The 144,179-nt window shown below is 42.8% G+C and overlaps 1 long non-coding RNA gene across 2 annotated transcripts; it reads left to right on the top strand.

Annotated features, from left to right (window-relative positions):
* Positions 1-39,722: 39,722 nt before the first annotated feature.
* On the top strand, positions 39,723-99,920 carry LOC121144346. Of its 2 annotated transcripts, XR_005881697.1 has the most exons (4): positions 39,723-39,780; positions 44,945-45,108; positions 91,576-91,784; positions 99,666-99,920. It is a non-coding gene; the product is annotated as an uncharacterized LOC121144346 (long non-coding RNA). The 2 variants fall into 2 exon arrangements; XR_005881698.1 differs by lacking the exons at positions 91,576-91,784; positions 99,666-99,920 and adding an exon at positions 74,861-75,226.
* The last annotated feature ends 44,259 nt before the right edge of the window (positions 99,921-144,179 follow it).

The following is a 144,179-nucleotide window of genomic DNA, read 5'->3' as shown; positions in this document are numbered from 1 at the left end:
GACTTACTTTGCTCTGCCAATTTTACTGACTACTTACTTGGAGCGTTTTACAGCTGCCAGCATGGGAACACCACCGTCGGTTCACAGCCTCTGGAGGTGCTTGAGTACAAAGAATCCCGTTCCCCTGGCTCCAGGCTCTAGATCAGTGGTTCTCAATCTTGAGTGTACATTAGAATACCCCTAGGGGTTGTTATAAATACCAATGCCTGGGCCCCATCCCAAGAGAGTCTGATTTAATTGGTCTAAGTGGGACCCTATCATTGGTATTTTTCAACAGCTCCCTAAGTGATCCTAATGAGCAGCCAAAATTGGGAACCACTGCTCTGGATGGTTGATTCATCCTACATAACCCGTCAACTGGAGTCTCTATGGCTTCTGGGGCTGTGTGAATACATGGTGCCTTTGTGTGAATTAGAATGAGGTGCTTCTGTTACTGCACACACTGGAAAACTGTGCGATTTCTTTTAGATTGACACAGCTACATGGTGTACCATTTGGCCTGGGCTCTGCATGTCAGTCCTGGTGACTTCCACCTCAGGAGTCACCTTGAGTCTTCTGGTTTAGCACAGTTCCTTCTAAGGCTGTCTCCTGCGTCTTGGGCTCACAGCATCCAATGAAGGATGAACACTTCTGGAGGGGTGCTCTGGACAGCTCACAGGCCCTACCCTCAGCCAATCAGTCCCAACTGCTAGACACTCTACAAGCTGTGTTTTAAAGGTCCTGGGGAGTGTCCTAAGAGCACACAGTGAACAAAGAAGCATTTATGGAAGAAAGTCTGCTAAATCTCTGTAAAAACAGTTGAAGGGTCTTGAATTTGAGCCACAAGGTCCCTTTATCCTCACCCCGAGCTGGGCATGATGAAATCTCCACCCTGGGGACTGGCTGGCTTTCTCTCCCTCTTCCATTCCTCAGCTGTAGCTTAGGCCTACAGTTTCTTCCTTTAGAGAACAGCCATCTCATCATCTACCCCCAGATCCATGCCATGAGGCCTGACCTCAGGCCAGCTGAGGTTACTCCAGGCACACTTACTCTCACCCCAACTCCTCCACAGGGCCAAGTTACCATTCCAGAAGAGAAGTCAAACCAGGGGGTTTCCAAGTGCTGTTGCTTCCTGCACCAGAGATGCAGCTCAGAGGCATCTCCAGTAGGAAAGGTGGAGCAGAAGACCAGAGAACACCCCATCTGGCCCTAACGGCACTCATTTTCTTCAGAACTGAGTACAGTGAAGTTTAAGCCCAAGAAGACTTCTGTAAACCAGTGGAGGATGGGTAGTGAGCTGCTTAAAAGAAGCAGACAACTTCACAATAACAACAACCTAAAGTACAGAGAGGAAGGAATTTGGAAGTGAGTTGGGCAAGGACAGATATCCAGGATGGGAGAGACATCAAAGGTGTCTCTGAGAATAAGTTCTGACTTAGCTGGATTTGACAATAGAGTGCTGTCATGTAGTCAGTGGGTGGTGCTTGAGACATGAGTGAGACACAGCAGAGACAAACATTAGGGACTGAAAGTAGATCATGGAATGAAGCAATAGGAGCCACATCAGGGTGGCTGTGTGTACCCTACGGTGCACCCTCCGAGGAGTGGCAGCAGAGTCAGCAGAAAAAGACTGCACAGCAAATCTCAGTCAGGACACTAGAATAGCGTGCAAACAGAAATAAAGTCAGGAACCAGAGAAATAGTGGGGAGAACCAGAGCTTAAAATCCATCACCTGCAGTTCCAGTTAAGAGACGTACAGAGAAACTGCTGCATCAACCCATGCATAGGAACAGAAGCAGGAGATGTAACAAGTGTTTTGAGCATTGTCATAAACATATTATAATTTATATATGGCTGGGGAGATGCTAAGTCAGTAAAATCCCTGCCTTGCAGATGTGAAGGTCTCAGTTTAATCCTCAGGACCCTCATAAACAGAGCTGACTGTGGTGGCATGCTTTCTTAACGCTAGTGCTGGGGAGGTGGCCAGGTGGATCTGGGAGGCTTGCAGACTAGCCAGCCTAGCCTTGCTGGTGAGTTGCAGGCCAGTACAAGATCCCCTCTCAAAAACATGGGAGGGAGTGTGGTGGAAGCCAAGGAAACATACCCGAGATTGTCCTCGGGTCTAAAGGCACAGGGCATCCCGTGCACAAATGAGCAAACAGAAATTATTACATAACAAACTTTAAAGAATGAAAGGATACTACACTCGAAGAACTAAAGGAAGGATAATAACAGATTCATCAGACAGAGACCACAGCAGCAATCATGGCTATGTAAAAAGAGGCAAATCACAGTTATTAAGAGCTTCTAAGTCTCTGCTCTACCAGATAGCTGAGTTCAGTACCACAGCCAGTACCTTATAAATGCCTGTAACTCCTGCTCCTAGGGATCAGATGCCCTCTTCTGGCCTCTGCAGGCACTACAGTCATGTGCAAGTAGTTCCCGTCCCCCCCACATAATTAAAAAGAAAATATTTTTAAAAGAACTGAGTATTTTCAGGTTGAAAATTGTAATAACCAACATGAAAAAACTGAAGGTGTCTCAACGGTGTATCCGAATTGATGCAAGCATGGGCGAGCTGGAAGACTCCCATGAAAATTATACAATTTACAAGACACAGAGAGAAAAGAGTGACTCATGGTGATCTGGCTTCAGAGAGATATCCAACACCGTTAATCGCACTAACATATGTAAAATGGGGATATCAGAGAGTGTTGAGAAAAAGTAGACAGGAGAAAAATGTTTGAAAAAAGTCTGAAAACATTTCAGATTTCATGAAAAAAAATCACTTTGCACACCCCAGAGTTCAGCGAGAGAGAGAGAGACAGAGACAGAGAGACAGAGAAAGGTCCAGTGCTTACCAATATATGTTATAAGATGGAGAGACAAAAATGAAGGGATAATATTAAAGTAACAGGATAAACATGATGCATGGTGTACTAGGTAACCCAATGCGAAAGTAGGGGGTTTCACACTGGAGTCTATGGGAGCCAGGTGGGTGACGTAAATCAAATTGTTGAAGGACAATGAGCCAACCCAAAATACCATGTCCAGCAAAGCTGTCTGTTTTCAAAGCTGTATTAGTTACCTTTGTTGCTATGAAAAACACCACAACCATGGAGACTTATAGAAGACAGAGTTGTTGGCTAATAGTCCCAGAAGGTCAGAGTCCATAATGATGGAGACAGCATGGCAGCTGGTGGCAGGCATGAGCTGGAGCAGGAACTTGGGAGCCCACGTCTTGATTTGCAAGCGTAAAGCAGAGAGAGAGAGAGAGAGAGAGAGAGAGAGAGAGAGAGAGAGAGAGCGTTATCTATCTACCGATCATCTACCTACCTACCATACGTCTGTCTGTCTGTTTGTCCATCTGTCTGACTGTCTATCTATCATCTATCTATCTATCCATCCATCCATCCATCCATCTATCTATCTATCTATCTATCATCTATCTCTGTGTTGTTGGGCCTATTGTTTAGAGTTATCTGGTAGTAACAGAACAAAGCATGTGGCCAAAATAGAATTAGTATAAAATAACACTAGGTAGTAGCTGAGATTATCAGGCACAAGTGAAAAGAACCAGATGTAATAAATAAGAATGCTAACATAAAACTCTGTGAGTATATACTTACTCTTGTTTATTCACTTAGCTTCTTTAAACAATATAGGATTAACACCAATAACATGACAATTTATTCTTAGGTTTGCAATTTTTATGTATTTTCATAAATATATTTCTATATATACAGGCATATATACAATAGTAACACAAAAATGAGGACGAAATAGGATTATATGGAAGTAACAGTTCTATATTTCACTGAAATGAAGTTAGTGGAAATCTGAAAAATATTAAGTGGATTTTGACAGGTGAAGATGTACATGAGAAACCCCAGGGCAAATATTAGAAACCCCATCAAAATAATGACAAACTCAGCAACTGAAGTATCACACTAGGTAGCACTTAGCAGAAGAGGAAGACGCGAAGGAGGGGAGAGGAAGCACAGATGACTTAGACCTTTGGGAAACAGAAGGAAGTGAGAGTGGGAATCTCACTGCATTAGCAATAACAGTGAGTCCACATGGGCCAGGCAGCAGAATGCCAGCAGGCTGTCAGGGCAGATGGACATCGGGATACAACTTCTATGCTCTGTTTAGGAGTGAATTTAGACACGAGACAAAAGCATGCGGAAACTAAAGGATGGAAAAACATGTATTATGCAAACAGCAAACACAAGCAGACTGGTGTAGTTATACTACAGATTTGAAAGCAAAATGTTACTAGAGAAACAGAACATTGTGTGATCACGAAAAAGACCATCAGGAGGCTCTCTCTCTCTCTCTCTCTCTCTCTCTCTCTCTCTCTCTCTCTCTCTCTCTCTCACACACACACATACACACACACACACACAATCTACCCAAGATTAGGTCTTGAGTGAGTGTGGTGGTGCACACCTTTAAATCCAGCACTCAGGAAGCAGATACAACCAGATATCTGTGAGTTCCAGGCCAGGCAGTGTCTCCACACAGCGAGACCCTGTATACTCTTGGTCTTTTTCTGTTGACTTGAGTTGGTCTTAAACATCATTGTCTACTTTTATTCTCATGCTTGTGAAGGACACACTCCAGATTTCCTCTTATACCATCCCTGAAAGGTGAATCTTGGGACATTTGCTTTTGGAAACCTGTCACTGAGCCACAAAGAAGCACAAAGACCATATGGAGAGGGCCATGTGTGGGCACGCTGGCCAATAGCCCCAGCTGAGATCCCAGATGACAGCCAGCTTCCAGCCTGCAGACGCACCAGCGAGTGCACCTTCAGATGATTCAAGCCCCATCTGCCGAGTCTCCCCCACGCTTGAGTCTTCCCAGCTGAGGCCCCGCACACCGTGCAGCATGGCCAAGCATGCCAGTTCTAAACTCCAGTCCTCACATTCCAGGGTACAATAAAATGGCTGTCGCTTTATGCCACCACATATAAAGTGATTTGGGGAACATAGGAGTGTGGTGATTGTAAGGACATTCACACAAGATGGACACACGGAACCGGAACCACAACTGCAGCTTTCTCTAACCACCCTGTAAGCAAATCAGGCTTTTCAAATCTTTTTTTTCCCCACTGTAAGGTGCATTGTGTCGGATAAAGTTCTGCACTTGGAAGCCATGGAATCTGGCTTGGAGTCCTGGTGCAGGATGGGGCAGTTTAATAAGTTCTATAGAACTCAAAGTTGCCAGTATTTTGACTGAACTGTTTCGGAATCCTCCCACTGCTGGTGTCTGTGATTAGTTCCAAAGACCTGGTGACTCCTTAAACATCCCTGTCTATTTGGACAGGATTTGAGTAACACTTCCAAAATCGAACATTAGCACATCCGTTTGTCCAGGAGTTGCATTTTAGAAGACACCCTGCCAACAAAATATGCCTGCATATGAATACCAAAATAGTTATTTGTAGTATGATTATGGTGTAGAAATATTAGAAACAATGCAAAGAATAGGCTGTTGGATTGGGAAACAGCCAAAGGATTGTACACTTTGTTGTTCAATACTGGGCAAGATTCGTAAAGGAAGAGAGCTGTAGCTTGAGAAGCTTCTCTGGATGTGGGAACAAAGGAGCGGCAAAGGCAGGAGGTGTGTTTGGAAATGAGGTGACTTCTAACTGTTTGTTGGTGTGTATATAAAGGTCCGGAAGGCAGCCCAGCCTCATGGCTCAAGTTGCCCTTTGCCCATGGCCACTTTGAGTGATCTGAAATGAATATTTTTGTGAAGTGAAACTGCTCCGTCTCATGCCTGGTCTGTAGAGGGGATTCCTCCTGCCTCTTTGTGCTGGGGGCGGGGAATAAAAGGACACTGATGGGCAGGTGGGCTGTGAAAAGGGTTGGCAATAGATACTTCTGTTCTGCATGGTGTTTTCAAGAGAGTGCATTCAAGGACATGTGCAATTAAACACACGGGTAAACGTAGCACATCACATATCTTACTGGTACTTCCAAAACCAAAGCTTTGTCTCATTTAAAAATAAAAGAATTCCTAGTGTCCAGCACATTCTCATTTGTCTGTGAGAAAAAACCCAAACCAAACCAAAACAGGAGCAGCTGCCAGGGCTAAGAGCATGTTGCCCACTGAGTAACACAGCGGGGGGCGGGGGGGGGGGCTGCTGGTGACCAGACCTGTCCACCTCAGTGCAGGTGCCGCCATCAGTAATGAGAATTGCTACCTACTTAAAAAAACTGGGAGCTGGGAGTAGTGTAGACTCTCTGCAGACAATAAAATGGAAACACGCAGGACCCAAATATTGAAATAACACACATTCTCTCCTTCCATTGACTACCTCTTTTGTTCTGGGTTTAAGTGTAAAAGCACCGACTTTGCTGGCTGGCAAACAAATGACCCAGGGAAGCTTCTGCCTGGCGTTTAATTAAACTATAATATGTGGTAAAATAAATTAGGCACCAGTGAAATTACAGCTAACACGGAGTGTGGACTGGGATGCTTTAACATGATGGATTCATGAGATTATTTTATCCAGACAAACAGAAAGGGCCCCGACCTCTCCACTTTCAACGCTTCCTGAAAACCTCCCATGCAGGTTGTCTTGGGTGAGGGAACACTGAGGAAGACTTCGAGTTTAATTAAGAGCTACGGAATAGAAGCTTGCAAATGAAAGGAAGTATGGGAACCTACTTTACAGTTGGCTCCTGGATAGTGTAGCTTGGGGGATGAAAACTTTGGCACTCTCCTTTTGCATTTCTCAATCAACAAAATACATGGCATCATTAATTAATATAATGATAAAAATTAGGCCTAATTTTCTTTTTACTTTTATTTGTATGTGTGTAGTGTGCGGCACATTGGATCCTAGGGATTGAACTCAGGTCATGAGACACTGTGGTAATCGCTGTTACCTGCTGAGTCATCTTCCTGGTCTTTGCTTTTCTTATCACAAATTAAAACAAAAAACAAACAAAAAAACCCTAGCCGCTGTGTGCCGCAAAATCGGAACTTGCAGCTGATGTCCACCAGGGGGCAAGCTATCTGCATGGGGAAGTACCGATTGTAGTACGGGTGGTGGGTGGTATAAGGCTGGGGGTGGAAAGAATTCCTTTGAATTAGTTTTCATTTCATGACAGCTTCCAGGAAGAGTAGCCCTGCTTTCCCTCTGTCTGTGTTTAGTGTTTCTTCCTTTTAAATGTAGGAAATTATTTAAGGAATCGTAAAAATAGACCGGAGAAAAGGGGCGTTGGGAAAGAGGTCTTTTCTGGCAAGAACGCCGAGAGAAAGTGGAGCGGTGTCTGCCAGTGAATATTAAACAGGCCGGCCGACCCAGAGGAGATCTAGCATGGTGCTTAAGAGCACCGTTGCCAGAGTTTAAGTCCCGCTCACACGCTGACTCCCCTTCTCTCTCGGGGGTCTTCATTTGTAAGATGAGAATCTTGCCACCCACCTCACAGGCCGGCCGAGAATTAAACGATACGTTTGCTCCCTGCCCGCGCTTCATCCCTGGTCCTATGGCAGCTGCCCTTACCAAAATAATTACCCTCACTTTTAAATTCAGACAGCTGCATTTCTAGACAAGCTTTTTTCCCCTTTGCTCCCGAGATAAGAGATAGAAAAATAAATTTATCTTTATGATTCTTCTTGTTATGAAAAACATTTTGGTTTCTGAAAGAATATTAATACAATTCAAAATTGCGCCAGACATTTATGGTGCAGGTGGGGGGCGGGCGGGGTGAAGATGTGGACTCTTCCCTCGGTTAAAGCCACAGCAGAAAACAATGAGAACGGCCCTCACCACTAAGTTAGTTTCTGATCCAGTAATGGAGGATGTTTGGAAAGGTCTGCGGACAGTGTTTTAAAAGGTGTGTGTGTGTGTGTGTGTGTGTTTGTGTGTATGTGGGTGTTCATGTGCGTGCTAGTGTGTATACATACGTATGTGCACACACACAGCGCTTTGGTGGAAAGTGTGTACGAAGGATTTAATGCTAAGAACTCTGCACCTCCGTTCCATTGTCTGCCAAACGAGAATGATAGCCCTGGCCTCACTGGGCTGGACGAGAGATGAATGAGGCAGTCATGAGGCAGCTTCCCAGGCTATGGTTTGGTGCCTTTCTTCATCTCCAGTCTTCCTTCAAAAGGAGGAGGTCTGCTAGGATGGTGTTATTCCCCTTACTGTGGGAGTTTGTGTAAGTTTTTACTTATTACTGTGTGTGAGTGTGTGAGTGTATGAGTGTGTGAGTGTGTGTGAGTGTGTGTGTGAGTGTGTGTGAGTGTTTGAGTGTGTGTGAGTGTGTGTGTGTGTGTGTGTGTGTGTGAATGCATGTGCTACAGTGCCCACTGGAGTCAGAGGACAAATTTGGGAGCCAGTTCTCTTCTTCTACTGTGGGTTCTGTGACTGCAACTCGGGTTGCCAGGGTTATGCAGCAAGATTAGAGCTGTCTCTCGGGTTCCTATGGGAGTTTGGAAGAAAAGCCTTGGTCAGGAAACACTCTATTTGGACACGTGTGTTAGCACTGTGCCTTTAAGGGTGTGCAGGATTGTGATGGGAAGACCTGGAGGAAAGGATGTGACGTGTATGCATGGGCTCTCGTGTGAAGACACGGTTTTCTTTGGAGCCCTCAGTCAATCTGCTGCAGGAGAATTGTGCTTTGTGCAGGGAGACACTATGGCATTGGACTGGGCTTAAGGAATGGAGTAAGGAAAGCTCCATTGTGGGCTGAGGAATTTGGTTTCTTGGTGTGGAAAGGAGAGCACTTGGACAGCTACTCTAAAGGCAGGCATTTGGGAGGGTAGGAAGAAATTTTCCTCCTTGAATTTGACAAGAATGGGAATAAAATTACATTACTATTAGTTAGCTTTTTTGAGACAGGACTTCCATAATTCAGTTTGGTCTCAAACTCAATCCTTCTGCCTGAGCCCCTGAGTGTGGCGATTACAGATGTGCAACATCATGCCTAACCTATATTTAAAGTTCATATGTATTTGCTATGGCCTCAATGAATTTGGCAAAAATCTACATCGAAATTCGATGACCATTGTTTGAGGTGGATATGGAAACCACTGTCATTGCGATGGCATTATGAGGTGGGGAATGTGAACAGCGATTATGTCCTGAAGGTCTGGCAGGTGCTGCTATTGTGGGAGTCCTACTCATCTTAGGAGTTCAAGCCCTTCTTCTGTCCGGCTCCCTGGTCTGCCTGCCACACTGGGATTCAGCACAAAGCCTGCAGTGGGCATTTCTCCCTGGTTGTCAACTTCCAGTCTCAAGACCCAAATGAAATCTTTTGATCATTATAAATTATTCAATGTGTAATATTCTGTCAGAGTCACAGACGTCAAAGTAAGAAAACATTTACTTTTTTCCCCTTGAAATCCAGCAGATCCCATGACTTACAGGCTGTGTTCTGTCAGCACAGATAGTACCTTCTTCCAGGAACGATGGCCAGTCCCAGAGACGCAGAGTTGATCTAGGTGATTCTCACAGTGCTGGCTGGATGTTCTGTGTCCAAGAGTGTCTTTAACTAGGAAGCTGCCAGAGGCTCTGTCCCGCCATAGGTCCAGTCACAGCTGTGGAGGTCCTGACCATGGCGCAATGGTTCCCAGACCAACTCACCATCAATTACTATTTATTTTCACCACATGAGGTGAGATCAAATTTGAAGGATAGTTCAAATAAAAAACAAAACAGAGCAAAACAAAACAAACTACCACAACACCAAACACACGGGACTCACCCCTTAAGTAGCTTTGCAGTTAAAGGCTGTGTAACTACCAAAGGAAGGGAATTGGGGCAGGCCTTCCAACTCATGCGGCTTGGGCACGGATTTCAAAATCCCATTTGTACTTATTTTAGACACAATTTTATTTATTCTGGAGACCAAGGAGAGTGAAATTCTTAGAAGAAACTTAAAAAAACAAAATCCCACCATGGGTAGCTGGTGGATCATAGCCTTGGAAATACCAACACAGGTAGTATGTTGATTCATAATGATTTATTCTCTGTAGTTTTGGGGGCCTGTTCTATCATCTAACCTTCAAGAAGGGAACAGAAGAACTCAGTTATAAAGAGGAAGAATTCCCACACTCATTACCTCTGCCCATGGCTTTCAGCTGTGTTTATCAGGGCACCTTTGCCATATAAAATTATGTGCAGTCAGACACAGACCTAGCTTTGGAAGCAATTAAAGTAGGAAGTCAGGTAAAAATAGGTGTCTGGTTTTCTATTTTTGTATCAGATAGTGAATATTTCCTTTCACATGCTCAAAGCTTATTTATTTAATTAATTTTGAGAAAAGTTTGAGTTTTGAGGAAAGCAAGGCTCCTGTCTCTCAGTGTGTACTCTTCGGGGTGAAAGACCGACTTGCAGACCATGCATTGTTGTTTTACATGGCTAGTGAATGTCACTCAGAGAGGCGTATTCACTCCAGAGAGACATGAGCACAGATTGGGTTTGTTGTCCATTTATGGGAAGGTAAAGATGGCTGACGGGCTTTCGAGACTAACGAATGGGTGACAGCTTTTCCTGGATAATAGGTGATGTTTGGAAGGGGGTATTACAGGGAAAGTAGCCCTACTCAGGCATCGTAAGAGTTTACAACTTCCATTTATGTGGCATGGTCAAGCATAGAGGTACATGTGAAGGCATTTCCCAAACAGCCCTACTAAGCCCGTGGCTCCCCTGATCCTTAGAGCAGTCTCTATGGCGTAAGTGAGGGAAAGGATTTGTTGAGACGGAGGGACCTGCTCTCTGGAGTTAACGACAAGTATGTGAGCCACAAAAGACAATTATGGTAAAGTGAGGAGGGTCAAGTTCAGGGTACCTTGAATAGAGAACTGGGCAGACCTTCAGACAGAGCTCCATGCAGCCTCCCCTTACATAAACTTACATAAACAGCATTTCCTGACTGTGTCCACCACCACGCTTCATCTTCAGAAGTTCAGATGGATGAAGATACAAAACTCAAATTTTTGCATGGAAATTGCCCAATTTTCAGACAGCCCAGAGTTTCTATAATTACGGTAATGGTATCGGTGACTACTGTTTCTGAAAAGCTTTGGTTACTGCAAGGCCCTGGGTAAATTCATAGACTCTGTTAACTAGAAATATAAGAAACAAGGTCTCAAATGCTCTTCTTTTACCTACCAATTGAAACCAGACACCACAGGACTCTGTGCTGTCTAGTTTATGCCAACTTGATACAAGCTGGAGTCATCTGAGAGGAGGGCCCTCCTCAAGATTGGGCTGTAGGCCCAGCCCATTGTGGGAGGTCCTATCCTTGTGCCGGTGGTCCTATATGAAAGCAGGTTGAGCCAGCCATGGGGAGGATAGAGGCTTCTGTCCTCTGCATCAGCTCCTGTCTCCAGGATCCTGCCATGCTTGAGTTCTTGCCCCTGACTTCCTTTGATGATGAACAGTGATATGAAAGAGCAAGTCAGATAAACCTTTTCCTTCCCAAGTTACTTTGGGCTATGGTGTTTCAAATCATCAAAGGTAAGTTGATGTACACACACACACACACACACACACAGTTTTTTTTGGTGTGTGTGTGTGTATATGTGTGATGCTGATGGGAGAGTCCTGTGTATATGTCAATAAAGCACTGTTGGCCTATAGGGAAGCAAGATAGGTGGGACTAGGAGTCTAGGAGGATTCTGGGAAATGCAGTGAAGAAGCTGGTCACCATGTGACTCCCGGGAGGAATGGATGTGGCAGTAGTGCGTCCTAGCAAAGATAAGTTCTTGTAAAACATACATGAGTAATTATGAGTTAATAATCAAGTCAGACCTAGCTGATAAGGAACCAAGCAAACAGCCAACAGCTTCATAATTAATATAGTGTCTTGTGTGTTATTTGGGGCTTCAGACAGCTCTGCAGGGCCCAGGCGACTGGCGGGAAAGACAACATGTTACACATTGCATGTGATGACAGAGGTCAATATCAGCCCTCCTCAATTGCCCTACATCTCATTTAGTTTTTAAACAGTTTGTCCCTTGGTACTTTCTTATGTGAATACAACGTATGTAAATCATGTGCACAATGGTTCCTCCCTCTGACTTGTTTGGGACTGCCCCTCCAACTTCACATCCTGTTTTTTTTTTTAACTCACTGAGTTTAATCAGTGTCATTCATATGCATCCATGTAGGGTGTAGGGTGCTGTCCACTGGAGCATGGGCACCCTAATATGGGCCATAGCACTAAAGCAAATCTGGTTTTCCTTCCTCGGTGGCCACCAGCTTCCATAGTGCCTCAGCTAGGTGTACGGCTTTGTGAGCCTTTTTCGTTTTATTGCTGGAGAGTTGACTGGCTGGACTTTGTCTTATGTCTCTCACTTAATCTGAAACCATGGATTTGACTGGACAGTCTGGTCATCAAGCCTGGCTGGGTTTTGTCTTTTGTCTCTCTTTTATTTATTTATTTTATGTATATGAATGCTTTATCTGAATGCATGGCTTTATGACAGAAGAGGGCATCAGATCCTATTACAGATGGTTGTGAGCCACTATGTGGATGCTGGGAATTGAACTCAGGTCCTCTGGAAGAGCAGCCAGTTCTCCTAACTGCTGAGCCATCTCTCCAGCCCCTTGTTTCTCTCTTACCCATAGCTCATGGATTTGGCTTGATGGGCAAGCCACAGGGACCCACACATCTTACCCTCTCTGGTGCTGGGGCTACAGGTGATGCTACTGCACCTAGGTATTTTATGTGGGTGCTGGGGATTTGAGCGCATGTCCTCATGCTTGTCCAGCAAGTACTTTATTGACTGAACCATCTCCCTCACTCTATAAATCGGTGCTTTTTAGTAATAATAATGGTGTTCTAAAGCCCCAATATTTGGCAACATTGTTTCTCAAGTTTTGTCCTGAGAACCTCTAGATATTTCAATACTCTTATTTATTTCCTTACAAAAGTAGCCTATATGGACCAGCCCGTGGACAAAAGCAGGGATTAACTCTGCCTATTCAAATGTGTTGTGCCTTTACCATGTACAGTGGATTTTGCTTAAATACAGGCCCAGGCTGGTACTTTACATACAACAAAAATACTAACAATTGTCTTGAGTTTCATGAGCCTGGAAAGCTTACTTTAATGATTTGACATTTGGCAGGGGTGCAGGGGCTTTAAGACTGTCTAGTCTTAGGTGGATTGTTGTGTTGTTTTTAAGTGAAAGTACAGAGACGAATCTTGCTTGGTTTTGAGAGTTAGGTGTGCTATTGAGAATAAGAGAGCTTTCAGACTCCAGTGGCTTTATTTTCCCCTTTGGGTAATAGACCAATCCCTGAACCCTACTAACTATTTGCTATAGAAAAACTAATTTCACTTCTGCCAATAAAGTTCTTAGATAAGTTTGATTTTTCTCTTGATGAAAATTAATATTCGTTCTGTTTGCCCCAGTTTATTTCTTTGCTAAGATACAGTGGGGACTCATTTTCTCCAGCCCAGACTGTGACCAGGCCATACTGTGTACAAAGAAGCTGGGCAATTTAGAAGGACTCATCTTTCCATGGCACTTTGCAGGTAGGTGTGGTCTACGTGTTCAAAATGCCTTGTAGTCAGCTGGCTTTTGAAGATGGGATTTTATAAACATGTAACAGTGTATTGAACAAGAAAACCCAAAGAAAAATATAGCTCAACACTTAAGAAAAAGAAAAGAAGGAAAAAAACCACTTGGATATGTGTGTATGTATGTATGTGTGTGTATATGTGTGTATGTGTGTATGTGTATGTGTCTGTGTGTGTCTGTGTGTGTGTCTGTGTGTATGTGTCTGTGTGTGTATGTGTGTCTGTGTGTGTATGTCTATATGTGTGTATATGTGTCTGTGTGTGTATGTATGTGTTTGTGTGTGTATGTGTGTGTGTCTGTGTGTATATATGTGTGTGTATGTGTGTGTGTATATGTGTGTATGTGTGTGTGTATGTGTGTGTGTGCGTGTGTGCATGTGCGTGCAAGTTAATGTGGAGGCCAAAGTGAGTCTCATATGTCTTTCTTCAGAAACTGTCCACCTAGTGCTTTGAGACAGGGTCTCTCCCTGGGGTCTGCGACTCACTGATTAGGCTAGGCTGGCTGGTCAGTAAGCCTCAGGGGTGTGCTGTCTTCTGCCTCTCCAGTACTAGGGTGACAATCGTGTGCCACCACCGTGCCTGGCTTGTGAACAATGTGTGTTCTAAGGGCCTGACCCGGGTCCTCATGCTTGCTATACACTCTCAAAGCTCTCAGAGACACAGCTTTACACTACATTTATGTTTCATTTTCTTCTTCCAGAAATGGAAGTTGATGTGCCTCTGCTTAGTGGGGCCCGGGACTCCCCAAATTTTAGCTTATAGAATGAGGCTTTCATTTTGTATTTGATTGTGGGAGCTTTGAATTCACATATGTGCAAAAACCAATCATGCTGAACAATTACACATCAGCAGATTTTCCTTGACTCATAGTGTGCTAACAATCGTTTACCAAAATTTACTCATTAAGGTATTTGGGGTTGTTGGAAGGATTAACACCAGGCAAAATTGTGGATTCAATGAGCTGTCTAGGGAGGCCAGTGTCCCACAGAAAGCAAGCAGGGGCTAAGGAAACCGGCAGTTTAGGAAAGGAGATTGGTCAAGAACTGGCACCTTCTGAAACTAAAAAGCTTCTGTAAGGCAAAGGACACAATCAAAAAGACAAAAAGGCAGGCCACAGAATGGGAAAAGATATTCACTAACCCTACATCTGACAGAGGGCTAAACTCCAAAATTTACAAAGAACTCAAGAAACAAGTCTCCAAAACACCAAAGGATCCACTTGAAAGGTGGGGTACAGAGCTAAATAGAGAATTCTCAGTAGAGGAGGCTAAAATGGCCAAGAGACACTTATGAAAGTGCTCAACATCCTTAGCCATCAGGGAAATGCAAATCAAAACAACTCTGAGATACCATCTTACTCCTGTCAGAATGGCTAGAATCAAAAACACCGAAGACAATTTATGCTGGAGGGGATGTGGAGAGAGAGGAACACTCCTCCACTGCTGGTGGGAATGCCGACTCATACAGCCTCTTTGGAAATCAGTATGGAGATTCCTCAGGAAAATGGGAATTAATCTACCACTAGACCCAGCAATTCCACTCTTAGGCATTTATCCAAATGAGGCAGGTTCATACAACAAGGGCATCTGCTCCACTATGTTCATAGCAGCATTGTTTGTAATAGCCAGAACCTGGAAGCAACCTAGATGCCCCTCAACTGAAGAGTGGATAGAGAAAATGTGGTACATTTACACAATGGAGTATTACTCAGCAGAAAAAAACAATGGAATCTTGAAATTCGCAGGGAAATGGATAGCACTGGAAGAAACCATCCTGAGTGAGGTAACCCAGTCGCAAAAAGACAAACATGGTATGTACTCACTCATATATGGATTTTAGATATGGATCAGGATAGTGCCAGTCTGCACTTCCACAGATAGTCTGGGAAACAGGAAAGAACCTAAAAGATATGCATATATGCATAGTACCCAAGAGAAAAGGATGGAGACAAGATCCTCTGAATGGATGGGGAACAGGGCGGGGGGGTAGTGGGACCTGGGAAGAATAGAGGGGGTAAAGAGGAAGGGAGTTGGTCATGGGGGAACAGGAAGTTGAGGGGTGGGGGTAGAATAGGGGGAAGAGGGAATCATAGGATCGAAGACAGATCAGGCACCAGAGTGACCTCGAGTGATCTAAAGGTATAACATCAATTGGCAAGCTAAGCAATAGTGGAAGGACCACCTCGAATGCCCATTCCTGATAATGAACTTGATGTCTATAACTATCCGGGAGCCTACATCCTGGGACTGATGGAAGCAGAGGCAAACACACAACTAAGCACTGAACTGAACCCAAGGAACCCAGTGACAGAGAGAGAGGAGTGATGAGCAAATTGGCAAAGAATGGGCTGGCAAAACCAGCAGAGACAGCTGATCTGAACAGGGGAGTGCTCTTGGACCCCAGACCGACAGTGGGGAGGCCAGAATGGGACTGATCTGGACCCCCAAATGTGAGTGTCAGTGAGAAGGCCTGGACAACCTATGGGGCTCTGAGCTGTGGATCAGTGTCTATCCCTGGTATACAATCTGTCTTCATGTGCCTATAGCACAAAGAGAGATGCTCTCTCAGCCTGGACTCTTAGGGGAGTGCCTTGACCCTACCAAGAGTAAAATGATAGACTCTAGACATCCCCTATGTGGAAGGATTTGGCAATAGGGTGGGAGGGAGGGTGGAAGGGGAGTGCGGGAGGAGGGGAGGGAGAGGGAACTGGGATTGACATGTAAAACAAGCTATTTAAAATTAAAATAAAAAAATAATGTAAAAAAAAAAGAAACCGTAATACCCAATAAAAACAACTTAAGGGAAGATTAAAAAAAAAAAAAGAACTGGCACGCACTCAGCATGCTTGTGTTGCCTCTTGCTGGCTGGACCCTTACTCTGCTTTCCTCTTCCCCCTGGCACCCATCTCCATCTGCCATTTTCTATGTCACTTGAACAGACTGTTTGTGCAGTGTCCTCCAAGCATCTTGACTTAGCTTCATGAGAGCAAGGAGTTTGTGTGTTTCTGTTTTTGTAATATCATCAGGGACTAGAAGATTGCTGAACATATCTAGCATATGCCCAATTAATGTTGGGGATAATGCCCTGCCTTGTTGCCCATTGGGTTAAGTGTTGTGTGTGTGCAGCAGCTTAGCTTGTGGCTGGTGAAAAGAAAAGATTGAAGTACCCATTCCCCGTTCTGGTTCTCTCAAGTCTCACTCTTGTCCTTGTAACAATCCCTAACTTCTAGGAATCTAGTTTTCAGGTGACCTTTGCAGAACCTCTTCTGGGAAAGGATTTGGTAAACACCTTGAACATCCACGGTAAGTTAAACCAGGGGTAAGCTTGCCTGGGAATGTGGATGTCCAAGTTTGTCTTCAAGTTGTGGAATCACAGGAGGAACCCGAAGTAAGAGCTAAGCTGGAGCCCATGACACCGTCAGACTGCCAGAGAAAAGCTGCTGTCCTGACTGGTGTTGGTGTTCATCAGAGAACCGCACATCCGCTGAAGTAGACTAAATGCACTGTGGGAGCTTCTGGGCACATAGTCAGGAGACTTGTGATCTAGTCTGAAGTTATCTGTCAGCCAGCTTTCAAATATATATGTCATGTGAGAAAAAATCTCCCTATGAGTAATGCAATAGTGCTGTCTCAGAACCCCTAGGTAAAACAAGACAACACAACACACACTGTACTTACCTGTCCTCTGACTTACACAGTTTCATTATGCCTTGACTCAAACTAGAGTGTGGGTGGCTATAGACAAATCTCTGGAAGAGTTTTTTGTGTGTGTGTTTGTGACAATAATAATGACGATAACACATGTTTGATAAGCAAATTTGGAAAATGAAAATAGTCATTGGGAAAGTAAAAATTGTAATCTTACCATTAAGATTATTGTTATAATTGGTTTTGGTATAGTTCATTCTATTCTATTGTTCTACCTCTCTATTTGTCTTCTTATATTGTATAGGTCATCCTATATGAAATATGTATATATATATATTCAAAATTATTTATTTATTTTGAGACAACATCCCATTTTATAGCATAGACAGGCCTAGAACTCATTCTCTTCTTGCTTCCTCCTCCCAAGTACTGGGGTTATAGCAGTAATGTTTTGTTTTCTTTAGTTAATGTATCATGAACATTTTCTTACAGCGTAACTGTCCTTCAAAGCTGTGGCTTTTGTTAATAATGAATGTTTGATCTGTAATGTACACAAACACTTGAACTGCTGCTGGTTTAGTTTCTCACTGTCTAGTTGTGCGTGGGGCCAGGGTAGGACTCTTGGCTTTACTACCACACTTGCTCTTCTGGCTTCTCTGTCCCAGCAAATGCCACCAGGACTTCTTGAGTCACTCAAATTAGAAATCCAGCAGTGGTCTTTTCATCTATTTAAATTTCTGTTATATATATCTGCATATATAATGTACATGTGTAGATAGTATTTTCTGTAACTACTGGTCTGATGCTGTGTATCTAGGCTGGTTCCATATATTGGCTATCAGAAACGCAGTGCTAGAGTGAACATGGATGGGCGAGCCTGTCTGATGTGTATCTAGGCTGGTTCCATATCTTGGCTATCAGAAACGCAGTGCTAGAGTGAACATGGATGGGCGAGCCTGTCTGATGTGTATCTAGGCTGGTTCCATATCTTGGCTATCAGAAACGCAGTGCTAGAGTGAACATGGATGGGCGAGCCTGTCTGATGTGTATCTAGGCTGGTTCCATATCTTGGCTATCAGAAACGCAGTGCTAGAGTGAACATGGATGGGCGAGCCTGTCTGATGTGTATCTAGGCTGGTTCCATATCTTGGCTATCAGAAACGCAGTGCTAGAGTGAACATGGATGGGCGAGCCTGTCTGATGTATTGACTCAGCATCCGTCGGCTCACCTAGCAGCTCTATTTCCAGGCTTTCCGTGGTTGTGTTCTCCTGTGCATCCCATTTCCTCCTACTCTGCTGCGCTTGATGATGGAGCTATTTTTGTTTTGCCGAAGAAATAAGTAAAACAGCAGCTTCCAATTCACTTCATTCTACTTTGCCAGTTCTGAGCTATGCGCTGAGGACGCAGAGGCAAGAATGACATTGTCTGCTTTTCCTGAACTCAGAACACAGGAGACAGTGGAGAAATAAGAACAGCACAGTGGAGAAAACAGCGGTAGAGACGTGCCAGGGTCAGAGGAGGCTGCAGCCTCAGCCCACCTCCCTTCACGCAGGGCTTTGGGTCTGCCACATCTTCCTTTTGGTGTCGGCTGATTTTCATTTTTCAGTTTAGAAATGAGATCTGGTTTCTCGATGATCTTTGAGGGCCTTCTGGCTTTACAACGCCTTCCATCATTATAAAATCCACGGTGTAGAGCAATTTCAGATTTCCGGAGCTTGGGGTCTGCTGCTTTTAGCAAACTTCTATGCCCACTTAGAACTAAAATATGCACGTCACCTTTACCCCAGCCATCAGTCACTGCAGTGAACAAAGGGAGAGATGGTCAAGTCAGGAGAACCAGGTGAAAATAAGCAGGTGCGGATTCCCTTCCTGCTTAGAGGGCACTGGGCACAGTTACTCGTAGTTCTGAGGGTGTGAGTTCCAGGTTGGGTCCCACACTGGGGAGGAAAAGATTTTTGCCAAGAAGGTTTTATGGAATCCATTAGATAATTGCAAGACCCAGGATGTTTGGAACCTAATAGGACATCAGTGCAATTGAACTCCCTAACAGCTGCCATTCATTTTGGGGTAAAACTTGTGAATTAATTCCTTTATGTCTCCCTCTGCATCCGCTCCATTTCCTTTTAAACTGTAAGAAGTGTGCCCCAGCTAAAGGTTAAACTTTTGAAACTATTTAGGAGGCAAATCCTTTCAAAGCTTTGTGTTGAAAAATATTCTTTTAATTCAAATTTGGTGAGAATTGCCAAGGTAGCAAATTAAAGATTTATTATCTGGGACTTTTTGGATCACAACTTAACACAGGTCTGGTTGCTTTATTCTAAAATGTTTGGAGTTTTTCCAGCCATCAGGCTTTCTACTTGGGCCAGGTATGGGAGGCATTGCCAATGCATTGATTGATTAATCAAAGTGATGCATGTTGCGGATCCTGTTCCTGTGACAGAGAGTTGTACAAAGATGTTGAGACAGCTTTTTGATTATTTTTTCTCACCAGATTATTGTGTGTTGACAATATTTTCATATTATGATAACCACTTAAAAGTAACTTCCACTTAGACAGATAAAGCCTAGAGGATTATTATATCTTTGAAAAGGTGTGTGTGTGTGTCTGTGTCTGTGTGTATCTGTGTGTGTGTCTGTGTCTGTGTGTATATGTCTGTGTGTATCTGTGTGTGTGTCCGTGTGTGTCTATGTCTGTGTATATGTGTCTGTGTGTATGTGTGTATCTGTGTGTGCTTCTGTGTCTGTGTGTGTTTTTGTGTGTGTGTGTGTGTATGTGTGTGTCTGTATGTGTGTGTACACTCGCTCACGTGTGCATGTGCATGTAGAAACCAGAAACCTTGGGTGTTACTCCTCAGGAGCTATATCTTGTTTTTTTTTTTTTTTGAGACAGGGTCTTTACTTAGTTTGGAGCTTACTAATTCTGCTAGACCAATTGACTGCTAATCTTAGGAGAGCCAGCCACATTGCCTCCCCAATGTTGGCATTACAAGAGCATGTCACCATCAAAAGTGCATGTCTCCTTCACAAGTGCATGTCACCCTGCCCAACTTTTAGAACACATTAACACATTTTAACCGATTCTTTGAGAATTTCACACTATGTACTTTTGCCATAGTATGGCCAAAGATCCACCCTCAGCTCCCTGTACTCCCAACTTTCTATCCTCCTTCTTTCTAAAGAATCCTTTTTATAAATACTCTGCTCACGATAGCTTCCTGAGGTGTCTAGGTTCTCATGGCCTGAGGACAGCTCTGCTTCTCCCTCTTGTCACTCTTCACAGACTTCAAAGCCCTTGCTATGTGCTAAGTCTTGGGCCAGCATGCACCCTGACTCTCTAGCACTTTCCACGGGAGCATGGTACCACAACCTTGAAGAAAACTGTCTGTCTTTCTCCTAGGAGTCACAAACTGTCCACAGCTCCTCAGTTGGAAAGGGGTTTATGAACCCCTTCTCTGTCTGTGCTGCAATGTTGATTGAATGTCCAGTGTGTTTTGTGGGTTCTGGGGATTGAACTCAGGTCCTCCTGCTTGCTCAGCACTTGCTGACTGATCTATCTCCCCAGTTCCTTGTGAGTGCATGAACTCATCAAGCCATCCCATGTCCAAGGTCACCAACCAAACAAAAAAATGAGGGTCTTGGTAATGGCACCTTGTAGTTATTCAACCTGGATCAAATGCAGGAAAGTGAACAGGTATTTTAAACTTCAGGACAAATGGAATGTTACTCATCTAAACTCCCTCAAGGCCCACGAATGGATGCACTTTTTCTTGGTTTTGAAATTAATTTCCAGTCCGGGGAGTGGAATACATAATGTCTGTAATAATTTCAGAGTGAATCCCAGGGAAATTAAACATTAAATCTGGCTGAGATTTCACATTATAGGAATTACTGAATGTGTGCCATTAGCTAACATCACTCGGCAACCTACTGTATCCGAAGCTGCGAGGTTTAAACAAACACTCCAGAGTAACGTTTCACTTATTAGGAGGCGTGACCGAACAATCAAATTAGCAGGAATACAATGGGAGCTCTAAGCAGCCTGATGTGGTAAATAACACCCCTCTCACCTGCATCAGGCATTGCTCTCTCCCGGGTACCTCGGACCAAAAGCCACGGGCAAGGCGTGTAAAGGAGGTTCAAGGGCCTCATCCAGTACAAATAAAGGCCATTGGAGGTTAGCTATCCCCCCCCCCCACCCTATTGGCACGACTTTTGGCTTTGGCAGGCGCTCTTAGCCAACTTCCCATTCTCCTTGTCCGTCTTTTCTTACTTACGCATGATTTATTTTTCCTTGAAAGCCTCGCTAAAGACTGGAGATGAGGCACCTTGCATCTCGCTGGCCGTGGTAAAGATCCGTTTCCCGACTGCCTTTCTGAGGGGCTAGCGTGTTTGATAGCTTGCAATGTGCTGACGCGATACCTCTTGCTCAGCTGCCATGTTTGAACACATGCGTCTTCACACAGTGGCTAGGGACCCACCTGTTTTGCGCATATGATCCTCCTGCTTGGGGCACCTTTTGGCAAAAGTCACAGGTCAAGTGATCCCTAGCGACTACTCCGTTCCACTAAGCTCCATTCCCATGGGTGTGGCCAGAAGGAGGGTAGAAGTTCACTGTTGGCCAGCTCCCTGGGTATTTTCCTCCTTCACTTTCCCTCTCTTCCCTCTTTCCTGCTTTGCCTTCGTTTGTTCTGGGACAAGGTCATACTATGTATCCTCAGCTGCTCTGGAACTCATTGTATTACTTCCAGGCTAGACTCGAACTCACTGTCTTCCTGCTTCTGCCTCTGAAGTGCTGGGATTACAAGCATAAGCCTCCAGCAGGGCTGACTGACCCACATTGGTTTCAGCAGACCGTCTATCTGTTCATGGAGAGCTAACTCGTTAGCTACAATAAACCTTCAAATAATAACAACCCATAATGCTGAGCAGTGGTGGCGCATGCCTTTAATCCCAGCGCTTGGGAGACAGAGGCAGGGGGATCTCTGTGAGTTTGAGGCCAGCCTGGTCTACAAAGCTACACAGAGAAACCCTGTGAAAAACCAAAAAAAATTAATAATAACAACCATAATAAGAAACCCATGAGGCCCAAGCAGTACCCGCTCATGTCATCAGGCACAGCTGTCTACATGCAGACAGTTTGCTGGGGTGTGAGCATGTGGGAAGCTTCAGGTCTGGGTCCCAGAGCACTCTTTCTGTGGCAGCCGTTAGAGGGACCAGGTTACTAGTATAGTACAGATGGACCACTTAGTCTACTGGTGTCCACAGGACAAAAGTCTGAGTGAGACTTGACATACGGCTCTGGTAGAGAGACTGATTCGTAGCACCTCAGTCAACCAATAACTAAACAAAATACAATTAACAAAAATAATGACTGGTACCTAAAATCTAAAATAAAATTTAAAAAAGCTAAGCACAGTGTCTTGTACTTGCCTTCTCAGTATTCAGGAGCTGGGGGCTGGAGGACTCAAGGATGCCTCAGTCACATAGTGAGGTCAGGCTTGGACGGTGTGGGATGCTGTCTAATCAAGGTAAACGAGATGTGTAAGCCTCTGACAGCTTAGCGTGCCACCTAAGTTATGACAGGACAATAAGTGATTTTTGAATGAAGGAAAAGTCACCCCAGGACCCCTGACAAAACTTTCTGAGCTGTGTCTAATACATAGCCTTTACAGAACCAGATGTGGTTGTAGGTGGGCAGTGCTGTGGTGGACATCTGGGCTGCACGGCTGAGCTGCACGGCTGGGCTGCACGGCTGAGCTGCATGCTTGCCACTTGTGAGATTGGTTTCCAGATCTTCCCTCTGGGCCTGTTGCTCTCTTTGTGCAGTCTGGGAAGGCACTCCCCAACTCTAGACAAAGCCCGGGAGTCCTTTGCTCACAGGTATATTGTACCTTGCAGTCTGGCAGGGAAATAAGAGCCTGTTATACAGTGTGGCTCCTTGGTATATTTTCCTGTATATGACAGTGTGGAGACCGAAGCTTTTTAAGACTAAGCCCAGAGCACCCAGGAGCTGAATCCAAAGCACATAAGACAAAAATCCCAATTTAAAAAGTGGAAGGAAATAGCATTTTGCTGCCACGCTAGACATAGTGTTTAGAATTTTATTTTCTGCTTCTCCAAGAATCCCCCTCGCACTCCAGAACTTTGTTCCCCCGAGAGTCACAGAAGCCAGGAGAAGGCCCTTGCCCCAGCCTGCACCCCCACTCTCCCTCACACACAGGGGAGACAGTCTGTCCACCCACCCAGGCATCAGCAGCAGGGCTGGGCTTTTCGGGAGCCTGGAGTGTTTTCTCAGCTGCTGTCCTTTGATCCGCACTCTGCATGAGGAGGCGTGTGAGATGCTGGGAACCGGCTCCAGGAAAAGAAGCTATCTGGGCTGTCTGAAGGAGGAAATTAGTTGGAACGAGTGACGTCACTTGGAGATGAAATCCACCAGTGTTCCTTCCCTTTTGGGGAGGACATCACTAGCTTGCAGAGAGGCTGGCTGACTTTGACACACTGCAGGCTCATAACTGATCCGGTTGCTGCTCACCTATAAGGAAATTCTTATGTCTGGATACACTAACTGCTTGGCTGACATTGTCTAGGGCAGAAGTCTTGACTCACTGAAGAGGCTAATTAGCAGAAGAGGAGGGGGCCAAAGCTTTCGGAATGGTGTGTGTGTGTGTGTGTGTGTGTGTGTGCGTGCACGCATGTGCATGAACTTAGTGTGTGTGTGTGTGTGCTATGTGAGTGCACGCATGTGCATGAACTTAGTATGTGTGTGTGTATGTGAAGTCGGTGTGTGTGTGTGTGTGTGTGTGTGTGTGTGTGTGTGTGCAGGCATGTATGCATCTGTGGAGGCCAGAGGTCCACATTAAGTGTCTTTCTTAGTCAGTTTTCCACCTTATTCTTTTGGGTTAGAGTCCTTCTTTGAACCCAGAGCCCATCAATTCATCCAGAATGGCCGACCAATGAGTGCCAGGGATCCTCTGTCGTCTGCCTCCTCACTGTTGGCATTACAGGCGCGTTCTTCTTCCTGCTTCCTCCTGGCTTTTTCAGTGGGTGCTGGGATTGGCGCATGTTTTTACAACAGGCATCCCTGCAGATCGGGACGATTTTTAAGAGATTTAACCAGATAGAGAGGACCATTGTTTGACTCGTTGTAAATATGCCTGAAATATCATCAGTGATTTTCCTCAGAGACTTGCCTAGGAGGGCGGCTTGTTCAGGAACTCTTTATATGTGACCTTTCTTGGGGATGTAACAAATTTGAATGGTCAACATTTGTGTGTGCTGCTCACTGCACTCTAATGGGCCCTGCTCTCTCTTTCCAGGTCTGGTTAATATTCATTCAACTTTTCCATAATGAGGAGAAAGAGCTACGGCTTTTCAGGATGAATCCACCTTGCATCCAGGTCGCAATACTCCCCATAAGGGCAAATGAAGGCAAAGGCTTTGTTTGGGCCCAAAGCGAAGTGTAAGCTTTGGCCATTTGTCCTGTTCTGTTTCTTGCCGGATTTAGTCTAAATCCCAAGAGGTATAATTAACGTGGCCCCTTGCCATTTATATATTTAATTGGGCCAAGTGACATTAGGGCTTGAATAGCTCTTTTGTGGAAATGAGTAAAAGCAAGCAACTTTTCAGTGTAGCTACCCCACACCAGCAGCTAACGAGTCCCCTTCATTTCAGGTTGCATTCATTGCAAGCACGCCCAAGCTCAGATGTGGAGCAACGTAAAAGGCGCACACAGTGTTAGCTGCAGAGGCTTTTCCGGGCTCCGAGGAGCAGCCAGCAGATCCTGATTAAGCTTTGCGTGGACTCTGACAACTTTTGGATCATTCCCTGACTATTAATTTTTAAATGCTTTTGGTTCCCAGAATATTCTGTGTATCAAGAAATATTCTCTCTCTCTCTCTCTCTCTCTCTCTCTCTCTCTCTCTCTCTCTCTCTCTCTCTCTCTCTCTCTCTCTCCCTCCCTCCCTCTCTCTCTCTTTCTTTCTGACACACACACACACACACACTTGCTTACTGATGCCAATTGACCTACCCAAATCTAAATCTCCTGGGAACTGGTGGATTAACTTGGCCCGAGTCTGTTGTCTATATAGCTGGTGAGTTGGCACCAGCACACCACTGTTGTTAATGTTGACAGGCCACTAGGAGACAAACCTCTTTCTTCCATGCGGAGTCACAAAATCGAGGAAAAGAATGTCGAGTAATAGAAGCAGTGGTCATTCTCATTCAGGCTTCCAACTCTTTTCCCGACTTCCCCCACTGGCAAGAAGAACCCTTCAAGGCCATAGGTAATGGCCTCCTCCTCAAGCAGGACAGAATGCTGACCCACCCCATCACGTGCAGGCAACCCGTGAGTTGCCTGTGAGTTCTGGAGTGCAGCGGCTTTGTCCCGAAGATGGGACAGCACAGCCCTTCTCCCAGTCCTCTGCTCTTACCCTGGCCTCCGGGTTCTTTTTTTTTTTTTTAATCTTTCTTCTTTTTTGTTTCTTTTTTTTTTAAATTTAAATTAGAAACAAGCTTGCTTCACGTGTCAATTCCAGCTCCCTCTCCCTCCCCTCCTCCTCCACCCCCCAGCCCCTCCAGCCTCCTACCTCCCACTCCCCAACCCACTCCCCAGTCTGGGCTCTCACCGTGCTTTCTGGCAGCCACGAGGAGAGCAGCATTGCTTTCCCATTGCCTCTCTGCCAGGCTGTTCTGTGTCAACACAAGCCCACAGGACTGGGCCAACCAGCCGCTAACTAAGCCCTCTGAAACTGCGAGGAAAAAGCCGTCTATCCTGCTTCATGTTGTTCTGTCCAGGCATGCTCTGAGAGTAATGAGAAGGTAGGCCAGTTGCATTCCTCCCGAGACGAACCTGTGTCTGAATGCCTGCGCGCAGCACCGCATTTCCTGTGGGACTGCTTGTGTTGAGTACTCATGATGACCGAGTTTCCCAACAGCAAAGTAGCAGATTCAAGAGGCTTGCTTTGGTTGCTTTTGTTTTATGAAGGAGCGTAGCAAAGTCCAGCTATTTTGGTTCTTTTCTCTTTTTGAAGATGTCGCCAGTCATCCTACAAGTGCAACTCAGACAGACCCCTAATAGTGCAGGAATTTGTATGAGGCCCATCTTAATTTAGGCAGAAGACAATAAAAATAATAGCTAATGTGAGTCACGTGGATTATGAATAGAAATCCATGTGTGGTCACTGATGTGACTTCAACAATAACTCTAATGTTCAGAAGCACAGATGTTAAATTGCCCTGTCTTGCCAGATGTGCTCACACTGGGTCCGTCAAATGGAGCAATATGTAGTCAGAAACACGTTGCCCTCTCTGGGAACAGTGCTGCTTATTATCATCTGCCTTCCACCAAGATCAAAGAAGAGCTCTTAATGTGTGTTTGCCTTAAATTTAGTGACATGCAGCATTCGCTCCCATCAGCACTTCCTCTCACCTGTGGAGATAAACTGTGCTGTTTTACTACAGACCCATATGGTTGCCATCTCCGCCTTGCCTGTCTCGGTACAGCGTCTGTGTACTGTGGGGTTAGCCACCACGTCCCGTGAGTGCTTCACGCAGGGGGGTAATACACTGAATTTTCCATTGCTCTTTTCTCTCCGGCCTGTCCTAACATCATCTTAAAATAAACACAAATTCATTGAAAGAAATCTTCCATCAGCCTTATTTTAAGTATTATTGAATCAGCCGAGAGAAGAAAGCTTGGCGGGTTCTACAGTCATGTCATATGGTTTTTCCCCCTCCCCCACATCCACTTTAACATGAAAAATGCATTTTACAGAAAGCCACTCTTACTTACGTGCAAGGTATTTGTTTTTATCTTTTGTTTATGAGTGATTATAATCCTTGTGATGGAGATATTTTTTTAATGGCAAAATAGGACTAGATTTTCTTTCAAGAAAAATAGAAAGAAGAAGAATGGTTCTTACTTATCAGTAAATGCTTATATTTATTACAGAAAGAGATGAGTAGAACAGGAAAGATACTGAGTCTCTGGGAATAGGTAAGAACCAGGGTGCATGCTGGCCCAGGACTTAGCACATAGCAAGGGCTTTGAAGTTTGTGAAGAGGGACAAAGGGGAGAAGCAGGGCTGTCCTCAGGTCATGAGAACCTAGACACCCCAGGAAGCTATCATGAGTAGAGTATTTAATAAAAAGGATTCCTTTGTTTTATTTTATATGTGTTGATGATTTGATTTTCCTGCTTGGATATCTGTGTGCCACATGCACGTCTGATGTCCTTGGAGGCTAGAAGAGGGTGTCAGAGACCCTGGACTGGAATTATAGGTGGTTGTGAGCCACAGTGCAAGAGTGTTGAGAACTGAACCCAAGTCCTCTGGAAGAGCAATACTCACTCTTAATCTCTGAGCCAAGTCTCCAGCCCCCAACTGGAGTTATAAGACAAGTTCAAGATGTAGACCGAGTTGGCTTTTAAGCATTAAAGTCTCAAGTAGGGATAAAGATGGATCCTCTCTGGGTTTGGTGGATTACGGAGCAGGGTGTAGAGCCAAGTGACTCAAACAGCAGAAATGACGACGTTTCATGGAGGAAAGCTTGCTGGGCATTGCTGCGGTTGGTCGCTCTTCCTCTTTCTCCTGCCCTTTCTTTTCTCCCTCCCTCCCTGGTTTTGCATAGGGCAAGAATAATTTCAAATAAAATTCTCAGCCGCATTCGGATGAAAGAAAACAAGACCAGAAGCAAGCGAAGGGAGGAGAGAATGGATGCAAACTTGTTTCCCGCTTCACCACACGGCCGACGTCACAGATGGTGACTATTTGAGTGTGAAAATAAGGTTGTAAAACGAGTGTCTTCAAAAATGTCATGAGTGAGTGCCCTTTTGTAGGCAAACACTAGCTTGTAACAGTTCCAGTGGCTTGCCCAAGACCTTTCATTCTATGTAAGCTGAGCTTAAAGGGAAATCCGTCTCCAAGAGAGAGATTCTGACAATTTCAAGAGTTGTGCGGCTGGGACGTAAAGGAGAATGTGGGTCTTGAGGGTTCTGTGATTTATGGTTGAAAGTTAGGGTTAGGGTTCGGGTTTTGGCGTACAAAGAGTCTGTGAATGTATTTTTGGACGGCATACAAGGCAGGAAACACAACCAGGCAGGTGAGTAGCTAAAACTTGTCTCATTGTTGATTCTTTCTGGGTGAGATGCAAAACCCAGAGAACTCGTAAGAAAAACAGGTTCATCTTTTGTTACTGAACTGTCTTCTGAAAGATGTTAAGAGATGTGTGTTTTACAAATGATTAAGAAAAGGCACATTATGCCTTTGGACTCACAAAGGACAGGTGGTAACACAAAACACTCCATTTACGCTCAAGTACCGTGCAGATTGTGAGCAAACTCCTGACCTTCTAGAGTGCTTAAAAAAAAAAAACTAACTAGAGCAATGTGCACATGATTAGTCAGGACTGTCACAAGGACAAGTCTGAATAAAAATCTAAGCATGTAAAATGGAATTTCTTCCAAACTCAAATGCACCCTTCCTCTTTGGAAGTGTCAGAGAAGGTTGGAGAAGTCAGGACTGTGTGACACTCCTCTGACGCCCAGGATAGCTGACTTACACTAAGTGATCCTTATGGCCTTTGGGGTTTATGAACAGCTATCTTGCGTCCCTCTGTGATGCAGCATCTCCTCTTGGCTAAGTTAAGGGAATGGCAAGGGTGTGCTGTAGCCAGTGTGGGGAGAAGACCAGGAGACACTTTGAAAGCCATGGTGTCAATCACAATTTTCCTCGTACAAAGGGTCTAACTGTTCAGAACACTGGAGAGTTCACAGGACCTTCAAGGTGCTCAGTAAAGTCCAGGTGAGAGAAGAGGCAGATGTAAAGACTTCCAGGATGTTGCTGTTACTGATTTCTCATAGATGCTCACTGTTGTTCTATTACAAGGATATCTAAGACTGAATATCAGACAGAAGGTAAAGGCAGCTCCAGGCATCAGGAGCTCAGTGTGTGGTCAGCTGAGTATCTGTGGCGAGTGGCTGGGTCCTAGCTCTTATCAAGGACTGAATATGAAACCTGTGGTCATATAACCAGTGCAGAAGGACTAGGAAGGCACCCACATTATGGTCCACATGGCTATGCCCAAAAGTGCCTGGCTGCCTGAGTCCCATGTCATGCGTATTGACAGTGATACATAAGTTATAGGTTGTATCTGTAATTTTTTTGAAGGTTCAGCAGTTCTCTCTCAACCAGACAGACTCTTGGTTCATATAGCATATTGACTGCATAAGTCATTTGGCAAGCAGCAGAGCCCTGGATTCCTTTTTAACTTTCTCATTAAATGTCCAGGGTAAATATCTAGTCTTATCTCAGACAACATCTTTAAACAGTGTTTGTCAAATCAGGAAGTCACAAATTTCTCAGGGTCTGCAAAGCATAGGACCTTCTATTTTTTTAAAATTTGTTGATTCTTTGTGAATTTCACATTATGCATCCTGATCCCTCTCCTCGTCCTTGTCTCCTCACCTCCACCCTCTCTCTGCCCAGTGACCTCCCTGCAAAACAAAACAAAATTTAAAAATGTAGCCCCCAAAACAAAACAAAAATCCAGCATGGAGGCTGTAGTGTGGCCCAGTGAGAAACATAGTGTACCCTTCAGTCCATACATGTTTACTTGTAAGTGTTCTTTGCAGTGGATTGTTGGTCTGGGTCAGGGTTTCTGGCTTGGCTACCCTATCGACAATGGGCCCTCACTGGGACTCCTCCAGGATGTCCTGTTGTTTTCCTATTCCATGGGGATCCTGTAGCTTTGAATCTGCAAGTTTTCACATGCTCCTCTTCACGTGTTCCAATGATGAGTGGATGTTGGGGTGGGCTAACTCATAGCACTGTTTCTGGGCCTGGATGGTAGCTGAACAGTCAGTCCCCGCCCCCCAGCTCCCCCTCATCCTGACCACCATGGCGAGCTCTCCAGCACTGCCCAGCTAGCTCACCCAATGCGGCAGGCAGCAAGGAGCAGGGCCAGATCTCCTGCACTCACCCTTGGTCAGATTTTCCCATACCCACACCACCAGGGCCAGCTCTGCTGTTTTGTCCAGGCGAAGTATATAGCCACTCTCCCAATTGCTGCCAATGGTGATTCTCTCTGTGGGGACATATGCCATAGGAAGTTGTGTGTGTGTGTGTGTGTGTGTGTGTGTGTGTGTGTGTGTGTGGTTCCTGAGTTCATAGCAGAATTCTGGGTAGATCCTCAGTTCACAACTGCTTCAGAACCACTGGTGGTTTCTTCAGTCACACTACAAAAGGGTAGGGAATTAAGAGGAAGTGGGGTAGGGAGTGTTTCAAGCTACATAAGTTACTCAGGGTGGTAGTTGCCTTCAAACTTGTGCCCCTAATTGCTCTTTTCAAAAACATGAATTCTGTTTAGTACACATCAAAATGTATCTCTCATTTTTGTCATCCATCTGTGAGTCATTCAAGGGTCAATCCTTGCAGGAAAATACGCTTTGAAGTGCATTCTCAGCCTCGCTTTGGTACACGGCCTTTACCTGTGACTCTGCAGCTGATGGACACTTGGTACTAGGGAGGGCTTGTCTGTCTCCATGAGGCTTTGCAGCCACTGCCCTCAGCTATCAGCCGTTCATGCATCGTGACCGTGTGGAGAAGCCTCTGTCAGCAGCACCCGGGATGCACGCTGACCACCCAGCGGGTGCTTCCTCTCTTCTTGGTTTGCTCAGCCCATCAGTTTATGTTGAAGACAAACAGTACACTAATGCCGGGCCAAAATAAAACAACAAAAATAAGCAAGGAAGGCAAAGACTCAGGGAGATAAAGATAGGTGCGCTAATGAGTCCCCAACTGGTTAAAAGCAAACACATTTCTATTCCAAGAAAAGTGGAAATAACATTGTTGTCACTAAAACTCTTTAACTTTAGCAAAAATAAAGAGTTGCCCTCAAATTTATTATGGAAAGCCAGAAGCGCCAAGGCTAATTATTTCCCAGGTGCCTCTTGCCTGAATGTAAAAGCGGACTATTCAGAGTGAAGTGCAACGGGCCTGTCTTTGGACCTGACTCCTGGCAGTTTCACGGTGTAGCACGCACGTACTCGCTCAAGCTCCATACGGGTTTGGGTATTAGTCTTACTTACGCAAAGCCGGGCAACATATTTTTGTCAGCTAGCTTTTATGAAACCACGGTACAATTTGTCACAATCTGAAGGTCCAGGACCTGGGCTGGCTCCAGTGTCTCCTTGTTCCTCATGGTACCAAGTAAAGCTTATGTGGGAGAGCCCTACTCTGTGCCGCTGCTCTCAACCCGCCAGCAGCCCGGGCTTCTTCATAGCATCGTTGAAGTGTCTCCGAAGCTGAAGACGGTGAGCTCCATGGAGAAGGCATTCGTCAAGCCTTGACACCTGTTCAGTTAGCTACTGTCCCTACACTAAGGTGAGTCACATGAGCAAACTCAACGCGAAAGCTTAGAAACCCAGATTCCACCTCTCGAGTGGGGGTGCGCCCAGGGAATTGCCAACGCACTTGGGATAGCGGTACTAATGAGCTGCCACACTGTTGCAAACTTTGACAGTCTCACGCTCACACAGGATGTCCTAGTGTCTACTGTCAGGGCTCACAAGTGAAATAGTGCCCAGAAAGCGCTGAGTGCAGGCTTTGGTACACATGTGTGGGAGACACTTCACGTAAGTGAAGACGGAGTTTTCTGTTCCACTTGGTCCCCCCTAGTCCCAAATAAACACACAGAGGCCTATATTAATCAAAAACTGTTTGGCCAATGGCTCAGGCTTCTTACTGGCTAGCTTAGCTCATTTCTATTAAGCTATGTATTGCCATGAGGCTGTGGCTTGTTACTCTTTCGGCACGTTACTCCTTCGGCTGCTACATGGCGTCTCCCTGGTGGCTCCTCTGTCTTCTTCTTCCCAGCATTCTCCTAGTCTGGTCGCCCTGCCTATACTTCCTGCCTGGCTGCTGACCAATCAGCATTTATTCATCAACCAATAAGAGAAGCATATATTCACAGCGTGCAGAAGGACATCCCCAGTCACATAAGGATACAGGGGACCTGGCTTCAGTGCCCAGAAGTCACATGGCAGCTCACAGCCACCTGTGTGTCCAGTTTCAGAAGATCCAGCACCCTCATCTGGCTTTATTTGGCACCACACAGAAACACGAACAGGCAAAAATACTTATATGCATTTTTAAAATGTGACTAAATGTGAGGGAAAGGAGAGAAATAGGAAAGGGGTGTTGAGGAGGAGAGGAGGACAATGTAGGAAAGGGGATGTGGTAAGTCTTGAAGGTCAAGTTATGGTAGGGTCCTAGGAGATTACATGGCACTCTTGGGTCAAATTTGCTTGTAACTTTACTGTTAGCTCTTTAGTATTATACACTTTGTACCAGGAAAACATTCTTTCCCAGTTCAAATTTAATGAGTTTTCCTTTTTCAAAAGTACTGCTTCATAGTGGGATAGTGGGTAGGCAAATTTTCTTTTCCTTATTTTATACATTTATCTAGAATGGGATCTTATTACTTATACAATGGAAAAGGACACTTGATATATATATATATATCAGTTTTAGAAAAAATCTTTTTTAAAATTCTTTTTTTTTGTGTTGCATACTTTTTAAATTTTTATTTTTAAATTTAAATTAGAATCAAGGTTGCTTCATATGTCAATCCCAGGTCCCTCTCCGTTTCCTTCACCTCCTCCCACGTCCTCCAACCAACCCCCACAATACCACCTCATTTCCCCAGGGAGGGTGAGGCACTCCATGGGGGTGTCCATAGTCTGTCATTTCATCCAGGGCAGAGCCTAGACCATCCCCCAAGAGTCCATGGTGAGAGTGCATCTCTTATTGTTGGATGGGAACTCAGAGTTGCTTCTTGAGTTCTTTGTAAATTTTGGAGATAAGCCCTCTGTCAGATGTGGGGCTAGTAAATATTTTTTCCCATTCTGTGGGCTGCCTTTTTGTCTTGCTGACTGTGTCCTTTGCCTTACAGAAGCTTCTCAGTTTCAGGAGGTCCCATGTACTAATTGTAGACCTCACTGTCTGTGCTATTGGTGTTATATTCAGGAAGTGGTCTCCTGTACCAATTTGTACCACACTTTCTCTTCTAATAGGTTCAGTGTGGCTGGATTTATGTTGAGGTCTTTGATCCATTTGGACTTAAGTTAAAATTCTTTTTAGAATTCTAAATAAATATTTTTTATAAGACTGGCAATTTTCAAAGACTCCTTTGTCACCTTTAAGGGAGGTCAATTGGTTTATTCAGTGTACCCTGAGAATTCCCTGGACATGGGTCAGCTATCTGTCTATTTTTTCTGAGAGATCAGAACTTCCTGTTTCCAAGACACTGAAGGTCACACGTAGAACAGAGTATGTTATGGTGTAGGTTTAAACCCTAGTTGCCTAGTTGACTGTCTGGGGTACTCAAATCTGGAATATGTAGTATGACTTCCTTCCTTCCTTCCTTCCTTCCTTCCTTCCTTCCTTCCTTCCTCCCTTCTTCCCTTCCTTCCTTTTTTATATTTTATATCTTTTATTTTTAAATTTAAATTTAAATTAGAAACAAGGTTGCTTCACATGTCAATTCCAGGTCCCTCTCCCTTTCCCTCCCCTCCTCCCGTGCCCTCCCACCAACTCCTCCAATATCCCCTCATTTCCTCAGGGAGGGTGAGGCCCTCCATGGAGGTGTCCATAGTCTGTCACTTCATCCAGGGCAGGGCCTAGACCCTCCCCCCAAGAGTCCAGGGTGAGAGTGCATCTCTCATTGTTGGATGGGTGCCCAAAGTCCATTTGTATACCCGGGATAAATATCCTTCCTTCCTTTTAAAAGATTTCTTTATTATGTATACAGTGTTCTGCCTGCACGCCAGAAGAGGGCACCAAATTTCATCACGGATGGTTGTGAGCCACCATGAGGTTGCTGGCAAATGAACTCAGGACCTTGAGAAGCGTAGTCAATGCTTTTAACCATTGAGCCATCTTTCCATCCTCTACTATGACTTTCTTGTGGCATCACCAGTTTCCAAATAATGACACAGAAGCTTATTAATTATGAAAGCTTGGCCTTTAGCTTAGGCTTATTCCCAACTAGGTCTTATAACTTAAATTAACCTGTTTCTATTAATCTATGTTCTGCCACAAGGCTTTTTACCTCTCTTCATTCTGTATGTCTGACTCCTTCTCTGTCTTGCTGGTGTCTCTCTCATGTACCTAGATTTACCTCGAGTTCCTGTCTCTGCCTGGAAGTCCTGCCTTAACTTTCCTGCCTAGCTATTGGCAATTCAGCTCTTTATGAAACCCATCAGGTGCCTTAGGCAGGCAAGGTAAAACAGTGAGACATCTTTACACAGTTTGCTCAAATATCCCTCAGCATTTCCACCTTTTTGTCTAAATAAAAAGGAAAGTTTTTAACTGAAACACAGTAAAACTATATATAGTAAGAACAATTATAAAGTAAGGATTATAGTCACAATGTCCAATCCACTTCTATTTGGCAAATTCAGAGAAATTACTTTATTATCATCTGTCCTATATTGATGAGTTCAAGGTTTTAAGCTCAACTGCTTTCTATTATAACTTGTATTAGCATCCTAAAAATATCTTTTTAGTCCTTAAAACATTTTCTTAGATAAAGAGCTTAAGCTTTTACGTCTCTCAACCTTTATAAACTTTACATATCTTTTGTAAGTTTCTTTTCTGAATTTGGTAAGAAGGAATATTGTAAAACTATCACTGTTTTATTCTTCAACCCCACAAGAGACTCAAGAAGAATATAATATTGCCTGAGTAAACAGGAAGTGCGGAGCAAGCAACTTCCAAAATCATATAAATGACAGAAACAGCTGACTATTTGGATAGTCAGCCAAGATTCCTCTGCAATGTTGGGACATCCATTGTTAGCCTACAGTCCTAGAATATCTAACAGACTTTTCTGTGAAGCAGGAATTTTGAGGGATTGGCCTATTGTGTCTTAGCAAAGCTCAGCAGTCATCTTCTTTTGTGTCCTGCTTGTCCAATTTGGACAGCCATACTGTCAGCAGTCGAGGCAAGGACAGTTTCTTGCCCAATGGCTAGCTTTACCATGTTGAAAGCAAACTCTATGTGGAGGTTCTTTAATGCCCATCATCCTTTTTTGAAGTAAATTGGTGCTACCAGGAGCAAACATACCTCACTGTCAGGAAAAGCCTAATGCTATTAAAACATCTTAAATGCCATATTCCTTATACCTCTGAAGCATTTGAAGATCATCTATCTATCTAAAATATGTCTATTTGACCTTGGAAACATACCTACTATGAATATAAGTTTGATCGCTGTAGATGACTCACTACTAAAACCTGCATTTCTTTATTATCCTAAATAGCTTCCAAGGACTAGAACTTTACATGACATTATTAAATGAACTACTTAGGTACAATAACCTTAAATTTGTATCAATATACAAAAATACCTTAAACAATAGTAGAAATATATATATATGTATATATATAGTCATAGCAAAATAACCTTAAGTTTGTATCAATATACAAAAATCCATACAAATGAGATTAATAGTTGCTTTTTAGTTTAAAAGTAGATTCAATAATCTACCCTTATATCCTATTATTATTATAGTCCCCCCTTTAATCTTTCCAGAAGAAGATCCTTGAATCTAACCTCCTTAGTTTCCATGCTTAGTTTCCTTCTTGACCATGACTAATAACAACTTGCAACGACCCCCCGAAATGATGATAAACATCCAAAACTCACCAAATGACCAAACACATACCCATCACTTTGGAATGTAGGTGTTGTGTTCTCTAGACTGCTTCCTGTTGTCTGGGGGCAATGGCATCTTTAGAGGACCCTGGGAAAATTGAGATAATGTCCAAGTCCTGGGAGAGCTAGCTGTATTTTTGTTGTTGTTGTTGTTTAGTCTTTATGTAATGGAAAAGTATAGAGATTATTTGAAGTCCTGGCTGGAGTAGTCTGTGAGGCTGGACCATCTCAGATAGACATTTTGAAGTTGTTCTAGATGCAGATTTGGGAGGAAACAGCAACTGAGGCATTCTGAGAGGCTACTTGTCTTCATTGGTATCTGGTCCTTTTTTTTTCTTCTGAAGACACACAAACTTATAAAGGTAACATACCTATCTGAATTAACACAAGTGTGGAATATGCAGTGTGCACAAGTCAGCTAAAGATTTTTTTGTTTTATGTTTGAGCAAATAAAAGACATCTGTTAACTTTATAAGATGGATGGACTGTATAACCAAACTTCAATATAAATCTCCATCCATGCCATATGAAGGATGGTATGTAATAATTAGTCATGGGGACTCTGTAGTCAACAAGATTTATCATGTCTCATCTAGCCTCAGAGCTGTTCCCATGTAGCGGGATTAATTTATGCATCACTTGTCTTACAGTTTTTCTTGAATTCCTCCTTCATGTATGTAGCCAAGATTTTCAGGAAGTCTCCCCTGATCAAATCTGGTCTTTATTGGTCTTGAAGGAATACATAGTTGTTGCTGGAGTTTCTTTCTCACCAGGTCCCACAACTGTTAGCCCCAAATAAACGTACAGACACTATATTAATTATAAAACTGTTGACTGATGGCTAGGGTCTCTTACTGGCTAGTTCTCTCTTAACTATTAACCCATAACTACTAATCTATATATTTCCACATGGCCTTGTCTTACTGAAGAAAGCCCAGACCTGTTATCCCTTTGGCAGCTACACAGCGTCTCTCCAAGGTCTCTCTCTGCCTACCTTTCCCAGAATTCTCATCTCCTAGTCCCACCTATCTTCCTGCCTCTACTGGCTATTGGCCAAGTAGTGTTTTATTCATCAACCAATAAGAGAAACATATTACAGAAGGACATTCCCTATCACATAGCCTTCTTTTTTTCTCTTTGGAAACAAAAGTATAACCTCTCCCCCAATGCAACACATTTTCTGACTTCCATTTTAAGTTAAATATCCTTAAACGATACAGGCTGGCTTAATTCAGTAGTATTTTCCCCTACAATCCAATGTCTCTCAGCAGTCTTTACCTTGCACTATCAGCATTCAAAAAATTCAAAATCAGAAAAACACCATACAGGATCTGAATGCTCTGTGTATTTCCCATCCTTGCATGGCTTTTTTTGTATTGTTTTTCTCTTTCTTTAAATACTTCACTTTACTATTTTTAATCTGTCTGTCTGTCTATCTATCTATCTATCTATCTATCTATCTATCTAATGACTATATCCATTTTCTTCAGCATCTAAGCACATTTTAAAGCATTCTGGACCTATTTAGAGCCCTCTGCTCATCCCCCCTGGACCTGGCTTTACTAAGTACCTGCAGTGTTCTCTGACTTCATGAGTCAAGTCTTAAATGGCTAGACCACCCATTTTGTGGCTCATGTAGCACATGCTGCTGGTGGCTGGCTTTACCCTCTTTAGGTCCATGACAGCCTTGCCTCATGCCTATAGGTACCTGGCAGGAGTCACATCTAACTACTTCAGCTCTGGGAAGTTGGTGGGCCAAGCTGTGGTAGGTGTTTCTACCTAGCTTCCTACTGACTGTTCAAGTGCTTCATTGCATTACAGGACTCTTCTTCTGTGAACCCTGTAGTCCCCTGTCTTCCCAAGCTTATGACTGCACCTTGTCATCTGTGTGTGTGTGTGTGTGTGTGTGTGTGTGTGTGTGTGTGTGTGTGTGTGTAGAGGCCATTACTCAGGGGTAACCCACCTTGTTTTCTAAGACAAGGTCTCTTATTTGGCCTGAGGCTTGCAAATATGGCTGGACTGGCTAACAGTGAGCCCCAGAGGCCTCATCTCCCCCCACAGCAGTGGTATTCCAAACACCCATCACCCACCATGCCCAACTAGTTCACATGGGTTCCAGGGACTGAACTTGGGTCTTTACGGTTGCATGGTAAGAACCTTCTGGACTTTAGCTCATCCCCTCTTCACCTCTTGTTCTGGGTCTCCTCCATGGTGGCCACTGTGAATCTAGGGCAGGAGTCTAAAGGTACTTCATGCAGAGGAAGGAAGACAAAGGAAATATTTTAGGCACCACCAGCTGTGTTGTTACTATTGCAGTAGCTCAGATTTGCAACAAAGCTTTCAGATAGCCCCTCAGGGTGCTGGTGAGCACCACCATGCCTCTGTGCCTCAGCAGACACCTGACAAGGCTGGGGCTCTGATCTGGAACATTTTTTTTTCTTTCTTTTGATCAGGTTCTACCGAGTTTTTCAGAGAAACTGGGTTCACACACTACAGCACCAAAGAATGGCTGGGTGACTGTGGTGTCATTTTCCAATGTGCACAGGGCTGATTAGGCAGGGACATGATAAAGGAGTGGATCTGGGCCATAGCAATTGAAAATGACCAGCTATGTTCTAGATGGAATGGGATGGAGAGGCAGGTGACTAAAGTGTTGCTTGATAGAGTGACTGTGTTATGAGTTGCCGTGATGATTGCTCTGTAATTGCTAGAAGATAATTTTTCTACATGAACTGGCAGCAGAGAGTTTGGTGCTTGCAGAATATGGGTTTCTGAGCCCTACCTCCAGGGGTTCTGGATAAGCAGGTCGAGACTGGGACCAGGGAATCTGCATTTCTAAGACATTAGTGATGCTGTTGCTGCTATCTGGAGACCACAGTTTAGGAACCATGGTGCCATGGCCATCAGGCATCCTCTTGGTTTCTGAGTATTTCTAGGAGCTTTGCTTGTTCCTGCTGGTGGACAGGCTGGAAGAACAGTCCAGGCTCTGGGCTACACTCTGGAAGATGGTTTCCTTCCTTCCTTCCTTCTTTCCTTCCTTCCTTCCTCTCTGTGTCCCCACCCCCTTTCTGGGAACTAACTTCAACATTCCTCAATATCCTCTGAATTGTCATTGTCATTATCCTCATTATTATATAATTAACTAATTAGTATGTGCATGTGTGTTTGTGAGAGAGACAGAGACAGAGACAGAGACAGAGTGAGTAGCTGTGCCGATACCATGGCAGGCACATGGAGATCAGAGGATAGCTTTCAAGAAGGAGTTGGTTTTCTCCTTCCAGTGTGTGTTCTTGGGACTGAACTCAGGTTGTCAAGGTTGTGACAACTGACAATCCACTGAGACATCTTGCTGACCCGTATCATTATTTTTGTAGTGTTGGGGACTGAGCCCAGGTAATAATCAGTTAGGTAAACACTCAACCTTACTGAACATACCCTCAACCCAACATTATTAATTTTTGGTATGAATCCCATCTACCTGTGTTAAATAAATGGATCACACATGTTTATTGCCCAGTGGTCATGAGGCTGGCCAGGCTGTTGCTGTTGAAGATGAACACAGGGCTACTGAGCCTCTTCTGGATGGAGTTCTTTTTCAGCTCCCCTAGGAGTCCCCACGCTCTGCCTCACTCCCCCCTTGCTTTTCCTAATATGTCCAGTCACATTTTAATGGCTCAAATGGTTTTGAAGCTCTCCCCGACAGAATCAATTTTCACCCTCAGCAAAGGGAAGCTCCCGTCCCTTCAGCAAGGAGTCTACTTGAGCGATAGGCTTTCACGGGAGTCCGGAACTCAAATGTGTTCTGACTGTTGCCTTGACGGTGTCGTGTTAACTTGGGGACCAGAAGTGGATTTGTCGTGCAGTTTCTCTGATGAGACAGGTAGTGCAGACTAATCCAGGCCGATGGCAGATTTTGTCAGTGAGACAGCGGTCGCACTTAGCTAGTTGGGTGACAGAAATATTTGGTATTAATGGCAGAGTTTCATTGAGAATGTGTATTTAGGGGAGTAAACTGAAACTAGTAAGATTCTGGTTCCTCCCAAGAAAATGGTGAGCTCAGCGAGATCAGGATGTGAGCAGTATAGTATGACAACTGTTTTCCTCCAGACCACACTTGTCACCAAGACCGTTTAATGATAGCTTTAGGGCAACAGGGGTGAAAACACCCAAACCCCCAGCTATCCAGTGTTCAGCTGAGGTATCAAAAGGTGGGAAAACCTTTAAAAGACCTTAAATACACTTATCTCCAGAGTTTTGAACAGCATTGGCAGCGACTGCTTCCGCTGCTCAGAAAGCCAACAGAAATGCCGGGTGTCTTGGCTGTGCCCCCAGCAAGCTCGTCATTGAAGTTGTCATTTTGCCTTTTGTTGTGGTTACCTGACCTCCGAGAGATTGCAGCAGGTGATGGAGGGGGTGGGGAGCGGCAGATGTGTGCAAATTGCCGTTTCCTGATAGCTCTTTGCCTTGGAAACAGGAGAGTCCACTGATTTTTCTGAATTTGGTCTTTAAAAGATATAAGGAGATATGATTGGGCATGGGAAGGGACTTGGACGTCAGCCTGAGAGAAGGAAACCGTGTCTCACGGTGCATGCATGCCTAGGGTCACTGACTTGGCTGCCTGCCTGGAAATGTTTGTACCACCCATCTACCTCTTATTTTCTCAGAGGGAAACCCTGTTCCCCACTGGAAACTCATCAGCCCTGGAGTTCTAGAATCAGAATGTTCCAGTGGTTTGAAATTTATAGGGCTCTTCTTGGTTATGTAGGTTCCCCCCTCCCAAGTTTAGACTTTGATTTAGTCCAGGAATATTACCCTTGCTGAGAAAAAGGGTTGCAGCAGGAGAGATGGGTGGATGAGAGAAAGCAAGGGCGAAAATGTTCAAAACTCAGTGAAAGCATGTGTGAAATTGTCAAAGAATTAACAAAAGAAAGAACTTGCCTACCTTTGGACTAAACTGTGTGGATGGACGTTCACTGAAGCACCATAACAAGTTCACACTGAATCATCATAGCAAGTACATACTGAACCATCACAAGTTCATACTGAACCACCACAACAAGTTCACACTTAACCATTGTAATAATTTCACACTGAACCATCACAAGTTCACACTGAACCATCACAAGTTCACACTGAACCATCACAACAAGTTCACACTGAACCACTGTAATAAGTTCACACTGAACCATCACAAGTTCACACTGAGCCATCACAACAAGTTTACTCTGAACTATCATAACAAGTTCACAGACACTGGTCAGTTGTTCAAGGACTAGTTTATGTCAACTAAGTGGAAATCTAGTCTTATACACTTGTGCAGCAATGGTGCCATATTGGAAATGATTTCTTCTCTCCTCCATCCCTCTCACTGGTGTGTTCATATTAGAATTGGAGACATGTGCAATTGGTGAGATAAGAATGGGATAATTATTGCTTCTCTAGTGAAAAGGACTAAGGGCTTAACGGCTGATGTGCATGTATGGCTTAATGGCACGTACATATGGTCTTTATTATGCCACTTAGTGGAGAGCAAGACAAACCCAACTCTTAATTAATTATCCTTTTGTTCCTAATGTTCCAAATCACTCACGAGCAGATCCTAAGATCCAGATATGATGAGATGGTATAAAGAGCCTGCTTTGGTCTCTACATATACACATAAAGATGACTTAGGTCACACAGTTATGTGCTCAGTTTTAAATTTTAACTATGTACCTTGGTGTTTGTTCTTTGCCAGTAAATTTTGAACTATCTAATTCCTTGTACTGGTAACAGAATTGGCATTTTGATCTTAATTGGCTATTGATACTGACTTGAAACTTGGAATGGAGAGGACTTCCAATTAAGGAGCTCCATGCTAGTCTTCTGTGTGACAAAGGGCTTGGAAATCTCAAGCAGAAGCCCATTCAGGGACCTGAGTAATGGAATAGTGTAGCATGGAAGAAAGCTTTGGGTAGGGTGGGTCTTTCAGAGTCATCTCCACAATCTGTGACATCTTTATTGCTGGTAGTTACAGGTATGTGCCTTTATTTTTTTAATCAAGCAGAGGCTATGGGAGTTAGGCTGATGTTTTGGGCACTAGTGGGTACACTGGATATAAAAATAAAGCTTTTTGTGGGAAAAAGGTTGATTTTTTCTCATGTATGTACGTATGTGTGTGTGGTATATGTGTATGTGTATGTGCATGTGTGTGTGGAGGCCAGAGGTCAATGTTGGATATCTTCTTCAATCATCTGCCACATTATTTTCAGAGATTGAGTCTCTCATGGAACATGGAGCTCATCAATTAAGCAGGGCTAGCTGTGGAGAAATTGCAGCGATCTGCCTGACTCTGGTTCCCAGCACTGTACTCAGACATGTGTCTCTGCACCACCTTTTCATGTGTGTTCTGGGGTTCTGAGTGCAGGTCCTCATGCTGTCACTGAGACATGTTGCCAGACTCCGTTTCTGTCTCTTTCTGTTTCCCTGTAGGTCAGGACACTGGATGGTGAGTATGCTTGACTCTGCCATTGATGGAAAAGCAACTTACAGTAGTTATTGATCAGTTCCTTCATATTCTTTTCTTTAGTCTGGTTTGACCTGTTTCCAAGAGGAAACAATGGCAGGACTCTCTTGGTGTTGTGCATTTGCTTATCAGCATGCTTTTGGATTGTCTTTCACTCGTTAGTGATACAATCTTCCACACTAGTGGTAGCTTTTTAAGGCCTGGGGTTCAGATGCAGGCAGAATTTGTGAGTGAGTCTAGAAAGAGAAGTGGGCCTTTAGCCACTCAGGAATACCAGCCTCTTCAGTTAGATAGAGGAAAACTGGCGAATGATTTCAACTACATCTCTTAAATAAGATATAATAGATCAAAAAGCTTTTTATCGATCCCTGACTTGGATTTGGAAGTAGGAACAGGCACAGTGATAGACCAAAAGAAAGGCCATTCTGATTGTTCTTATGAAAGAGAAGAACTTCCTTAAGAAAAGACTGTGATCAAGATGGACTTGGTATTTGTAGTCCCTGCACTTGGGAAGTAGAGGCTGGAGAATCAGGAATATAGATCATCCTCAGCCATACAGTTGAGTTTGATGCCACCTGGAAAAAAATGCCCTGTCTCCAAAAAGTAAATAACCTCAGAAAATAAATGAACAAACAAAAAGAAAAGAAAAAAAGAAAAGGGAAGACTTCGATTAAGTGGTCTCAGAATGCAGACAGATAAGGGAAAACCTGGCATCTACACAATGGCAAAGGAAGCCTGGGGTTGTTTTATTTGGGGGGGAGGGCATGAGGGAAAGTTACCACAGGTCTGAAAGGAGGCTGAGGTTCTGGAAACCAGATGTTCCAGGAGGGTCTTTGTCCTCTGTAGACCGGATACTCCCTAAACTGCATCACATAGGTGATGGTCCAGTTGCCCCTGCTTTGGGAAAAAGGAAGCAATATATCTGGATGATTGGCTATTGTTTCCAAGTTAAGTCTCATCAAAATCTGTGTATACTTTTCCCAGGAGATAGATTTTATATTGCTACAACATATGTAATAGATAATGCTTGCCAAATGTTCAAAACTTTGTGTAGCTTGAACTTGGAGGTCAATCTGTACTATTGACTTCAAATGAGGGAATGGAATCATGATGGAATCATCATCACAAATCATTTCTAGCTCGGGACATCTTGTAACAATGACCAGAATACACCCAGCTGCTGCCTCTGCTTACAGTGTTTGTGTGGGTATATAGGTCAGACCTTAAGGTTTGCTCCCTTCAAAATCTAGAGTGTGGGCCATGAAACCGTTCACCTCTGGAACAGCTGCTAACCCATGAGTACTGTAAGTTCAATCTTCTATGCAGAGCCAAGAACAAAGCAGGAATAAACTGATTATTGACCTATCTGTAAGTCAATCAACGGTTCACACCTGTAGTCTGGTCTGTGATTTCTATTAGTATTCTAAGCTGTCTGCCTCATTGGTTACTTTAAAAGAACTCAATTCATTCTCATTGCAAGGATTTTGGCAAGCTTCTGAGAAAAAAATCTAGGAGAGACTGATAGGAAAGGAAAAAGAAAAAAAAATAACCAGGTGTATTACTTGTCCATAGGGGACTAAGGGAATGATTAGATTCCAAGAAGGGATACAGAGAGAGCTTAGGGAACAAATGAATGATGGACCCCAACAGAGCTGAGCTGTATCGGTGAGGTGTTTCTTAGTGCTATAGTTAAGGAGTTAAAGTGAAAGGCACTTGGGAGTCCTGGGGGTTGGCTTGGCCGACACGGTAGATGTTTTGAACAGATTTGGGAGAGGAAAACCAGACAAATGAGCCCTGGGGATTTTAACTAGAATTAGAAGGGCTTAGGAAAACACAGAAACTGTGGGTGGGAGCATGACTGTTTAACCCCTGAGGGACACATCCTGGAAAGCATATGAAAGAAGATAAGAAGAAGAAGGACTTAGACAAGATTAGTTATCTGATGGGATGACGAGCCTTGATAGCAGATTATCCAAGTTTGGGACGCAATAGTAGAGTGGACAAGAAGAGTTGGGGCAGTGGATGGGCTTCAGTTATACCTGTGGGCAACCCTGATTGTACTTATGAAGTTGAAGAATTTATGTAAGACTGTGGTCAAATGGCCCAAACTAGAAAAGAGAACAGAAACCTTTACAACTAAAGGAAAGGGCTGGGATCTTTGACTCTGAAAATGCTTGGCCTTGTTGCACTGCTGGAGGCTCCAAGGGAACTGGCAACACTAATCAGAGAGATAAATACCTAGTCTGGAAAGGGAAGGAGAAGCAAAGGAAGAGGCTGGGAAGTCACCTACATATGGGAGAGGAGCAGCTCATTGATCTTGAGGACCAGTGGAAGGCTAGGAAGATTCAGTTCCTGTCTGTGGGAGTCAGGAGGAGGACAGCAGAGGGAGGCAGGGCACTGGGAGCCTGTGATGTCATCACTAGTGGGAAGATACTGTTTCTGGGTTACAACTAAATACTCATGACTGTACACATTATGGAGAAGACAAGTTTCCTTTTAGTTCTGTTTCTTACAATTTATCTATTTATTTTTATTTCAGTGCTGATGTTTGAACTTAGGGCCCCTGAGTGCTGGCTCAATGCTCTGCCACTAACTGTGTCCCCAGCCCTGGATCCTGCTTTAGATTACACAGCCTCATTGATTCAGCTCTCTGTGGACGTCATCACACTGGTGGGAGTGTAAGTGAGCAAGAGTGATCACATGGTAAGATAGAAAGCCAGAGGGACTCACAAGTTGGGCTTGCGCCTCTTGTAAAAAATCTACTTTCCTAGAACCTACATGGAGTCCCATGAGAACTGTATGACCTTTCTGAAGGCAGCACCCTCTCTTCCCCCATGACCTAACATTCTTGTCCCAAGCCTGACCTCTCAAAGATGCCACCAGTTCTCAGGACTGCTACACTGAAGCCCATGCTTCCAGAGTGTGAACCATTAGGGTACAAACTTCTAAACCACAGCAGAAGAGAACATATGTTTCTGTGTCAATGGGGTGGTGGGTGTAATTCTGTCTTCTATTGATGACAAGGTATCTGTGACTTAGAGCTAAGAGACGTAGAAAGTTCAGTTTGGATGAAACCAGCCAGCTCTCCAGTCTAGAGTCACCAGTTGTAAAATGAATGTTTGGTTCTGTTTTGGAAGCTCAAGTCCACGTCTCACTTTGCCCAGAATTCCGTATGGAGAGACTGGTGAGTCCCAGCACCTGAGCTGTTGATGCGACGGGCTCTGTCCTAAGTCATAGACATGGACTCTTCTATTTGAGCCTCTCAAAAGCCTGTGAGATTGTCATCAGTCCGATCTCACAGCTAAGAATGTGAGGCCCATGACTTTGACCCCCCATGGGAGCCCTTACCTGTTGGGAGAAGTGGATGGAGGGTGGACTGGCGGGAGGTGAGAAGGGGCAGAGGAGGGGTGGGAGGGAACACCGTGGTTGGAATGTAAAACAAAATTAAAAGAAATAAATAAAAAGTAAATTTATAAAATTGGGGAAAAAAAGAATGTGGCCCAGGAAGCTTCAGTAACATGCTCATGGTTCACATGTTGGTATTGTAAACTGATGGAGGACTTGGAACGCCACAGATTTCACTTATAAGGATGCTATCAATTGTGTCACTCCTTAAAAATATCTTCAGTAAGGTGTTACCACTTTGAGCTCAGGGATCTATTCAGCAATGGGGCTTTCAATACAGATGCCCAACTTTCTATTGGTTTATTTTCTTCTTGTGGTGGCACTGCGGACATATGTATGCAGTTAGTACACATTCCATGACTGGCCGGAGCTGCTGGAGTGACTCTTCTCTTCAAATTCACTGGCTTTGTACAGCACTGGGAGACCCCCACTGCCAAGGCTCGGCTCTTTTCTGTTTGGTTGTACATTATCGGGCGGCTGACACTGAGGCCTGTGGGGCCCAGAGCGCAGCAGGTGAAACTTTATGATCACAATCTCCTGATTTTCTGGAAAGGGTCATTGATCATGGGAGTGGATGCGTTGGGATAGAAAGATGTTTGTCACTTAAATCATTCATTCAGAATTCATTCGTTCACTCATTCATAGACCTTGTGCTAATTCGGACAGAGTAAAAGGCAAGAGTAATATAGTGAGACTGCCAGTCATGATGACATCAGCCAACATCCACTCAAGGCTTGCTGTGCACCCAGAGTTCATTCTCTCTGGGATCTCAGAGCCATTTGTATATCCCCAGGCTTAGATAAGAAGCTGATAGAGAGGGGACAGTAACTGGCCCATTGTTACGCCACTTTGTAAATGGGAAAATGAAGGAGAAACTGACAAAACATAGATTAATACATGAAAAAGAAATTTATAATAGTTTTGGAGATGAAGAAAATGGAGATTGGATAGTGATCTACAGTTAGACACATGCAGATATTCTATAGGTCCTGGGGGGGTGACTAGAGTTTACAGTAATTTATTACCAACTTCATAAATAGTGAGACAACAAGAATTCATGGGCTCCTAAAACAACCCCATCCAATGGTAAATGATTAGGGGATAACAATGCTGCTTGCTTCAATTTCATGTCTACATATTATGTACATGTACCAAGTCATCATGCCACACACCCAGGCATTATATAGCAATTAAAAACTAAGGAGGAGCTGTGGTGGTGTTAGCTTGGCTGAGAATGCCTTGTCTTGCTAGTGTGATCCCTCAGAACCCACGTAAAAGCTTCCAGGTGGCATGCTTTTTAAATCCCAGCTGTGGGGAGATGGAGACAGGCTGATCTCTGGGACTCACTGGAAAGACTTATAAAAGCATCCTGGTCTTGTGTTTAGCTCTACCCAATTTTCCAAGCATGGATATCCCCGTCCTCTTTGGCAGGTGCTTTGGTACCTGGAAAAACTCCAGGAGATAAGGAGGCTTGAGCCGCCTCTTGAGCTAACACGAGATGGACCTTCACATGGGGGATGGGTCCAGCCCACCACACTTTGGTGATCTTGAGCATTAGCCTGGCAGCTTGGGGGCAGAGCAACCATTTCCTGTCTCCTCTGGGTAAGCAGCATCCATTACTGTGTCTGCCCACACAGGCCACAGACGACACAGCTTCTGAGCGGGCTGATGGTGACTGCCCATGTAACCTCCCGGCCTGCACAAAAACATCTTGCAGGCTATTTACTGCTTCGTGTGGCCTGAAAGGTGAAGGCCCTAGTACATCCTTCTTGCAGAATCTCTCTTAATTAGTCGCTTAATAGCCACTGTTCTTTTCCATCCAACCCCGCTGCACACAGGACAGACCCTCAATTTCCTGTAAAGCAGCAATGTATTGAGTGCCGCCTCCATAGTGGGCGAGCCCTCGCCATGCTTCAGAGTCCCCAGGAGGACAAGGCAGCGCCCCCCCCCCGTTCGCACAGACTGGGCGGCAGTATGTGCAGATTGACTGCTAAGTGCTCATTTGCCCACTGTGGGTCTCTGAAATTGCAGATACGGAGGCGGGGTGGCAGTACGTGGGTGGATGAGGGGTGGATTGGTGTGCGCTGCGCTGCGGCTGACAAGTGCCCCATTGTGTCTGCTTTTGAATGTGCTGTCCTGGACCTAATGACACCTCTCAATTAAATTGCAGTTTTGCTCTCAGTAGCTCTGCCCCATTGTCCAGGCCACTTGACCTGTCAAGCCCAGAGGAGGGGGGTGTGTGGGAAAAGAATATTCCCACTCTGCTCATGGGGTGAGAAGCCTGTTTGCATTCTGAGGGGCCCTCAACTTCTCAGAGGCTGCTCAGCCTATCTCCAGACCTAATCTTATGCAAATAAAACAAGGCTTTTGAGCTCTGCTGTGTAGAGCTCTCTATCTGCACCAAGAGTCACTGTACCCATAGTAATGGCTTGCCTTGTGAGCTACTATCAAGAGTGTGCGTGCTTTTCTTTCTGAGAGACGACAGTTCCCAAGTGAAAGGACACTTCAGCTCCGATAAAACTTTCCCTTCTATTGTCTGAGTTTTCTGTTTGTTTTCTGGCAAAGCCCACTGCTGCCTGAGCATTGTGTGCAACGGAACATTTTCCATTTTTGTGTGGCGAGGCCAGCCTGGGTCTTCGGGGGGTTCTTACTAGCGTTGCCTGAAGCGAATACCACAGCTCAATAGCAATTTAATATTGCAATCAGGGAGCAAACTGTGCAGTTTTGGCACATCGTGATAATTATTAACTACATCTATTAGTGTTCCGGTTCTAGTGACTAATATTTACAAAAGGTTTCCTGTGTAGGGGAGACCTTGCCCAGACACAAATGTCTGCGTTATTCCTAAGTGACTGTCATGGGCCCTTTGAGCCTACGCGTGTGTTCACTGTTCAAAGAGAACGCATCAATCCTGAGAAATCAGATTGCAGCACGCCTGGCTCACGAATACCAATTCTCAGGGCATGCCACTTTGCTGAGGTTTGGAGCATTTTGTGAGTTTTGGGGGAAATTTTTCTTGAGGAAAAGCATTTAATAAGTAAGGAGAGAGAGACAGGGAAATGGGGAGGGAGAGGCTTGAGAGGAGGGAGAGTATAAAATGGCAGTCCCGTTTAAATGGTACATTTACGCAAAGTTGCATTTACATGCAAACAGGTCTGTGTTTTCTCCTCGAGGGCTGACCAGTGCAGAGAGTGCCGTGGGGCTTCTGAGGGTGAGACACACTGTCATGCTCCGAGCCCTACACTCCCATACAGAGATTCAACGAGGCAGTCAGGAAGCCAGTGCAGCAATTCTCTGAGGGTAGACGTTCTCTGTGGGTTCTGATCTCCCACCAGACTTCAAATGGTGATCCCAGGCACCAGTGCGGCACCCTGTCTGACACAGCACGATGTGTTCCCCTGGGATCCTCTTCAGTGGCTCTGCGTTCAGTAAATAGTGCTTATAAGTGGTACTAAGGGTGCCACTCCTAATAATATTTCTCAACCTTCAATAAAATACTCCTTGTTATTAACTGACTACGAAGCTTTGCTTTATTTGTTTTTATCATGTGGCATGCATATGTTCATGCATGCATACTTGCTTTTTTTGTGGACGTGCACACACACTTGTCCTTGGTGTGCTTTTTGCTAAAGGTTTGTTTATATGTATCCAGAAAGCAGGGAAATTGGTATTTTTTTAAACTTAAAGATAAAAGCTCATGATGAAATTGAAGTAACTGAAGAATATATTTGAAACAGGCGTGGGATACATGCTCGTCATCACAACTCCCAATAGGCGGGAGGAGGAGGACTGGAAGTTCAAGGTCGTCCTGGGTGACGTATCGTGGTTGAAGTCAGCTTGGGCTGTGTCGGATCCCCTCCCCACCTCCCGATGCATTGTGATACACACCCACACAGACATGTACCCCCCCCACACATTACACACATATATTTGAGGTCCTGCATGTTTTATGTCACTCAGAGAATATTTGGGATGGTTTTACATGTTCAAAGTCAAGACGAATGTTCTGCTGCTACAAGTCTGGGTCTCTGCCGCTCTTAAGAGCAGATGAGTAATTCTCCCCGTCTTCAGTTAAAACCCTCATGTGTGAGTTCTTTCCACTCTCAGCCACTGTGTCCTGGCCTCTAACTTATCATTTCCCTCCTTTCAGAAGGATGACACTTTAGGAAGGGCCGGGGCATCTACCTCCTTTCGGGGCCTTCTCTAGACTCTTCCTTCTACAGCTGACCAAGGACCCACTACAAGGCGAGGATCCTCTGCAGGGTGGATTTGATCCCTGCTCTTGGTGAATTAGGCTGAGCGAGGACGTGATGTGACCCACATCCTTGCTTGACTTGCCTCCACACCTGACTCTTTACCTCACTCTTTACATACCCCTGCCTCTTCTCCAAGGCTGATTTATGCAACATTGCCTCTGTAAACAGTGTGATTCAGATTCTTGTCTCAGGCCCTGCTCTGGGGAACCCAAGGCTTTTGTCCAATGAGCGTGAGTTCATTTGGTCCTGAGTGTATGCACCGGAAAGTTACAAGATGTTTGGTTCAATGTAGTTGGCTGAGATTCTGATAAACTGAGAACTACGCGAACGACCCAAACATTCATACATTCATCTGTCTATTCACTCACTCACTCACTCTTCATAGCGACCAAATATGCTTTGTACTAGATTTTATGTGTTTTCAATTTGTGCAAGTAACTTGATTGAATTTATTTAAAGTATTATGAGATATAACCAGTATAATAAATAAAGATATAGCTTACTTATCTTTAATTGCTACATGGTATTAATGCATTAAATATAACAAAAGCTCATTTTTCATTTTCTTATTCACCAAAAGATTTGAATATCCAGTAAGAGAGACAGTTCAACAGGCTGAGATGCCCCTCTCAGATGTGTGGTTGGTCAAAGTGTCCTCTGCACCATTGTTTACTGCTTCTGTATCCTTGGAGAGGGGTCCTCATGAATCTTGAGTGTTTCGTCTTTCCCAGAGCTGTGAAATCGAATTGCTCCATGCGTCTTGTGGGTCTCTCCTCTCACTTAACAGTCGAACAGCTAAGGGGAACAGCCGCTACTTTTCCGGTTTGTCTCTTGGGGCTGGGAGATGGTTCAGCGGTTATAGCACTGATTGCTCTTGCTGAGAACCCAGGTTTGATTCCCAGCACTCATGTGGTGGTTCACATCCACCTGTAACCCCAGTTTCAGGGGATCCAAATATGTCTTCTGACCTCTACAGGCACCAGACACACACATGGTACATAGACATACATGCTGGCAATACACACATTAAAAAAATCAGGTTTCTCTATGTGTGTCCCTCTTACGGTCCCCCTTTTTACCTGTCTCCTCTGGGGTTGTGGATTGTATTATGTGGTTATCCTTTGCTTTACATCTAATATCCACTTATGAGTGAGTACATACTGTGTTTGTCTTTCTGGGTCTGGGTTGCCTCATGGAGACCCAGGAAGGAAAATAGTTAAGATTTTCTGGGTAAACTGGGAGTGGGAGTAAAAGGGGGAGGGGAACATGAGGGATAAAGAAGACCGAGTTGGGGGCAGGATGGAGGGGGAGAGCAATGAAAGAGATATTTTGATAGAGGGAGCCTTTATGGGCTTAGGGAGAAACCTGGTGCTAGGGAAGTTCCCAGGAATCCACAAGGGTCAGCCAAGCTAAGACTCCTAGCAATAGTGGAGAGGGTGTCCGAATGGGCCTTCCCCTTCAATCAGATTAATGGCTACCCTAATTTTCATCATAGAACCTACATCCAGCAATTTATAGAAGCAGATGTAGTGACCCACAGTCAAGCACTGGGCTGAGCTCTTGGAGCTTAGTTGAAGAGAGGGAGGAGGGATCATATGAACAAGGGGGGTCAAGAGCATAATGGGGAAAACCACAGAGACAGGTGACCCAAGCTAGTGGGAGCTCATGGACTATGGACTGGCAGCTGGGGAACCTGCTTGGGACCATACTAGACCCTCTGAATGTGGGTGACGGGTTATGTGGCTTGATCTGTTGTGTGTGTGTGGGGCTGGCAATGGCACCAGGACCTATTCCAGGTACATGAACTGGGTTTTTGGAACCCATTACTGATGGTGGGATACCTGCCTCAGCTGTGATACAGTGGGGTGGGGTGGGGCTTGGTCCTGCTTCAACTTGGTAAGCCAGACTTTGTTGACTCCCCAAGGAAGGCCTTACCCCCTCTGAGGATGGATGGGGGAGGTGAGAAGCTGGGAGGGTAGGGAGGTGGGGGAAGGGAAGGGGGAAACTGGGGTCGGTATGTAAAATGAAAAATATTTTTTAATGAAAACAATCAGGGTTGTCACTTGTATATATTAATGAATATGATCACTTCAAAATATTGGTGATTGATACCCAGGTATTTGTAGTATTTCCCATACAGTAAATAACTTTGCATATAGTTATTCAATACACTATACTTTTTTTCTAAGCTAGAAAAAAATCAAATTTGTCAGTTACTTCTTGAAGGAACATATGATGGACTTGAGTCCTTTGTCAAGGTCTCCTCAAAGTGAAATAAAAATTTACATAAATATAAAAGATAATAGGACTGGTAAATTTAAAGGAAAATATATACTTATAAGACAATAGGAAATTAAAAACGATATTCTTTTAAATGTTTCATTAGTTCAAAAATAAAATGCCACTCAGAAAATTTTACTTTGTAATTGATGGAGAAATATTCCCGAATAATCTCAAAGGGTAAAATTCAGGTCATACTGAAAAGACTGGAGTAAAAGATTACGGATCAATATTAAAAAAACACCATAACACAAGCAGTTGCAGCAGAGAATGCATCTGTTTCTTTGGAGACAGGGTTATTAATTACTTTTTTCATTGATTTGTTAAAATACCTAATACAAGTAGCCTAAGGCAGGTGGGGTTTATCTTGGCTGGCTGTTTAGGGGCATTGTCTCCCATGGTGGGCCGGTGTGCTAGCAGGAAGCAGGAGGACGGGTCACAGCGCACCAGCAGTCAGGAAGTCAGGAAGTAGACCGGCACTCCCTCCCCTCTTTCCTTCATCACCAACTAGGATGCTGCTCATGGGATGGTGCTGCCTTCATTTACAGCGCGTCTTCTCTTTTCTGTTCTCTGGAAATGCTCACAGACATGCCCAGCAGTGTGTCTCCTAGGTGGTGTCAGGTCCCCTGTGGCTGCTATTGATCACGATTGATCATCATTCAGTGTCTCACAATGCAGTGCAGGTGGCTTTAAGTTCAGGATCCTTTTGCTTCGGCTTCCCAAGTGCTAATGTTATGGGTATTTTTTTTGGAGAGCATATTAATCATAGTTTATTATAGCGAGACTGGAGCGGGGGGGAGACAGACATGAGAGAGACAGGAAGATGAGAGAGAGAGTAGCAGACGAGAGAGGGGATGAGAGAGAGAGGAGTGTTATGGGTATATGTGACCGCACCTTGGGTGCCTCCTTTTTAAGTTATACCCATGCATGTTGGGCAGCGCCCTGGCATTGTCCCTGTGCGTGGTTGCTCAGTTGTCTAGTCTCCTTTCCTCCTGTGTTGGCAATTTTCCGCGCTCAGGCAGTCAGTAGAGGAGAAAAGGGTCATGAGCAGAGCTCTGTATTCAGGCTAGAAAGTGGTGCACAAGATGTCTTCCGTTACAGGGCTGGCCAAAATCCACTAATAAGACTCAGACTGAACTGCAAGGGATGCTGGGAAATGCAGTTTGCCAGTGTGGCTGCGTATAGAGAAGGCAGGGATCTGGATGCATGGTACCGTCTCTGCTGGATACATGGAAGCAGAAGAGAGCAAAACAGCAGTGTTTCTACTTTATTTATTTAAATTTTTCCAATGTCCTCCTCATGTCCCTCCCCCCAGGGGAAGGTAATCTCCATTATAAAATGCTGCCTGAGGAGGTAAGGCCAGGTTATAACGGGAGGCTAGAAGGCCTAAGGGACACAGAGCTCAGACACTTGTAGAAACCTAATATGCTGGAGTCAGCAGGACCTGATGGCTTGCCCTGTAGGATGCTGAATGAGTCTTCAGCTCGCACCCTGGGACTATTAGCTAGTGTTTCCCCAAACCGCCGAGAACTGGAAAGGCCCCAAGGATAACATCAGGGTAAGCGAGGTGCCCAGTTTTGAGAGGAAGCCAGGATGACTCTGGAAAGTTCAGACCTGTGGGCTCAACATAGATACCTGGGAATATCTTGGAACAAGTCATTAATTAACCAGATAACATCCAAAAGGACATACTTTTTCGTTTGTTTTTCCAGACAGGATTTCTCTGTGTAGGATGTAAATTTTAATCAGTGTCCAGTGAAGTTCATAAACAAATGACAGTGCCAAGTCAATTTAATGTTCTCCATGACTGTTAGAAGCTGTCCAGGCCAGTGGGATGGGTCAATGTGATCTACCTTAGCTTTATTGAAGATTTGGATATTTCAAGCAACAGCTTAGTTTGGACATGGTGGTAGGGCTGGGGTCTGTACCCCAAGGGGTGACATCGATGGCTGCACATCAGCCAGGGGGAGGTCCTTCCTACGCTGCTGCTGTGAGAGCCCAAGTGTAATATTGCAGGGGAGTGCCCAGTAGACCACACGGTGCCATAGCAAGGATGGAGGGCTGTACCTGTGTGATGAAATGCATTATTAACGTGAGGAAATACATCCTTTGAGAAAATACTCAAGGGAGTGGAGCTGTTTAATCAAGGGAAGAAAGAATAAGAAATGACTTCACAAGTCTACCAATTTTAGCAGTTTTAACAAAAGGGACAATTATTTCTTCTTTCTGTTTATGTGAAGGAAGAGCTTTGGCTTCAATGATACAGGATGGCTTTCAGTTAGAGTTGAGGAAGAGCTAACTTTTCTTTTTTAAGTTTTGTACTTGTTTAGTGTTGGACTTTCTAGTCCACTGCAACCCCCTAGAGGTAGGATTTCTTCAGATCTCTAACACCAAGAAGAAAACTTGCCATATAGTGTATGAGCAAGCATTAACATTCAAGGGTATAACGTTAATGTAGAGCTTGCAGGGGATCACCACTCTGAAAGATCTTAAAAATAGGGTGACTGGACTAACTCAGGAGGTGGAAGAGATTGTTGCAAAACCTGAAGACCTGGATTTGGTCCTTGAAACCTACCTTCTACACACATGCCATAGCATACAGGAGACCTATCCCCAAATAAACAAATGAATATTAAAAAAATTAAAGATGAAGTGATTTCCTCTAGGAGACCACATGATTTTTATCAACACTGATCTTGTGATTATCTATTATAAATATATTCTTTATGCACTGAAGTATGAACGTTTAAATGTTTAATGATATGCTCTCCCTGTAATATATAGTCTTAGCCTTGATCAGTGGCGCTCATGGGTAGGACTATGGGTGAGGGGGTATCGGTGAGGGAGGAGAGGAGATGAAATGTTACTGCTTTCTGGTGTCTCGCCTCCTACCCAGTGACAGAACCCTCACACAGGACAAAGGCAAGAAAGCTGGTGCTGACTTCCGTTTCTGCCAAAGCCGAATCAATGTTTTACGTCTCAGGTATTTGTTGCGACACTTGGTTTCTAGAACCTGTGATCCAGACTACAAAAGCCAGAGCCAGAGGCTCAGAATTGAGATATATTCTCTGTGAATTCACCGTAAGCCTCAGGATAGTGTGGGCTGGGCTAAGCAGGCCTCTCTGCTCATTGTTGTGGGCTTTTCCTGGCAGAACTAGCTGGGATTCTAGAACATTCTGCCTCTTACTGATGCATTCTGTTTATAGACTGTTGAATAATTAGGGTATTTCCTTTATGTAACAAGCAGCATTTAATGCTTAAGTGCAGCCACAAGTTTTACTCATGAGAGTTCTCGAACTATGCCAAGGGGAGTATTGTTCTGGGCAGTCAGTCCGGATGGATGCCCTGAAGTGTTCCTAGTTGTGGGCAGCAGCATCTTTCTTCAGTTTTCTGGCAAGGAACTTGGACTGAAAGTACACTGAGCCATATATCAAAATTGGGAATTAAAAACCTCTCAGGGGGTGGTGGTCAGTGGATCATCTGTAGCCAAAATGCATTTCCTGGGTCTGTGGGCCTAGCCACTGGCTAATACAAACTCCCATGGGATTCTAGGAGAGTGTCAAGTGATGAGATGTATGTTGTCCAGTAGAGATGGATGGTACAATGGTGGTATCAGTGCTAGGGGGATCTGCTCCTACGGCTTCAAACATGGGAGTCAGCTGAGGCCCTAATCACTTAGAAGCTCATATGTGGTACAGAATGCCAGCCAACACACAGAAGAGGAGGCAAGTCCTAAGAGAACGAGTTCTGGAAAAAGGTTTGGCAGTCACAAGCAACTTTTTGTATGTAAAATTATTTTATTTTTCTAAAATAATTTGATTAGATTTATAACTCACTGAGTTGGTAGGGAAGTAATTATTTAAGGGCTCCTTTTCCTCTGAAGCCTTGAGAAGATTCTAGAGTATTGACATATTTCAAGATATAGAAAAGCTGTTGGATGTTGGTCAAAAGTCCTTCCTGGGTGGTTGTTGAGATGTTCACTTTAAAATCTGTGCCTGGACAGACAAGCAGAGCAGCTTGAGGGAATGATAGAACTTGTGTGCTGTGCCCATGGGAGGTGGGCAGAGGGACTTAGCATAGCACCACCAGACAAAGCAGACACTATGATAATTCAACAATTTCCAAAGCAAATTGGGGACAATTTGCTCAACATTCAGGACTCGACCTGTAGCTGTCTGATGACACTGAGCATCACTGCAGACTGAGATGGTTGGAAATCTCTGAAATGAGGGACATTAAAAGCCTGTCTGTGGAGTACTGGGACGACAGAGGCCCAAACCATCCCTGCAGACACCAGGAACAGACTATATGGGTCTAGAAAACTTGGTTGTCCGTCACATGTTGAATGCATATCTACCTTGAACTATGGATGTTCCTCTTAGGACAAGAGTCATGTGTTCACCCACGTCAGACTTCACTATCTTATTTTCCTTATTTCTTCTATGTGAAAGATTTTACTCCTAAACCATTTAAAATAACAGCTATGAAGTTTCTGTTTGCAGGAAGGTTTTGTTTTGAGATTATAATTACAACATTTCTCCAAGATCTTCCCCACTTTTCTTTAATTCATGCCTCTTTTTCACTGGTTGTCATTGCATATTATATATGCATATATATACACACACATATATATATGTATGTATGTATGTTGAGTGTTCCTAAATATAACCTGTGCAGTCCATATGATGCGATTTGTATGTACATTTTCAGGACTGATCATTTGGCACTGAACATTCAATTGGTGTGACCTTCCCCAGGAGAAAGCTTTTTGATAAGAAGTACATTGGTAGCAACAGACACTACCAACCGTAGCACCATGTAGAATGATGGAGTCTGTAAGCACCTAGGCCATGGCAGTGTGTCAGTACAGATGACTGCCATGTTCACCAGTGTGGTGCTCAAATCAGAAGACCAAAGATGGTGGCTAAAAACTGTGCATATCTTCAACCATCTGTCACTCAGGGAACCTGGAGGATCAGGCACTGGGGACGTGACATCAAAACCCAGGGTAAATCAAGGCACAGAATGTGCAGAAGTGTGTTCCAAGTCTAGGAGAGACACAGAGGTCGGTCTTCCTTATTTCTGACTCCTTCCATGTCTTAGTCTCCAGGTATCTCCTCCTCCCTTCCCATCTAATAACGTGCAATGACTTTCAAATATGCACCCCCTTTTTTTATTTACCCATTTCCCATGCTTCTCTTCTTTTGAGCTGAAACAATTCCACCAGGAGTAATGTTTACACTTTTATCTTCACTCTGAAGATGGGGAAATGGTGGCTGAGAGCTTTGGCAATGCCCCTGTCTGTGGAAGGGTAAGTGGCAAGTGTGCCTGGGATTTATTTTCATCCTTAGATGCCGGGATTATATAATATTCAGAGCAATGTCCTCTGGAAAGTGTCTCTCCTGGAGGCTTCTGGCTCTCTCAGTGCATTTAAACCATGCTTCTCTTCTTAAAAAATGATTTTAAAATCCCCTTTCAATCAGTAAGTATTCCCAAAGAAATTTCATTTCCATTCAAATAAAGTAGGGCTAGGAACTTAAGGGTGGGTGTGCTTAGGAGGTCTGGGTACTTGAAGGTAGCAGGGGAAATACATTTTCAGGCAACAGGAGAGATGAATGGGGACTTCATATCCTATTGGTGAATATAAAATGTGTTACTGTAATATATTCCTCCAAGCTAATGTCTCCATTCGCAGCCAGAGCTGTTTCTGAAGGGATTTGGCTCCCTCCCACCTCTGGCTACCAGTGTTGACTTTTGCATAACAGCAATGGCAGTGACACCAATGACTGCATTTAAGCCCCTATTCTCAGGGCATACATGGCTTTATTTTTAGTGCGTGCTTCTCTCTCTCTCTCTCTCTCTCTCTCTCTCTCTCTCTCTCTCTCTCTCTCTCTCTCTCTGTGTGTTCATGTATGTGTGAGGGTACATGCATGTGCAGGCACATGGAGGACAGTCTCAGGTGTCCCTCAGATGTCATCTGCTTTTTGAGACTGGGTCTCTCTCACTAGCCTGGAGCTCATCAATAGACTAGGCTGACTGGTCAGGGATCTGACCCTATCCAAAGCTGGATCACAAATGATTGTCTCCAAAGATGGCATCACAAATGATTGTCACCATGGCTGAATCACAAGTGATTGCCACCATGGCTGGGATCATAAATGATTGTCACCATGGCTGGCATCACAAATGATTGTCACCATAGCTGGATCACAAATGATTGTCTCCAAAGATGGCATCACAAATGATTGTCACCATGGCTGGCATCACAAATGATTGTCACCATGGCTGGCATCACAAATTATTGTCACCATAGCTGGATCACAAATGATTGTCACCATGGCTGGCATCATAAATGATTGTCACCATAGCTGGATCACAAATGATTGCCACCATAGCTGGCATCACAAATGATTGTCTCCAAAGATGGCATCACAAATGATTGTCACCATAGCTGGATCACAAATGATTGTCACCATGGCTGGCATCACAAATTATTGTCTCCAAAGATGGCATCACAAATGATTGCCACCATAGCTGGCTTTTTAGTCTGGGTTCTCAGGCGCAGACTCAGGTCCTCATGTTTGTGGGGTAAACATTTCGCTGAATTCAATTCTCCCCAGTTCCTTACAACTCTTAAATTAAAAAAAGTATTTTGGTTTTTGTTATTATCAGAGAGCTATCGGTTCTCACTGTGCAATCTGCTTTGCATGCTTTAAGTCACTTGCCTTAATTCACTTAAAATTGCAATAACATTGTGGGGTAGACGATATCCTCAATTTCAGGGATGACTCTGAGGCACATGAAGGCGGAGTCATCTTTTTAACCTTACACAGGAACCTAGAGACAGGCTCACACTCAGGCGGCTGGCTCTGGGCTTTCCTCTGCAGGTTGTATGTTACCTTAAGGGTAGTTTGCAAGTCTCCTTACTCCTCTGTCCTCATCTAATGCATGCTTCCTACTGAGATTTCTGCTACAGCTTTTGCTTACAACATTCCATTCTTGTGCAAATAACGATAAGACCAAGTGTCTATCTATTATTTCCCCTTGCCTCTAGGGTCTCCTTGTCTCATTCTCAGGACCTATTTCTGTTTTCTGAGATATCCCTTTCAAGATACCTTTTCTGTCAACAACATTTATAAATGGTTTCTGTGTTAGCCCAGTTTACATTATTGTAACAACATACCCAAGGCTAAGTATTTACTAATAAGAGAGATTCATTTGGCTCATGATTCTAGTGGCCTGAGGTTGAGGGGCTGTGTCTGGTGATGGCCTTTCCAGTAGGCTTCTGAGGTATGCAGACAATCACATGGGACACAGAAGGAGTATATATGTCCCTTTAGATTTCATTTTCTTCTCTCATAAAAGCAACAGTTTTCAACCCTGAAGACTCCTTTTTGATCATCTTGTGTCATACCAATTCCTTTCCAAAGGCCCCATATTTAAACACCAAAATTGGGTTGAGTTTCCACATTTTAAAAATATTATAACAGGGTGAAATAACAACACAAAATCCCCCGAGGGACACATTCAAGTGGTCAGAATGTAGCTGATACGTTGCTCCACTGGCAGAATCACACACTTTTCATACCCAGCAATGGTTTTTCTGTGGCTCCTCCAGGAAGTTCAAGTGCACATTGACGCTGCTGTATCCATTCCAGCTTGGATCTTAGCTCTGCCTGCCCAGAAAAACTGTCCTTCTCACCATCGTCTGAATGCATTATGTTCTTCAGAGCTAACTGAGGACTCTTTGAACTGTTCTACCCACCAACCTCCTCTTTTATCAAAGATGTAAAGTATCTTTCTTAAAGTTCTCCTTGATCACTGAAACCCAGGCTCTACTAAGAAAAGGAATGCTTATCTATGGAAAACTCATATCTTGGATACATTTTTCTCTCTCTGAAAAACAGTAGGAATCAAAGTTATAACAGTACTGAAGATTCAGTGATTAGGTATTAGTTCAAATGATCTCAGGTATGAAGAGATACGTTTGTGGCAGTCTTTTTCCTGCCTTCCACTCCAACACTCAACCCTAAAGAAACCTGTCTTCTCAGTTTTAGGTTGTACTGAGATAAACAAGAATGCCCAGGGATAGATTCCAATTATGCTGATGTCTCTTAAGTAAAAACAGTTTGTAACCACCAGGTATTTTTCTGTTGCTGTAGTGAATATCATTACTGAAAGCAACTTGCAGAATGAAGAATTTGTTTTGGCTTACGATTCAAGAAGGGGAGTCTATAACGTCAAAGAATGCATGGCAGCAGGTGGCTGGAACAGGAAGCTGGTTGATCACATTTCAACAGCACATATGAAGCAGTGAGTGAACTGGAAATGTGAACAGGCTATAAACTTTCAAACCCTGCCCCACTGACCCTCTTATTCCATCAAGGCTCCATCTCCTTAAAGCTCTACAACCTCCCAGCACAGCGCTGGTAAACAAGTGTTCAAATGCCTGAGCCTCTGAGGGGTGGTTCTTATTCAAACCACCACAGTAATATAATAAAGGAAAAATTGAAAGTTATGAAGGGCATGGAAACACACAATCAGAGATTCAATGGCTGTTTAGAAAACAAGAAAACCACTGTGACCACATCAAACATTAAGAAGATGGCCAAGGCTGACAGCAAAGGGGCCTGCAGTTCCATATCTATGGGATGGGAACCAAGAACTGCTGCTGTAAGTTTGTAAACTATTTCCATACCCACACAAATAAAAGTGATGGATTTCTAGATGGAGATGCCTGGAACAAGTCTTACCACAGAGACAATAATGCAAAGTTAAGAAGACAGATCCACAAAAGATGACGGTAATTCAAGAAAACATGAAATGGAAAGGACTAAAGAAATGATCAGCATCATTTGATGACATCGTTGATATCTGAGATGAGGGAGAGCAGGCTTGATGGGATTGGAATGGAAATCCAATCTGGAAAATGGCCAAAGTTCTGTTAGCTTCTGAGGCTCGCTATCTTCATGCTTCTATCTGAATGTAGCTCTTGTCACCAAAGAGGCAACATTGTAACTGGAAAGTTTACTAGTACTAGGAAAGCTGGCAAAATGTCTAATATTCTTCTTTAGTTATCACTGGCATACACCTGTCACAGAAGCCAAATAGAAAACACAACTGAGAATTTTAACAACAGACTAAATTAAGTAAAAGAATTCCTGAACTCAGGAGCAAGTCTTTTTAAAATAACCAAGAGAAAGAGAGAGAGAGAAGAAAAATGGCTATTAAGACTTATGGAATATCCTCAAGCAAATGGATATACAAGGGATGCTTTACAAAGGAAGAAAAAGGACATTAAAACCAGTGAAGTGTAACGATAATTGAAAAATCCCCAAATCTTTGAAAGGTTTGGATAGCCAGAAATAGGAGACCTAGAGTTGACCAGAAAAGGTCTCACTACAGAGTATCGTTAATGATCCAGAACTTAAAACAAAGGATAAATTCTAGATACAGTAAGAGAATTGTTCTAAACCACACTTAAAAGGATTTCTATTAAAATAATTGATTTCATGGTAGAGACATTACAAGTCAGGGAAGAATGGATGATATACTCAAAGTTCTGACACAACAGCAATAATGACCTTCCTCCCAAAGAAAAAGCCAACCCACTGTTAATCAAAGACACTTTATCCATCAAAATGTTCCTCTATTGTCTAAGTATAAACAAAGCCTTTACAAGAAAGAAAAGGGAGGGGGAACATATCACCACCAAATCAATGACAAGAAATTTTTAAGGGAGGGCTTCATCCAATAGTAAGGGCAGCATTACCAAATGGAAACACTTTAAAGTATAAAATCCACTAAAAGTGCAGCTACACAAAAGAGGAAAAGAAAACCAAACCCCATAAATACAAAAAATTCAATCACAAAGATTCACAAATGAGGAAAAGGGAAAAAAGTTATATAAAATACCCAGGAAAATTAAAGTAATGGCAGGAATAACTATAAATCAATGATCACCTTAAATATAAATGGATTGAATTCCATACTTAAAAAGATTTTGACTTGCTGAATGGATTAAAAATATAGTTATCAATGATATGCTGTCTACAAGAAACTCTTCACTAGTAATGACAAGCAGATTGAAAGTACATGAATGCTAAAAGAAATTCTACATGATAGGAAACAAAAGCTGAACAGATAGGAAATAAAGTAGACTTTAAGTAAAAAGTGTAAAACAGAGACAAAGAAGCTCATATAATGACTAAGCGATCTGTTCCACAAATAGATAAAATAGCTACAATTTTCTGTATGCTAGACATTGTGACACGAAATTATATGAAGCAAAATATTAGATCTAAAAAGATATTCAATACAATAATATTTGGGGACTTCAACACTCCATTTCCAGCATTGAACAAACCATCCTGACAAAAATATCAACAAACAAACACTGGGGTTAAACTGTACTACACACCAAACCTCAGCAGAGCATTCTAGCATACAGAGACTATATACTCCTCCCCTTAATATAGGGAACTTTCTTTAGGTTAGGTTTATTTGGGCTTAAAACCAAACCAAAAGATAAAAACAAATCAAAGCTAAATCATATTTTTGTCTGATTACAATGAAATAAAACTAGAAATAAATAAGTACCTTAGAAATTGTACAAATACTCAGGGAAATTAGGCCATTTTCTCGGTCCTTACTCATTAAGAGAATCAAAAGGGAAATGTGGTGAGATAAGGGGCATCTTAGTTAGGGTTTTTATTGATGTAAAGAGAAACCATGACCACAGCAACTTTTATAAAGTAAAACATTTAATTGGGGCTGGCTTACAGTTTTGAGGTTTAGCCCATTGTCATCATGGCTGGAAGCATGATGGCACTCAGGTAGACATGGTGCTGGAGAGCTATCTGAGAGTTCTACACCTTACACAGGCAACAGGAAGTGGCCTCAGACACTGGGCTTGGCTTGAGCATACACGAAACCTCAAAGCTGGCCTCCACAGTGACACACTTCCTCTAATAAGACCACATCTACTCAAACAAAGCCACACTTCCTAATAGTGTCATTCCCTTTGGGGCCCATTTTCTTTCAAATCACCACAAGGGGAAATGGAGACACTTATTAAATGAGACCTATGCCAAGCACAAATTTATAGTCTTTGCCAAGCACACATTTTCAAACAAACAACCCCCAATTAGTGGAAGAAAGGAATACCAAAATTAAGAGCAGAAGTAAATAGATATGAAAAAGTTAATAAAATATTAATTAAATGAAGAACTGATATTTAAGGATAAGCAAAAATCAATAACTCTTTAGTTAGACCAAGGGAAAAAAAGAGAAAGTATGTCTTACTTAGATTGCTGTGAAGAAACACCATGACAGGGGAAACTTATACAAAGAAAACATTTTTTTTGGTTTTACGAGACAGGGTTTCTCTGTATTGTTTTGGAGGCTATCGGTCCAGCCCAGCCTCGAACTCAAAGAGATCCGCCTGCCTCTGCCTCCTGAGTGCTGGGATTAAAGGCGTGTGCCACAAACGCCTGGCCCCAAAGAAAACATTTAATTGAGGTGGCTCACTTACAGTTCAAAGGTTCAGTCTATTATTGTCATGATGGGTGTGGAGAGCTGCAACGTGCCGCACATTAAAGATGGTGCGGGCTTTTGCCTACCACCCTCCCGACAGTGAGTGCTCTCTGTGATAAACAACTCCTTATTTGGTCAAGGCTGGATATCAGGCTTGCTTTCTCGTATGTGGACCTATCTGCTGTCGCCAAGTGGCGTGCTGGGGTTGGCTATGCCTAGGCCATATAAGCTGTGGATTGGCTTTCCCCAAAAAGGAAAGAGAAGACTGTTTCAAGGTTCCTGAATAAACTGCTTGGAGAAGAGTCCGAGTGTTGCGTCTTCCTTGCTGGTCGAGGCGGTCGCCACAATGGGGACCATGACAGTGTGCAAGCAGATGTGGTGCTGGCTACATCTTGACCAGGAGGCAGCGGGAAGTCAACTGATTGTCACCCCGAGGGAAGCATGAGAAAAGAAACCTCAAGGCCCACCCAACAGTGACACCCTTTCTCCAACAAGGCCACCCCTTCTAATAGAGCCACTTCTTTTTAGGGTCATTTTTTTTTCAAACCACAATGAAGGCTAAATAAAATCAGAAGTGAAAAAGGAGGCATTACAGCCTATATCACAGAAATACAGATGTTGTTAGGGACCAACTATAGACCAGTAAATAAAACTAGAAGAAGTGGGTGGATTTCTAGACCAATACAATCAACCAAAATGAGGTCATAAAATCAGAAAAATCTAAACAGACAAATAATGAGTAATGAAGTAACAAAAATTCTCTTAGCATTGAAGAACAATTTCTGAAAATGATGAAGTAGGGGCAAATAGCTCTCTCCTGTGTCTCCATGAAACTTGTAGAAAACTTTCGACTGGTAACATAAAGAGGACAGACATGTGGGAAGGCAAGTGGGGGTGCAACGCACAACGAAGCAGAAGAGACTAGAGAGAACTTGGAAATACTGAACACCAGATCTGGGAGGGAAGTACTGGGCTGTAACTTTGAGCCAAACAAAAACAGCATGGACAACCTACCTTCCCACCACTTTGGATTCACAAACAAAAGAGAAAACAAACTCACTAGAAGCAAAAACAGCAAAATCATAATTATAGACAACAGACAGACAAGCTCTATGAAGCAAAGGCTGAGTGGTCAGACTGGCTCCTGACCTGGTCTCTACCTATTCTGCGGAGACAGGAAGAATCTAAGCCTATGAGTGATGCTGCCCTCAACCACTTGGCTGAGAAGTGTGGAAAATACTGGCATAATAACTATGTTTCCAAACTCCAAGTCAACTTCCTCACCCACTAAAAGTATGCAATTCACTAGCAAATGGACACCCTGTGAGAGCTGTCCTGAACTGTGACTCAGTGGAGCCGCAAACTCCAGCCCAGGTAAGGTGAAAACTCCCACCAGCAAATACACTTGTAAGTGGGGGTAGGTCTTGGAATTTGAAATCCATGCAGGAAGAGCAGGGCCACCCAGCACTCTTGGAAAACACCAGCTGGCCAAATTTAAGTTCTTTAAAATCAATCCCAAAACCTGGAAAACTCCCAAGGGAGGAAGGACCCTTGCTGACGCCAGTGTGGGAAGTCAGCTTTACAAGCGATCTTTTGATTTCCGTAGAGACACTGTACACTAACTCCTTAGTGGTGGAGATCTTGGAGACTGAGTTCCAACTGTGATGTTTCCATGTTTCTATCTTTTATGGAGACACAGGTGGGTTCCTCCAGAGGTTGTTCTTCTCTGATTAGAAACAACATTTCAAGGCTTGTGGTCCACCACAGTTTGAGCACAGACTTCAGTGTATGAAGGGGAAAGTGCTTAGCAAACTGGTTTGCTGATGACAGACCAGTTAACCTTCCCAGTCCATCATGTATCTAATGACCACAATGCATAGGGAACGCTTGCTTAGAATCAGGCTCCACTCACATGTCCCTCCTAAGAAGGACAGTTCAGCCAGGTGGTGGTGGTGCACACCTTTAATAGAAGCACTTGGGAGACAGAAGCAGTCGGATCTCTGTTAGTTCAAGGCCAGTCTGTCTACAAAGTGAGTTCCAGGAGAGCCAGGACTGTTTACACACAGAAACCCCTGGCTCAAAAAGTCAAAACCAAAACCAACCAACCAAACAAACAAACAAACAAAAAACAGAAAGAAAAGAAAAAAAAGTACAATTCATTCCAGTTTTTTTTCTGAGGTCACGTGTGAATAGATACATTTCAAGCCACCAACAAAACAGGTAGGAGTACAAATTCCTACAACTAGTCAAGTTATGAATGAACACTTACAGCTCAGGAGGGAATGTAGAATTCATAAAGATACCCAGATAAAGACCAGTGAAGCTAATGCTTGTGGAAGAAGTTGTTGAAAACACACATAGACAAGTTTGGAGAGTAAGGGTGCTAAGAAGTAAGCAAGCTCATTGCAAGGTTTTGGATTGTATGCTACTCCAGGAGATTTGCCTGCACCGAAGCTGCCAAGGAGGCCCAGTGTAGGTTTAGATGGGTGTTTGAATGTAGCTGTAGCTGGCTGAGAACATATGGAAAGTGCCAAGGTTATGGATGAGAAGGGGAAGTGTCTGGAGGTGAGCCCCATGGCCTGGGTGTTCCCCGAGGCTCACTCATCTCTGTCTGCCCTTGGATTTTGGAAAGTATGTCTGTTGAATTCAACATGAGTTTCTGGAAATGACTTATGTGCTGTACGAATCCTTTAATTTTTTTGAGCAAGTTTTCTTCAAACATAGAGATCTGAGACAAATTTATTCATTTTTCATTTCTAACTAATAGATTCCTCAAGTGTGGCTTATTACATACTCACTCATTAGTTCACTTGCCAGCTCAGTCACTTGTTCAACATGGGTTACAGTCTGGGTTCTGTTCTGAGTCTATACAGGATGAATAAAAGTAGTGTTCTCCCAAGATTTATGTTTACCCAGAAGAAAATGGCACAGCCACTTAAATAAACGCACCAAAATATTATAGGTGGTGACAGGTATGAGATGGTTCGTGTCAACCAGTGAGAGGAGGGTGAGGGAGAAAGACAGGCTTCTGGCATGTGGAGCTGGACAGGGAAAAGGTCAAAGAAAGTTGTTGACTTGAGTATTACAGAAGGCACTGAGAAGGCAAGGGGAGCTTTGTGCAGAGCCAAGGAAAGAAGGGTTTCCAGGAGAGAGAGAGAGAGAGAGAGAGAGAGAGAGAGAGAGAGAGAGAGAGAGAGAGAGACAGATAGACAGACAGACAGAGATACAGAGAGATTCAGAGAGACAGAGAGAAAGAGAGAAAGAGACAGAGAGAGACAGAGAGACAGAGAGACAGAGAGACAGAGACGCAGAGAGATGACACAAGCCAGCAGGTGCATCCAGCTTAGCACTGTACACTCATATTGCTGGAGAAGAGGGCAGCGTGGGTGTTGGTGACAGTGTCTCCTGTGCCCTCCTTAGGGCTGTAATTGTTATTTACACCATGGAAGCTTTTCTTGTTTGGTTTTCTGTTGACTAATGTTCTGTTCCGGGATCAAACTCAAGATGCTCCACTGTGCTTATTTAGAAGATCTCTTTACTCTTCTTCAGTGTGACAATTCTTCACTCTTTCCATGACTTTGACATTTTCCATATGAGCTCAACTCAGGTACTCATAGAAGAATATCCTTCAGTTTGGACTCTTTTGGCACTATTTTGTGATACTCAGCTGGAACTTTAGATGTTTCCGGGGTATAGTAGTTGTGATTTTGCTTTTTTTGTTGTTGTTGCTGGGATAAAATCACTGACCAAAGCAACTCAAGGGAAGAAGGGATTAATTTGGCTCACAGTTTGAGAGTCCATCATGGTGGGGAAGGCATGGTGATGAGCGAGGCTCGAACTGTAGCAGCGAGCGAGCATGTGAAGAAGCAGTAGTCAGGAAGCAAGAAGATGGTGCCCTTTTCTCCTCCTCCCCTCTCCCTGCCTCCCTTCTCCTCCCTCCATCCCTTCCTCCTTCCTTTCCCTGTCCCTTCTTCCTCCTCCCTCCATTCCCCCTCCCTTCTTCCTCCTCCCTCCATTCCCCCTCCCTCTCTTCCTCCTTCCTCCCCCCACTCTGTCCAGGAAACATTAATGACTGGTGTAGTGATACATTATTTATGATTTATTAAAGCTTGCCTAAGGATTCAGAAAGCAAAATCAGCTACAAGCCACAGAAGCCAGGCACACACCTTTAGTCCCAGCAGCCAGAAGCTAGGAGGTGGTGGTACACACCTTTAATCCTAGGACTCAGGATTGAGAGGTAGCTGATCTATGTGAGTTCAAGGTCACCCAGATCCACACAAGATTCATCTGGTCCTAAAGAGAAACAGGTCACACAAAGATGATCTCAGCACTTGTGATCACACGCCTTTAATCACAGGATCAGAGAGGTATATAAGACAGGAGCAGGGTCTCCGTATTGAGCATGCATTCTCCAGCTACATTGAGGACAGGAACGCCCCCAGCCCTGTTAGAGGTAAGAGCTCTCTGATAGCTTGGCTGATTTGCTTCCCTGATCTTCAGGTTGAACACCTGCGTGTTTTATTAATTCATGCTACAGACTGGAGGCTGTAGTGAGGCACGTAAGGAGGGTAGCTCACATAAGGGTGGATTAGGAAGGAGAGAGAGAGAGAGAGAGAGAGAGAGAGAGAGAGAGAGAGAGAGAGAGAGAGAGAGAGAGAGAGAGAGAGAGAGAGTGCTTTTCTCTTTTCCTTCAGTTTCAGTCTGGGCCTTCATCACAAAGGATGGTGCCACCCACATTCAGGGTAGGTCTTCTCATCTCACTCAAACCTCTCTCTGGAAATGCATCTAATGGCATGCTGCGAAGTGTGCCTCCAAGTCAGTCAACTTGACAATGAAAACTAAATTCACAGGAGGTGACATGCTCTTCCCATACTTTGTGTTAGAGAAGCCTGCCACTAGCATTAGTAATGTCGTGTTAACTTTGGCTACTTGGTTAGAGTTGAGCTTGACAAATTTCTCCATGTAGCTTCATTACTTTCTCCTCTTAAAATTACAGTCTTCAGGAGCAAGTTATCAAGTTCACACTCCAAGGCAAAAGAAAGCTCTACTTCCTAGAGGGGAATATCAAAGAACTGCTGGGCATGTGTCAAAGCCTCCACAGCTATTAATTCATGCATGTTATAGAGGAGATAATTTAAGGGAACACAAGCATCTTGTTTGTCTTCAACATTTCATCTTTGAGTTTTACTATTCATCAGTAGGACTTGCCTGTAGGAGTCAGTATGACAGTGTTGTGATGGTGATGCCCTCTTTTCTCATTCTTACTACATTTTTGTCAGGAACTGTTCTGTAAGGCAGACCTTTTCCTTCTCTTCCACCTACTTACTTCTCCAGTTACTGTTTTTGTATAGTGTAGAATCACAGCTATTCATTTAGTTGATTGTGTACTCTTCGAGTTATAGCAATATTCATGTTTTCAAGTTGTTTGTCCTCCTGTGTTGCAAGAACATGCCCTTGCCATTGTGTGTACATGTCTTTGTGTGTTTTGAGCACTTCTTTCATTTTTCTTTGCATTCTAAGATGCTCTTGACCCATGTGATATTACCCTGCTGACTTCAGTGCTGGAATGAACTATTTCTCTAGAAAGCCTTGGGCTATTTATTGAAGAATGATACTTAAGAACTGATGTCCAGGTAGTGATGGACTTACTGTTGCCATGCCATTGTCTCTAAGATTTTAGTAGAGGAACAATGCAACTGTAATTAGACATAGTTGATTGCTTTGGCAACAACTGAGGCGGTGTTGACATTAGCTGTGGCAGCACTGACAGAAAGGTAGGTGACAGATTTTAGTGGATTAGCCTATTCTAAGTCCTACTGTATTATTTATGGGCAATGGCCTTTGGACGCTATGCACAACATTGAATGGGGCATCCAACCTTTCTCCGTCTTAGTCTTCTCACTGTATGAAGTTAACAACACCCATTGAGGGAGTCAGATGAAGCAAGTGTGAAAGTCTATGTTGACTTCAAATCATTGTCCCAGTGTGAGGAACCCAATTTTAACATTCTTCATCTCTTTCTAGTCCTTTGTGGCAGTGAAGAGCCAAGAGCCTTGAAGGGACAAAGAAGCATGGGATGAGAGCACACAGGAACACGTAAAAGCTGCCTAACGAACATGCAGTCAGCCCCAGTGTAAGCCAGGAGCCTGCAGCCCAGCAGGAGCAGGGTGGAGCCAGTTCCAGGCAACAGTGAGGAGTGAAGGCTAGCAGGAGGGCAGAGAGCCTTGGCCATCATTGTCTACAGTGTTACTCATCCAAGTTCCTGTGGGGCAAGGTCTTGCCCCGGGTGTGGCTGTTTGAAGTTTGGAATTGGGAATGACTGACGAGGAGGCTTAGTTGTGTAGCTCATTTTAAGCAGGCACAGTCTGGCTCTAGAAGTTCCATGAGGAACATGTAATGCAATTGAGGTAGGTGACAGTGAGAATGTTTTCTGTCTCCCTTTCTTTCCTCCCCGCTCTCCCCTTCTTCCCTCCCTCCCTCCCTTACTCCCTCCCTCCCTAGCTCCTTGTCGCTAGCTCTCTCTTTCTTTGTGTGCTTTATATCAATGGAGAAAAAGAAAACAAAATACAATAAAACAAAACCACAGACCCCAGCTTGATCCCTACATGAAAACATGCCTGTATGTCCTTGCCACAAGTGGTCTTGCTGTCCATCAGCCAAATGCCCCTTTTAAGACCCAAGATGCCATCTTAGATACTTAGATACCCCAAATGCCAGGGGGAGACAGATGTTGGGTGATATTGTAGATTGGATTTGGAATGTTCCACAAAGGCTCATGTATTGAAGCACTGGTCCTCAGCAGGTGGTGCCACTGAAGTGGTGGGATCAGGAAGTGGGGTCTAGATGGAGGAAGTAGGCCACTGAGGGGTGTGTCCTTGAAGGAAATGTTTGGTTCCTCTAGCCTTCCTCTCCTTTTGCTTCCTGGTCACCATGAGGTGAGCTGCTTTGTTCCATCACGGTGTTTTGTCTCACCAGAAACAATGGAGGCAAATAAACCATGCATCAAAATCATGAACCAAAGCACATTTTCCCTCCTTTAAGTCGATTTCTGGAGTTATTTGGTCACAGCCACGAAAAGCTGGGGACACAGACAGCTTTGATGCTCTGTCCTATTGCGTTGGCTCCAAGCATTTCTGTGGAATGGGCACACTGGGCTGTCCCTCTCTGGCCAAGCATTTCTGTGGAAGGGGCCCACTGGGCCATCTTCTTTCTCTCTCCAGGACAGAACATCTTTCTTCAGACCCTCACCTCCATAGCTCAGTTCCCTGAGGGGCTCACTTTTCTCACTCCTTCATTCCAGAGTGTCAGCTGAGAGGGTTAGGAGGAACAGAGAGGGGAGATCCTAGTATTAAATTTCTGTCCTTAAGAGAAAATATGCAAAATAATCGCCTCTCTCCTGGGTTTGCTCTAACAACTCTGTGGTGAATTAGGTTAACAGAGATATTTCTGTCTTCTTAGTTTAGTGTGTGCAGCTTCCCAGAGGAGGAAGGGGGAAAATTTATCATTTTTCAAGAATAATGTATTAGTTACTTATTATAGGTGGTTGTGTCTGCTATAAAAAATGAGTTAAACTTGTCATTTCTAAACAACAGAAATGTATTTCTCACAGATTTGAGCACTGAGAAGTCCAAGACCAAGGCAGGGCAAGATTTGTGTCTGGGAGGGCCCATTCTTTTCTGTGTCATCTTGCCTTCCTGCTTGTCTGCCTGTCTGCTTTCCTTCCTTCCTTCCTTCCTTCCTGTTTACCTTCCTTCTTTCCTGTCTACCTTCCTTCCTGCCTACCTTTCTTCCTGTCTACCTTCCTTCCTGCCTTCCTGCCTACCTTTCTTCCTGTCTACCTTCCTTCCTGCCTTCCTGCCTACCTTTCTTCCTGTCTACCTTCCTTCCTGCCTTCCTGCCTACCTTTCTTCCTGTCTACCTTCCTTCCTGCCTACCTTTCTTCCTGTCTACCTTCCTTCCTTCCTGTCTACCTTCCTTCCTGCCTTCCTTCCTTCCTGTCTACCTTCCTTCCTGTCTACCTTCCTTCCTGCCTTCCTTCCTTCCTTCCTGTCTACCTTCCTTCCTGCCTACCTTTCTTCCTGTCTACCTTCCTTCCTTCCTGTCTACCTTCCTTCATGCCTTCCTTCCTTCCTGTCTACCTTCCTTCTTCCTTCCTGCCTACCTTCCTTCCTGTCTACCTTCCTGTTTAACTTCCTTCCTTCTTTCTTTCATATCTACCTTCGTTCCTGTCTTCATGTCTTCCTTCCTTCCTATCTAGCTTCCTTCCTTCTTTTCCTTCTTGTATACCTTCCATCCTTCCTGTCTAACTTCCTTCCTGTCTACTTTCCTTCCTGTCTACTTTCCTTCCTGTCTTCCTGTCTTCCCCCTCCCTCCCTCCCTCCCTCCCTCCCTCCCTTCCTTCCTTCCTTCCTTCCTTCCTTCCTTCCTTCCTTCCTTCCTTCCTGCCTTCCTGTCTACCTGCGCCTTCCTCTCTTGTGCCAAAGCAAGACTTCAAGTCAGCTCAGCTGACTCCAAATCATATGCTGTGTTTCATATGTGGACATAGCATTGAATGACAAGTGCTGATGCCTTTAAGAAAGAAGTGGATGTACGTTCTCAGGATTACCAGTGTCTGAGAGGGTGGGGGTGACTGGGTGTCACTGAGAGAAGAGATATGCACTTGATAAAGAGATGAGCTATGAGTGCATATGACAGAACCTAGGTCTGGTTGAGGAAGCAGTTTGGCTGACATGTGGAGTCTCATGTTACATGTCAAGACTTCTAAGTTTGCTTCCTTTATGAGACCCCAGCAGCTGTTTTCCACAGCTTCAGCATTCCTTACCTCTCCAATACCATAGTCATTTACGGGATGTAGGGTCTTCTTTCTTGTTGCATGGTTTACTGCACTTGCAAATGGAAAGGTAGGTAGAGGAAGTGGGCTAATGATTTTGTATGTGGGCTAAATGATTTTGTCTTCACCCATTACCGGCATCATTAGCTGACTGCTTGCTTCCATGAAAGTCAAGGATGTTCTGAACTGTTTATTTTCTTAACTCAAGTGACTATCTGCTCCATTTTTGTTGAACTGTTTGCATAATTAATTCACACCATATTTTTTGGACAAATGGTAGAATGTCATTCTTTTTTTCTATTAGCAATTGTTATCTTTTGAAATTAAAATGTAATTATGCCATTGTCTCCCTTTCCTTCCTCTAATTCTCTCATGTACTCCTTTGCTCTTTCAAATTCATGTCCTCTTTTTTTTTAGTTGCCACACACAGTCATTTCTAACTATATAAATACAACTGTTCGGTGTGTATAATGTCACTTGAATGTATGTTATTCCAAGACTGACCATTTGGTGTTGGATAACCAATGGTGTGCTCTTCCCTGGGGAAGACTATTTCTCTCCCTCTTAGCACCCCTTAGTTGCCTGTAGTTCTTTGTATACTTAGGGTGCTGTGAGATACCCCTTTTAATATCAGCATGTTTGGTATAATCTTTCTTCAGATCTTGTTTAGGCAGTTATGTTGAGACTTCATGGGTGCAGTCTCCCTGTCATTTTTAGGACACACAATCTCACAGCACATGTCCTGTTCCTCTGGCTGTTGCAATCTGTCTACCCTCTCTTCTTGATGTTCCTAATCCTTACATGCAGGAGTTATGTTGTAGATGGACTGGTTGGGCCTGGGCACCAAATGATCACTTTGTCTTCTGCATTTTGATCAGTTCTAGCTTTGTATAGTTCTCATCATCCATTGCAAAGACAAGTGTCTTTGATGGGTCGTGAGAGCTACACTTCTCTGTGGTTATAAGGAAAAATATTTAGAACGCAATTAGGAACTATGCCAGTTTAGTAAAGTGATGGTTGTAGGGTTTCCTCCCAGACCTTACTAGCCCATGCAGTTGGCTTGGTTTCTATTACCTGGCATGATTTCCCACTTGTTGAACAGGCCTTAAATCCAATTGTATGGCTATTGGTTACCACAAATATATGTGTAACATGACTACACTGGTAGGGTTATTGTGCCATGCTGGTTGTTACTGTGGTGTCAAAGTTGGGTAGGACTATTGGTTGCTTCCTTCCCTTAGAAGTTTGAATTCTTGTTATCTTTTTTTCCCTCTTTCTCTGAGTCTGTGTAGTAATGATCTGTTGACATTTTGGTCATTCAGAGGACATTCCAGATTGTGCATTTACCACAATCAGCAAGCATTTTTTTTTGGTTTTTATGAGACAGGGTTTCTCTGTATTGTTTTGGAGGCTATCGGTCCAGCCCGGCCTCGAACTCACAGAGATCCGCCTGCCTCTGCCTCCCGAGTGCTGGGATTAAAGGCGTGCGCCACCACCGCCCGGCTCAGCAAGCATTTTCAATATGTACAATGTTAATATTACAAACTCCATTGATACATATTACAAACCAACCCAAACTTATTTTGTTTTACAACAATTTAATATCATAGATTTATGCATAGATTGGCTCAGCTAGAGAGTTCCTGCTTAAGGTGACACATGGATGTGGAGTCAAGCGTACTGGAGTGAGATGGGAGCCATTGAAACGCTGGACATCATGCCCACGTGTGTCCTCATGGTCATGTGAATCACGTGTGTGAAATCAAGCATAGTGGAGTGGGATGGGAACCACTGAAAACTGACTTGGGCAGAATGCCTACCTGTGACCGCATGTTCGTGTTGGGCATGTCAGCTCAGAGGGCCTAGCCAGCTGTTTGTGTTTTCTCTCTTTCCCTACTCCCTGCTTTTGTTTTTATTTCTTTCCTTCAAAAGATTTATGTGTATGTACAGACATCTATGTAGGGGTGTGTGCACTTGAGTGTAGGCACTTAAGGAGGCCTGAGGCATCAGACCCCAGGGGCTAGAGTTACAGCTTATTGTGAGCTGCCTAATATGGGTGCTGGGGACTGGATTTGACTCCTAAGCAAGAGCAGCACATTCCTCCACTACTGAGTCATCTCTTCAGTCCTACTTTCTTTCTTTTTTACAGGCCTCTCCTGTTCTCGCAATAGTGTTGGCTGTTACATAGTGGCTGGCCTCTCCCAGAGCAAAATCTGCAAAGTGCTTGTGACACAAGTTTGGAAGTCATACTGAGTAACCTCTGCTGCATTCTCTTGGTCACAATTTCTCTGTGAAATGGGACTGCATAAGGTCATGAATACCAAACGATGTCATTTACTGGAGTGAGACTGTCTTTGGAGGATAATAACCTTACAACAAAAGCCCACTTAAAAAATTCATGTACTTCTACAAGCAAAATACAGTCACACCTCTCCACAAAATGTCTCCTAATCAAAGGTTGTCTGCTTGTGGCAGCAGGGTTGGTGCTCTGGTTAGCAGTTGCTACATAATAAAGTACCCCAAAACTTAATATACCAAAGTAGTTTATCATTCCGTTACCATGGTCCTGGGGGTTGCCTGGCCTCTGCCTGGCAGGTTTTCTGCTCCTTGTCATAGCAGGTCAGGCTGTAGTTATCTGGCACTTGGCATGAATGGAAAGTTCAAAACTGTTCACTCTGTGGCTGGCAGTTGATACATGCAGTCCAGGCCTTTAACATAGGTTAAGAAGCATCTGTATCCCTTCCCTTCTCCTTGGATAATTCAGTATTGATTTAGACTCTATCTTCCCTAGTTAGATGGGCAAATCCAGTTGATGGACATATGATATTTTCTTCCCAGTAACAACATATTGTAATTATGGGCACCCAGGAACTTCGATGATATCATGTAACTCTTCTACCCATTCAAGGCACTAGCTCCTTTAGTAGCTACCATTGGCATACATCTTTTCTTACTCGTATATGCTTGTAATCCTTCATCCGTGGTGACTAAGATGCCCTAGGGTGGAAGCTGTGTTCTCCTAAAGGAAACTTATTAATGGTTATCCATCAAGTCATGTGACGGCCATGGCTGCCAGTGTTCCCCAAACCCACCCAACATACCTGTACCTCACATGCTCTTTTACAACCAGCTCATCATTAATCCAGGGGTACTCCTTGCCAAGTATGGTGGGGACCTGAAAGTGGACCCAGAGCATTCCCTGTCTATGTTTTGGAAACTCCCACAGGCTATGAGAAATGTGCAGGTTGAATTAGAGAAGGTCAGAGAAGAGATGACATCCAGGCCTGTGTGCTGTCTTTGTTTCTCTGACCTCTGAGCAACTTGGGACATTTCACTGTAACTTGCCCACCTGGAAAATGAGAGAAACACACCTCCTTTAGATGGGTAGCTAGGAAGCCATGAGAATCTGAGGTTTTAGAGTTCCATTTTGTGGTACCCAACACATCTTCACTGTACAAGTGCATGGGATGTGGAGTCAGGTGGATGGGCCTGTGTGCATGTGTCAGTGACTGCCACACTCCAAACGATGCCTAGGGGGTAATAAAAGGTTAGGCCTGATGGGCCACCAAGTCCCTTCCCGTGTGCAGTGACTGTGTCCCTGCCTCACACTGGGGCCGGTATCAGTGAATTCTCTGTAGTCCGTGGCACTGCTGCCTTTAATTTATATTTGCATGTGTTGTGAGACCAACTCGGCATCTGAATGACTACCCAGGAGTGGAGCTGGTGAGGATGTTGAGAAATGAAATAACTGTTTAATGAGAATTGGTGAGATAAAGTCCACAGATGGACCATTCGGAGGGTTTGTCTGAACCACAGTACTCCATTCATTTTATAGTACACCTTACTGTGGGCTCAAATTGCATTCTTGGAAAATTTAGCCCAGCATGACTAGATTTCCTTAGAATAGCATCACTAATGTAATATGGCGTTCAATAAGCTTGTCGCATAAAAGGTTACCGTGTAATTTTTATCATTACAAGTCTCCAGTGCTTGGAGAACTTCCCTCAGAACCGTGCAAGGTGATATATCCTGTGCACACAGTTGTCTCAAAGTGAGTTCTTGAGGCTGTGGTTGCTAGTCTCACACTGGGAGTTACCATTTAGGTTTGTGTTTTGTTTTCTAAGGGAAGTTATTTTTATAAATCGTTGTTTTAAAAGTAGAAGCACATGCTTGTGGCATTCTTCTAGAGGACTTCATCTTTGATGTTTTCCGTGCATCGCTCCTTTTAATCTGTGCAGGATGTTGGCGTAAGTACAGGGCTCATAGTTAGAGTATGAATCCCAACTCCTCCAGTACTTGCTGTGATCATAGGCAAGTTACACACTTGTTTTTTAGTTAGTTTATTTCTTTACATATAACTGAAAGTGATGCTAACACTACGTGAGTTATTCACAACTGTGCAGCACACACGTTTTTAAGCAGTGAGTGTTGACTTGAAACTGGGTCTCACTAACAGCCTGGGCAGACATGGGGCTCACTCAGGCTCCAGCTCATCACCCTTCTGCCGCAGCCTCCCAAGTGTTTGTAGTACATATGAGTGCGAGCATGCTTGGCTTACACAATACATTTAGATAGAATTGAAAGGACTTGAGAAGAGGTAGGTTCAAAACATAAAACATGAGCCTCTTCAGCTGTAAGTACTCAATAAGAAACTCTAGCGATTACTGTTGTCAATCAGAATATTTAAAAACCTGTTTTTGACCTTAACTGTGACTAGATCTTTCTTTGAAGATCTCACCTGACTGGTTGGTTCATCTGCGCCCACGAATCGACTTTTCTTGGAAGATCCACTATGCATCACTAATTCCAGGACCACGAGATCCTATGCACAGTGGGAAATTAATGCATGGATTAAACATACATCTCAGAAGACTCTCCTGCATTTGTATGTGTATACATGGATCTCTTTTTTTTTTTAACAATGAAGAGTAGCTTGTCATTAGCAGTTCATTTCATGAGATAGGAACACAATGGGCAGTGTCTGATGTGGCAATTCTGCAGGCAGAGCCTCCCAGTCGCTTGAAGGCTTTCATGGCGGTCCATGTTACACGGTACAGGGAACCGGATAGCAAAATAGCTGGCCACAGCATGCATGTATTATTGAAAAATTATTGAATGTCTTGAAAGGAAAAGAAGAAGCCTTCTAGAATTTCTAATCACAGAGCGTTTAGACTGTCGTAATCTGCTGCCATGTTTCCCCAAAAAGCTTAGAATTTTATATTGGACTAAAAAAAAAATTGGCCGAGAGAGAGAGAGGGCTTCTCAGGATGAATCTTTTCCAGGATCCCTCTTGCTTTGTTTTTGCCTGGGGCATTATTTTTTGTTTGCCAAGACCAGCTGCTTCCTCGCTGGCCAGGCTTCCATTTAGCGGCCCAGGGCTGCCTCTCTGATGTGGGGGAATTTGCCCCTCTGAGTGTGGACAGGGCAGCTGTGTGTCCCCAGGCTTGGCGAGGGGGTGTGAGCTGCCCCGAGGCCAGGACGGATGCATCCTCTCGGCAGCTCTTTCACCAGCGTCCCTTCTCGAATCTTCTACCAATGTGACCCCTTGCCAGCCTTGCCTGAGTTTCTCGGCTCTGCTGCCTCTGGGACCCAGGCCCGGAGACAAAGGGGGCTGGCTCAGCGTTAGATGCCAGCCAGCTATTTTCCTTCCACATGGTCTCTGGGAACAGATACTAATCATATCAGACCCTGAGATGATTTAAGCCTTTCCTATCTGCTAGGCATGAGATCTGCTGCTGGCACACAGACAAATCCCAAACTACCTCCACAGGATAACATACACAATTTTAAATTTTAGCGTTAAATGTGCCATTAATCAACCATCAACAAGTACTCATTCATTTATTGCATGCTGTGCTCGGCAATGTGCAGGAGACAGAGAAGAAAACTTGGCCTACTCACAAGACACGGCCCAGAGCATTGTGGGTAATTCTGTTCCTCCACCCCACCTGAAGGGCCTCCTTAATCATGGCTTTTTATCCTGGTTGAATTGTGTCATGAGAAATTCATCTGTCAAAGCTCTGTTTGTAGTACTGGATAAAGTTTAGAAATAGGGTATTGCTGTGACATTATTTGAGAGGTAAGTCATCCTACAATAGGGTTGCCTTGGATATGGTTTGGCTATAATTTCTCCCTCAAGGGTTCATGGCTGGAAGCTTGGTCCCCACTGCAGCAATGTTGGGGTGAGAGCATCTAGTGGGAGATCTTTAGGTCATTGGGAACACTGCTACCATTGGGGACATTGTTATTAGAAGGAACTGATACTGTTCCTGTGGAAGGGTTATTGTAAGTGGGGGACTGGTATTCTCTTCATCTGCCTTTCCTTCTCACCACGTGACTGGCCTCTTGCTTACAGTCCTGCTATGACTCCACCCACCATGTGATACACCCAAGGCTGCCCTCACAAGAGCTGGTGCTATGCTGTTTGGGCTTCCAAGCTTCAAAGATATGAACTAAATTAATCTCCTTTCTTTATAAAACACTCAGCCTCTGGTATTTTGTTGCAGTAAGGGGAAATGGACTAATTCAGTGTAACTGAAAGCTGCATAAAATGGAAATTTGGATGGGGAGAAAGAGAGAGGAGACAGAGGAAGAGGAAGAGAAGGAGGGGATAGAATGGGAAGTCCATGTGAATACGGGAACCCTCAAAGACACAAGGTGGTCGTGGACCAGTCTGTGAAGCACCATGCCCTTTGGCAGGAGTGCAGTCCTGCTGATTCCTGGTCTAAGACTTCTGGACTCCTGAACTGGGAAGGAATTTCCTGTTCTTGGAGCCACTCCTGTTTTGAACTCTGCTCTGACAACCCTAGCAGACAAATACCCACGAATTTTAAAATCACAGGAGAGCCCAAAAAGGGCTCACAAAATTGTTTGGTCACAGGATGACAGTGTGACTGTGGTTGTGCTCACCAGTGAGCAAAATGCAGAGCCTGGACTGGTATGATGGGCAGTGGGTTAGGAGCACTGGGGAAATACTTCAGCTACATACTTGTTGGCAACAGGCTCAGCAGCAGGGATGCAGGTGGGAGTTACATAATGGTTAATGATATATTCTATTCGGTATTTTATGTATGTATGTATGATGATTTTTATCTCACCTGCTTTCCAAAGGGCTTGAGGGAGGTTGACCAGTGATGGATGATTTGAGAACGATGCTGAACCTTCAGGCATGAATGATGGGGAAATAGAGGGGTCCCTGTCTCAGGCAGGAAGGGCTGGGAGGAGACTGTCCTTCTGAGCAGATGATGGTGTGTTTTGTTTCAGATTTGTTCCTCTTGAGGTGATGAAGGGAAATTCAAGCAGAAGAAACTACTAGCTGATTGTAAACACATTATTTAGAGAATTCTATCTTTTGTAAGCAGGGTGCCGGAGAAATAAATATGTGTGATTAGCACATGAACGGGTTTGAAAACTGTGAAGCAGGAGTCAGTGGCTTTTCAGAGAAATATCTGTGTTGCAAATGAAGTGTAGTTTTGATGATCACTAAACTGTACTGGAGCTGGGGGCAGGCGCTATCTGTAAAGTGATTGCCGTTCAAGCAAAGACCCAAGTTCAATCCTTAGGACTCCTGTAAAGGGTCTAGTGTGAGGGCTCACAGTGAGTGTTGGGGATTTAGGGAAAGTGATCCCTGGAGCCTACTGGCCAGTCAACCCACCATAACTGGTGATTCCAAGGTCCCCTTTTGAGACCCTTTCCCCAAATTCAACGCAGGGGCTGGGGAGAGTGCTCAGTGGGTAAAACACTTGTAACACAGATGTAAGGCCCAAACCCCACATTCACATACATGTCAGGTGGGCATGGTGGGTTACCTGTAATCTCTGCACACAGGAGGCAAGGGTAGGAGATTCTCAGAGCAAGTTGGGTAGTTAGACCAGCAGAATTAGTGAGCTCTTTACTCAGTAAGAGACCTTTCCCTAAAAAATAAGGTGGGAAATGAGAGGAGAGAGGATTCTAACCTTTAGCTTCTACATATTTACTCATGTGCACATACATGCATGACCATGTACATGCAAACACATGTGCACACACACATATACATATATACACATAAAAAAATCAAGGCTAATGGCGCCTGAGAAACAGTTCCTGAGACAAAACACACACAAACATGTACACACACACACACACAAACACCATTCCCCCAAATGCGTGCACATGTATACATACAACCAATTTTCCACACTCGTGTCCATCCAGGGTTGTGAAACTTGAGCAAACTGCTAAAAGCTTGCTTTCCTCGCTCCTAGGAGAACCTTTGGTGTCCTGTCTTTGTACTGAGCACCAGTCCAGTCCACTTCAGTGGCGGGCACTTCCACGCGTCCGGCTGTGATGTCTCCCCTGTTTGTGTCTTGGGTAGCAGAAACGCATACTGGCAAGACTCACCCTTCTGCTGTGACAGATTGCTACACCACAGGGCCCATTCAAGCAACTTTTCTTCTGCCTGCCTTCATTCTGAGAGCAGCTTTTAGTGTCCTCCTTGGAAAAGCACATGAAATGATGTGTGGTATCCAGGGCCAGGGCTCAGCAAATGAGCACCAAGTTAGGACTTAGAAGAAAAATAAAGGGGTTATAGCCACAAGAAGTTTCTGAGGTTGCTGATGTGTAAAAACGTCTAATTGGTAGGTATGGTTTCCTTGAAGACCGAGGAGAGAAAAGGCTTTCATTTGTGAATTCCCGCTAGCATGTGTCCTTTTGTGGAGTCCAGGACAAGGCTTTGTTTGTATTTTATATATGTTTTTGAATTTAGAATATGCCTAAATCGCAACAATATTTAAAACTTCCTGCCTTCCTCATTCTGGTAATGTTTTAAAAAGAATTCTTAGTTTTATTTATGTGTATGTGTAAATGTCTATGTGGATAAGTGTGGGTGCCAACAGATGCCAGAAGAAGGTGTTGGATCCCTTGGGACTGAAGTTTAAAGGTAAGTCAGCTGACACAGGTGTGGGGAACAGTACTTGGGTCCTTTGGAGGAACAGGAAATGCTCTTGACAGCTGAGCTGTCTCTCTAGCTCCCAAGCTGTCTTGTTGACAAGGTACCACTCTGGCCCACGCTGGTCTGGAATTCTCTATGTAGCCCGTGCTCATCCCAAATCCACAGTGATCCTACTGTGCCAGCCTCTGAGTGATGAGACTGAAGGTGTGAGCTACCATTCTCAGTTGACTTTTTTTTTTAACCCAAGGCTTTATAAGCTTAAATGCGTTCTTAAAAATATTCCCAAGTAAAACACCCAAGAATAAAATATAGGCTCGCTAATAAAGGTTGCCATCTTCTACCTTGAATTTGGCGCCTTTTTGTGTCAGTAACTGATACATGGTTTGGTATAGAGATTTTCATACCCTGTCTGTGTATTTAATATATGCCTGCAATGTGATACTCAGATGGTCACATGATTGGTTACTGTGTAGAGTCCATCTCTCCGGGAGGGCTCTCGAGTTTAAAGAGGAAGTGTCCTGCACAAGGCTCAGGTCACACACACAGCAATGTTCGGGAGTGATTATGGAGGTTTTGATACAAACAGTGCCCTAATTCATGAACAGAACCATAATGCAGTGACACTACCAGAAAGTGGGGATAAAGGATAGGAAGCAGGTCACTAGGGGTGTGTCTATGAAGGTCCAGGTCCCTTCTTCATCTTTCTGCTTTCTGGCTGTTGTCAGTGAAGCAATTTTCCCCGTATACCATTCTGTCTTTGTGTTTTAGCCTTGCCTCCAACCCATCATGATGGAGTCAGGGGATCACAGACCCATTCTCCTGAAATTGAACCCAAATAAAGTCTCCCTCTTTTCCCTTTTCAAAGGCATAGTCTCACTACATAGGCCAGTCTGCACTGGAACTCATGTAAGCATCCTGAGAGCTGGTGGTGTTTGATAAAAATCGACCAACACAGGTTTCTATCACATCCCAGTCTAAATGATCTCCTTTTTATATACTTTGTACTTATCAGCATTTTTGGTTATATCATAGCATCCATGCCCCCATCCCTACAACCTGTGCAAACATCTCTTTTATAGCTAAATAGATGAAATATGATGTGATTACCTTGAGTTTTGGGGGAGAATCCTGGGTTATTCTCACAGATCCAGCCTAACTATTTAAATCCTTAGAAGAATCTTCCCCGTGAGGATCAGGCAGAAGAAAGACAAGAAATGCACAGGTGAGAGTAAAGTCACCGCCACTAATGGCTTTGAAGGTGGATGAAGGAGATACCAGAAAAAGAATGCAGGTGGCCACTGGAAAGTGGGAACGGCCCTGTGGGATGGCCAGTGATGAAAGGGGCCCTCGGTCCCATGACCGCAAGGGACTGAATTCTAGAAAGCATTCAAAGGACGAAGGAAACTGCTCTTTCCCTAGAGCCACCAGAAGGATGCAGTCATTTCTAGTGAGACGTGGACTGGACTTGGATGTATAGATTGGTGGACTAATGAATTGTGTTGTTCAAGCCACTGAAGTTGTGGTAAGTTGGTATGGCAAAGATAGAATCTAATATATCCTTCAGTTGTTTCGGGCTTACAGTGATTTGCCATTTGCTGTTTGCCTACCTAACAGACAGTAAACTTCAGGAGAGACAGATATTGTCTCTTTGGCTTACCACGTTATCACTTAACAGAACTGTTTCTGGATGTGGCAGGTATCAATTGTGTTGTTGTTTACTGAATGAAGGAGTAAAAGTGAGCATATTTGTAAACTATATCAAGTTAAACATATTAGCTAATGATTTTATTGTATGCCAGTTATCATTGGTGTAACAATCTTAAACCACTATAGTACTTCCAACCCACAATTTGTATGTGCAATTATTTTAACTAGCTCCTTATTAATTATAATTATTTTTAAACTAGTTTTGTAGCAATAGACATAGGCTGTTTTTAGTTTTTCATTTCCTGTGTCTCTTGGTACATGTCTACTTATTTTTCTCATCCATCCATCCATCATTTGTGTGTGTGTATGTGTGTGTGCCACGAGTGTGTGTGTGTGTGTGTGTGTGTGTGAGTGTGTGAGTGTGTGTGTGTGTGTGTGTACTACATGGTCCATGGCATATGTTTGGAGATCGAAGAACAACTTCTGAGAATTAGTTGTTAGGGTTAGTGGCAATTGCCTTTACCCCTTGCATTGATTTTGTTTTGTCTACTCCAGTCAACTAGGAGGAGAGAACCTCAACTAAGAAATTGTCTCCATCAGACTCGGCAGTGGTCATGTCTGTGGGACAGTGCTGTGGGTTGTGCCAGTTTTGGGGAAGTGATTGTAGATTGTGTAAATAAAGTAACTGGGTAAGCCATGGAGTAAACCAGGAAGTAGCGTTCCTCCATTTGTGTTTCTCTAAAAAAACACTTCTGTTGTCTTGCTGAGTATCATTCATGTCCTGCATTACCTTCTGTAATATATTCAGTCACTTTCCATGTTTTCTTGAAATTCACTGATACTTTGTAAGATCTTTTGACTTCTTTATCTGGCATTTCCTCTATTTTGAAATCAATTTCTGGAGACTTACAAACTTTGCATTGGTAAGGATATGACTTCTACCTTTCTATGAAACCCTGTATAGGTAGGATAAGAGAGAGAGGGGGGGTTCTGGGGGGGGACTAACGGGCACAGGACTGAAGCTTCCTTATCTCTTGTTTAAATAAAGGGAGTCTATGAATCCCTCCAGCTCTCAGTCCATCCAGAATTAGACTTGATGCTTGCTCTTCACCACCCCAGGGAGAAGCTGCTGGGAAGTTTTTCTGGCTGCTGATCTGCCTATTTATATACACTTTATGTTTAGCTCTGGAATTGCCTTGAGATTTGTTCCTGTACAGGGAATCATGTAGGAATCCGAGTCCATGACGTGTATTCATACACCTTACTTTTTCCCACCAATGTACAATACTTGCGTAACTTCATATTGGAAACTCATTCATAGGGAGATGAGGCATTTCTATTTATTTTTTCTATTTTTTCTGCTGATATTCTTATAAGTACCTCACCATTTTATTTTTGTAACTGTGTGATATACTTAAAATTTGGTAGCACAAGTTCATGTACTTTGAATTTTTTTATATTTTTCTCCTTCCCCTTCTCTGCCTTCCTTCTCTGTCTTCCTCCCTTCTTTCCCTTTCTCCCTCTATTATTTCCTTTCCTTCATTCTTCCTCACTTCCCCTCTTCCCTCCCTCCTCACCCTCCCTTCCTTTCCTCCTCCTTTCTTTCTTCCTTTTTCTTCTCTTTTCCTCCCTTTCCCCTCTCCTCCTTCCCTCCCTTTTCTCCCTCCATCACTCTCCTCTCTGCTGCTGCTTAAGAACTCTGTACCTAGGCTGACCTTGAACTCAAAACCTTTTCTTCCTTCAACTCTTGAGCTTAAAGGCACACACCACTATACTCAGCTTCAGACTGAAAAACAAAACAAGCTACCTTTTCCCCATATTAATTGTTGTGCAGTGTTTATTCTGATGGGTTTTAATGTGAAACTCCATTTGAATACAGGTATTGTATACACACTATTGAGTCTTCTAAGCAATTAATTATTGATTGAAGCATTTTGTTATTAATGTAAGATCTTTGCTCATGAACTTTTCTAGGGGAATGGTATTAATAGATGAAGTTGTTTTTGTGTTCTGTATATCATTCTTGTATCTGGCTATCTTATTCATCTCTCTGATTTATTAAAACAGTTTTCTAGTTGATTCTTTACATTTCTGGGCAGATACATTGCACCATTCACAAATAGTGACAATTTCATCTCCTTCCATTTTCCCATCTCATTTCTGTGACTTCTTGTCTAGGTTATAACCATCTATGTGTTGGTGGCACTGACAGAAAGACTTCTTGCCCATTGATTTTGGCAGGAGAAACTTCTCTTCCTTATTTAGCACGTGAGGAAATAGACTTTTAGAGTTAGTGTGGTGAATTTAAAGTGGTTCCTGTTTTACTCAGGGAAGTTAATTCTGACGGGGAGCAGGGGAACAAAACCGCTTTTTTGTTCAGTATTTTGTGGAGGGAGAGGTGAAAGTGTGAACGTATAAAGTACAAGTAACACACAACGAGAAGGTAAGGGAGCAGAGAGCGAACTGAGAACAAAACCAAACTGGAAGACGATCTAAGTCAAATTCCCAGGCAGCAGCGGTGGCGGACATGGTGGCTGGACTGCTCACTACGGAATGGATGGGGGAAATGCCACTTGTAGCAGGAGGAAAGAAAGCAGTGGGCAGGTGCTAGGGGAGCATAATCATAGAGGACTGCTTCACAGCATCTGGTCCTAGACAGGGGAAGTATCAACCTCAGAGCATTCTCAACAAGCTTCCAGAACCTGTGCTGGTCCAGGGATGTTGTGCCTCTCTCAAGTCATGCTAGTGTGGCGTGGACATGCTATCACAGGCTGGGTTTAGGATTGGATACACAGGCTATTCTCTGGAACTTGGACTTTTCAGTATGTGTTTCTAGATTCCATCAGAGCATGTAATAGGATGTTTGATGCTTGCCACTGATTGGCAATTCCGCAGGATCTGGAATCATTTGGGAGTTGCTTTCAACCATATATCCTGTCTCATCACAGGCTCCAAAACAAGATGACCATGAAATCTTTAAAATGTATGAGCCAAAATAAACTTTCACTGCTTTTAAGTTGATGTCTCAAGTATTTTGTTACAGTGATAGAAATATAATATGTACAGATCAAATACAAAATATTTCTATCATCTATGTATCTGTCTATTACCTGCCTGTCTACTGTCGTCTGTCTGTCAGTCTGTCTGTCTGTCTGTCTATCTATCTGTGTGTGTGTACGTATGTATCTATTTATTATCTATCTATGATCTATCTTTTATCTATCATCTATCATCTATCTATCTATCATCATCTATCTATTTATCCATCAATCAATTATCTATCTTTGATCTATCATCTATCTATCTATTACCTATCTATTATCTATCTATCATCATCTATCAATTATCTATCATCTATCTGTCTATCATTTATCATCATCTATCATCTTTCTGTCTATCATCTATCATTTATAATCATCTATCACATATCTATCTATCCATCTAATCTCATCAAATACAGGATTCCCATCAGATGCTAACTTTGGGAAGAATTATTATTATTATGCAAAAGGTAGGGGTACAAAGCTGTGGCTCTACTCCTTACTAGACTGTCCTCTCTGTCACACATATAGCTGTCTGGCTAGGATGACCAACTTCAGCAAAGGTCACTCCTTAGCCTTCTGAAACTTTAAAGCATTTGCTTCAAAGCATTTGCTCTGTCAAGTGTAGGATAGCTTACATTGTCAAGGCTTTCTTAGATTCAAATGCACTGGTTTTCCTTTTTGCTTTTAGAATTGTCTAGATAAGTTCTCCCTATTTCAGTATCTTAAATAACTGGGTGTTCAATGTCTGTCAGAGACAGTCTCTTTGAGGGATGATGGGAGGGCAAGTTGGTTGGAGTGGCAAGCAGGAAGAGGAGGCCAAGGGATTTCAGGGCAGCTGTTTAGTGGGTACTGTCCTGTAAACAAGGTTGACAGTACCACTCTGGCTACTTCACCTTAACTGAGAAGAAGAAGATCTGAGACAACAGGTTGTTGAACCATGAAGCACTCATCCTGTTTTGTCATTAGGCAATTGGGTCTTTCAGCACCTACTCTGTCAACATGTAGGTCACTGTGTTTAGATTTTTGTGACACGTTTTCCTTCACACACATCCTGGGTCAGCAGGTAGAGGCAGGTAAATGGTTTTAGCTGCCCATATAACTTTCCCTCTTGGAGGGCCATTTCCCTTCCTGACAGTTCTGACAGCTCCTCACATAAATCAGCAATAAAATCTCTTGTGTTAGCAGACGGTGAAAGGTTTAAATCATTTTCTGTGAAGTTGGTTATGTTGTTCAATCTCAGATGCTTTATCGCTTCTTTTTAGCCCTCTCTTTGGCGAGGCAAGGATGTCTATATTAGGCAAATGAAAAATGAACTGCACTCTTATCCTCTTGCTAATACAGCTGGTGCTTTTCCAAAATCATACACTGCTGTTGACAAATAACTGTAATAATCGCAAGCCCAGCTCTAATTTCTTGGACCATATTCTTTTTTCAAGCATTCATCTTTCAGCTATGAAGATGGACAGAATTGATTGTTTTGAAAAAAATGTCTAGGGCTTGTAATACTTTCTAACTTGAAGTCTGAAGTACACGGTTGGGAGCTGTCCCTATTGCTTCCTTTGACTAGAAAGGCCTGCATTCCAGTGCCTCAGTTTCCCTGTGTATAACATGTCTTATCCCCGGGCTGTGGCTGATTTAGTGACAGAGAGTGGCAGCCAGTCTTGTAAAGGAAGAACTCTGTGGCTTGCTGTGACTTTTCTTGTTTGCTTGTAGCAGGGTCTCATGTGGCCAGGTTGGCCTCCAGCTGTCTATGTAGCTCAGGATGACCTTGAACTTCTAAATCCTCCTGCCTGCACCTTTCTAATGCTAGGATTGCGAGCAAGTGCCATCAAGCTTGCTTTTTGTAGTGCCTGGGGGAATCACACCCGGGGCTTCTGGCATGCTAGGCAAACACTCTCCCAACTGAGCTAAATCCCCAGTCCTGATATTTACTTGGAAATTGAGAACATGTACACTTTCCTTTCAGAAGACATCTTTGAGAATTTAAGAATTCAAAATTATACCTCAAAATGAAACAGAGAGTTTCCCCAAAGGACCTCCCCGAGAGAACCACTTTGGCTTTAACACAAACTGCTTATTGCTATAAGCAAATACCTTAGAAAGAGATGAACTGGGCTGAGTTAGAGGAGGAATCAGGCCTCTTATGGGCAGAAGGGGCCTGTTATTTCTTGTTCTGTATCCCAAAGAAGCCACTTAGCTGTTTCATCCAGCTGAATCTGAGAAAGAGGTGCGGTTTGTTTCAGATGATGTTTTCTACCCCCCCCATCCTCTCTCTCCCTCTCTCCATGTCTGTCTCTCTGTCTCTCTCTCTCTCTCTCTATCTGCCTCTGTGTGTATGTGTGTGTGTGTGTACCAGGTAGGAGGACAGAGGTCAACCTCAGGTGTCATTCCTTAGGGCTATCCTCCCTGTCTTTCCAGGGCAACTAACTAGGCTAATCTGGCTGGCCAGCAAGCCTCAGGGTCCTACTGTCCTCTACCTCCCAGAGCTGGTTCTCTTCTTTCTTTCTTTCTTTCTTTCTTTCTTTCTTTCTTTCTTTCTTTCTTTCTTTCTTTCGTTCTTTCTTTCTTTCTTTCTTTCTTTCTCCCTTCCTTCCTTCCTCCTCCTCCTCCTCCTTCCTCCTCCTCCTCCTCCTTCTTCTGTCATATCTGATCCTCATACTTGTGTGACAGACACTTAGCAGCTAAATCGTCTCTTTTTGTAGAGTGCTTTCTTATCCACCACTGGGCAGCTGCTCTGTTGGGGTTTCCAGCTCTCTCTGGATGCTTTACCTAAGTAGGGCTTGAACACCGGATTCCATTGAACCCCCCTTTCTAGTAGAAGCAACACCATTTTGTGACTTTCCATCGTTGCTGGGAACACGTCCATCTGCTGAGGTAATGCTGATATCTTCAAGCACTGAGGGAACACAGTGGCCACCACCCCTTGGTTTCAGAGCTTTCCTGACCCAATTCCCAACAGACAGGGAAGTCAGATCATAGAGGTCTGCCTGTTTCCATGAGGTCATGGGACTTGGGTCCATTTGAGAACAAAGAGAACAAAGACAACCGGGAGCTTATGCATCTAATTTTCAATATGTGGCCTTTTTAATTGCATCTGTCTAAAGCAAGGGCCTAAGCCAAGGATAGCAAATCTAGCCTGCTGTGAATTTCCCAGGAATGACTGACCTAAAGGCTGCAGTGCAGAGGAAACAGTAGAAACAGTGCAGAGGCAGCAGTGAACTCATAAGTGGGGAAACAGGAGGGACTAGCATATGAACTGTCTGTCTCCCTTGCCAAGGCTCCTTTCATGTGTTCTTTCTGGGACTTGGATCTCCCAGTCTGACAGGACATCTGTACTTCATTAGCTATGTTTCATTAGGCTTATAATGTGATTTAAACAGACCCCTTTAAACTACAAAAATAGGGAGGCTCCCGAGATTCCCAAGTTCCTGGTGTGGCCTTGCAGGATGCTCACAAAATGGCTACACGAAGCCATGAGTATCGTGGGGCCTGAGACGGGTCTCAAGCCAGAATGAAGTCAGACATTTTTGTTTCCAGTTAAGAATCTTAAAGGGAGACCCTGCACGTCTGAGAGCGTCTCTCCAGAGACAAAGCTGAATTTGGCCACAGGGCTTTCAGGGCTCCACTAATCCCAGCGGTCTGGGTCCTCTCACCCCCACGCCCACCCTGCAGGCAGTCTTCCTGTCCCTCTGTTTCAGAAGAGAGCTCAATTAACACATTTTCTGGGTGGAGGGAGGAAATGCGAAACACAGTGGCAGTTGGTGGGATTGCAACAGGAAGCAGGAAGCGGCCACTTTTTGAGTGTTCCCTCCAGCAATGATTAAAGTAAAAGCAGGTAGTCAGTCATGTGACAGGGTTGAAATGTATAAACTGAGTATCACACTGCTCTGAGAGTAGTTGCTATGGCAACCCAGACAGAGATGGAACAGCAGTAAAGGAGAGCCGCCCTGAAAGCAAATGTTATTGATTAAATGAGATTTTCTTGGGGGCGGAGGGAAAGAGACTGCCGTGGTGAGGATGGGGGTAGCAGGCAGGTGAACCCAGGGTAATGACCCTGTGGAGAGTCTGGTTTGCTTGTATATTGACAGATCTTGTCAGGATTCCTCATACAAGCGGGAAGTAAAATGATCATCTATCTACACAGGCTACTGTTTCTGGGGATGAACTTCTTGATTTCATCATTATATAGTAAATCCATTGTCTCTTAAGAAAACCTTAGAGACTGAAGATGGGCAGTATTGCTAGCCTCGAGTTAAAAACTCCATCTCGTTGGAGGCAGGAGTACCAGCTCGCAGGGTTTATTGCCTACAGGGACCCAGTCCCTTGTTAGTTGTAACTGGGTCCCCTGTCCTGTCTTCACTTGTTCAAGCCACCATTGTAGAGATTGCTATTTGGTTTAGGAGGCAGAGTAGGCCTCCATACGCGTCTTTATGCCAAGTGGAGAATGTATACCCACTGTGAACTTGCCACACAATTTTACCCTTAATTCTATCTTGAAGAGCACTCTAGCCTTCTCTTCAGGACCATTGTGGAAAGCCACTTATGTGTGGCCATGAAGCAGCTGGAAACAGCAGCTCCTCAAAAGCACACATATGGGTGACGCTATCAAGACCACTGAGGGGGCAGGAGAGGTGGCCAGGGTGAAGAGCATAGACTGCTCTTATAGAGGTCTTGAGTTTGGGCCTATGTGGGGTGACTCACAACCCACTGCAACTCTAGCTCCAGAGAATCTGACTCTCTCTTCTGGCCTTTGAAGGGAACTGTACTCCTGTACACATACCTACACATACAAACACTTAAGTAAAGATAATACTACATATATGCATATATGTGTGTATGTATGTATATGTATGTATATATGTGTGTGTGTGTGTGTGTGTGTGTGTGTGTGTATTGGCATAGAGAAGGAGAAAGGAAGAGAAGAGAGAAGGATATACGAATGGAAGACAGCCTTTGATATCTTACCAGGTAAAATCTACGGACAGCTATATCCCAGGACTCTAGGAACTGCCATCTGTGTGTTCAAGTCTGTCATCTCTGGGGAGGAGTTTCCAATTTGGTAAAAGCTTTCTTTTAAAAAAGGGAATTGTCGATCTAAAATTTGTTATCCATTCTGTGCCCTTGACATCACCACGAGCTGGTTGAAAATGACTTCCTGAAATAACCACTGCTCCCCCTCTGAGACTCATGACCTTCCCTTTGTCCCCTCACTTTCCTTTTATTTTTTATTTTTTTCCCCAGCAAAGCTGTACAATGTGATGCAGCCCTCTGCCAGCAGATCTGTTACTAAAGGAATTCATGCATCTTGCATCTTGAAGATGCATTATTAATGCCTGGACAAATCACATCAGGTGAAACCCAGCAAGTCCCCGGCACTGAAGAAAAGGAACAAAGGCTGCTTCTACAAGAGAGCAATGGATGAGACAAATTATAACAGCTGGGAGTTTCCTGTAAGTAAGATGCCATAAAAACCAGAAATGTTAAAATTGTGTGCACAGACAGCAACTTTGTAGTTCTGCAGTAAAGCAGATTACATATGGTGCCGAGAGAAAGCCATTCTAACTGTGGCTTCCATCACAGTGCTTCAACTCTTTGAATTTCCCAACAAAAGAGGCCAACTTGCTGGTGACCAAATTACTTCCAAGCAAAACCCCAGGCTCTTGCACATGATTTCCAAGATGGACTAGGAAGGGCACATTGTTGAATAAGGCCAGTAGTCAGCTCTGGCTGCATAGTGGGAACAGTAAAATTCGGCTTGGGAGAATAAGCTAGAAGGGTCTGGGGGAAGAAAACCCTCTGGATAGGTGTGGCAGAACGCTTCCTGTCAGTTCTCCTGAAAGGGGATGCTTCGGTAGTTTGCCATGAGACAGGGAACGATTTACCCTTCTGTGTGTGCCTTGCAGATTGGATGATTGGAGATAGATAAATATCAGGTTTATTTCAAATGGATTAGAAAAGGCCAGGAGTGCACAATCGTTTAGCTGTGCAGCTCCATGGCTGTGCTGACTCCCAGTGGTCACCAATGACACATGACCTGCCTGAGAGCGGCTGGGGCTCCCTGCTTTTTCCTGTAGGGCCAAAGCAGGGAGGATTTGTCTGCAATGTATGCAACAGCTGGACTTTATGATGTCAACCTACTTGTAAGTAAGAATTCTTACAGCAACTTGAAAGTAGTGATACTGTTTTTAAATATGAGAGCTGGGGATGCGCTGAAGGAAAGTGTCGATGGTTTCTTTGTGTGTGCACTGACATAAGCTTGTGCCTTATATGCACACAGATCTCTTGTGGCTTTGTCAGTGTTGTCCAGGTTTTCTATTTGGAGTGTCATTTTAGTTTTCACAAGTCAACAGCAAACATGTAAGCATGCAATAATGTTTTCATAATCCTTGTTAAAGACCATCTAAATTATCCTTCTAGATGCACTCAAAGAGTTTGTTGATTGCTTTTTGATGTGGATCAGAGCTTCCTGCCTGACTACATCAAATGATTCTCTTCACAGGGAAGTGAAACACCCTTTAACATGAACACTCTTACTTAGAGTACACATACTTCAATCCATATTGTGTTAATCAACCTGCATCAGCATGAAACAATGTCCATGAAATAGAATGCTGAATGCCTTCTCACATTATTTTTCATTTCGTATACATGCATATATGTGTACATCTGTACATATGTATGTGAGTGTGTATGTATGTATGTATGTATATATATATGAGCCTGTGTATATGCATGCTTATCTGTGTGCACATGTGTATATATGCATGTGTGTATGTATGTCTGATGTGTGTATGTGATGTGTGTGTGATGTGTGTATGTATGTGTGTATGCATGCATGCATGTGTGTATATATTACTTCATGGTATCTGATTGAACTTCTACAGTAGTCATTTAGTCTTTAGAACCATCAGTGCCTATTTTTGACATTCTGAGAAACAACTGTGAGATGAAGATTTAACTTTAATTTTATGACAGGAATCTCATGTGAATTTTCTTCTTTCCCTCATACGTGTTCCTTTTAATGATGGAGGGATTCTGGACCATCTCATGTGATGGTCCAGCTTCAGCTCTTCTTCTTGGCTCCTTATGAACAAGGGTCAGGACTCTTGGGAATGGCCACACACAGATATTCTTGGTTCTCCTATTGTACACATTGGCTTATCCCAGGGAAAGAAGATGGTGCTTGAGGGCTAAAAGCATTCCCTAAAGTGGACACATAGTAAGGTGTGTTTTCAAATGATACCTTTCAGTTTCCGTGCTTGAGTTTCAACAGATACGTCAGACATGCGCAGGTTATTTCCAACAGAGATGTTTGTAACTGCTAGTTAGTTGACATTTCATGCTGTAGTGAGTCCCCACAGGATTCAGGGCTCATCTGCTCCCTTTAGGGACCTGTCCCTTGCTTTTGGAGACTGTGACCTTGGATCGACAGGCAAGGGCTGCCTATAAGAGGTATAGCGAAAGTGGAAAAATGAAACATAATTTCTATGTTATAAATAAAAGTGGTGATCAGTCCACCAAGATGTCAAGGTCTTCAAATTTTAATGAAAGAGAGGACTCATCTGTTTGCTCACCCGTCACTGAGACACTGGATTTTGTTTTCATTTCCAGGCAGAGGGTAATCCTGAAAGGTAAAGGTAAATAAGCCCCAAAACATTGATATGTGTTTACTCTCCTGGGTAGGAAAGTTGCATAACAAGAGTATAATAAAATACATGTATTGATGTGGTAGATATTTGTGCAAAAGAAGATAGAAAATATACTTCTTATACTTCATAGAAGTATAAGAGAAGGCCCTTCTGATGGGAGATGCTGTTCTGTACATCTGTCTCTTATTGGTTGTTGAATAAAGCACTGTTGGCCAATAGGGAAGCAAGATAGGTGGAACTAGGAGTTGAGGAGGACTCTGGGAAGGAGAAACACAGGGAGTCACAATGTAACCGCCATAGGGGTAAGAAGTCCAGACCCTTTCTCCGGTAAGAGAAATACTTAGATTAACAATTATGGAGTAAATACTTAAGTCAGAGATAGCCAGTTAGAAATCAAGCAAACGGCCAACAGCTTCATAAGTAATGTAGCCTCCTGTGTGTTTATTTGGGACAGATGTGGCTCTGGAACCAGGCTGGTGGAAAGGCTTCACCCTACACCCTTCCAAGGGTGTCTCAAGGCATAGGTTGATCTTTCCTCATAAAAGGCATTTGAGACAAAGGGGTTTATAAATGTCAAAAGTGTGAGGAGGCAGAGTATGAGAGAACATGTTGAGAAATTGTGTTACTGCATTTGAACTTGTGAGGTGGAAAGAGTCAGGCATTCACATCAGAAGGGCAGAGGGCCAGGGTGGGACTTGTCTAAGGCTGCTCCCAGAAGTTTAGTTTTCACTTCCAAGGCAAACATGTAGCTGAGGAATAACATGGTTGGATTTGATTTTGGAAAGCTAAATCTCTTAGATTGGAGAGGACAAATTGAAAAGGGAAAAGAAAGTGACAAGAGAGAGAGGTAGCACTCTCTGCAGAGAATCATTTAGAAACCGACAGAAGGGTGACCACAAGGGTGGTAAGGATGGAAAAATCGGTCACTTCTGTCCCTGCTGGAATTGAAAATGCCAGGGTGCAAATTCTCTAGCTTCCCATGGACTACCAACTATTGTCCCACCAGATTTTCATTTCTTCCTTCAGCATGTCTCTTGTCAATGGAACATGGCTCACCTCTAGTTCACGGGTAAGCCTTGCTCTCTCTTGTTTGAACTCAAATAGAACAATGAATATCCAACGAATATTCACAGTTACCAGAACATGTGAAACCTGGTTGTGATGCTTCTGATGGTGGGATCGTTCCTTACAATACATACCATCAAAATGGCCTCCATCCAGCAGACACCTTCTGACTGTTCTTTAAAATGATAAGTTCAGCAGTCCAGTTGCCATTTCATCAACCAAAATAAATTAAGAATGTCTGTCATTCGAGAGTTATAGCTAATAAATGCTTCTTTTGATTATGCACTTCTGACTGGTAGCTGCAGAATACAAGTTCATGTTGGTTTGAGATTCTGTAGTGTTTTATTTACATCCATTTAGACCAACAGTGAGAAATAAGATAGGACTCCCAAATTTGTTGTCATCTTGAACTTATTATGCATATATATGCAGATACATGTAAATATCTTCAGTGTGTGTGTGTGTGTGTGTGTGTGTGTGTGTGTGTGTGTGTGTGTGTGTGTGCAGTAAATGGAGAATAATAACCCAGGTTGATTCCTTGGACTACCATTTGCTTATCCACTTTCATTCATGTTGTAGAGCCATAGACACTGAATTTCAATGTTTGCTCTGCCCTTTAAGTACACTTTAGGCTGTATTTCAGGTCAAAGTTTAAAAGACATTGTTATTACTATTTTGTCTTTCCATGATTTAGGAAACATGCCTGGTGTTCGGTGATTATGGTGAAAGCTGGTTTTCTTTCCCTCTTCTTCTATGTGTTATCTTCATTGGTTCTTTTCTAATCTCTCTGGAAATTGAAGTTATTGCCTAACATTTCATTTTTGTCTACAGAGACACTTCCCATGTCTAGAATACTATCACTGTCCTGAGACGGCGGGCTTTCTGTCTCCATGTCTCTGTAGAATCCTCAGGACAACAGAGAACGTGAAATTGCATTAGAGTTTGTTCTGACTTGGTTCTGCACACAAAGAGTTTGGTGACATTTGTGATGTCCCTCTGAACTTCAGCGCTGTTTTCTTTTCTTGGGACCCAGAATTGTTGGATTGGAATCCTAATTGTTCTTTCACTCACAAAACAGCTTGTTTAGCAACATTTATCCACTCAGTCTGTAGAAAGCCCTCTTCTGGGAAAGATGGGAAGTGCCGAAAATGAATGAAGGCATAAGAAAACAAGCAATAAGCTAGATTTCTAAAGCTTATTGATCTGCATAGATAATTTTCTTCTGGTATTTTGAGGCAGTGGATCTTCATTTTTCTTAGTAACCAACTTCCTTTCACAATAAATGGTGGTGCTGCTTTGTGGCTAGAGTTGAAAGGGAGTTTAAAAGTCATTCTGTTGAACCGTATAGAATACAAAGTGGTATTCAAAGTGGTAATTGAGTTTTCAGGCCTCAAATACTTTCAGAATAAGAAATTTATTATGCTTGAAGAAATCCCAACATTTCCTAATTATAATATGTTTTTCTTGTATTAAAACAGAAGCTACATCTCCATGACATTCCCTTTTCAAATTCTTCTATGCACTCATGTCTTACACTGGCAAGCATTTGGAGGGCACCCTACCTGTGTGAGACATGATGTTAGACCTATTACTTGGTCCTAGCCTAGAGGGTTTTACCATCTACTAGGGAGATGGACAATTAGCCAGAGCATTGCAATGCATTGTGACACGCCCCCCCCCAATAGTACAAGTACAGATGCTTGAGACAAAGGGGAGGTACCAACTCCTCATCTGATGAGTGGCCCAAGAGCTTCCTCATGCATTTTAGCTGAAGTTTGAGAGACACAACAGTGACTTTAATATCTCATGGCTATCTTGAATACAGGTTTTTCCCTCTAGTCCACTTTCTCCTAAGCGAAAGATAAAACAGTCCTTTCTGTTTTCATTCTCAGATTTCGTAGGTCTGCTGCAGCACCTCCTAATTTCTCATGAAATTACTTTTGTTAGGAAAGGAATGAGGCTGCTTTGGCTGAATGTCATCTTAGAGAGCCCATGTTGGCTCCAGTGAAACTGTTTTCCTCTTAGCGTGCTCACCTACCATCTACTTAATTTGGTTGGCCATCGGTTTTATTAGAAAGCGTTTGTTACTTAGGAATTACAGTTTTTTACCCATTTGCAGATCGTTGGTCTCTCTGGTTCCACGGGATTATTCAAGAATTACCGACAGTGGCTCTCCAACTATATTTGCAAATTCTTTCTCCTGAGGGCAATTACCTGAGCCAAGACACAGTTTTCCTATCAGCTCAACACTCTTAGTCTTGATGCCTTAATTGTGTTTACTCTTCCCTTTTCTGTTTGATGATCATCCTCCTTGGCAAAGATGATTATAAAGCAAAAGCAGTTTGTTTTACACCTCCTGATAATATCGCACCGTCTTTTTGAATAAGATAGTATTCTTTTATTTTATTCTTGCTTCTTTGTTTCAAACATAGCATAGTAAGTTTTGTTTGGAAATAGGCTGTTAATGTGCAGCTTAAGCTTGACCCCTGCCTCCACCTAACTGCTGGGTCCCACCGTGCATCACCCGGATTATATAGGGCTTTTTTTTTTGTCTCTGCACTTTTTGTCATGCTAAGCTCAGTTCATGACATTTGTGTTCATTTTAAAAATGCATCTCTGTCTCTTCCTCTAAGTCTTTGGTGGCGTGACTGTCCCTTCTTTTTATTCATTTGCTTAAATAAATTGAACTTACTGGAAGATACTCCAAGTAGCCACTATGTTTTCTTGTACCATTTCCCTTGTTAGTTTTACTCAAACATATATAATTAGATCTTCATTTTTGGCCCTCCAAGACTTCATGGACCACATTTGGGTTATCAGTGTGTCTATCTATCTATGAGTGTATGTATGTATCTATTATCTACATATCTAATCTGCATCTGTATCTATGTCTATGTATATATGTATATATCTATCATCTATCTATAATTTATTCATCTGTCTATATTAGTTTGAGTGTAATTGGTCCCCATAATTCCATAATCGCATAGGGATGTGCGGCTTTGTTGGAGTGGGTATGGCCTTGCTGGAGGAAGTATTACTGTGTGGGCAGGCTTTGAAGTTTCCCATACTTGGGATACTGCCCAGTTGATTTCTGGTTGTCTACAAGATGTAGCAGTCTCAGCTCCAGCACCACCTGTGCCTGGAGGCTGCCGTGCTCCCCGACGAGATGATAATTGACTAAACCTCTGAAACTGTAAGTGAGCCCCCACAATTAAATATTTTCTTATAAGATGTCTCTTCACAACAATAAAAACACAAACTAAGATCCTATCTACCTATAATCTATTTATCTACCTGTCTGTATGTCTGTCTATCTATCTATCATCTACTTATCTAACTATCTATCCAACTATCTCTCAAAATGTACTTCTTTTATGACACAAAGAGAAGTAACATTTATTGGTACTTCTTATAATTTAGGCCTAATTGTACTGTATTTTGCACACTTTCTCAACATTCTTGGGGTTGATTATTTCAGTGGTTCATATAAGTACATGAAGACTCAATATCTTAGTTGAAATAGTAAAGAACAAAGCTGAGATTTGAGTCTGAATCTATGAATCTCCCTTCTCCAAAGCTCCTAATCTACAACAGGCTACTTATTCTTACTCACTTGTTTGTCTCTATTTTCTTTTATGTTCCCCAAAATATCAATTGCTATTGTTTCTTTAGAAAATCAGAATTCATCCTCCTTTCTGGGTACAAGGAGCACCTACCAAGCGTGCTATTGCTTCTTCTACAGTTCATGCTGTGCTGCTCAGCAATATCTTGACATAAAGTCTGTCTCTCCATGGATCCCCACGAAGTTTCCTTACATATATTTTGTAGTACATGTGGATGGTGACCACACTGGGTAAAGGAGATTCTCCTATGGAAGAAAGCAACTTGTCAAAATCTTTGGCTCATATATTTACGTTTACTGCTTTGCGAAAACACTATAGACTTGGCACTTACTGTTGTAAGTGGGTATGTTATAGCAGTGTCTTTGGGGCAGTATTCTGGGCATAGCATGGCTGTCTTCTCCTCTCAGATGGGAGGGCATGACACAACGACATGAGTAGCAGGGGTTGAACTGTGAGACAATTTTACAGTACAACTGGCTCATTCTTGTTTTTGGGTATCAACACGAGCTCTATAGTTCTCTGGAGATTTCCCTTTCAGCATCCCCTCTATCATGGGAATACTTTTGACTTTTCTGTTTTTTACCTCTTATTGGTGTTATCTTCCTCTAGTATTAAGTGTGATATTCTTGTGTGAGTTTCCAGCACATCACAAACTTTGTGATAATGTTATATTACCACTAGTTTGTCATATATTCATATATACAATATACATTGACATAAGTATACCTATATACATGTGGACACACACACAGATCACATCACCTACCACATTCCACAGATATTCTCAATGAGTGGTGACCTGTCACATGGTCACCTCTGACACCTGTCTGTAGCATATTATTATTGTTCGTGTATTTCTTCCCAAATTTGGATTCCTTTATTCCTATAATATTAAGGAAAAGAAATTTGTTTTGTTCACCATGACTTTTCCAGTCCTGAAAGCTTTCTTACATGCTTTGAAGAATTCACATCAACATTATACCTCTTGCAGGAACTTTGGCCAATTTCTTCATTATACCCTGCGAGAAATAGCCTGCGGTCAAGTTAATTCAAGAGAGAATGCATGAAGTCAAGAGCTCTGGCAGGCAGGAATGACAGTATTGACCCAAGCCTCTGCTGCTATCAGCCAAGTGGACCACTTATGTCGTAAAGAAAACCAGCACGGCTGGACTCTCAGCTGTTAGAACTCAGGTTGCTATTTGCCTTTTTGGACTCTTGTTTCCCACTGAATACATTTTATTTTATTACAGGAAAAATAATTTAAGACTTTGGCAAAAACAGTTCAATAATTCAGAGACTAGTGATTATTTTCAAATTCGTAGCCTAATGAAATATTCATAAGATGTAGATCTGTAGGTACAATTGTTGGGTGGGAAAAGTGGGGACAGCTGATGCTATCTCAGAGTGTGGTTGACACAGCTTGAAGTCAGGCAGCCTTAGACTTGGAACTGGAGAAGGCTCTCTGCACTTTTGCCTTCAAATCCGCTCTTTCCTATCTAGACCTGGTTGCTTCTCCCTCAGTGTGGAGTCATCCCTCAGTGTGGCCTCACTTCTTCTCACTCAGTGTGGCGTCACAGCTGGAGGGTCAAACACACCTTTTGTCTTCTAAGGTGTTTTTTTTTTGCATCCCATTAAGAAAGTTTTTAATGATACTTTCAATTGCAGCCAAACTACATTGGACAGAGTGCACCCTTGTCTAATACCAGCACTTAGGCTGCAATGATGCTTTTAGACAGCAATTAGAATCCACAGTGCTGCCACAATATTCAAGGCATACTTTGGGGTTAATCTTAAGCATTTCATTACAATGGGTTCTGCTATTTCCCAGCCACGGTGACAGTTTTTCACCAGAGATATTGAGGAGGAGCACCAGCTAATTCATATACTTTGCCTTTTGGGACTTGTCACTCCCTGGAACTAGTCTTGGGAGCTTTTAGAACCCCAGTGTTGCCTGTTGGTGCAGAATGAAGAGAAAGATCTATGTGGGATCATGAGGACAAAAGATGTTAACATTAGCTGCAAACATTAGCTGAAACAAAAGACCTTCTAGAAGTTTCCAGAAACTGGAGGGCATGACACATTGTTTTAGGTTGTATTTTGCCTCATCCATAAACAAACTGAAATGCTCCCAACAGTGTATAAGCTTCTTGTAGATGTGTAACAGCTGCCACCTTTGGCTCGAGTGGGTTCATGTGCATAGGCTAGCTAAGACGAGCAATTTTTGAGAAAATGGCTACAATCACACTCACACTCAGAGTCGACAGGAATAGAAGTGTGGCACTAATTATTCTGGTTGGCATTCTGCAGGTTCCATCTTGGGGTTTTGTTTTCTTGAAAGTGACTCTAGATGAAAGCTTATATCTTAATAGTTGGGTCCCATTAGAGGTTGGGTATTGATGACAAAGAAATCATGAGGCCATGGGGTCCAGAATGAAGGTACACACCCCTTCTGGATTTGAGTAGGGAAATAATTGTAATCATTTTTTTATTCCTGAACCTTGAGTGACTCACATACACAAGACCCTTAAGTGCTGGTGAAAACAGCACAGTCTTCTGTAGTACTCACATTGCTTACTGGTTACAATATTCAAGTCTATCTTGGGGGGTTGGTTCCCGACTCCTCTATGAGGAACATGCCTTTGTGGAACTGGGTAGGTGGGAGGTCAGTGGAATTCAAAGAAGTTTCTAGTGTTGATTTTATTTGTCTGTAGAAAACTTAGTTTTATGCCGTAAATAATGGACCTGACCCTCAGGTAGCATGGATTCTATATTTCTGTTTTCCCAAGCAAGGGGCTTTCTATCTTGACTTGATATTTAGCCATGTTTCCACATGTTCCTGTTTTCTCATTGGCTTGCTTTCACATCATGGGATATGCCAGCATTCTCTCTGCCTCAAGTGTTTTACACATCCTATTTCTCACACCTGGAACACTTGTGTTCCCTTCTGCCAAGTTAATTCACATTTAAAACTTACCTCATTGTAATTTTCAGTGAATATCACAGGAAACCCTTTAATTTGCCACAGAGCTGGCTAGTTTTTGTCAACTTGACACAAACTTAGATATACCTTGGAATCTCTCTTTTTTCCAAACTTAATATTTTTATTAATTATTTGGGAATTTTGTACGATGTACCCAATCACACTGGCTTCCCATTCCTCCCAGGCCCACAGTCCCAACTGCAAATAACATCAAGTTCAATTTGTGTTGTCTGTATACTCACTGGAGCACGGTCAAACTCCCAGTGGCCAGTTAAAAAACCTAGTTCTTCCCACCCTATCGCGCCCCACCAGAGGCCATCAACTGTTTTTAAGGACTCTCTACAATGGCTTCTTGTTTCTTTTGGGGAGGGGCAAGGTGGAGACATTGTCCCAGAAGCCTCTAATGTTTCTTATTCTCAGTTCTGAGTCTGTAGTCATCGACCACTGCAAAACAAACAAACAAACAAACAAACAAACAAACAAACGCTTCCTGTCCCATAGCAGCCCGCAGCATCACGGATCATGGACATGAACACGACCTGCAGCAGCCGCATGGACCACGGAGGTCTTTCTAGGACACTTAATCCAGAAAATTAACATTCTTCTTCTTGGATATCTTTTTGTTCAGAGGCAGCATGTCTGGGGACAGGACCTGCTCAAGCTCTAGGATGCAGTACGCCACCCGGATGTCTGCATCCCAGGCATGACCATAGTGCTTACGGCCCTCAGGCATCACCGAGGCAGGGGGCTCTTCACCCCAAGCCGGGTGAACAGCGTGAACAGCAGCCGTAGCAGCGGCAGCGGCGGCAGCAGCAGCTCCACTGAGGGTCACGTGGCAGCGCTGTCTAAGCATGGGGTAAGGGCCATAGTAGTCAATGGCATGCTCTATTGTCTAGTCTGATAAGTTTCTAAAGATTAGCCATGTGACTTCAACTGTCACTGTTGCTCTGATCTCACACATCTGTATCAAAAACTTTCCTGGGAGTCACAGATCCACTTAATAAACTTCTTATGGGCGTCTTCATCTAAACATAAGATTCCACTCAGTGGGAAGTTACTCAAATTGGAACTCACGACAACCAACGCTCCTTCTTCCCCAGGGATTGCCTCTTCCCTTCACACATTGTTGCGATTACTAACATCATTCTCTGCCTGGTGATGGTGAAGTGGATCATTACAATTCCAGGGGCCACTTTCACTTCTATTCATGCCGCGGTTCAAGTTCATTGACCTCAAGAGTGAGCTTTTCATATCTAAACGGATGCTTTACCATCAGGAATAGTAAGTGACATTTCCCAGACTCAAGGTCCTGAGAAATGAAGGAGTGGTGGCCATCCATCTCTTTCCTCTTTCCTCAAGCCTTCATATAAATCAGCGAGTCCTCCTGTGCTCCCTGTTAAGTGTCTATCGTGAACCCTTGTCCCGTCCACTGTCTGCTGCATACCCTTGTGAACTCAACCAGGACCAATGCACAGGCTCCTAACTGCTTTCTCTGTGACCAGTAGTCTTGCTTCTCTCTGGCCCAGTCCAAGTCCATCCTCAGTCCCACAGGACTACTTTCTGAAGAGTTATCTGGTCTTGCTGGTGCCCTAGTTAAAACCTTTGGGGACTCACTCAAGGGAGTTTCTCTTCTATAGTCTTCATGATCTTCTTGATTTGTGTTTCTGACTTCAGGTCCCAGCATGTCCCTCTCTGAACTTTTGCAAGTCAGAGGATCACTTGTGGGAGTTGTTTGTCCCCTTCCACCAAGTGGATTCCGGGAATGGAATTCACATTATCAGGTCAGGTTTGGTGCTAAATGCCTTTACCTGCTGAGCCATATCAAAGGCTCTATTCCTTGTTTTCTTAATGACTGCAATGCTGACACATGCACATACAGGTGGAGGCCAGAGATCAAGGTCAGATTCTTTCTCTACTGCTCTACACTTTATTTTTTGAGACAGGATCTCTCAATGAAATGGAAACTTACAAATAGCTTAGGCTAGCTGGCCAGTGAGTCCCAAGAATCTGTCTACCCACTACCCTTGGCTTTGGTTATGTATATTCTCCTCTGTGCCCAGATTCTACATGGGCTCTGGAGATCTGAACTCAAGTCCTCATGCTTGCATAGCAAACTCATTATCCACTGAGCCATCTACTCAGCCTGATAACATCTCACATTTTAAACACAGCTTAATAAAATATTCATTGTCTTCTGTGTAGCATTTCCCACTTCCCCTTACTGTCTCTGGCACCCTCTCTGCTCGTATGTGTTAACCCCTTTACAAGCTGTAATTGCTCACTTACTTCTCTGTCTTCTGCATTTCTTGAGGTCAGTGGCTGTGACTTATTTGTCCCCAGTTCCTAGCACAGTGCCTGAAACCAGTAGGTATCATAAGAAACATCTGTTGATACACAGATGAATGAAAATGCAGTCAATCAAACTTTACGAATGGGTAAGTCTGTGATAGCTGGTAACAGTTAGAAAACACCCTCAGAGCTACTGGAGTAGGGGATTACACAAATTCAGGGTTTTATAGCCATGGACCTATTAGGATGTCTGGTCTGAAGGGGATTATAAAAATAATGTTCAAATACACATTTGATTGAGCACTGCTAATTCATCATGATGGCAGAATGATTCTAGTTTGAATTAAAATAGAGCTGGGAACAACTGTTAAAAGATAAAACACTTAACTGGGATAAGCAAGCAGTGGCTCATCGGTACAAGGAAGACCTACATATTTGGAGGTAGATTTTGATATTGACTCAGGAACTGAGGCTGGATATACCTTTGCGTTTTTGATGGTTTTAATGCTGGTTGTCTTGATGGAGACATTTGTTGGATAAAACTTTGTGCAATTTCACGCCAGCTGGCCTGAGTTCAGAAGTAGGTCCCTTCCCTTGTGGTCTAAGTTATACCACAACAGTTCATTCTCTGATATGTTTTTGTGCATCAAGTGCCAAATCAAACTGGACAGCCCACATTGAAACCAAAGTATATTCTCTGTAGACATGAACAAGATGATGGTATTTTAAATTTTCTGGGGGATATAAAGGATTTTACATTTTGCTAAGAATACATAAAAACCGCACATCTCCGAGGCAGTTAAAATTCTCGTAATATCTGTTAACTGCGAGACAGTTGATGGCATCATCTTGGAATTCCCTACCCTCAAATTTATATTTAACTTGGATTTTGGAGCATCAGAATATCTTAATAAGAGAACAGTTTTCTCTGGCTGAGGTTCTTCTGATGAACATCCATACTTTAATTCCATGTGAACTTCTTAACAACTTTTAGGTACTTAGCCAAGAGCATGAATACAAGGCGGTCCATAACTGGCAGTCACAGAGATCAAAGCAGCATTTTCAATGTGTGTGAGGAATGGGGTGGTCTAGTGAGAAGAAGGCTCTATAAACTCCAGCCACAGGGATTCTCCTGCCTCACAACCACAATGTAAACCAGCATTTCTTTTGTGTGCATTTGACTTGGTTTTTCCTCAAGGATGAGATCATGTAAGGATTCAGAGTTGCATCTTTCAAAGGGAAGTTGTTTCTGTATGCAGCTGGAGAAATAGCCAGGGATAATGCTATTGTCATAGAGTTTAGATGTTAAGTTTATGGAGTTGCATACAATTAGATATAGTATACAAGGTGCATTCTTTAACTCCAGAGGTTTATTTTAATTAATTAAGACTCTTGTGTTGCTAAGGATTGAATCCAGAGTCTTACACATGCTGGGCAAGTGTTCTGCAATTGAGTTGTGGTTCAGGCCTGGGGATGACATTTTTTCAATTTATTTATCATTTTATGTTTTAGTCCAACTGTATCCTCTACATTGAACATATTCATGCTCGCACTCTCTTCCCTTTTCCCACCTTCTCTAACATTAGTACCATTGTCTCCCTAGATAGTCTTCATTTTCATGTTATATGTATATGCCTTGCTTTGTATCTGCACAAAATCTAGGACCCCCAAATGAGAGCAATCATGATATTTATATTTCTTAGCCTGGCTTATTTCACTGACTATGATTATCTCCAGCTGCATGTACTTTCTTACAAATGACATAACTTCTTTATGACATAGAAAAGCCTGTTTTTCCATTACACTGTTGTTGGACACCTAGATGGTCCATTGGCAACAGTGCTGTAATAAACACTGATGTGCAGGTATCTGTGGTACAGTGACTTGGAGTCCTTCAGGTGAATACTCAGGAGTGGCATAGCTAGTTCATATGCCAGGTCGGTTGTTAGTGTTGGAGGAAGCTCCACACTAATGTCCATAGTGGCTGCCCTGGACAGCAGTGTAGAAGGATTCACTTTCATCTGAAGTATCACCAACATTCACTGGTATCTGTTTCCTTAATGATTTCCATTCTCATTGGGGTGATGTAGAATCTCACTGTTGCTTTGATTTGTATCTATCTGATGCCAAATGAAGTTGTATGTCTTTTTTCTATGTTTATTGCCCATTTGTATTTCACCCTCTTGATAATTGTTTATTTTATTGGTGCATTTATTGATTGGGTCATTTGGTTTCTTGTTTGGTTTTTGAGGTCTTTGCTTTTTCTAGATAGATGTCTTCTGTTATATGCATAACTAGTCAGGGCTTTCTCCCAGTCTGTGGGCTGTTGCTTTGCTCAGGTAAGCATTTCCTTCTCTATAACAAAATATTTGGAATTTCAGGAGGTTCTATTTGCCAATTGTTAGCTTTCCTTACTGAGGGACAAGAGTTCTATTCAGAAAGACCTTGGTGATCGTGAAGTGTTTTTCCATGCTCTCTCTACAAGTTTCAGAGGTTCGGGTCTTACGCTGAGGTCTTTGATGCATTGGGAATTGATTTTTGTGCAGGCTAAGAGATAAGGATCTAATTTCCTTCTCCTCCATACCCAGTTTTCCTAGTACCACCGTTGAAGAGGCTTTTTATTTTGCCAAAGTGTATTTTTGGCATGTCGGTCAAAAATAATATGGCTATAGCTGCATGAACTTATATCTTGTTGTTTTGAAGACTTAAAAAGATTAAATTTTTAAATTATGTGCATGCGCATTCATGCACACATGAGTTCAGATTGTTAGGGAGGCCAAAGGTATTGGATCCCCAAAACAGAAGTTACAGGCGATTGTGAGCCACCCATCACCAGTGTTAGGACCAAACTCAGGTCTTCTGGAAGGTCAGTATATGTTCTTAGTATCAACATCATCTCTTTAGTTAAACATATTTTATATTAAGAAAAATAGTCTTTCTTGTGTTATAAATAATAGATGGAGATGTAGAAAGTTGTGAGAAAAAAATTTGGGCATTATTCCTTATTATCATTTAACTACTGTTCAATCACCTTTTGATCTGAGCAGGCTCCTTACAAGTGAGGTATTTTAAAATAGGAACTTCACAGAACCATTGTTCTACCTTTTGTTTGTTTATGCTATAGCCCAGGGTGACTGCAGATGAGATGAGCTAATGAAGGTACTCTCACCCTTTGGTCTGTGGTGATACTACCAGTTAGTTTTGGTCAACCTAACATAAACCTGCATATATTTAGGAGGAGGGACTCTCAATTGAGGAATTACTTCCCTCAGATTGGCCTGAGGGTATGTCTGTGGGACATTTCTTAATTTCTTACTTATTGGAAGGGCCCAGCCTACTATGGGTACCTTCACTACTTATCTCCTCTTCAGTCACCCTTGAATGTGGCATAAGGACACAAAAGATAGGCCAAATAAGCCATGAGGTACATGAGAGCAAGCAGTTTTCCTCTATGTGTCCGCCTTTGCTCCTGTTTGAGTTTATGCCCTGATTTTCTTCAACGATGGACTGTAATTGGGAAGTGTAAGACAAACAAACCATTTCCTCCTTAAGTTGGTTTGGGTCAGCATTTTATCACAGCAACAGGAGGCAAACTAGGACAACCCATGACAACTGCATCACAAGACGCTGTTGGATTGTCCTGTCACAGCAGCATCATTCTTTGGAGCATCCTTAGGTGAGGGAAGACTGAGATTTGTTTCTTCCTTAGAACCAGAGCAATATATCTACAGCTGCAAGTTTTCTGTCTTGTTGTGCTTGCTAATTGATTTACTGACAGGGAAAAGAATAATGGAACACCACGTCAGGAAAGTTAGCATACTTCCTGGAATCGGTAAAAGGATGTGGCCATTGTCTGATTATGCATTCCAGAGCAAGCTGTCATCCGTTCGGCCACAGATGCCACTCAAAGCTATTTGGTCACCTTTGCCAACATTACCTGAATACCATAGTTGACATCAAATTGTACAACAAGAGGCTAAGCCATACAAGTGTGTTTAGGGTAGAAGGGCTGGTGGGTTTCTTTTGCTGGCCCTGCATCCACCCTGGCTCTGGAACCCAGAGTCAGTGAAAGTAACACTTTGACCCTGAAATCCTAACCAAAGAAACACACTTTAACCCTGAAACCAGAGCCAAATTTGCCCCTGACTAAGTGAACAGGAAACCAACCAATCCCTGACCAGGAAAACCAACCAATCCCCTAACAGAAAACCAACCAATCCTTGAGCACAAAATCTAGCCAATCTGAGCTTGTTCAAGCTCAAGGGAATTAAAATCTGACCAGTTCCCTCCCTGAAAATCTTTCCCCTGGAGAAAACTGAGTCCCTAAGAAACCCTATATATGCCCCTCTGCCTGTTCAATTAGCAGCTGTCCTTCTCCACCTTGGCAGAGGCAGCCACTCCCCTGGAATCCTCCTTCCCAAATAAATCTCTTGCAACAAAGGTTTTGGGTGAAGATCTTCTTTTGCCTGTGCGGAGCAGAATCTCTACCGGGAAACTCCCTTAGGGAAACGAAGCAGAAATTACAATGCTTCTCTGGAGAAAATAGCTACGTTTCTGCAGGGGTTTCCCCCTTAGCTGAGTGAAGCAGAAGTAACATCTTGGGCAGAGATGAAAAGAAATGGATTCCTCTGCTGGGAAATTCCCTTGGGGTGGCGAGCAGAGCTCAGCTGTATTGACTCTTTCTTGAAGAGGAGCAGATTGCCACACCCTGTAGGGAGACTATCCCTGACTGGACCCCAGCTTCAGGTATTGCCTGACTTCCTGATGAGTTAGGATACCTTCCTCTCCTGAGCTGTAACACTTGCAGTGTGCAAACCATCTTTCTTATGGGGAAGAGTAGAGGTGGTTTGTTTGAATACTAGAAAATCATTGCACTGTGAGAAAAAACAACATAGGGGATGAACAATGAATGTAAGTTCTATGAATATATAGTTAAGTCTTTCAAATATATATCCCAGTCTCCTGAGAAGAGTGAACAGACCTATTGGTGCATAGGAATCAGAAGGCAAATCCACTCATTTGGAGAAAAAGGCCAAGAGGAGGTCACTGGGTGGCTTGGAGTCCATTGGGTTGACTTTGATGATGGGACTTTTCTCTACCATGAGGAAATTCTATTTTTGACCTCTACCACACCAGAAAAAAGCAAGGCATGCTTCTAGAAGTTGGTCAGTCTTCAGGTCCATGCTAGTGCCCACAAGTGCTTCAGTAGCACATGGATGATTTGTGGCAGATAGTAAATTTATATTGGGTGAACAGGGAACTACCAACGGCTCTCATTATGTAACTTCAGAAGAGGGACTTTTTCCTCTCTTCATTTGCAGAGAAGAGCTGAAGGAACGGCCCAGATATGGGCCATTGCATGAAGCAAGGGGAGGATATGGAACTTGGCTGTGGTGTGATGGTCCTATAGACATCCAATCTACACATAGCAACTAAATTCTCAGGGGAACTCTGCAGATCTCCACTTAAAACTGAATTTGAGTTTCTTCTACATCCTGATTTGGGAAACCCTAGAGATTGAATTTTTGGGTGAGTCATTTAATCTTTCATAACTTGTCTATAAAATAAGAGAAATAAATGTCAAAACCCATAAAATAGCATCATGGGGTCAACTAAAAGAGATAACACACCAGGCTGGACTGACAGCCTCTAAAACAATACAGAGAAACCCCATAGCAAAAAACCAAAGAGAGAGAGAGAGAGAGAGAGAGAGAGAGAGAGAGAGAGAGAGAGAGAGAGATAACTCAGAAAAACCTTGTAAGTATGGCTGGTACATACAAACATCTAAACAAAGATCAGTCAATAATGATGTTTCTAGAATATGATTAATGGGAAGAAAAGTTCTTAAGGTAGACAGACAGAATCAGCAAAGGTAGTTTTGCTATAGAGTGGAGAGCATCAAGGGTTTGAATATTTCTCCTTTAGTACCAGCAAACATGTAAATATTTGAAGCTTGAGCCCCATTTTCCTGTTTTAAAATTATTTTTATTTTATGTCCTATGTATGGATGTTTTGCCTGCATGCACATATGTGTACCAAATGCATGCCTGGTGTCCATGGAGGTCAGAAGATGGTGTGGGCTCTCCTAGAACTCAGGTTACAATTGTTTGGGACTTGATATCTAGCCTGGGTCATGTGGAAGTTCTCTTAACTCTTCAGTTACAACATTTCTTCACAACTGGGGCCTAGACACTGTGTTATACACTTGCCTGTGACTGTTTAGAACCCATCATAACTTACAACCCGACTCAGTAGATATGTTTCTAGAGACCTGGGCATGACATCAATGATGGGATTTTTCTCTAGAATGAGTAAATTCTATGTTCGACCCCTACCACATCAGAAGAAAGAAAGGCATATTTCTAGAAGTCGGCCAGCCTTCAGCTCCATACCAGTGCCCACAAAATGCTTTAGGATTAACAGGGAACTACCAATGAGTCCCTCTGCCATACAAGTCCTCTCACTAAGTAACTTCAGAAAGGGATTTTTCTCTCCCCTTTATTTCCAGACAAAAAGTGCTTTTTGGATGAAAGGGGGGATTTAAGGTTTGGTAATGACACCAGTGAGCTTCTTTCTGATGTGCACATGGGTGAGAGAAACTGTTTTTCTTCCTGAAATAGGAAGTTGGTTTTGATAACCAAGACCTGGCAGACTGCTATCAATTTGGCAAAAATCCCAAACATTGGTCATGCATTCTTTTGTTGAGTCTGGAATGATAGGTGTTCTCATATATTGTTGGTGGAAGGAAAACTATGTAGAACCCATGGAGGGAATTGTGCAGGACATAGCTGAATGATATCCATAACAGTCTTTCTGTGAGGTTTGTAAGTGAATGGATGTGAATACCTGATTATTCATTGATTAGTTGTCTTTAGTCTACGAGTCTATTCCAAATAGAAACTGGTAAAAATATCAAAGCAAATACACAAAGCTGTTCACCATAGGAATACTTGCAATTTTAAAACACATAAAGGCCCACTGCTTACCAACAAAGGGTTAGACTGATAAACTACCTTTTAATGACAGTATGGAGTACAATGAAACTGTACATAGAAATGTTCACTATCTATATATTGCTATGGATCGATCTTCATAGCTGGATACAGCAAAGTGCAAAACATTGTATCTGACAAACTACTTTACATCAAAGAAAGACTTGTGCTAGGAACATACAAATATGTTTGTTTGTACTCAAACAATTAAATGACAGCATAAAGTCTAACAAAAATGGTTACTCCAAGGAGCAGTCAGGACTAACACTTTGTAAGACTGATCTTAGAAATATGGGCATGCTTTATATAATATAATGTGAGATCAAAGCAAAAATGAAATGGGAAAATTAAAAGCAAATTAAAGTAAGTTAATAAAATACCATATTCCTTACAACACAGTTGGACTCAAGTTGGAATGGTATAGCAAACCATGCATTGTGTAGACGTGAACACTTAGCTCAGTGTTGATGGGAGACAGCCTGGGGGAAAGTCAAATCTCTCCTTGGCTAGCTGACCAGCTTCCTTTACCACACCTGCTCTCATGTTTGGAAAATGGGCATCTCCTAGGGATATAACAGATCTCTCACACAGCCAACACACTTTTGCAAAGATGGACTGTAATAGTGTCACCTGGTCCATTCACTACTTTTACTAGAGAATGTGAAACCGTTGAGAGCAGCAACTTTAAGCCTGTCACTGTTTCCTGACATAGATGGATTTGAACTACAGGAATGAAATTTTGCGGGTGGACTCTCTGAGCTGCCTTTCCATGGGCATCGGCCTCGGAGCCGTATTCCCTACATGCAGACTATTTTCATTGTGCAGAGGAATGGCATCTGGCTGCTTGGTAGAGCTAGCCAGAGAAGTCAGTCCCAACTTCCAGCGCAGCTTTCCTCAAAGTTTTCTTGATGAAGATTCCAAACCAGTGCTCCTGGCACTTTGTTAAAGTAGCTTCAGCCATGGGAGAGCATGGATGGATCTGCATAGCTGCCAAGACAGTATTCACTTCCCTCCTGGAAGGGCCAGAGGAGCCAGCTCTTAGGAAGCAGCCTACTGCTTCAGGATGACACGGGGCCTCAGCAGCTCTGAAAAGTCTCCCGCTACCTAGAAGTTGGAGACCATCCCAGGGAATCGATGCAGCATAAGCCAGGGTGGGCCAAATGGCCACTCGGCACTGCCAAAGGCTGCCTGGATCACTAGTTCACATAAGCTCGGGCTCAGCAGGCTAAGCTGCTGGCATTTGTTCAGTGGGGGGAAAATAAAACAAACTTCGTGTGGCAAGTGATAACCCTGACATTTCAATATATTCACCACAATGTTGTTTCCTAGAATTGCAGAGTACAACAAATTACCATGACAAATACCATCCAATTTTCCTAACAGCTCTTTTGAGTTATTAGTGGGAGTCAAATCACCTAAGTCAATCAAAGGCAGCTTAAAAGCTACTATGCTGTTGTCCCCAATGGTGCAAAGGCCCCTACCACCCCTGCGCAGTGACTTGGGGGCCTAGATGCAACAGGGACTGAGAACATTTGCATAAATCTGAAAACCAAGTCCATGACTTGCACCCCTATTAAGACCATGCTTAAACTTGATGACTTTTTTTGATTTGGATCTAAAAATCTCATCATTGCTTAGCAGATTTCCTCAGAAATTTATAGGAATGAATAAAACATAATTATCTTTTTGTTGTTGATGCGTGCGTATATATACATATGTGTGCAGGTTTATGTGCGTGTGAGTCCCTGTGGAAGCCAGAGACTAGCCTTGGAATCTTCCTAGTTGTTGTGCACCCTGATTGTGCTTTTCCTTGTTATTTAATACAGCATCCCTCACTGAACATGGAGTACATTGACTGACCAATGAGCCCCAGGGATCCACCTATCTTTGTTTCCTTACTGCTCAAGCTTGTTTCACCAGGCTCCATTGTTTTACATGAGGCTCGAACTCAGGTCCTCATGTTTGTTCTATAAGCACCTTGTTATTACTGTAATAATCCTTTTTGCATTGGGAGTTGTTGCATAGGGCAGAATAATCTATAGGTACTGAGGAATTTAAAATCAATGTATATTGCATATAGAATTGGGGGCCGATTATTGTTTCACAAGAAAACACTGCTGATTGAAGAGCCAGATACTCAGAAGCCTAGTTGAAGGGAATCTTTCATTCCAGCAGCCCTCACCTGAGAAGGAAACAGAGAGACCCATGGTCCTCTCACGGCCATGGTTTGCCGTAATTGCTGGATCCTTGGATGAGCTGTCAACTTGATAACTGTTTGTCATGTCCTCCTTAATTGGAGCCCCATAGAACAATAATGAAGTATGCTCTCCATGCAGATGACTTTGTGATTGATGACACAGCTCAGGAAATCACTTACAAATACAAGCCAAAATTCAGACCGCTGAAGGATCTCATCTGATATTCTCCTGGTCCTCTGGGTATGACTCTTTGATTGACACCCACAGTATTGTGATAACCCAAGAGAAAAATCTTGCCTCTAGACACAACAGAGGCCCATAAATTGACTCACTCTTATTGAAATGGAGTGAAACTTTGTTAGCTTCTGTTCAAGCTGACTGAGGGTTTAGTGCATATATATTTTTAATGCTGTATGAGTGAAAATATTACATTGAAAGTAATATCACTTGATTGACATTTTTAGAAATTAAGTTCTGTTTTTGCAGACTCATTTTATCACCTAGACAGATGGAAGCAAGAGGGTGCTAGAGTCTCTGGTGGGCCCATCACAGTGAAGCCTCCTTTGGGAGAAGAGTTTGTAAAGGGCACAGAGGATGCCTGATTTCATGACCAATTTCTGCTGGCACAGTTTTCCCAACTCCTTTCAATAACAAATTAAGTAACACAAAAATATTTTTATGTTTTATTTTATTGTTTGGCTTTTCAGAACTCACTGTCAAAAATATTTGGCTTAACTTAAAAATTATAAATGAAAGGTAGAATAGTTCAAGTAAGTGTGAATTAGCTGGTGGCAGTCATTTGCAGAGATATGTGTTATTAGTCCTAAGAATGGAGGTTGATGGACATGTGTTTTTCTTCCTAAATCACAGGACTGTGGTTCATTCAGTAGGGGCTATTCTCAATAAATACAAAGGAATCAACCCAGGCAAGAGGGTTCAGCAAGGAATGAAAGAAGAGGAGGATGTCCGATTTTGTGAGCAGCATTGTCCCTGGCTCTGTGAAGTGCAACTCACTCGTACATATGTAGACACATTCTTGAATTTGTGCCTTCCATTTAGAACTTTACTTAAGTAGAATTTATGTTTGTTACTCTTAGGACCTACAAATACACTCCAGAGAACTTGAAGAAATACATCGGCAAGAATATAGAGCAACTGACAACAATGGGTAGTGGCTTTTGATATCTCATTCCATTATAGAGTAATCACTGGGAAACCCACCCATTAATTACTCTTTCATTCAGTAGTTTACACAAGACTGAGGGACTGAGTTCAGGGTTAAAGTTGGATCTAGGTTACTTCCAGGTTCTGGCTATTACAAATAATGCTACTATGAACATAGTGGAACAGATGTGCTTGTTGTATGAATTTGCCTCTTTTGGATATATATACCTGAGAGTGGAATTACTGGATCTTGTGGTAGACTGATTCCTATTTTTCTGAGGAATCTCCATACTGATTTCCAAAGTGGCTGTATGAGTTGGCACTCCCATCATCAGTGGAGGAGTGTCCCCTTTCTCCACATCCTCTCCAGCATAAACTGTCCTTGGTGTTTTTGATTTTAGCCACTCTGACAGGAGTAAGATGGTATCTCAGAGTTGTTTTGATTTGCATTTCCCTAATGGCTAAGGATGTTGAGCACTTTCTTAAGTGTCTCTCAGCCATTTTCGACTCCTTTATTGAGAATTCTCTATTTAGTTCTGTACCCCACTTTTTAATTAGATCCTTTGGTATTTTGGAGACTTGTTTCTTGAGTTCTTTGTAAATTTTGGAGATCAGCCCTCTGTCAGATGTGGGGTTAGTGAATATTTTTCCCATTCTGAGGGCTGCTGTTTTGTCTTGCTGACTGTGTCCTTTGCCTTACAGAAGCTTCTCAGTTTCAGGAGGTCCCATTTATTAATTGTCGATCTCATTGTCTGTGCTACTGGTGTTATGTTCAGGAAGCGGTCTCCTGTACCAATTCGTTCAAGGGTACCTACCACTTTCTCTTCTAAGAGGTTCAGTGTGACTGGATTTATGTTGATGTCTTTGATCCATTTGGACTTAAGTTTTGTGTATGATAATAGACACGGATCTATCTGTAGTCTTCTACATGGCAGCATCCAGTTATGCCAGCACCATTTGTTGAAGATGTTTTCTTTTTTCCATTGTATAATTTTAGCTTCTTTGTCAAAAATCAGGTGTTCGTACGTGTGTATGTTTATATCAGGGTTTTCAATTCCATTCCATTGGTCTACCTGACTATTTTTGTGCCAATACCAAGCTGTTTTTAGGACTATAGCTCTATAATAGAGCTTGAAGTCATGGATGTTCATGAGCGATATTGGTCTTTTTTTTTCTAGGCCCTTCCCCATGTGTCCAGGCTGAGAGAGCATCCCTCTAATTGGAATGGGCTCCCAAAGATCATTCAAACCATGATAAACACTCATCTACTACCTAAGGCCCCAGAGATTGCTGAGGCCTTCTCACATTCACGGATTCTGGATCAGTCCCATGTTGGCCTTTCAGGCATCAGTCTGGGATTCAAGAGCTCCCCCTTATCCAGTCAGCTGTCTTTGTGGGTTTCACCACGATATTGGTCTTTAGTTCTCTTTCTTAGTTGTGTCTTTTTGTGGCTTGGGTACCAACATAATTGTAGCCTCAAGGTTGCTAGGTCATTCTACCTGCCAGCAGTCCTTAGGCCAGGAGATTCCAGAGTGGGAGCCTCAGAATTTCTTAAGCTCAAGGAAAGAATCCACTACTGCTACTCATCTAAATTGGCATAATGTCAGTCACTTTCTAAATATCTATGTTCGTACACCAGGATGCTAGTAGCAGTCTTAATCAGAGAAGCTTCTTTTTGCGGTGAATAAAGGTGAATTCAGAGACTCATGCCTGCACTAGATGTTGAGAATACAGAATAGTTGAGGGCTCACCCCTGAGCAAGTCATTTTATACTACCCCTTAAGGATCAGGGAACATTGCAGGAGAGAAAATGGAAAGAATGGCTGAAAAATAGAGAGGAGTCCCACAAAATGCCACCTTTCAAGTGTGACATGCCAGGGCAATCATGAACTCACGTGCTCCAAAGGATATGACAGATTTTGAAGATTCCCCCATGGAAGGCCTCACCCTTCCTGGGGAACAGAAAGGGGATGGGATAGGGGGCTAATGGGGGGCAGGGGAGAAGGGGAAACAATATATTTATTTATCAGAGAGAGAGAGAGAGTTGCACCGACCAGGAGTCAGAAGCGTGGCTGGCTTCCAGGAGAAAAAAAGGGAAGCCCCTTATCCTTTCACTTCCTTTTATCTCTACCTTGACCACGCCCTGTTGGGCGGATAGCTTTGTGGGGTTCACTCCTACATTTATTTACTATGAAAAACAAATAAAATCTGAGGCATGGGTTTTGACTGGGTTTACTACCCCAAGCATGGATTCCCTCCTGTGGTACAGGCCTCACAGCCAATCAGGGAGCCACTGGTTATCTCCATAACAACTGTGTCACTGTTGTCTCAGTGGTTTATTTTGCCTGGAAGGTTGGTATCATGGATCATAAAGTTGTTAGCTAAGTAACAGTACCAATGCTGTTTCTCTCTCCAGTAGCATGGACAGCACCACAGAGACTGTGAAAGTCATCCAGGAGAGAGACTCTTCCAGTGTCATTCCAGCTTGATTTCTCTAAATCCCCCATTCAGGGTGTGTGACATCTTCATCAATAGGGTCTTATCGTGTAGTTCTGGCAGCCAGTGAAGAGGAATTGCAAGAGCCTATATTTTGAGATGACTTCTAGGACCTGCCTGACAACAGCTCCTATGAAATAGCTCAACTGTGGCATTGGGTTTTTGTTTAGTGACCTATTCCTTCTAGGGCTATCATTGCATAGTCTTGTGGGATAATCTGAATTCAAACTCTTTTGTGCTTTCCAATTGGGTTACCAGGTAGTATATTTCCATGTGGCTTTTTCACACACACCTAACCCCTATATAAACCCTCATCTCCCACATTCCTCATCCCTCTCCCTGTTTGAACATTCCTGTCTCCAGGGTTTCAGCCCTCAATCTTCACTTTTGTCTGTCCCTTTTCTTCTGAAGACACCCCAAGTTAAACACACAAACCTAACTTGAGGGAAAGTATATGGAAACATCATATAGCACTTACGTTCTTGGTCGTTTCTGGCCTGGGTTATCTCCAGAGGTATAATTTTTTTCTAGTTTCATCCATGAAACATTTTACCTATGAACTTCATAAGTTTATTTTTATACCGGGGAAAAATTTGACTGTGTATAAAAATCAATATTTTCATGATCTACTCATCACATGATGGACATTTAGGCTGATTCCTTTCCTCAGTTAGGTTTATTGTTTGTTTGGTTTTGGTTTTGGTTTTGGTTTTGGTTTTTTGTTTTTCAAGAAAGGGTTTCTCTGTGTAACAGCCCTAGCTAGCTGTCCTGGAACTAGCTCTGTAGACCTGCCTCTGCCTCCCAAATGCTGGTTAATGCCTTTAGTCCTCAGTTTTTAAGTCAACTTGACACAGGCTAGAGTCATTTGGGAAAAGGAACAGAGAAAACGCGCCACCTATTGGCCTATGGAAGAATCCATAGTGACTGATGTTGGTGGACCCATCCACAGAAGATAGCTGGTCCTGGATTGTATAACAAAGCAGTCTGAGAAAACTATGGAGAGCAAGCCAATATGAGCAGCATGCCTCCATGGCTTCTGCATCTTTTCCTTCCTCCAGGTTCTCACCTTGCTTGAGTTACACCCTCACTTCCCTCAGCACTGGGTTACTACCTGGAAGTGTAGTTGAAATAAACCTCTTTCCCCCAAGTTAGCACTTATGGTGTCTTTTCCCACAGCAGTAGAAACCCGAGCGTCTCTGTGGTTGGATATAAATTCTTTGGGTGTATCTCAACAGTTGTATGGCTCGGTCATGTGATAATTCTATTTCTAGTTTTTGGAGAAACCTCAGACCCCACCAGTAGTATACAAGGGTTCCATTTTCCCCCACGTCCACACAGCAAGGCTACCTTTGTAGCCTTGATGATGGTAATTCTGAATAGTGTGTGCTGGAATTTTAAGTAGTTATAATTTTCATTTCCTTCATGGGGAAGGAAAGTGAATGCTTTTCAAAGTGTTTTCTATCCACTTGTATTTCTTCTTTTGAGAAGTCTCTGCTCAGTTCTATAAGCCAGTGTTTAATTAGATTGTTTTCTTGGAGTTTAGTCTTTTGTTTCTTTGTGTATTCTAGTTATTCATCCTCTCAGAGAATTATAGCTGATGACTCCTTTCTCCAATTATGTAGCCTGCCTCTTCACTTGGTTGACAGTTTTCTTTGTTGTGGAGAATTTTAGTTTTGTGGATCCCACTCGTCAATTGTTGGTCCTATTTCCTGTTTCATACTGAGTCCTTTTAGAAGATCTTATACCTGTATGTTGAAGCACATTCCCAACATTTTCTTCTAGCAGGCTCAGGGAATCAGGTTTCATATTGAGGCCTTTGATCCATTTGGAGGTGAATTTTGTACAGGATGAGCTATAGGGGTATAGTCTCATTCTTCTACATGCTGATATCCAGGTTCCCAGCCCTACTTATTGAGAATGTTATCTTTTTTCCATTGCTTACTTTCAGCGTCTTGGTCAAAACTTGGACAGCTTTAGTTTCATGATGTTTATACCTGAGTCCTCTATTCTACTCCATTCATCTATGTGTTTGTATGAGGGCTAATGCCACATCGCTTTTGTAACTATCATTCTAGTATAACATGAAATAGGGTGTGGTGATATCTTCAACAGTGTTCAGTACTTCTTTGGCTACCCTTGGTCTTTTGGGTTTCTATATAAAGAAACCCAAATTTAAGATTCTTTTTTCAAGAGTAGATGGAACTTTTTAAAGTAAATGTTCAGAGACAGAAAATAGCGTGGGATGTCTGAGAATGATGTACAATAGTGTTGGCACATGATGTGTCATAAGCCCAGCTGGACAGCTGGGGTAGGAAGAGACTCACTCAGAGCGGGTGTCACTTGAACCCTCAAGAACAGGATTTGAGCTCTCTCTTTACATGTTTGTGTTTCTTGGGGATCATCTGGGTTCTCTATCAGACTCTGTGGGGTGGGGGCAGCCCAGCTTAGACTGGGCTAACCTGGTTGAGAGAGAGCTTAAGGACATAACCGACCAGAGCTCAGGGACACACATGGGACTTGACCATTCACTGAACATGACAAATGAGGGAGGAGATGCAAGATAACACACGGCATAATAGAAACGGGAAAGGTTTGGGACTAAAGATGGTGAACCTCACAACAGCATGCAAATATACAGCAATTTTGGTAAGAGGGAAAAATAAAAGCTTTTTACTTCCTAGAGGTAAATGGTTGGTAGTTTCCTAAAGTGGATGTCTCTCAGTGAGCAATTTATTGTGCCAGGAAATAGTAGTCTTAGGAATGTGTTTTGCCTGATTATTCAAAACTTAGGAACTGTAGACAAGGCTGTGCCTAGGTGAAGGTGTGTCAGTAAAACTTACTCTCCAGGTCCTTCCACCCCTCCCTCAGCACTGAGGGGACCCAGTCAGAGACGGTGTGACTGGGATGAAAGCAGCTTGGAATCCTCCACCGACATCCCGTCTGGGGGTGGTGGGGGCTGGCAGGGAACATGAAGGGCACTGCTCACCTTTAGCACAGACACCTCCACCCTGGCTTTCTTTTGTTCTTTCCTGATACCTCTCATCATGCCCTCAGCGCTTTCTTTTTGTCTTATCTGGTTTTGTTTTCCTTCTTTCAGTTTCTCAGCAATTCTAGCCTGGTTGCTTCTGCTACCTGCTGCTAGTCTAGTCCTCCATCTTGCCACTGGCCTGCCACCTGCTTCGTTTTTCATTTATTATTATGAAATGCTCCAAGCATGAAGAATAACTGAGACTGAGTGATGTCTCAAACACTTCTTTACCCACCATGAGATTTTCACAAATGTTAACTTTTGCTCACTTGCTTTTTAGTTTTGGATCATCTCTCCCCTTCCCTCATCTACCTATCTATCTATCTATCTATCTATCTATCTATCTATCTATCTATCTACCATCTATGTATCTCTCTGTCTACCTGCTTACCTATCTACATATCCATTGATATACCTGTTGTAATTTTAAAAAGCAGCTTGAGAGAGAAAGACACCATGCGACAGAATTCAAGCAGAGGGTTTTTTGTTGTTGTTGTTTTTGTTGTTAAGGGGAAAGGATCATAAAAATGGGAAAGGGGCTTCTAGGGACAGGAGCATCAGGAGAGAGGGAGAGAGAGAGAGAGAGAGAGAGAGAGAGAGAGAGAGAGAGAGAGAGAGAGAGAGAGAGAGAGAGAGAAACAGAGGTCTTCAAAGGGAACATAGTGAATAGGCACAGGTGGTACTCTTAGTGGCTGCAGCTGAGGACACATCCCATCAGAACCCCAAAGACAAGTACCTAAATACTAACAATATTCACACGAACGACCTATTTTGTATATCTCACAGACTCTGTCTTGATTGTGACCTTTTCATTTCTATATGTGCTTTGATTTTATTAGTAGAATATTTACATATGTGTATATACATATACCTAAATGTGTATATATATATATATATATAATGAGTATTAAATAGTGTTATTTTGTACATTTTTATTGTATGCGGGTATAATATATTGTGCATATTCTGCAACTGGTTTTTGGGGCTTAAACTAATGCTTATTTATGCTGGCAATTGCAGCTTTAATTCATTTATTCTGGTTGCTGTGTAAAGTCCTTTGTATGTCTCTACTACAATTTATTTATCCAATTTTCTCTAAATGAGCATTTAAATTGTTTGCAATTTTTTCCCCGGCACAACAAAAATTGCTGCAATGATCATTCTTGAGCATGTCACATACCAGAGAATTGATCAGAATCATGCGCCAATGATTGGAGCTGTTAGGTCATTGGGCACACTGTCCTTGCTAATGATTTCCTATTGATTTACAAAGGTGAAGAACTCACCGGCAGAGGGTGTGGTCTGTCTCTCTTTCTTTTTGAAAATGATTTATTTATTTTTGTTTTATGTATGTGGGGTATGGATATTTCTCTTGCGTGTGTGTGCCACCTGTGTGCAATTTCCACAGAGATCAGAAACGGTCACAGCGTCCTCTGGACTTGGAACTACACGCTGGTGTGAGCCCCCACGTGGGTGCGAGGAACCAAGCCTGGATCCCTGGAAGACCAGCCAGAGCTTTTGACAGCTGCGCCCTCCCTGCCGCCCCATGGCAGGGTGGCCATTCGTGGCTTAGCTCTGTGCTCTTTCTTGGCACTCCCCTGCAGGTCAGTACTGCAAAGGCTTGCCAACACCCTGCCAATGCAATGGCATCATCTCCCTCTTTGCATTTCTTAGATTTGTGAAGAGATCAAATGCTTCTTCATAAACATACTGCCCATTCTTGTGGCTTCTTTGGGTGTTTATTTTATCAATTTCCATGTCTGTTCTTTGTGATTTTCGTGTATTTGTGTATTCTGTTGTGTTATACAGACCATAGACCCACAGTGACTTGTTCCAAAACTGGGAGACATTTTTCATTTTGCCTATGATAGCTTTTGATGCATAAACCTTTTTATTTTAATAAGCTAAATGCTCAGAATTTCCCTGTATATCCCTCTCTCCTCTCCTTTATGCTGTCTTTGATGTTTTGCACAGTCATCTCCTGAATTTAATTGCCTCACCCACATGGTTTTTATCTCTGAGAGAGTTTTGTGTGAGACAAAACTACGTGTCTTAACGGTGTGTTGAGTGCCATCTATAGCCCTGCTGCTCTTCTCTGAGAGAAAAGAACTTGGGTGTGACACTTTGGCCATTTCTTCCTTCCCCCTCTCTGTCTCTCCACCCCTTCTTTTTCTTCTATGTGGACTTTATTGGTCTGTTTTGGTTTTCTGTATCTTCGATGCTTAGAAATCGTATTTTTAGAGAAAATGATTTGTTAGCATAAACTAACTCAAACATCTTAAATGATTCTGACATTTCTTTGTGTGGTTGCGTGCTTTTCATTTCAGTATTACCTTAAGGTCTTACTTTCTGAAGACAGCTTTCACTTACCAAAGCTCCCCTTTGCTTCCTTCTCACACACAGCCTCTTCTGCCTTTGCCCCTTCTGTGCGGACTTTCACAGTGTACTTCCTGGACGCTTCATTTAGTTTGTTGATTTAAATGCTTAATTGTTAGAAATACTGTGGATAATAAAATTTTAAAATGATATTTTTATTTTGAGGAATTTTCATACATTGATACAATAGTGTGAAGCACTATTTTTTTTACTGCATTGCACAAGGTTTTAGCTTCTTCTACTGATTTCTTTTCTAGTTTTCTTTTAACGTATGTATACCAAAATGCCCAATTTTTAGTTTCCAAGTGTGTGTTCCTTGGCATTCTGTGCACGTTTGAAAGAACGACCCGTAGGTTCACATGTTTGACTGGTCCCCAGTTGGTAGCACTGGCTTGGGAGGATCAGGAGGTGTTTTGGAGGAGGTGTGTTATTGGGGGAGATACTCCCAGTCTCTCTCCTTTGCCTCCTACTTGGGATCAAGATGTGATCCCTCAGCTACCCCTGCTGCTGTGCCCTCTGAAACCCTAAGTCCTAAATTAAATGCTTTATTTCAGCCATGGTCATTTTATGACACCAATAAAAGTAAGATATGTACTATAACTTAGCATTGCTGATTTGGAGCTTAATTATACTGTGGTATGAAAATTTGGTCCACATACTATAGATTGATTGAAGTTCGTCCGGGCAGTCCTCTTATTTTACTTTATCAGTGGTTCAATTTCTCCCTTCTTCCCTCTCCTCATATCATTGGTTTTTAATCTTTATATACATATGGAAGACACACATTCTTTTTAGAGCAAATTATCTGTATGTTTGCACTTGTGTGTGTGTGTGTGTTAGTGCATGTCATATCCCAAGGACACTAAAAGAGGTCTAGTGTTGGATCCATGTAGCTGGAGTTACAGGCCGTTGTGAGCCACCTCCTGTGGGTACTGGGATGAATGCCCTTAACTGTTGACCTTTTTCTCCTGCCCCAAGATGTATATTCTTTACTCTGGGGACTATAAGGTCTCTCTCTATATTTATATATGATAAATATAATTAGTTGAGTGTCAAATATGTAGTATTCCTACTACTTAAAACTCTGTCATATCTATAACTCTGTAAGGAATGTCAGAGTATGCAGATCACTGGTTTCTTTTTAATTCTCTCATGATTTGTTTAACTACTGCTATACCTTGCTTATTTGGGGTTCAAATAATCAGTTAAGATTTCTTTGCTCCCATGTTTGTGCATATCCTGATTAACTCATTTATTTGAGAATTCACTCTGTCAGCAAATATTTAGAGTATTTATAGTGGACTGCACTGAATTAGGTACCACACACACACACACACACACACACACACACACACACACACACATACACAAAGTCTTGAGTTTCAGGGAACTTCCATCAGTACAGGAGACAGACAGTTCCTGTAAACATCAGTGTCAGGACTGTAGCAAGTGATGGATAAAGTGGGTGAGAGATAGGGGGGTGGGTGGGTGGGGGATGGGAGCTGCTCATGTACAGTGTGGTCAGGAGCCCGGTCATGGGAAGGTTTAAGTGAAACAAGGAAATGAAACTACCCCTCATGTGTGTGTTTGTGTCTATGTGCGTGTGTCTATGTGTAAGCATGTATGTGTCTGTATGGGAGTGTATATGTCTAAGTGTGTGGTTCTAAGAATGTGTGTGTGTGTGTGTGTGTCTTTATGGGAGTGTATGTGTCTAAGTGTGTGTGTATGTGTATGTATGCTTGTGTCTGTGAACCTCTGTGTGTGTCTGTATGGGAGTATGTGTGTCTGTGTGTATGTCTGTGTATGTGTGTGTGTGTGTATGTCTGTATGGGATTGTGTGTGTCTGTGTGTGTGTGTCTGTGTATGTGTGTGTGTGTGTGTGTGTGCGAACACATGTGGGCACGTGTTTTGCAGAAGCCATTCCAATCATGTACTAAGTAATAGGCTCCAAGAGGGAGCATGCAGTACTGACAGAATACAGGGGGGAGGGTCTTTGGAGAATTGCAAGGTCAAGATGAAAGCAGATGACTTTTATTTTGAAAGGTTGTCTCTTTTGAATGTCTGGAGATTTAATTGTAATGAGACAGGAGGGTACAAGAAGAGCAGAGAGTTGGCTAATGTGAGTTTATGCCAGAAATGTGACGGTTTGTCCTGTACAACAATAATCAGTGAGAAGCTTCACAACATGCAGTGGTGCCCTCACATGTGATTTTACTGTCTGTGCTTTTAGTTATCCACAGTCATCCATGGTTCAAAAAATGAAATGGAAATTTCCAGAAATAAGGACTTTGGGAAATGATTCAGTAAATAGAGTTCTCCACTAACATACATGATTACCTGGACTTTATCCCTGATGGGGGAAGTCCTGTGTATATGTCAATAAAGCACTGTTGGCCAATAGGGAAGCAAGATAGGTGGGACTAGGAGTCCAGGAGGACTCTAGGTAGGAGAAACACAGGGAGTCAAGATGTAACGCCATAGGGATAAGAAGCCCGGAAAGTTCTCTGGTAAGAGAAATACTTAGATTAACAAGTATGGGATAAATACTTAAGTCAGAGCTAGCCAGTAAGAAACAAGCAAGGCCAACAGCTTCATAATTAATATAGCCTCCTCTGTGTTTATTTGGGACTGATGTGGCTCTGGAACCAGGCTGGCGGGAAGGCTTCTCTTTACATATCCCCACTTTTTTTTTTTAATTATGTACTGGAAGTTCTAGCTAGAGCAATAAGACAACAAAAGGAGATCAGGGGGATACAAATTGGAAAGGAAGAGGTAAAATGTTCACTATTTGCAGATGATATGATAGTTTACATAAATATCCCCACCTTTCTTGGTTAAGGTATTAATCGCTGTGAAGACACACCATGACTATGCAATTCTAATAAAGTAAATCATTAACTGAGAGGGCTATGGTTTCAGAGGCTCAGTCCATTATCATCATGGTGTGGAGGATAGTGGCATGCAGGCAGATGTGGTGCTGGCTGTATCTCGATCAGAAGGCACCAGGAAGTTGACTGAGACACTGAGTGGTATCCTGAGCGTAGGAAACCTGAAGCCTGTCCCCACAGTAACATGCTTCCTCTAACAAGGCCATACCCACCCCAACAAAGCCACACCTCCTAAGAGTGCCACTCCCTATGAAATTATGGGGGCCAATTGCATCCAAACTACCAATCAGCACTGCATAAAACTGGGTATTGCCCTTGGGAGGTAGAAGCAGGTAAAGCTCTGTGAGTTCAAGTCCAGCTTGGCCTACATAGCAAATTCCAGAACATCTATGACTAACAGAACACTACAAGGCAATGGTGGTTTGGGTAAGAATGACTCCCACCAGGTCATGGATTTGAACACTTGGTCACTAGGTCGTGCACTGTTAGGAGGTGTGGCTTTGTTGGAGAAGGTGTGGCCTTTTGAAGGAAGTGTGTCACTTGGGGGTAGGCTTTGAGGTATCAAAAGCCCAAGTCAGGCCGAGTGACTCTTCATCCTATAGTTGTGCCTATAGTAGAACTCTCAGTCCATTTCCGGCACCATGTCTACCTGCATGCTGCCGTGCTTCCTGCCCGACATGACGATAATGGAGTAAACCTCTGAACTGTTAGCCAGCCCCATTTAAATGCTTTCCTTGCCATGGTCATGGTGTCTCTTCACCTCAAATAGAACACCAACTAAGATAAAGAACTAAAAACAATCAACAAAAAACCCAAAGAAAGTTCTAAGAGATTCATAGATGTCTTTTATCACGGTACCCATTTTATAGTTTTCCCTCCACAGCTACTTCCTATGCCCATGTGCTCCGTTTTGCTTTACAGGAGACTGCCACGCCCCCTCTCCCCCTCATTCTGCACCTTCCAGCTTCACTGAGGCTATTCTCAGATGGAGCAGCAAAGACTCCTGATGCCTGAGCCTTCCAGCTGCCCAGCATTTTGAGCTGGGGAAAGACGGAGCAGTCGGTAACCGAGGAGGGAGAGGGAAGTCAGCTACATCAAGGAGAAAGGAAGGCTTCAAGAAGGAGGATGTCTCTAGCCATGCCAAATGCTGCCCATGGCTACACAGGCTGGAGTCTGGAAGTCAGCCATCTTTGGGGATACTGACAAGAGAGGCTTGGAGGGAAGGTTGGGACGGATGCTTGAATGAAGAGGGCTCAAGGGGGACTCGATTTATGTCTTGGTGTTGGACCTTTTTCATGTGCTGTCCCCCCTTCCATGCCACTCATGCTGTCAGGATTTAATTCTTTCTTATCTGACGTTAGGAGGGCTACCCTTTCTTTTGGCTAATGTTCAAGCTTGCTCAGGCTCCCATAAGGAGGCTTCACTGACTGGGTGGATATATGGTAGCATTTTCACCATTTTCGAGTTTTCGTAGGCAGATGACCATTTTCTGTGTGTGTCACATGGTCCTCTGTGTGTGTCTATCCCAATTTCCTACTTTTATAAAACTCTAGTCATGTGGGACTGGGGCACACACTAACAGCCTCTGTGTAATTGATCGTTAACTCTGTGAAGACTCAATATGGCCGTCTGGTGCCCCACCAGTGGTGCCTGGGTGTGTCAGCTTTGACGATACAGTTGAGCTCAGTTAGTTCACTTTAGCCCTCTCTCTCTGTCCTGTGTGTGCACATGTGTGCGTGTGTTTGTGTATTTCTTTCTACTATCCAATGTTTTCTTTTTTGTTTCTGTTTCTCTTTTTTATTGTTTTATAACAACAAACAATTAGATTTAGAAATATATTTACTGGGATTGGTTTGATCAAAGTGATTGATCTTCTATGCAGTTTGTTTCTTCTGTTTCACTGCCATTTTAATATTTTGGCCTATCAGTACTCTTTCCTTCCTTCCTCCCTTCCTCTCTTTCCCCTCCCCTTTTCCCTCACTACCCTCTTCCATTCCTCTCTTATTCCTTTCTTTTCTTCCCCCTTTTCTGTTTTTCCCCCTAATTTCATTTGTGTTGGGCAAGTCTTCAATAGGTTGCTCTACTGCTGGTTTAATATGGGTATCATAAAATTAAACATATGTAATATCAAGACTTTTTGAACAAAGCTTTCTAGAATTTGCTTTAACTCTCCCTGGAACATGCTCCATGTTATTGTTGCCTAGAGAGTTAGATGTTCATTAAAAATTAGTATTTTCTAATTGATTTTTAATTAAATTTCTCAGTATATTTTATCAATTTCTGTAGTCTCTCCAGTTTTGTACAATTTTCTTCACAGTCATGACGCCATGGTAAGCAATGTCTGTAGAAACGGTGGCTCGGTTACCAGGTTCTATTTCATGCTTGCATCCCCTGTCAGCTGGGGCTCCGTCCCTGCCTTCTGAAGGTCCCCAAAGCAACAGTCATGTCTGGGAGTTTGTAGAGGGGCAGAGACAACAGGGCAGGGAGAATATTCTAGTTCCTTAAACTTGGGGGCCAGAAAACTATATCTTGTTTCTGCTCACTTTTCCTTTGACTAATGATCACTTCAAGAGGGACAGGAGAATGTCTTTTCTCCTGGACAGCCTGGTGAAATGTGGGTGAACTGAGGAAGCTCATGGATAGGGTGAAGGGATGTGGTGGCTGTGCAAGCCTCTGGTTGGCATCTGCTTCTTTCCTCAGTAACTGTTTAATTAGCATGTGTGAGCAGCACACGGTCATTCTCCCATGTGTGACAGAGCCTTTCTCTTACCCTCACTTAGTGAGCTCTCTGACTGTGTCTACATCCTGAGACTGACCATGCCTTTCCAGAATCATGTAGAAAACGCTGCCATCTTGGCTTGTGCTGAGAGTCTGCATTCTGTACCAGCCTTACTGCCACGGTTTCTCATGTCATTTGTTATTTTTGGCAGCATTTAGACATTGATTTCCAACCTGAGCATGGAATTTAGTCTCCTTTATCTTCTCAAAGCTTGAAGTGCACATTTACTGAAAGGCCTTTGTCTGTCTTCAGCTCTGAAAGGTCCAGGCATTGCTGGCTCAGTTCCACTTTGCTGGAGTGCTTGAGAGACACCTGCCAGAGCTTCTCATATTGCGTTTCTTCAACCCTGTCTAGAATTTACCCCATTAATTTTTCTATTTTCTCATATATATAATGTAAGAATATAATATGAACACAACTGTATAATGCATGATATACAAAATTACATACATTTCCAAGATTTATATTAATTCTTATAATCATCTTGCTTTATTTCATCATTTGTTATATTTTTTCTGGATGCTGTCCTTTCTCATCTTTTTGGCCATTTTAACCATATTTTAAAGTGTTTGATCATCATTTTATGACATTAAGTTCATTTGGAGATGAATGAAATTATTTCAGAATGAGTTTAGTTCATTAATTGGTGTATTTTGATGACTCTCTTCTTAGCATACCCTTCTTTGTGTTTTATGGTTTGCGTTTATGAGCTCTTGTTTTGTGGAGAGGCAGTTTTCCACCTCTCTCTTCCTTTGTGCCTCTGTCTTCTTACTTATTTATTTACTTACTTATTTTTATTATTATTGCTGAGTTTTGTTGTTTATCTCCTGCTTCTCATTGCTTGAAGCAAGGATAGTAGGTCCTCTTCAGTGTGAACTTACCAAGTTCCTGTTGGGAGACTACTTGTCTTCACAACCCCCATCATACACACTCTAAAATTGAAAGTCTGTATCACCAAGCATCAACCGCAACACAATCCTCTATAGCTGCTAATGTAAGGGAACTGAAAACTGCAAGACTAGCAGGCACATTTCAGAGTAACAAGTGTCAAATCCTATGCTGGTTTCCTTAACAACACATTCTTATCATGTCAAGCAGAGAATAACCGCTATGTCAAAATGCTTTTGGCCAAGACTGCAAATGCATATGGAAATTCAGCAAAGATCAAACATAATTGACATCCATGACTAGCTGGTCGGGCTGTGACGCCTTTCACATTCATGCATTTCAGTCCTTATCCTAGAAGGTCACGATGTGACAAAATTTGGAGATAGAGTCTTTACAGTGATTAAGAATATGTCATGGGGGTAGGTGCTAATTCATATGCAACTTTATTGTTTTTTAACTTAATTTGTGTGGTGCTGGCGATTGAAACCCAGGTCTTGCACATTCTAGGCAAGCATTCTACCACTGATCTTCAGTTCCAGCTCAGTGGGCCCGGACACAGTGCAACTGGTGTTCACAGTGTAAGATGTGATTAGAACACAGTCCGGTACAGAGGAGGACTGTGTGGAGACAGCTCTAATGGCCAGCTGCCAGCTAAGGAGAGAGGCCTCAAAAGAAAACAACCCTGCTGATCTCAATTAGGGCTTCCACTTTCAAGAACTAAGAAAATCAATTTCTGTTATTTGGCCTAACATTCTGTATTGTTGTGGTCACTCTAGCAAACTAATTCAACTTGGGGCATCTCTACTGTCCACCAGTATATCTCTAACACAAAGAAGAGCAAATCATCCTGGTTTAGCCTATCCCTGATCCAGGGACCAAGGTCAGTTCTCCTGAGTCCTCTGTAGCCAAGAATAGTGTTCATAGCAACTAAAACAAAGCCCCACACTGTTTCTTTGCTGCCCAACGCCTAGCTTCTTTCTGGTCACCTTGTTCAGATAACAATGGCTCAGGGCAAGCACGTTGAAAACATCTCTTGTCCCTGCTGGTGACAGTGTACTGATTAGTCCAGCTAGCTGTGCATCTCTGCGCTTCTCCCCTCAAGTTAGATCCAGGCACTTGAACCTGAGATTTGTTTATGATGAATTTGCTCTCATATTCTAACCAAGTTATACATTATGGATGTGTTAGACTTTAAACAAATGATCAAAATGTGTGATAATTCTGTTGGCTCCCTAACCATAGCGCATACTTGTTTCTACTCTAGCTCTAGCATTATTTGGCTATTGTAGAAACTGCTGCTTTGTGTGTGTGTGTGTGTGTGTGTGTGTGTGCAAGCTTATATGATAATACATACTAGATATTCTTGTTCAATAAAGACATTGTGAAAAGACATGTTAAGACATTCTCTATTTTCTCTTTGTGCATGAAATTCCTAGCATATACAGATTGTTTTAAGCTGTGTTCAGTTGAACTTCCCAATTGTATTTACCAAGAGTGGGATCTCTCTGAGAGCCACCCTAACTGCGCGGTTTTACAGGGTCTTGGTGCTGCAAGTAAAGATGCTTCTATTTTGAACACTTGGGGTTTCAAAAATATAATTTATCCCGAAATCCCTTCTGCATTTTAAAAATTGTGTCTGAATGCTCAACGCAGTCAGAATGACTGTTTGGTAGACAAAATGTATCCCCGAAACCATCAAGGGATTTTCCTAAGCAATTGGGATTACTCCAAAATACATTGCAGATTGGTATCAACTATCATATTTGAATTTGTATTCTAGCGCTGAGAGCAATTTGTAGCGCATTATAAACTGCAACTCCTCCCTTGCAATTTCAAAAGGCTCTGTCTGTGACAAGTGCTAAATATGCTGTTGCTACAGTAGCTCTATCAGAAATGGCCCAGAGACATCACACCAAAGTAAGTGACAGGAAGGAATTTCTTAATCATTTATAAATACAAGCCTTCAGTGTGGCTTGATCTCCTTGACTGGGGGAAGTGAAGCAGTGTGGACTGAGATACAGACACGGGGCTTTCTGGCCCAGGGTTGAAATGTTGGCAGGGCCGTCTTCTCATCCACTGCAGCCACAGAAAGTTAACTTCCTCCCACTGCCCACTGAAATAAAGAGCTCAGATGCAGAGTCCAAGCCAAATCTACAGGAAAAAATCCCTCCTAAAATGGAGAAGTCTACAGCTGTGAACTGACCTTAATGATGGCTTTTAGCATTTAGATTTGATGAAGATTTGGGCGATCTGCAGAACAGTAAGATCTCTAGTTGAGTAGGAGGCTGAGGTAGTTTGAACTGTGTTATATGAAAACCATCAGAGACAATGGAGCTCTTTATAGCTATCCATTCTAACATTGGAAGAAAAGCATTAACAATATATCACACTCCACTGCCAGCTGAAAACCCATAAAGTTATTCACAAATTATGTATTTAAGATTGGGGAGCTGGAGACATTTTTGTAATGCTAATAGGAAGACATCCCCTCACGAGGTTCGGAGGAATCTACGCCTACATTTTTCATGTTCACCTTACTGCTTGACCATGCGACTGAAGGAGGAGATGGACTATTTTAAAACTGTTGCCTGGCTACATCAACCCAAATTCCTGCAGTGCGATCTGCCCATGCTCAAAGAGTTATGTTCCGAAGCGGTCTCCCAAAACCTGGGCTGTGGCTCACAGACTTTATCTAAGGGTGTCTCCACGATTTTATTTTCAACTGTAAGTCAATTCATTCCAAGGAAAGCGCTGCTTTGAATAAGGGACTGATAATAAGACCAGAAAAATTAAAACTGAATGTCATGCAAATAACATGGGCATAGGGAATATTGCTTAAGATACGGTTTTATTCTTATCGTTTTGATTAAAAATGATACAGAAGCTACAGAATAGAAACACAAAGCAAATTTATAGCAGGTGCTTTATAGAGTCCTAAAACTTTTAAGTATCCCAGAGGAAGTAGAATTAATTTATGGCGAGGTTGGAGTCTTTGATATCTCTATTAAGATTAACAAGAAGGAGGCATATGGTGGGGGAAATAGCAGAAAGGTAGGCATGTCTGACTAAATGGCGTGAAGTTGGAGGATTAATTAAGATGCTCAGTCAATAATAACAACAAGTGCTGCAGCATAAGCAGCCAGTGACGCAACAGCAACAGGGAGGCGAGTTTGGGTTGAGGTCATCGCATGATGAGCTGTGGCTTTCTCCAAGGGGTGGCCAGTCACTAGATGGACCCTTCATGTGACTGGCTTGCCATAGTTCTTTCCATTCACTAGAATCTAGGTTGCTGAATGGGACAGGACTGGGTTAGGCCATCAGACACAGCAAGAAAGAAGATCCAGAAAGGCCATCTTTGGAGAAAGATCAAGGACGGAAATGATTAATTAAAGTCAGCTTTTAAAATTTCTGTTGGACAGAGATAACACAGAAAGTTGTAATCGTAGGAGAATGCCAGAAATGTATTCTAACTCCAACCTTTTCTCCCCCGTCAACACGTATTTGGGTTTTTGACAAATGACAGCATTGATAAATCTGACTTGCACTTTTATCTCTTTACCCTGTCTATCTAAGTAATGCAGTTTGAAAAGGAGTAAGACATAGGGTATCTATCAAGCTGCAAATCAATGCTCCAGCTTTCATTGATCCTCAGAGACAACGAACGTGGAATCAAGCAGATCTGGGTATGGGAAGGCAAGCTGTATGTCACTTCCTCACCTATAAATTAGGTAAAAAATAAGTATGCACAGGGCCTTCAGGATGGCTCAGCAGGCAAAGGTGCTAGGCTGAAAGCCTCATGACCTGTTCCATCCTTGGACCCCACAGGATGGTCAGAGAGAACTGACTCCTGCAAGTTGTTCTCTGACCTCTATGACGGTGGGCAGGAATGCTCCCCTACCCACCCAGGGGGTTAAGCAGCAGGCCCTGGGTGTTACAAGGGGTTGTTATGCAGTTAACTGTCTTTAGACATTATAATATTTCCATTAATATTTTATTATTATTGATTAAACATGAAAATAAAATGGATGCACAGGAATTATTTATGTTGGGAAAATTGGATACATTATTCTAAAATTCATTGTACATCTTTAAACACTTGAAGGAAAGTATTATTCTTCAATTAAAGATATGATAAATACTAATTTCAAAATAACATCCTCAGAGATATATATTCACATGGATAAGTATTTTACTTTATGTAAATTTCATGCCCTAATGCAATTCAGATCAGAGTTAATATATAATGAAAAAGTAGCTTTTGTGAATAACTTACTCTCATTGTAGAAGTTGGAGAACAGTGTGTGTGGGATGCTTAAGAAGCCTGTGGAGTTTGCAGTCACTCCGTCTGACATTTAGTTAATGGAACTGGCTTCTATTTGACGGTGAAAAGGGAACATTACACGAGTCACCATGTTCTAGAGATTTCTTGCCAGCTTGCTTTATGTTCATTTGACTGGTTACTTTTCATAATTATCCGATGCCTGGCTAGATTTCAAGCTTCAGAAAGGCCATTTGATTTTGTTATTCTATGTTGCCCTTGGCTTTTAAGCAAACAGGATTTTCAAACTGAATATTGGCCCTAATGCAATTCCTCCTCATAAAACAACCAGAAACAAAGAAAGTAAACTCTTTCCTTGGAACTTAGTGATTCAAAATCTTTCCAAGCAGAAAGTAATTAAGATTTCTGATCCCTTTGCTGCACAAAGGGGGACTGAGGACTTAAGAGGGTAGAAGGAAAAGTTTGTGACAAACCTGGATTCATGTGGAAAACAACCAGAAAAATACACAAACATACAGACATGCATAGACACATGCACACATGCACATATACAGACACACACGCATACACACACACACTAGCACACACACAAAGACACAGTCAGGCATGCACATACAGACAGACACACACTGGAACACAAGACAGATAGACACACATACCACATAGATTCACACAGGCAGACATACACACAAATACACACACATACACATTGACACAGACACACACACATACAGACATATACACACAGACACACACACAGAGACACACAGACAGCTACACATACTTATACACATAGTCACACTGATACACAGACAGATCAGACAGACAGACAGACACACACACACAAACACACACACACACACACACACACACACACGTACACTTGTGCAGAAATGAGCAACAAAAGGACCAACATTCTGGGGACAAAGAGAACACACGGTGATGGGTGGGTCATTGTTATTTTATTTTTCTGGAGATTTTTTTTGTCAGCCAAAGCTGAATATGTTAATTGGCTCAAGAAGAAAGTTCCTGCTGGAATTTTTAAAAGACAGAAATTTTGGTATTGTATAAGGTTAATGGCAAAAATTAAGCACCTGAGATGCTTCAAACACGTAATTTTCCTCTCAAGGTACTTGCCAAATTCTGCAGTTATGTGTGGTGAACTTCAGAGCCAAGGCTTTCCCACAGGCTGGGGATCTACCAAAGATATTCATGTTCTCAGTTCGAAACTCTCAGTCCAGGAGCAGATTAAATTAGAGTGAGAGTATGTCTACCACAATGCCAGCCCAGCCTTGACTCATGTCAGTCCCAACTGGATAAAGACTACTCTACTCCTAAAATGTGCTGCATCCAGCAGAGGGAATGTAGAACATCCTTAGGCGTGGTCAAGTCTGTCATTTAGTCAAAGAGTGGAAACACGACCGTAAGGCCAAACTCCAAGAGAAAAGTACGACCATGGCAACTGGGGAGCTGACTCTGTGGTGAAGAACACTCGTTGCTTTTGCAGAGGACTGGGGTTTGGTTCCCAGCACCACATGGTAGCTCCCAACTGTCCATGACTTCAGTCCCAGGACTTGCGCTTTTGACCTTCATGGGCAACAAGCACACACATGATATGGTGCATTCATGCAAGCAAAACATTCATGCGCATAAAATAATTGAAAAGTAAATCCACAGAAATGGACTCACAAGTGGCCTAGCGTAGTTACAACTGTAACTGTCATGCTTAGCAAAACAGAAGGGAACAAAGGAATTCAGATTAGCAGGCAAATTTATTGGAACCTTACAGAAATGCAAAAGAAAATTGAGAAATAAAACCCTAGAATATGCAAAATTAATTACCTCATAGATGGGTGTTAGCATAAATTAGGCACATAACAAAATAGGATTTAAAAATGGGAAGACAGGTTAATAAAAATTTTCTAAGCACAAGGAATATATAAAAGAATGGAAATCAGAGTGGTTGAAATTGACGTGTAGGGCACAATGGAAGCAGTCAACACACAGACAGAATTTACGTGGAGGGCTGGAGTGAATGAGACAAACGGAATAGACAGAAGTAAGTGGCATATATAAACCTATTTACGTCGTATCAGGTTTAGACTAACTCCTTGCAGTAAGACTTAGCTGGTGGCAACTGGTTTTAAATTTCAACTTGGCACAGTCTGGAGTAAGCCAAGAAGGGGGGGTGTCAATTAAAGAATTACCTATTTCAGGGTGGCCTGAGGGTGTGTCTCTGGGGAGTTGTCTTGATTGTTACTGAGGTAGGCAGACTCAAACTAGCTGAGCAGCTGCAGCAAGCTGGCTGGCACTGGGTTGCAGTCATTTCTCTGTTCTGGATTGTGGATATGATGCGAATAGCTGCTTGAGTGCTCGCTTCACTTTTCTTCACTGATGGGCTATAACTTGGAGTTGTAAGCCAAACATACTTTCCCTCCCATAAGTTGCTGTTGGTGAGGCATTTTATCCCACCAACAGAAATGGAAGTAGATGGTGACACTGAAAAACAAGTTTTAATATCTAATGAGGGCAAAGGGCCCACTTTATCCATTAAAAGGCACACAGTACAGACGGTGGCTGGAGCGGAATACCAGCTGGACAGGCTTTAGGTCACCCAGGAGGCACACAGCCAGGAGCAGCTGAGACGCATTGTCTTGATTAGGCTCCTGAGACAGGAAGTCCCACCTGAGAAGAGGCGTACCTTTCCCTGGACTTGGGTTCTGGACTGTATAAAAAAAAGGGGAAGCTAGGTGAGCATGAACACTCGCTGCCCTCTACATCCTGACTGAGGACACAGAGTGACAGCTGCTTCAAGCTCTTTCATTTCCCCACCATGATGAACTAAAATAAACCCTGCTTTTTCTTAATTTGCATCGGTTAGGACATTTTATCACAAAAATGGGAGAAATGTGACGAGACACCAATAAAGAAGGGGAAAGCTGGTAAGTCTACACTAATATCAGAGCAAATAGTATTTAGATTAGATGAAGTTTTTCATGACAGTCTGAGAGTTCCAGAAGAAGATGTCACAATCCTATTTTGCATGGACCTGATAATATGGTTTACAATAAGTCAAGCATTGAATTAACGAAGAAATAAAAACCTGTCTTTATCATCAGGCACAATTGACATGCATGGAATACCACAGCAAGCAAATTCTACACACATGTTATTTTCAAGAGTGCAGTACACCTGCACTGACGGTGATGACATGCTGAGTCACCAAACAGACCCAGTGAGTCAAGACTGAAATTATGTAGAGCGTGTTTTCTGTCTGCAGCGTAATAAGTTATACATGAATCACAAGTAGGTCGTTAGAAAGTACTCAACTGTTTTTTGAAGTTAAATTATACTCTCCTGAATAACCAATGGGTGGAGAAGAAACCATAATAGAAATTAGGAAGTTTGAGCTGAACAATCAGAATATATCAAAAGAAATTGCATGAGACTCACACAGTGCCCAGAGACATTGATAGACATTAAATGGCACATTAAAACAGGTAAAGGCAATGATCAAAGCTTTGTGCTCAAACAGGCAGAATTCAGGAACCGCAGTACAAATCCAAAGAGCAGAAGGGAAGAAATACTAAAGAGAGCAGAAGTGATAGATAATAAAGGAATGATCCAGGGAATTAGCAAAACCAGAGCTGGATTCTGTCAATGAACAGAACGGGAAGATTCTTAGACCAACTAAGAAAAGGCTAAGGAAAACAGTAGTGACCAACATCAGGGATGAAATGAAAGAGCCAATTAACACTGAGACAAAAGGGAACATAATAAGCATTTCCATATCAATGTATTTAGTGAGCGAGAAAGAAAGACTCCTTTTTCAACAATACAGTCTACAAACCCTGCTAGATCAGATAGAAACATTCAAATGTCCTTGTAGTGTTTAAAGAACCTGTTTGTATAGACTGTTTGTATCTTTTAATCAGCTTAGAATTAGAAATTTTAATAATAGAAATTGATGAATTTTAAGTAAAAAGATGTTACAAATTTGAGTGAGTTAGGAAATGAGTTGGCAGATCTGGGAGGAGATGGGGAGGAGGGGTGGACATGGTCAAAATACACTGTATGAATTTCTCAAAAAATCAATTAAAAACATAGCAATAGTTAATTGAAATTAAATAAATACGAAGATTAATACCATAAAGTTATTCAAAGAATTTGAAGGTTATTTTTCCTTTGCATTTTAGTTTACTTTTAAAATTTTTTAAAATTAAATTAGAACCATGAATGCTTCACATGTTAGTCCCAGCTCCCTCTATCACCCCTCCTCCATTGTCCCTCCACCAGCCCCCTCGGCCTCCCACCCAATCCCCACATCATTCCCTAGGGAGGGTGAGGCCCTCCTTGGGGGGATCTCCAAAGTCCGTCATTTCATCCAGGGCAGGGCCTAGGCCCTTCCCCATGTGTCCAGGCTGAGAGAGCATCCCTCTATTTGGAATGGACTCCCAAAGATCACTTATACACCATGGTAAACACTGATCTACTACCCAAGGCCCCAGAGATTTGTGTGGCCTCCTCACTGAGACTACATTCATAGAGTCTGGACCAGTCCCCTGTTGGCCTCTCAGCCATCAGTCTGGGATTCAAGAGCTCTCCCTTGTCCAGTCAGCTGTCTTTGTGGGCTTCATCATCATGGTCTTGACCCCTTTGCTCATCACTCCTCCATCTCTTTCACTAGATTCCAGGAGTTCAGTTCAGTGTTTAGCTGTGGGTATCTGTCTCTGCTTCCATCAGTCACTGGATGAAGGTTCTAGGATGGCACATAAGGTAGTCATCAACCTTATCATCAAGGAGGGTCAATTAATGTAGTCTCTCCACTATTGCTTAGTTTGCCAGTTGGTGTTATCCTTGTAGACCTCTGGAGATCTCATTAGTGTCAGCTCTCTCCTCAAGCCTATAATGACTCAATCTGTTATGGTATCTCTTGTCCTGCTCTCCTCTATTCTTACCTTGGCTTAACCTTCCTGCTCCCCCATGCCTTCTTCTTATGTCCTCTTATCCCCCTCTCTTTTTCCTGTCTCCCTCTTCCCCCCCTGATGTTCCCAATTTGCTCAGGAGATCTTGCCTCATTTCACTTCTCTGGGGTATCATGCATCTCTCTTGGGAAACTCCCTGTTTCCCAGACTCATTGGTATTGGAATTATAAGTTGACACTCCTCTGATCCATGTCTAAAATCCATATATGAGTGAGTACATACCATGTTTGTCTTTTTTTTGTATCTGGGTTACCTCAGTCAGGATGGTTTCCTCTAGTGACATCCATTTGCCTGCAAATTTCAAGATTCCATTGTTTTTTTTTCTGCTGAGTAGTACTCCATTGTGTAAATGTACCACATTTTCTCTATCCACTCTTCAGTTGTGGGGCATCTAGGTTGCTTCCAGGATCTAGGTATTACAAATAATGCTGCTATGAACATAGTGGAACAGACATCCTTGTTGTATGAATGGGCATCTTTTGGATATATGCCTAAGAGTGGAATTGCTGGGTCTTGTGGTAGACTGGTTCCCATTTTTCTGAGGAATCTCCACACTGATTTCCATAGTGCCTGTACTAGTTGGCACTCCCATCAGCAGTGGAGGAGTGAAGGTTTTAATATTAATAAAAATTAACAAATGTAACTTACCATACAAGTACATACAAGAAAGGAATATTGCAAATCAATACTGATTTACTACAAAATACTTGACAAAATAACAACAGAAAGGAAATTCCCTAAGCTGATAAAGTGTGACTAAAAGTTAAAAACTGCAATAGTAAAAATCATACTAGTAAAACAGTGAATGAGCCGAGAACATACCATGGAAGACTTTCATGACTGCTTCTGTCTAACCCTGAACTGAAGGACTCTATCAGGGCAGTAGTGGAGCGAAGACATGCCCATCTGAGGAATGAACAAATGAAATGTTGGAACTGTTTATAGATGATATGGTTCTGTCCCAAACCATCATAGCTAGTGACCAACTACGATGTCCCAAAGTAAATGCAGCAATACTGAGAGACAGGAAGATGCCTAATGTTTGGCTTTGGCAAACTAGGTCTCACTACTGGTGGGAAATACCTGCACACTTGCATTTCCATTTGTAAACAACAGCAACAGATAATTAACAAGTGATATTTTTAATGATATAATTTTCAATAGTGATGTAAAACATCAAATGTCTGAAGGTAAATTTAATGGAAGTTTGAAAATGAAGTTATACATTTTATATTGAAAAAATAACCATAATTCACTACAGTTAGAATTTATTGATCTAAATAAATGGAGCATTCAAAACTGCAGATGCTGACACATCCCAAGTTAAACCACGCCTTAAATGGATTTACGTTTTGGGGGCTCAAAAACTAATAAAACACTTTTATTATTATTATATGTACTATTAATTACTAAAAATCAGAATTTCACTCTGTAGCCAGGATGTCCTCAGACTCATGGCACTTCTCCTTCCTCAGCTGTGCTGATTTTAAATGTGTGTGTGCACAGAAAGGAGCTAAAATGTGCAAAGCAGTTTTGAAGAAGAAACTGGAGGGAAATGTAGAGTTCACCAGATCGAGGGACTGCATTAAATCTCTAGTGATGGGGGAAGATTGCTACCCGTAGCTCACACCATAGAAAGGAAGAAGAGAATCTCTCGATACATATGATATATAAGCAGTTTCAATATGAATTTCCATATGCATCCAGACTGCACAAATTGCTGTAGATGACGCCCGTTGCTGGGATAGCTCTCACCCACGCAGGAGCAGCAGTGCTGGAGACCTGAGGTGCGCTCAGCATTTTACTCTCGCCTGGTTCCTGTATCCTGGTTTTGGATGCATGCATGTATCCACTTTGGGAAGTCAGTGCGATTTGTACAATTTCATTGCAAACTTATAAACAACATGAAACACAACATCCTAAAACATACATCTGCTACTGTGAGGCAGAAAGCTCTAGAAGAAATGGCAGCCCAGAATGCTGTGACCCATCGCCACCAGCATTTTTGTATGAACGGGCATTGGACTTTTCTATCAGTAAGGAATAGTTTGAGTGTGTGTGTGTGCTTACCCAATTTCTCCTGGACATTATGAGACATGTCCAGTACATTTTGAGTACTTGGTCCCAAAGATGATGAAAGAGAGATATTTTAGATATTCTTAAAATGTGGGTTTTTAAAAAATCAATAATGCAGGCTCCTCTGAGCCCCACCCACTTGAAAAAGAGAAGAACATAGGAGAAGTGTAATTCAGAGTGTCAGATGTAATTAGGTCACCCTTGATTTTACCTCATATGGCGTGGCTCAGTGAGCAGACACTAGAAATAAAAATTCCACTCAGCAATTTTCTCATTTACTTGTGCTTCTATTATTTATGCTACCTCCAATCTGCACTTTCTTTGAAAGAATCTTTTCAGACCATTTATCCATTTCGTGAGGGGTAATTTAGTTGATACTGCATGACACAAACCATAAATTCATTTAACCAGACACATGATACAAATTGTGATCCATGGCAACACTTGAAAGTAGCTCTCAGAAAATACAGTTTTTCTTTGGTGCCACATGACACCCAGCCACTGCTAACGTGTGTATGTAGTATCTGAAGTGACTTATGTCTTGCTCGGTGTTAATATGGACATTCTAATCTTTGCATCTCACTTCCAGGGCACAGTCTTGAGGACACCTGGAATGCACATGCTCCTGGACAGGTTAAGCAAAGTCACCCAGGTTTGCTCACAAATCTGCAAGTACAAATACAGCTGAGACTAAACGTGGTCAGAGTCAACTCTCTCTAACCCATCCATAATAACAGTGCTGGGATGAAAATAATGCTTTTTACATTACAACCCGAAATGTAAAACAATGATTCCACAGACCATTTCTCTCTCTAAATTTTTAAAGAGCAGTGGAGATTTTTGTCCTGCTCCATCGTCATCTTCCTCTGTCTGAAATCTCTTATACCTCAGGCTCATGTCCAGAATCCAATTTCTTTAACTTTTACTTTAGGGATTGGCAACAGATGCATATAAAGTCTCCTTTGGCTGCTCTGACTTGTGGTGGGCTGTCTCTCCCATCTTCCTGAAACTTTATCCTCAGTGTAGCCAGAAAGGATGATGCGAAAACAGGTGCATTAACAGGACTCTCAGTGTTCTGGCCCACTGAAATCCCTATACAACTGTGAGCCCAGGACCCAGTCACACACAGAGGGGAACCACATGAAGACATAGAGGAAGAAATTGACCACACACAAGCCAAGAGGAGAAGGTTGTTAGAAGAATCCATCCCTGTGGGATTTGTACTATTAAATTCTAGAATTATGGGAGAATCAAGCTCTGGTGGAAGATATTCTTCTGTTTCTGTGTTGATGACATGAGCAAAGAATGCCTGTTTTCTTAGCTGATGGGCTCATTATAGGAAGAATGAACTTGCTCAGAGAGGTTTCCAAGCTATGTTCTCCACATCACAGACAACATGAGGATGGATGCAGATGGAGAGTGGGCAGGCAGTTGTCACATGAGTTATCTACCACCTCCCCAGTCTGCTTTAGGTTGTTTCTCATATTAGACTTTGATTAAGGCATTTCAAGACCCAAACCACAATGAGCACTGGATTTAGAATTATTCTTATTAATTTGAGACATTTGTGTTTTATATACGATATGGTCATTAAGTATAAAGATTTCTCAAATGCTCCTTCTCTGTCATGATAACATGTCTCCCCTCTGATGGGAGGTCTTCCTTCCGTTGGTGACTAAAAGTCCCTTCTCCCTCCCTTTGCATCTGCAGAGGGGTTCTTCTTGCATCAAAAAGGGAGACATGGCTTTCTGTTGTTACATGGCCAAGTGGTAGGTAGTGTGGTCAGTACCATCTTTTCTTTTGCATTGTTTTGCTCCCAAAAGTAGAGGGATGGTGATTTCATTCCTTTCTGATCCAATTTAACCACCACCTTTTCCGGAAAAGAACAGGCTATTCTTGGATTCTAATAATATTTGATATCAGCAAACAGTGTCTGAAGCAGTCCACATATGAGAGCTTAGGCAGACAGAAAGCCAGTTGAGAGGGCTGTAGTTGTGTTTTAAGTTTAAATTACTGGGCTTAAGAAATCTATAAAACAAAAATGTCTCTAACCTCTAAGCCTCACTTGCCCAAGGACAGATAACTTCCTGGAATGCTTCAGGTTGTTGTTCATGTAAGCAAGGTTGGTTGCCCCAACTGCACAGGATGTGCTTGATCACACATAGGTAGAAGGTGAGAGGGCAGGAAGTATGTCAGGGTATATGCGCGCCCCCAATTGGACAAAGGCAGGAAGTCCATAACCTCATGGGCTTTGCCTTTGTAAGCACCAGACTAACATAATTCATGGCCATTTTCTGGGAATCCCAGGTATGGACCTTAGAACCAGCATCCATTAGACCAGCCAGTATTTAATAAAGCTAGCTTCAAATTTGACTAAAAAAAATTGTGGTAGTGGTTTTATTCTTGCCTGGTGGGATTAACACTGTTTGTGAGATATTTAGAACCAAGGTATCAGTTCATCTTTCTATTCATTCATTAATCCAACATTTTGATGTGGAATTCCTATTATTTGGAATACAATGATTAATATAACTATCCTATCTCAGAAGAGACTTAGTCCTCATGAAGAAACAGGCCCATGAACAACTATTTATAATGAACAAAAGGCATAGTGCCATTTTGTCAGGAGCCAATCCCATCCCCTTCCTGGGGTCACATATTCTCAAAGTCACAGGTGCTTAGGGCTACATCAGATCTGTTTTTATGCTTCAAGGAGAGCTTGATCAGCTTGGAGAACTCTTTGTCTTAGACAACTGGTACAAGGAAGTCTAAGGGACAAAGAAGGTGAGAGGACTCATCTTTATTTAGAGTTTCCAAGAATGGTTGGGCATTTCTCAATGTAAGCTTTACCGTTTAATTTGATAAGTGTGTTAATCAGCTTTTTGCTTCTGCAACAAATATCTTATATGGTCAACATATAGGGAAAGGGTTTGCTTTGGCTCCCAGCTTCAGTGCATGGCCTGTCTTGTGCTTTCGAGCTGGTGGCAAGGCATAATTCCAAAATGTGGTTAAGCAAAGCTAGGCATCTTCTCCTTTACATCTGTGCCAGGTCTTGCCTCATATCTAAGACACTAAACAAAGGAGGAAGGGATCAGGATTCCATTGGGCATAATTCCAGAGACCTAAACCTACCCTCCAGGCTCCATCTCTTAAGGAATTCACTACATCCCCATAGGCTGAGACCAAACCATTAACATATGGGGATCAAAACTGTAGGAGCCGTGGAAACGTCGGATGCTTTTTTTCCTTGATCAGATTTCAAATGTGGATCTAGAGTTGTCTCCCTCTTAAGGGAGGATGTGTTCTACCACCAAGGAAGAATATTTGGAAGCTGCATCAATAACCTGGTCCCCATGGGTTACATAGATGAAGGATCGATTTTTTTTTCCTAAACAGTAAGCAGATAATATCAGAGAAAGCCTGGGAACTTACATGGTAAATTGTCTGAGACCCAAGTTCCTTCTAAGTTACTTATTTTTTTTTCTAAATTTAGAATTTATTTATTTTTTGCTTTATTTTTATATATTTCCTCATCCTTCTCCCTGCTCCCCATGCTCCCAATTTATTCAGGAGATTTTATCTATTTCTCCTTCCTAGGAGGATCCATGTATGTCTCTCCTAGGATCCTCTTTGTTACCTAGGTTCCCTGGGGTTGTAGTCTGTAGGCTGGTCATCCTTTGCTTTATGTCTAAATTTATTTATGACTGACTACATATTATATTTGTCTTTCTGGATCTGGGTAACCTCACTCAGGATGGCTTTTTCTAGTTCCGCCCATTTACCTGCAAATTTCAGGATGTCATTATTTTTTTTAAACTGCTGGGTAGTATTGCATTGTGTAAATGTACCACATTTTCCTTATCCATTCTTTGGTTGAGAGGCAGCTAGATTGATTCCAGGTTCTGCCTATTATGAATAATGCTTCTGTGAACATAGTTGAGCAAATGTCCTTGTGGTGTAAGTGCCCATCTTTTGGGTATACACCCAAAAGTGGTATTGCTGGATCTTGAGGGAAATTGATTCCCTATTTTCTGAGAAACAGCTATACTGATTTCCAAAGAAGGTGTAAATGTTTGCACTCTTACCA

The sequence above is a fragment of the Mesocricetus auratus genome, unplaced genomic scaffold, assembly GCF_017639785.1.
Source record: "Mesocricetus auratus isolate SY011 unplaced genomic scaffold, BCM_Maur_2.0 Super-Scaffold_100015, whole genome shotgun sequence".
NCBI lineage: Eukaryota > Metazoa > Chordata > Mammalia > Rodentia > Cricetidae > Mesocricetus > Mesocricetus auratus.
The sequence above is the reverse complement of the archived record's forward strand: the minus strand, read 5'-3'. Positions and strand labels throughout refer to the sequence as shown.